At 43.6% G+C, this 141,250-nt stretch overlaps 9 protein-coding genes, 1 long non-coding RNA gene and 1 other non-coding gene across 20 annotated transcripts; 5 read left to right on the top strand and 6 right to left on the bottom strand.

Moving 5' to 3' along the window:
* The first annotated feature begins 359 nt into the window (after positions 1–359).
* cdh17 (cadherin 17, LI cadherin (liver-intestine)) lies at positions 360–10,388 on the top strand. Of its 2 annotated transcripts, none has more exons than XM_047599581.1 (19): positions 360–458; positions 1,939–1,995; positions 2,486–2,581; positions 2,987–3,124; positions 3,213–3,351; positions 3,799–3,957; positions 4,308–4,460; positions 4,930–5,135; positions 5,241–5,372; positions 5,461–5,611; positions 6,212–6,418; positions 6,496–6,572; positions 6,648–6,836; positions 6,958–7,202; positions 8,276–8,406; positions 8,586–8,810; positions 8,900–9,010; positions 9,354–9,467; positions 9,579–10,388. In XM_047599581.1, exons 2-19 carry the CDS (start codon positions 1,948–1,950, stop codon positions 9,668–9,670), a joined length of 2,613 nt encoding a protein of 870 aa, XP_047455537.1. In that variant the 5' UTR covers positions 360–458; positions 1,939–1,947; the 3' UTR covers positions 9,671–10,388. The 2 variants fall into 2 exon arrangements, with proteins under 2 accessions (XP_047455537.1, XP_047455536.1); XM_047599580.1 differs by lacking the exon at positions 360–458 and adding an exon at positions 1,645–1,756.
* Positions 10,389–13,321: 2,933 nt separating this feature from the next.
* On the bottom strand, positions 13,322–21,653 carry pdp1 (pyruvate dehydrogenase phosphatase catalytic subunit 1). Its single transcript, XM_047598874.1, has 9 exons — positions 21,540–21,653; positions 19,493–19,791; positions 19,060–19,227; positions 18,569–18,780; positions 18,014–18,095; positions 17,058–17,152; positions 16,791–16,959; positions 16,489–16,707; positions 13,322–15,252 (listed from the first exon to the last, which is right to left on the bottom strand). The coding sequence occupies exons 2-9, from the start codon at positions 19,742–19,744 to the stop codon at positions 14,872–14,874; spliced, it is 1,578 nt and encodes a 525-aa protein (XP_047454830.1). The 5' UTR covers positions 19,745–19,791; positions 21,540–21,653; the 3' UTR covers positions 13,322–14,871.
* An 892-nt stretch (positions 21,654–22,545) lies between these two features.
* On the bottom strand, positions 22,546–24,339 carry LOC125016323. The gene is made up of 3 exons (XR_007113675.1): positions 24,214–24,339; positions 23,437–23,578; positions 22,546–23,314 (listed from the first exon to the last, which is right to left on the bottom strand). It is a non-coding gene; the product is annotated as an uncharacterized LOC125016323 (long non-coding RNA).
* A 1,181-nt stretch (positions 24,340–25,520) lies between these two features.
* On the top strand, positions 25,521–28,811 carry rbm12ba (RNA binding motif protein 12Ba). Of its 2 annotated transcripts, none has more exons than XM_047598751.1 (2): positions 25,521–25,563; positions 26,855–28,811. In XM_047598751.1, exon 2 carries the CDS (start codon positions 26,880–26,882, stop codon positions 28,617–28,619), a length of 1,740 nt encoding a protein of 579 aa, XP_047454707.1. In that variant the 5' UTR covers positions 25,521–25,563; positions 26,855–26,879; the 3' UTR covers positions 28,620–28,811. The 2 variants fall into 2 exon arrangements, with proteins under 2 accessions (XP_047454707.1, XP_047454706.1); XM_047598750.1 differs by lacking the exon at positions 25,521–25,563 and adding an exon at positions 25,581–26,216.
* Positions 28,812–28,950: 139 nt separating this feature from the next.
* Positions 28,951–36,354, bottom strand: si:ch211-197h24.6. The gene is made up of 12 exons (XM_047598753.1): positions 36,336–36,354; positions 34,494–34,575; positions 33,192–33,222; positions 32,313–32,390; positions 32,078–32,217; positions 31,861–31,986; positions 31,600–31,645; positions 30,814–30,879; positions 30,314–30,744; positions 30,097–30,201; positions 29,363–29,456; positions 28,951–29,263 (listed from the first exon to the last, which is right to left on the bottom strand). Exons 2-12 carry the CDS (start codon positions 34,557–34,559, stop codon positions 29,220–29,222), a joined length of 1,227 nt encoding a protein of 408 aa, XP_047454709.1. The 5' UTR covers positions 34,560–34,575; positions 36,336–36,354; the 3' UTR covers positions 28,951–29,219.
* tex10 (testis expressed 10) lies at positions 36,161–50,316 on the top strand. Of its 3 annotated transcripts, XM_047598748.1 has the most exons (17): positions 36,161–36,313; positions 36,555–36,758; positions 36,854–37,041; positions 37,131–37,457; positions 37,549–37,761; positions 37,910–38,162; positions 38,245–38,357; positions 38,732–38,979; positions 39,080–39,215; positions 39,815–39,984; positions 40,781–40,958; positions 41,744–41,966; positions 43,002–43,082; positions 43,178–43,362; positions 43,470–43,680; positions 43,773–43,922; positions 50,142–50,316. In XM_047598748.1, exons 2-16 carry the CDS (start codon positions 36,576–36,578, stop codon positions 43,893–43,895), a joined length of 2,832 nt encoding a protein of 943 aa, XP_047454704.1. In that variant the 5' UTR covers positions 36,161–36,313; positions 36,555–36,575; the 3' UTR covers positions 43,896–43,922; positions 50,142–50,316. The 3 variants fall into 3 exon arrangements, with proteins under 3 accessions (XP_047454704.1, XP_047454703.1, XP_047454705.1); XM_047598747.1 differs by lacking the exon at positions 50,142–50,316 and having other exon boundaries at positions 43,773–44,223; XM_047598749.1 differs by lacking the exon at positions 50,142–50,316 and having other exon boundaries at positions 39,083–39,215; positions 43,773–44,223.
* Positions 44,037–62,524, bottom strand: invs (inversin). 2 transcript variants are annotated; one of them, XM_047598746.1, is made up of 19 exons: positions 62,298–62,524; positions 61,623–61,729; positions 55,975–56,074; positions 55,383–55,546; positions 53,884–54,057; positions 53,102–53,269; positions 52,791–52,971; positions 52,151–52,260; positions 51,754–51,925; positions 50,770–50,925; positions 50,493–50,614; positions 49,795–49,902; positions 49,587–49,693; positions 49,310–49,519; positions 48,481–48,692; positions 47,772–48,336; positions 47,061–47,212; positions 44,977–45,063; positions 44,037–44,904 (listed from the first exon to the last, which is right to left on the bottom strand). In XM_047598746.1, the coding sequence occupies exons 1-19, from the start codon at positions 62,371–62,373 to the stop codon at positions 44,789–44,791; spliced, it is 3,087 nt and encodes a 1,028-aa protein (XP_047454702.1). In that variant the 5' UTR covers positions 62,374–62,524; the 3' UTR covers positions 44,037–44,788. The 2 variants fall into 2 exon arrangements, with proteins under 2 accessions (XP_047454702.1, XP_047454700.1); XM_047598744.1 differs by having other exon boundaries at positions 55,383–55,549.
* trnat-ugu lies at positions 45,256–45,328 on the top strand. Its single transcript has one exon. It is a non-coding gene; the product is annotated as a tRNA-Thr (tRNA).
* A 9-nt stretch (positions 62,525–62,533) lies between the features above and the next one.
* On the top strand, positions 62,534–70,275 carry erp44 (endoplasmic reticulum protein 44). Its single transcript, XM_047598752.1, has 11 exons — positions 62,534–62,699; positions 65,364–65,436; positions 66,006–66,045; positions 66,343–66,458; positions 67,157–67,341; positions 67,429–67,544; positions 67,639–67,813; positions 67,967–68,078; positions 68,164–68,305; positions 69,531–69,633; positions 69,738–70,275. The coding sequence occupies exons 1-11, from the start codon at positions 62,640–62,642 to the stop codon at positions 69,843–69,845; spliced, it is 1,230 nt and encodes a 409-aa protein (XP_047454708.1). The 5' UTR covers positions 62,534–62,639; the 3' UTR covers positions 69,846–70,275.
* Positions 70,276–71,067: 792 nt separating this feature from the next.
* On the bottom strand, positions 71,068–81,460 carry stx17 (syntaxin 17). The gene is made up of 7 exons (XM_047598754.1): positions 81,272–81,460; positions 80,320–80,523; positions 80,150–80,215; positions 77,827–78,147; positions 77,070–77,120; positions 74,932–75,018; positions 71,068–72,883 (listed from the first exon to the last, which is right to left on the bottom strand). The coding sequence occupies exons 2-7, from the start codon at positions 80,440–80,442 to the stop codon at positions 72,638–72,640; spliced, it is 894 nt and encodes a 297-aa protein (XP_047454710.1). The 5' UTR covers positions 80,443–80,523; positions 81,272–81,460; the 3' UTR covers positions 71,068–72,637.
* Positions 81,461–84,678: 3,218 nt separating this feature from the next.
* nr4a3 (nuclear receptor subfamily 4, group A, member 3) lies at positions 84,679–105,657 on the bottom strand. Of its 5 annotated transcripts, XM_047598535.1 has the most exons (10): positions 105,456–105,657; positions 105,260–105,315; positions 102,079–102,249; positions 101,120–101,201; positions 97,015–97,850; positions 92,482–92,611; positions 91,552–91,715; positions 91,244–91,443; positions 88,326–88,504; positions 84,679–86,592 (listed from the first exon to the last, which is right to left on the bottom strand). In XM_047598535.1, the coding sequence occupies exons 4-10, from the start codon at positions 101,181–101,183 to the stop codon at positions 86,330–86,332; spliced, it is 1,836 nt and encodes a 611-aa protein (XP_047454491.1). In that variant the 5' UTR covers positions 101,184–101,201; positions 102,079–102,249; positions 105,260–105,315; positions 105,456–105,657; the 3' UTR covers positions 84,679–86,329. The 5 variants fall into 5 exon arrangements, with proteins under 5 accessions (XP_047454491.1, XP_047454490.1, XP_047454494.1 ...); XM_047598534.1 differs by having other exon boundaries at positions 105,260–105,657; XM_047598538.1 differs by lacking the exon at positions 101,120–101,201 and having other exon boundaries at positions 105,456–105,656.
* Between the last annotated feature and the right edge of the window lie 35,593 nt (positions 105,658–141,250).

Consider the following 141,250-nt stretch of genomic DNA (forward strand, 5'->3'; position numbering starts at 1 on the left):
TAGAAACTTAAACAGCAAATTTCTAACCCTCTTTCTAACCCTCTCCGTTGCTAGATGATATCCTCTTTCGCTCTCCTTTTTGTTTTCCACAGTTCACCCACATACTGTTGATTAAATATGAATTTAATCCTTTTAGATTTCCTCAGCCGCTTTGTTTTTTTTTTGTCACCACACAGAAACGTTTGCATTTTGATGTGTATTCAGTGACTAATATTAAATAACAATAGTTTTGTCCTTTATACGACTTTAGGTATCATTGTTCTGCTCTTCCTGTCTCCGTCTCTCTTGATAGCTACTTCCCCATTGGCCGGCTCAGCACGAGGGCTGGGTGATTAGACAATCATTAGATCCAATAAAACATTGGTGGTTAGCTCTGGGTTAACGTTTGACCAGACAGGATGCAGCTGCCCAGTTCACTCTGAAGTCGGACGAGTGTCTCACTCGATCTCTCCAAGAAGGTAAGACGCCTCGCTCTCCTGTCTCTCACTTCGGGCCTTTGTTGAACTTTAGTGGAATATTTTTCAAATGTGCGTTAGAAACGAACTGCGCTGCCTGTGTTAGTCTTCATAGACAGGGGGATGAATTTGCCAGGTGTAGTCATGTTATTAGAGGAGTGCTGTGATCTTGACTTGACTTTGGCAGGGCCTTAGTTTGAGGAGTGTCCGTCTACTGACTCGTTCCTCTTCTTCTTCTTGTTTGTGGCGCCCTGGGCTGTTCTCAACCCAAATCTGGCTATTTGAGAGAAAATCTTCTGCACAGGAAACATATGTTGGCATCATTGCTGCTGAAACTCAGTCTGATAGAGGTCATCCAGGATGAAGAGACGGCCTGTAGGGGCCACGTTGTTTCCAGTTCTCCCAGTTGAATCCTGACTTAAACACGTACAATAAATTATTTCCTCACAGGAAGTCAGCTCAGATCGTTGAAGGTTGAAGTCCAGAAATGCATAACGCCAGCAGTGACAGGGCTTGTCAGGTGAAATATGCGCCAGTCATGTGGGCAGACATGGAGTGAAGGGTGTTTGCAGAGTCACTGGCAAAGTTCAGAAAAATAATCCAGTAACGCACAATGACTTGTAATAAGTTGAGCCAGTCGACTCAGGTGACATTAAAAGTGTGTGTGCTGCAAAAAAAGGTCATTAGGCGTGACTCAATGTCACCTTCACTTGACTGGTTGACTTCACCCTTCTCTTTCACAGGCACATTACAAGTCCAGGAACCATTCTTGTCTTAATTTAGCAATACGTATCTGATATATTTAACTGATTATATCTGTTTTCATATGTCAATCCCATTACTGTTAATGCTAACAATGCCATGCATTCTTTAGGTTAACTGCACTGTGCTTTAGATGTTATGTTAAAATTGTCCATTTGGTGCGTTGTTTGACAGATGGAGTAAACCTGATAAAGATTATTTGTTCCAAATGACAAGTCATTCTCAAATCACACACCAGCGCACAATCAAAGCTTTTGTGCAATTCCAGTAATAAAGTCCCTGTAGTTACAAACCTCACAATGACCTTTGAGTACCTGCGCTTATAATCACGCCCACGTCGAGTTACATCAAGAAGGAAAGTTTAGGCTGAAAGAAGTGTGGCAGTGAAGTGAAACCGTTTTATTTTCTGGAGTCATTTCTCCCCCAGGCGGGAGGTTCACCTGGTCGTGAAGGTGGAGTCACACACAATTACTGTGAGGTCCCATTCAGCTCAGAGTGTGGTGCCTCAGAGACACGGCGGTCACATGCGCGCATTCAAGGTCACGTTTTCTCCGAGACGCTGTTTGTGAATCTGTAACACACTGTGATGAAAACTGGGGTTTAATTGTTTCCAGATGGACGTGTCGATCATTCTCTTTTTCTCCCTCTTCTCGTTTAAAGTCCTCCGACATGTATTATAACTCTTATCTCCGTGTCTCCTCCTCTTTCTCGTCCTCCACAGCCTGTCATAATGACACCCATGGTACATCTGTTGTTGCTCCCATTCCTGCTCAGCATTGTGAGTACATAACACTGCCAACTGCTGCCGCTGTCCTTAGATACATATTCATGATAGACGTGCAGTCCTGTCAAAAGATCTGTGAAACAGCGACTGTAGATTCATGTCTAGATTGTTATTCTCATGCAGTTTTTCCAGCAAATTTTCAGAAGTGAAGGAGATTATTATTTTTTTATTAGAACATGCTGTCTGCAGGGTTAGAGGAAACGTCTGTGGTAACTTATTTAAATGGCCGGAAGTGCACATGAAGGGTTACTAACCTGAGCGGCCGCAGACTTTGCTCCCTGCTCCCGTAGAGTGAACAACAAAAGAAGAAGGATTTGCCATTGTGATGTAATTTTGGCTCAATATATAACTGTGAAAAAACAAACACCATTGGTACTTGCCTACGCTCAGCTGAGACGCAGCGCTAGCTACAGAGGAAAGCTAACTTTACCTTAACCTGTACTGTATTTTTTGACCTTTGACCTCTGTGCCTGTGCTTTGTCAGACTTGTGCAAAGGATCTGGAGGAGAAGAAAGGCCCGTTTGAGAACACAGTGCTGGAGGTGCCCGAGGGGACGGTTGTCCCTTATGCTATTCATCAGGTATTGCTCACATGGTAGCAGTGGAAAAGTAGCAAAGAAATGTACTCTGTTACTGTACATAAGTATATCCATTAAATACTAGACCGAAGCATCTTCACTGGCTTTGTATAAAATAGTTAAAACCAGCTGCGTTGATGCATTGATATCACGTGTCAGTCACATGGGTCAGGTACACTACTCTTTTCTTAAGTGAAGGTTTTGAGTATTTCATTCACAGCTACTATGTCAGCTAAAAGGATATACTGTGCACAGAGAATAAAGGATTTCATGATGTCTGGTCATGTCAGCCTCATTTTATAAATCTTTTCCCTTTTCCTTTTTCCATATCAAATTCAAAATTTGCAAGGCTGTAAATGAATGTGCTACTCTGATGTTCTCCCTTTCGTTCCATCTTTTACTCCATAGTTTCTGGTGACAGATGCAGCAGTTCATGGTTTCAGGCTGAGCGGAGAAGGTAGTGAGGACATTGAGATCTCAAAGGATGGGTGGCTCTTCCTGGAAAAGGCCCTGGACTGGTCCATACGTAACCATTACATTTTCCAGGTAATACTAGTCTGTCTTATAAACACACAGGAAATTGTACTCGCAACCCGTATTCACGTATTCTTGTGTGTGAACTGCAATCAATCAGGTGGAGGCATTGGGAGATGATGATGCAGTCGTGCTCGGCCCAATTATTGTGACCATTAATGTTGTGGACATCAACAACAACGCTCCACGCTTCAACCAGACCGTCTACACAGCCATAGTTCGCGAAAAGAATCCGGCAGGTGTGTGCTATAAAAGGTCTTCAATAAGAGGTGGAGGGAAAAAAAAGAAAACTTAACAGCAGATAAGAGGAGCGCTCACTTACAGTCAGTCAGTCTTTCTTTCTTTTTTTGAGGCCAGTTTCTCTTTTTAGGAGCCATTTGCTCCCTAAAACATGCGACCTGTTTCCTAAAATAAGTTCACTTGGCTTTGATGGGAGTGATTTTTCAAAGCAGTGAAGATATTTTGTATTAAATTAAATTTCAAGGTTTCTGTGTGGCAGACAGCTCAAGAAAGAATTATATATATTAAGTTTTAGAATTAAGTCTTAAGCATGCAGAAGGCCCTTTGTGCGTCTTTAAGATGATCTTGAAGTTATTCCTGACTAATTATCCTCTATACTTCTCACTGTGTCAGACTTTAACATCATTTTTTTTTTGTTGTTTTTTTTTTTTGGTCTGTGGTTCCAGGTGTCTCATTTACCCAAGTTTTTGCAACGGATGAGGACGACCCAGACTCACCCAACGCTCGTCTGCATTACAGTCTGGTCACCCAGATCCCCAACTCAAACAACATCCTCCTGTTCCAGGTCAACCCCAACACCGGAGAGATCTCCACCACAAGAGAAGGTGACGCGCTCTATCGAACGCACCTGTGTGAAGCCAGACGCAGAGGCACAGAATTAAGTGCAGCGTCCGTGGGAAACTCTATAATCTGTCCATCCCTGCCCGCAGTTTGACAGTACAGCGCCAGTGTAAATCCAGATTACACAGCTCATCTCGCGTGCCCAAGATTAAAGCTGATCGTGGGCAGACAGCTAAATGGGGCGCGTGATGTTGATCACAGATTAACTTGAGTCTGTGTGTGACTCTGTGAATGAGTGTGTTTATCTTGTCGACCCCCTCGTGCCTGCAGAAACGTGTGGGACAATTGTTAGTGACACGCAATGTGTGTGTGTGTGTGTGTGTTCTTTTAACAGGGCAACAGTTGCTGAAGGCCAGAGAGGGGATCCAGTATAGCAGGGGAGAAGATCGCACCACCGAGACTCTGGAGAGGAAGTTCAGTGAATACTGTGCACCAACGAAGGTCCCCTATAACCAAAACCCCTTCTTCACCTGTGTGCAGAGAGCAGGTTTGTTTCCAGAGGAGTGTATAAAACCAACTATTCATAGCCCACCGTCAACACGTGCAGATGGTTGAAAAATGCAAGCAAGAAGCCAACGGCAGAGAGCTAAAAACTATTTCCACGAGAAAAGTTTCAAGAAACGTGATTGTGATAATGATGGTGTAAACACATCTGCCACGTGTGTTTCGAAAATATTTCAAGTCCTGCCAATCCAGGGATTTGTGCTCTCTCTGTGACTGCGATGGTTGCTGTAAATGTCAATGAACACAGGCTGTAATGAAGAAAGCAGCGATTAGCGCTGGCAGCTCTACGATTTATTGGGTGTTGGGTTGATGAGTTACGCCAGGGAGATTGATTAAACCGAGTCCACGTGACTCGGCTGTTCAAAGTCAGAAAGAAGGTTCAGGCCCAGACAATTATTTGTTGGCTGCGCAGTGGTTCTAATTCCTATCTATTTAATCCCCTGTGGTTTCAGAGATGAGGAGGCAGAACTTGGACCCTCTGGAAGATCCAGACTTCACCCTGTTTCTGCGGGTGCAGGACCTGGGGGGAGATTCAGAGACCGCGCTGAGTGGAACCAGCAGAGTGAACATCGTTGTCCAGCAAAACCTGTGGAACAACCCTGGACCGTTAAAAATTAAAGAGAACCTAAAGGGAACATACCCTATGGTTATTGCAAAGGTGTGACGGGATCCGTACGGCCAAATATGCACCCTCACTACACCCACTCTACATCCAGGTTTAACCATCCTACTCTGACCTCTCCCCTTCTCTCTCTGTGTCTAGGTCCAGTCTAACGACCCCCACGCCATTTACTCACTACTGCAGAAAGAGCGAGAACCGAAATTTCCTTTCCAGATCAGAGACAATGGAGAAATAGTGCTGACAGAGGCGCTGGACAGGGAAGACAAGGACATGGTAGATAACACACTTGCAGTTTTCTCAATAAATCACCCATGGAAACAAATGCTACCTGTTCTTGAACTTGAACTCATTCTGCTTTTAGTACATCCTGGTGGTGCTAGCCAAGGATGTCCACGACAAAGAGGTGGATCCCCCTATGGAGATTCAAGTCCTGGTGGAGGATGAAAACGACAACGAACCAGTGTGTGAACATGAAGAGTCTGTGTTTGAGGTTCAGGAGGATGAGGAGCTAGGTAAGAGTGAGCTACATGTAGCAAGGATGGATATGCAAGCGTCTCGTCTGTGCTTCTTCTGTTTGGGTTTCCTTTATTTTCTCTTTTTCTAGCCTCAACATTGCAATAAGCAATCAGAGGACACGGCTGGACATATAGTACCGTTGATTCATTCTTTAAGAGAACCTTATATTGTGATATATTGTGTTCACAAAACACATTTAAATTATCTGAAGAATGTTTTAATTGTATGACATCCTCTACATATATTATACTTATATATTAATAGATATAGTAGAGGGCGTACACTAGTAAACTTAGACGTTAAATTATGAGCACACTCTGAATAGTATGAGAGTTGGGGATTTTCTAAAGAAACCATTGATGTATGGATTAGAACAACTGACCTAACCACCCTAAATCTTTCTTTCTAATCACTACTCCACAGCTAGGCGATATTCACTGCCACATTGATTGCAGAATAAAATCATTGTTCATTGTTTTTTCAAAAAAAAAAGCTGCTACAACGTTACATCTTGTCTTAAAAACTGTTTCAGTGTTAAAAAGCTTCATAGGTTGTTCTCGTTCTGAACAATTTTTTTCTGGTTCTTGTTATCCCAGGCTCCCGCATAGGACAGCTGTTGGCCCACGACGCTGATGAGGAGGGGACGTTACATTCAAAGCTGACCTACACCATCGAATCCGAAACTCCTGCCCTCGCATCCAAGACCTTCTCCATCGATGACACTGGATTAATTCAGTCGTTGCGCTTGCTGCGACGAAAGGAGCAACAGGTCTACAACCTCGTTGTGAAAGTCAGCGATTCAGGTAACGTACATAGAGACATGGGAACACGTCTGCGGGCAGAGTGTAGGGTGAAGTGACTCATGACTTACCGTTCACAGACTTCAGCACGAACTGTAAGGTCCTCATCAAGGTCATCGATGTCAACAACGAGATGCCCGTGTTTGAGAAGAACAATGTAAGTATACATTAGACCCACGGTCATATCTCTCATGCTGTTTGGCTGATTACTGCTGTGTGTCTGTGTGTATAGTATGGGAGGTACACTGTGGCAGAGGACACTCCTGTGGGACACACAGTGCTGAATATCAGCGCGTCGGATGCTGACGACCCAGCCAGCGGCAGCTCCTTCATCCAGTTCATCATCTCTGCTGGTAACGAGGGTGGAGTGTTTGCTGTGATCACTGACGGCAAAGGTATCGGTTCCCTGGTCATAGCTAAGGTACAGTATCTTAGTATATCTGAATCTCCAGCAAAATTACTACAGCAAATTACTGTATGAATTTAGAGAACATCAATCTGTGACCAGTCGATTCTTCTAACCCGCTTCTCTCTCATGACAGCCTCTGGACTTTGAGACCACTGAGACCTTCAACCTCCAGATTGATGCCCGCAACCCAGAGCCTCTGATGAAAGGTTTGGAGTACGGCTCAGAGTCCACCGCCATCGTCTCTGTGTCTGTCACCGACGTGGACGAACTCCCCAAGTTCAGCCAGAAAGATTTAGAGATCACTGTGCCTGAAAACACCATCAAGGGAACCGCGCTGCTCACTGTGGAGGCGGCGGACCCAGAGGGCAAAGAGATCAAGTAAATACGCAGCAGCATCTTCTCACGTTCTCCTTAAGATCACTTCACTTTAAATTTACTCATATAGCGCCAATAGTGACACAAATTGTCTCAAGGCGCTTTACAAAAGCTGTCCTGAAACCTCCAGAGCAAGCCTGAAGATGATGGTGGCAAGGAAAAACAGAGAGAAACAAGACATGTCAAAGAAACATTGAGCTGAAGGAAACACGTTGAATCTAATAATGCAAGACATAGCTCATGGCCTTATGTGACAGTCTGAGAGTATAAGAGGGGCAGGGTGGAGAATTGTTCATCCAGATAGGAGACGATAACTGCATTAGACCATCAAGACTGGGCCAGTTCATGAGACCACGGCAGCAGATGTAGTTTGGGTCAGATATACAGCACTCCAGGCCTGACACCCTCACAGGAAGATGGAGGGGATCGGAGGGGAAGGGAGGGTATAGAAAATAAATTATAAGAGATTAGAGGACAGGAGCTTGGTGCCAGAGAAGATAGAGTAGAGGACATGTCCTCAGTGCATCGTCTTCCAGCACCCTAGGCCTACAGCAGCATAACTAAGGGAAGGTTAAGTCCAGCCCTAAATATAAGCTTTGTCAAAAAGGAAAGTCTTAAGCCTGACCTTAAAAGTCTGCTGATATTTTGTGAGATCTCACTAAAAGAGCAACAGCAGCAATGAACGGACCCTTCTAAGTACCACAATTGACATCACATCTGAAAAATGCCTGTTCCTCTGTGCATACAGTCATAAACCTCCAGTACTTTATACATTATATCTAATAATTATATAAGTTGAGACATTCTAACAAGATGTACTGTATGAAAGAAGACTGTTGACGCAGCACAAGCTTTCATGGCTGAGGCATCGTTCCACCAGATCAGCACTGATCTCCTGGCTGTTAGTTGGTGTTTTGTCTGCTGGGCCCAACACGTGTTGCTAAAAAAGTATTGATTTAAAAGAGCATTGATTTGTTTTGTTTCCACTGGCCACCACCTCAGTGTGTGCGCACTGACGATATCTGCGATTTTCTAGCTGATTCTTTGGTGACCGATGGTCTCGTGTTTGTGTACAGCTACAAGATGGAGGGTGACGAAAAAGACTGGCTGGAGATCGACTCTGCCACGGGACAGATCAAGACCAAAAAAGCCCTGGACAGAGAGGAACTGGAGGCTTTTGATGTCACTGTCACGGCCTTTGAGAAGGGTGAGTGACGCAGTGTTGCATGATTATATAGGAATCTGAGAATACTTTCACACAAAACACTGTTACACGTGGAACTGAAAACAACGCTGAAGTGGACTCATTACCTTTCTCTAGCATTCACAAACAAACTGGTCTTGAGTCGGACCATTTTTTTCATACTCTCTGACTTCTCTCTTAAGAAAACCCGGAGAAATCGAGTGAGCAAGTTGTGCACGTGAGGCTGCTGGATGTGAACGACAACTACCCCAAACTGACCGAGTCACAGGCCTTCATCTGCATGCAGAATCCCAAACCCATCATCCTAAAGGCCAAAGATGGAGACAGCGACCCCTTCTCAGCGCCGTTCAATTTTACCTTCGACAATGACAAGAAATCAGCCAACTGGCAGCTGAAGACAGCTAGCGGTACATCACGCTCATACAATGACACACATAAATATCGGAACATGCAGAGACGCACGTTTCTACATTTCTTGTTTCTCTTTATCATGCAGAGACAACAGCGCAACTGATCTTGAAGAAAAAGCCAACTGAAGAGAAAAACGTAACATTTAACATTAATATTAAAGACAATGCTGGCATGGGAGTCACACATATGTTTCATGGTGAGTCAATTAAATATGTTGGGCTTAAGGGGTGTGTCTGGATATGTCCTCAGTGTCAAGTGAACCAAACTGTAACTAAAGCCTGGTGTATGCTCTCCTCCAGTCCTGATGTAAATATTGACCAGTAGTTGAGGTAAAGAGACAGATATTTGCCACAGGAGCCTGTAGAGACCATGACCGAGCTAAAAGTAACCAAATGTTGGACTCAGCTTGATGCTGATGCTGCTAGTGATGTGTCAGAGTTGTCTTTACAGATTGCTTCTAGGACCTCAGACAAAAAGTCAGGTATTGTACGTTTAAACGTTGTCCTACCTCTAACACGTGTCTCCCCTCTCTGCGTCAGTGATGCTGTGTAACTGCACACAGCTGGGTCACTGCTACATGGCGCCAGACACACCTTCAAAGTTGGGAATGGCAGGCACCGTCGGGATCTTTGCAGGCATTATTGGATTCTGCCGTAAGTCTGATGGATGACTCGCACGTGAATCCATTGAAACTGTGCTGTCGCCGTGCAGCTTTATGTGTTGACTGCATTTTGACGTCTGTTTCGTATCTTCTCTCGTTGCAGTTATCCTCTTCGTCATAGTGATCAAACGCATAAACAAAGGGAACAAGAAGAGGAAAGCCCTGGGTGGAGAAGAAGAGAGGAACATGATGTAGAGGCACACATACGTGGATAGAGAATGCTTGTCAAGTCAGTTTTATTTATATACCCCCAACATATCAAATTACAAATACGCCTCAGGGGCCTTTTCTGTATTTGTGGAAACAAACATTAACGTAATGCATTCACTGCACTCTGACTGGAACATTAACCCTAAAACCAAGTCTTAATCACTGGGCCATTTTTGGTGCTTTTTCTATGCTTAAACAGAGACTATGGATGCTCATAAGACCCTGTTTTGTTTTTCTGTTGATCAACGAGTATTCTCCCTGTCAATTAAAGCTATAAAAATTTCTTAATGAGTAGTGAATAAAACCTTAAGGATTCTTTATTGAGGACAGCGAGGACTGCATTTTCCCAGGCCTAAAACTCAAGACATGCACATTTACTTTAGCTTATTTTATTTCATTTTCAAGACAGAGCTGGGCTTGATTAATGGGTGGTGTGCATACTTAATTAAACTCGTAGGTGGTCCCATGCTAATCATGCATTTATGCAGCTAGTTGACTTAATTTATTAAGTATCATTCCCACGTTCTGGTTGTTTCATTAGCGGTTTCCTGGTCTTCTGTGATTCAGTTAATTTTCTTTGGCCCGGAGCTTGTTCTAATGGTCTCTCGGCTGTGAATGAGTTGTAATGTCAAGCGACATCCTGTTATGAGCAGATGCTCATTTGCTGCCCTGTTTGACAATAAAGAAAGAAACTGGGAACCACTCTGGGGTTTGCATCACTGTCGTGTGTCTGTGTGGATGCGCGTGCATGTCGGGACCGACCCGTGTCGGTGCAGGTTGTGGGTGACGTGAGGCAGCTGAATGTACACAACTTCTTTCCACTGTCTCTTTCTTGCTTTGGATTTCTCGCTAACATTTATGTTCGGCGCTGTCACATCCATCCTCCCTCCTCCTCCCCCTCCTCCTCCTCATCTTCCCTGCTGGCGTGTCACCGAGCCGTCAAGGCCACGGCGCTGCTGCAGAGAGTAATTTTCTGAGTCATCTCTCTGACAGTGGGAGACAGGCCGCAGATTGTTTGTGGTGCTGAAAGGAGGGTGGCATGATTGTGGGCTTTTATGCAGCACAAAGACTCCCCGACACAGACAACAAAAAAAAAAACACACACATGTGAGAGTGGGCGACACATGTGCCGCCGCGAACATGCGTCAAGTCATGTGCCAAGTTTGTGAGTTAGCGTGTGCGTTTCAAGATGAATCACCCGGCGGCCTGCCGCAGCACCCGAAAACACCAAACGATGACCCGTGTCAGAGGAGCGCACACAGCTACATCCTCATAATAATAAAACTCAACATGGAGCCTCGCCAGTGTTTATGTCTGCAATCTCTCTCAGGCCGTATCCCGGCAACACTTTCCACAACACCACACACAGAGAGCTGTGCTGAGGACTAGAGAGCCGGTGAGAGGAGTGAGCGGAGTTGAAAGATTGAAGGACGGAGTAGTACAGGAGGTGGAGGGGAGACAGGGAGAGTAAACTATGTGATGGATGAACGCCTCTGGAGATCAAACTTCACCATCACCACACAGGCACATGTTTTTGTCCCCGTGGTTCAGTCACCACAGTAGGAGGGAGACTTTTTTATCCTAATATAGAAGCACCGGTATCACCCTTCCCCATCAAAAACTGATTTCACTCCATGTATTGTATATTTATTTACTGGTGTTTATTGAAGATAACTATCAAGGCTGCCAGGCTGTGTCAGTATTATGTCCATTTACTGTTAGTGATTGTGCATATAAAGAAGTGACTAATCCAACTACCTGGAACACAACAAAGACCACATTTCTGGTGACAATGAATAGAAACATTGATGAATTATCATTAAACGATTCTGAGAAACCCAACAATTACATTTTTATACATGAAACTGAAGTAGTGTTTAGACTATTTATACCCACTGGATGTATGTTTCTCTGTTTTTCTGTATCTCCAAAGACACTACTAGACAGTCACAGTACTGAATAGTGAAGCCCACTTTAGAAATGAATGTAATCAATTCCTGATCTAAGCCTACAAACCAGAACTGCATAACATATTACAGCTTAAATTGCCTCCAGTGTTACCTTTAATTTACCTGGTAGTTGAGCCCTCACCTGTTGTCATACATTGGTGAGTCAGTTTGCCTAAGTGGGATGTTTTCTGCTACACACTCTGCCTCTTAATTCCCCAGAAAAGTGTAAATAAACTCTGCCAGAAAGTGTCACCCGTTCTACTTTGACAAACTAGTCCCGGAACAATAACTGTGCTTCAGTGGAAATGAGGCGTGAAACCAAAGTGTGATGCAGAGGTGTTAGTTTCCAGTAAACCGGGTGGATGTCGAGTAAACACTTTTATAGTGTTACTGGTGATCATGAAAGAGGCTTAAGACAGTTTGGGAGCCAACAGAAGTGACTCTATAGCTCCCTCTACTAGGAAAGAATGGAAAAGATCTTCTATTCAGACACTGAAACGTGCCAGATTATAGATAATAAAACCATTCTATTGGATTATTAAAAATCTCACATCAAGGTTTGAGTTATAGTGTAGCTGCAAGGTCATTATTTTATGATGTTTTTATTTTAACACCCAAAGAACAACTGGAGACATAGGAGAGTGACTTAGGAGAACGTGGTTCGTGTTTGGGTGAGCTGTTTTGTGTAGATGTATATTGAGTCTGCAAGAACAGAGATGAATAATCATATAAATATCATAAAGCCTGTGACTGCAATGATGAATACAGTGATAACAGTGATATCCATAATACTATGTAATGTAAGATTAGTGATACATAATCCAACATGAGAGTTGTAAATAATAAAATGTTAGTGAAATATAACAATGATGGGTCGTATGAATATAATAGTATCAGTAAAGAATCTGTGGCATGTACACATATATATTCCTCATCTAAGGTTAATGCTCTTATAAATAACTCTTTTAAAAGGCCACAGGGAGCAGAGAGCATTTCCACTCTCAGCAGATGTAACGGACATACTAAACTCACATTTACATAACCACATGAACTACGCATATGTGAAACATACTGCTGCTGAAAGCTTAGAGGGGCGAAGAGATAAAAAGAGCCAGAGGAAGCTCGACATGATTTTGTTAATTCGTTCATGCTGGTGTAAAAGTATCTAAATGTATTTATGATTTTTGGCCATTTTTGTTTTAATTTTGCTGATAACACGCCGATGTGTATTCATGTATAAAAAAAAACAACAAAACAAAACAAAAAAAAAGCTGTTGCATTAAAATGTCCAGTTGATGGCACTATTTTAATATCAGTTCAGTTTGAAGCTTGGCCGTCTGGTGCTGCAGCATCATCTAGTGGCGTTGAATGAACTGCTGTGACACTGATCTGAAAGAGAAGTTCAAAGTGTAGTGTCACTGCCCCTGTAAAACATGTCGCCTATGAACATCTCTGCTTTCTAACTACATTTTGTTCTTTTCCTGTTTTCCTTGAATTACTGGATCATGTGTACCCGGTGCCGACAGCTGCCTCCATGTTGGCTAAAGCTGCAGTGACGCTACATATTGCAACCTGAGACACGCTGGCCTTGCAGGTATTTGAAGGTTAGTCCTGCTGCATTCAGGGGTGTGTCTGCGTGTTCACCTGCCAGCCCGTACGAACGTAAAGACAAAAAACTTCTCCAGGATCTGCGTATCCAGCGTTTTATTAAACAGCTCCATATACAAAACGTAACACACATAACTTACAATTTATACATCCGACAGTAAAGACGTGTAACATATTGCCGAAGCTGAATAAATAAGGTTAGATATTCAAACAGCTTCTTTCAAATGTACATTCTGCTCATTCGTGTGGGCCTGGTTGCATTCAAACACACAGCCCTGTGATTCATGGGTAAGCGGAGAGCATCTGCAGGAGTGGTCTGCTTTCACAACCGGAGTCGTGAGTAATAAAATCCCGACGACTGCTATTGACGTCTCCTGTGGATGCCGTTTGGAGAAGAAGCTACGTTCAACTTTAGTCAGAGGTTCATCAACGGACACACTCGGTTATAATCCACCACCGTCTATTTAGCCTAAATAGTGTTGTAATATACATGGAAAATGGAGAGCAATATTAAGTACTTTTTCAAGCAGTGCTGAAGTGATAATGTCACAGAAAAGCCTGTAGACTATACGAGTCTACCTGTAGTGTTGCACAGGTCACGTTGTCTTGGTAAAGACAAAGTGCTGTGTGTTAGTCTTTTAGTCCGTGCTCTGGCTCGCTGGATTTGGGATAAAACATTTCTTTTATATAAAAAGAATTAAGTCTGATTTTAAGGCCTCAAACCACCTACCTACATTTTCTGTTTAATAGAATATATATACATATATATATATATATATATATTTTTTTTTTTTACTTCAAGCTTTAAATTTACAATATTTACACCTACATTATATGAGTACTCAGTTGTCCAATCAATATGAATGTGTGAAACTCAAAATCAGCAATCCAGAGAGCCAGAGTAGAGGAAAAAAACATAAAACAAAAACAAAACACTGCTTCAGACAGCCGTGTGAATGCAGACAAAAGCATTCATGTCCAGACAGTACTAAGAACGTCTCACACAATGACCCACACAATAAGAGGTAAGAACAGGTAGATGCAACAGTCAGGAGTAAAATCTAGAGTCTCTTGGAAGCAGGAAGTGTTAAAGGTTGTGTCTGGGATGTAACGGGAACGCGAGCGGCAGCACAGGAACAAAGCGTGCTGCTTCAGTGGCGCAGCCCGGTTAAAGTCCACTTCAGGAAAGCTGGCGTTCGGAGTCAGAGCCGTCACACGGGGCCTCTTTACTCGTTTAAAGCCGCCACCTTCACTTTCTTTGGAAATTTCTACAACTCCAGCCCCAGCTGGGCCTCTCAGCAGACGAGGAGGTCGAACGTTTTGGCACTGAAGTCAGTCCGTAACGGCGTCTTATCAGTCTGGCAGAGAAGAGCGACGGTGGACAATACTGGTAGTATAAATAATATGCTGTAGAAGAACAAGTTTTACCTTAGAAGAAAGAAAGATTTTCTGTAACACTGCATACAAACGTACAAATTCTTCACATAAATAGAGTTAAAACAAAGAGCTGCTGGACAGATATATTCTTAATATGGCCTGTTTCTCCACTGTGTGCTTACATGTAGAAACCTACAATACACAGTCAGGGAAGTGTGTGTGCTGTCATCAGTTGAATGGCTTCTGGTCAGCTCAGGACTGTCCCTCCTGCCTCTGTGCTCCGATCACGTGAGGGTTGAACTGAGTGATGATGATGGTGATGTCGTCGCGGTACATGCGAGCCAGCTCCTCGGGCAGCGACAGCATCTTGGAAAGCCTCTCGTGGTCCACGGTGCCGAACTCGTTGTTCCCCACCGCGTGGCGCATCAGGTGGGTGGCCGAGTTCTGGTCCTCGAAGGCCGAAGACACGCGGGCCTTTCTCTCCGCGAGCAGCCCCTGCATCTGCCCCAGCGTCACCTTGTAGCCCCCGACTGTAAGCGGCTGGCGCTGGTGCACCCCCGTTAAATACTCCCCCACGATGCGCACCACTTCCTGTCTGTGGAGCGTCTCCCAGAGGCCGTCAGAGCCGATCACCTGTCGACAGAGACGGAGAGTTACAGGCACGTTATAGTACGATCAGATGTGTGAAGCTCACTGAAGCCGGACTGCTTCAACAGGAAGTCAATACTAAACAATCCTGCTAGAGATGGATTACGAAATAGTGGCTCGTTCCTCACATCAACAGCCACTGATTGAAAATGTCAACAAAAACATATGTTAAAAAACTATTGTTTACCATTATTTAAACTCAGAGGCGAGATGATTCTCCTAAAGGTCTTTCTTACATATTGTTCTGTTTTTAATTTTAAAAATGACTCATCCAACTCTTTGTCTCTGGGTACAAAGGTGCATGTGGAGGATGAATGTCTCCTTTGATGGGTGTTAATGACACAAACATCAGGATGAACATTTATGAGTCCTCGAGATGAATTAGCTATGACTCATGAGGTCTATTGACAGGTGTCTTTAGCCGGCGCATTAACATGTTCAAAGTGAAAATGAGACATCAGATTCACGCTGTGTCTCGGCGTAGTCGTCGCACTGTATAGAATAGAAATGTCCACGTTTCTGACACTTGAATCAGCGCCAGTGTCAATCAGAGGTTTAATAACAATGTGGCCGTCATCTTCCTGCAGAAGTAGCTGCTACATTGTTGAAAGGATTTGCACACAAGTGTAAATGGAGAGGTCTAACTTGTGTCTCCAGAACAGCTGTGACTCATCAGAGGATGGACGTGGGCCTTCTGAGGGCGTCCTGAGGTGTCTGGTAACCGAAGGTTGTTAGCGGGGGACTTTGGGCCCTATGGGTTGAGGGGAGGGGCGTCTGTGGATCATCCCACAGATACTTGAATCTGGAGGCCAGGTCAACACCTTGTGCTGTTCTTCGTGCTTTTTGAGTTGTTCCTGAACCGTTTTTGTGTGTGTGTCTGTGTCAGGCTGCATCCTGCTGGGGATGTCTGCTGCCATCAAGGAGTGTCATTGCTATGGGGTGGAGGTGTCTGGTCTGGTCTAGTTGTGTTCAAAAGTTTCCCAGCAGAACACTGAATTGTTACAAGACCCTAAATGTTATTTACTCCTGATGTTGCGACAGATCTGGACTGAATGAGATGCACCAGCAATGGTCAGTGAATCTGAAGCCAGCAATTAGTGAAAGATTTTTTCCTTGCAGAGGCTAAGAAACATCTATCATAGTAATAACCAGGGCTCTTTGTTTCCTGATCAGAAATATACACGGGTTTGAAGGTGATAAAATAGCGGTGCTGCCTCTCACCAGGAAGCGGTCTTGTGGTCGCAGTTTGTGGTACGTGATCTCGGGCTCGGCGGTCAGGTACGGGGGCGTGTGGTAGTTCGGTGGGATGAACTTGGTTTGCTCGTTTTCGTGAAGCTGATCGGGCCCAGACTCCAACACGCGCTTCTGCAGCTCAATGCTCCACTTGAACTTCACATCCCCAAATGCACGGAACGGCATGAGCAGGCCGAGCAACCGGTCCTGATAGAGAGGACAGGAGAGCATTTAAACACACATTCCTGCTTTGATGATAACAACGCAGAGCAAATCAGCGGGTGCAGCACCTGGCGTATGACAGTCTTCCTCTCTGACTGAGGGTGTTCGCCTCGTATCCTGGAGACCTCATCCTCATTCTGGGCGCAGTGGTCGTTGGAGAGTGTGTGAGCGCTGAATGAACCGTCCTCCTCCTGCACCCCCAACACCGCCCGAGCATCTCCTGCATTAGCTATGAAGCTGCAGGAACACAGAGGAGAACAATAGTTTACCTTCAAAGGAGTTTTCTATAAGCGTCTTGAGGTTAAGGTGCACTGTTATGTATCATTTCTGTGTACAGGTCTGATCCGTCGATGTGAGCGACGCAGGCTGTTGCTCCAGAGAAGGCCACTCTCAGAACCCAGTAGTGCAGATAAGCATTCGGGTCGCCAACCTGCATGTCGAAATAACAAGGATAAATAAAGGACATGGTATGTGGTTCATGTGACATGGAAAGGCACTGACACCTGAGCTCCTCTTTGAGCCATAAAAATTTAAATTTGGATGCTCGGATTTTTTGAGTCTTGGGACAGACTCAAGCTGATATCCAGTATTAATGTGTGAAGCAGAGCTCAAGTCTGGCACCTGGAAGGAAGCTCAGTGACTTGCAGTTGGATTCAGATTTAAATATCACTGACATTGGACTATGGACACAGCGACTAGACGCTGAATTCTTGACAATATCAGTTTACGTTTCAAGCGTGAGCTCCAAAAATGCGTCTTGTGTAACACCGTGCGCTGCCAAAGGCCAAGAACACCGTTATTTGAAACTTAAGCCCCGTCCACATAAGAAGTGATTCGCTCGTCACCCATCGCTTTATAGCTGATAGCTGCTCAGTAGTGGACACGCTCCAGGCTCTAGGTGACTAGCTAGTATATTTCCCACCCCAAATCTTTCAGGGTGAAACAAGCAGAACGTAAAAATGATTATTGTTAGTGTATGGATGGAGCTAACTCTTCTTGACATCTTTTTAAAAAGAAAATCTGGAGCATCTGGCCCACTCTCAGCATGGTGAACAAGGTGGTAGGAACCAAAATAGTGGACGGTGTTTCCTTGCGACAAACGTCAACTGAATCAATTGCTGCCTATGAGAACAGTTCAACTTTTTTTTTTTTTTTTTTTTAATTAGAATTCATTGGTCGAGTATCTTCCTGTGAGTCAAAATTAGATCCAACAGCTGGATGAAAAAGGACAAAATATATATTTATTACAACAATCGTATCTGGCAGACCCAGTCAAGGAGCAGGGCCTCACCTGAGCCTCCAGAGAAATGTCACTGTCCAGCCTCTTGAATGCATTCATCAGGGCCTCACGGGTTTCTGGAACCTCGCCCGGACTGGAAATAGAGAAGGAGCGCAGCGTGTGTAAAGATAAAGAGGAAGTCAGAGGTCAAGACGAGACACCAACAACAGAGATCTATTGGCAAAACAACAGACGGGCCGGTGTTGGTGTGGGCGGGTTGCCATAAGGTACAGATGAAGATATAATAAGAAATCATCAGGCCCAGTTTGAAGTGTTTGCCAAAGAAAAGGCCGTCAGGAAAATATACTAGTCCACTGAAACAGGATTATTGAACCTGTGTCTTGCTTTTGATGTAAAAGGCACAAGGAGAAACGCTACATTTATATTCATTCTACAGGTATATGACATGTGCACATAATAACTGAAGCAAGGGAAATGTTGCTAAGACCGACTGTTTTTATTACCAGTGTGTGAACTAACACAAACTGAATTGAAAAAAAACTGGCCACATTAAAATAGAAAACCAGACTTAGAGGTCAAACCTTTGCTGAGTTTTGCATTTCTCACCTGGTCAGATCTATTAATTCCTGCCAGTAAGTCCGCAGGCTGTTGAAGTAGAGGGTCTGAGCCTCCCTGCTGAAGTAGTCGTTGGGGTGTTTGTGCCACTGCAGGATGGGACTGAGGGCCCTGCCGGCCTCCACGGCTGCTTCAAGCTCACACAGAGTGTTGTGGGGCAGCAGTGACACAGCTATGTAGTAAAACAACCTCTCACTCAGCGCCTGCAGAGAAGAATTTTTAGAATTTCTACCTGTGTCAGAAAAACCCTATAACTGCAAGAATACACACAGTACACTATAATAACAATACATGATATATTGTGTTGGTGCAGCACACCTGAAACCAGACTCATGGACATACGCACAACAGGATTTTCTTTAATCTGGCTTCAGTGTGTAACTTTATCTCAGGTCACAGCTACTTGAAAATGTGTATTTTACACAGAACGCTTCAAAGAAAAAAGAAAAAAAAAGGTGAATAAATAACAGAGGCAGGTTTACCTGAGCGCAGGCACAGCCGGCGTGGCCGTCGAACACACCCAGCAGCATTCCTCGTGTCTGCAGGCATGTGGCTGCGCTGCGGCGATCTTCTATTGGCGCGTTGGCCGGAAGCTGATTACTTTCAAAGCCCATCACTGATGAGACATTTTTCCCATCAAACTCTGGCACCTGAAATCACAACGCAGACAAATGTTAAGATGAAGATTTAAATGTATAGATTAACGTTTTTTTTGGAGGAAGTTGCGGACTAGTGGTTAAATGAGTAGATTTAAGACTCTAAGGTCAGTGGTTCAAAATTCCTTTCATACACTAAAGTACCTTGAGCAAAGTGCCTAACCCCACAAACTCTGAGTGTGCTCACTACTCTCTGAAAGTTTTTTCCAGGAAAGGAATGTGATAATTATTATTATTAATATTAAAAGAGCCAACAAACCTTGAAGCTGTACTCGTTGGCTTTCAGAATGGAGTTGACCTGCGGCGGCGTGAGGTTGTAGCTGTGGAGTGCTGATGTTGTCCGGTAACTTCGTGATGGCTGGTGTCTCTGCCACACGTGGGGCGGCCGCCTTGAGGCGGGTCGGCGCGCGCCGGGCCCGAACTGAGTCGGGTGCTGTTGGCACGGAAAGACGCCGGAGGCGAACACCTTGGCACGGGGCAAACCCCTGAGCAGCTGAGACGTCACAGGCATGGCTGACGGTGCGCTGCAGGCACGCACTAACACTGATGTGTACACACCTATCAAAAGAGGCAGACAGAGCTCAGCCGGAAAAGAGCAGCAGCTGGAAAAAAGGTTGTGCTCATCAACGGGGAACAGAGTGTTCTCTTTGTGGACCATTAAGCTAACAATGCGCAATGCGCAGATTACGGGACAAAGACTTAAATCTGGGATGGACCGGCAGTAGAAACCCTCACCTGCAAAACCTGGAGTCCTGGTACATTAATCATCAGCCAATACGTACTAACACTTAACCAAAATAATTGGAGCTTAAAATATTGAACAATCTTTGCGGTTTGCATACAACAAAAAACTCATGTCTGTTGCCAACTTATTTTGCCTGTGAGCAATTTAGATGAAATCAAATCTAGGGTGTAATCATTAATTAACTGCCTTTTTGTACGACTGTATGTCTCTTTTTTGATTTCCTCATTGACAAAGAACACACAGGGCTAAAGAACGGGTGAAGGAAGAAGAGATCGGGGATGTGAAACATGGCACAGATTCGCTAACTGTAAATAATTGCTGTAATTTTAATTTACAACAGTGCAGCATTCTAAGCTTTCTCTATGTAGCACACGGACCAACAACATATAATTACGCAGTAACCACATTATTTATTTGTGACAACAAAAGAAAACAAATTAGAGCCTCCCTATACAATGCAATGATTGCACCAATTTCAAAGTTTCACCGCTTTCCTAAAACAGTTTCAAGGACTTAACGTTGTTGTATTTGTAAAAAAAAAAAACAAACAAACAAAAAAAAAACAAACAGAAACCACTTGCATTTGGGTATATTCCTGAAATAAAATGCTTGTTGCAAAATTCCTCTGATTCATTGATTTCCTCTGAACGCATACCTTGCTCAGAATCCCTGCCCACAGTGGAAATGTCACAACTAGGAGATATTAATGATCACTGTTTATGTGTCATAACTGCAGACAGGGACAGTATAGAGACTCACACTGACTTCAGTTTGCGTTCTCCTGAAGTCTTGGGTAAATGTGCGTAGGGAGATGGTGACTGGCTTGAGTTGCAACTCTGCACTCTGTGGCGCAAACCGTGTTAAAAATAACTTTGGCAGCAATTCCGTCCTGACATTTGGTTCCTGTGAAATGCTCTGACAGGTCACGACCTAGTGAACCAGATCTTGTTTGAGTGTCTCCAAATAATCTGTCCCCATTTCATAATTCAAGTATGTCTCCTTGTAGTGTACCATGTGAAGAAAAAGAAAAAACGCACACACGCACACGCGCGCGCGCTTGAATGACCGCTCCCGTTAAAACCTACGCCACCGTAAAGCGTTGCCCTTCATGTTAGCCACGACTGGGCACCGAGAAATCCTGTCAAACTGTGCATGAGTCACACCGAGACCACTGAGGGCCCGTCCCATCATTGAGCTCTACAAAACAAAGTTGCCATGTTTGTTGACATCACTAGCCTCTGTCTGCACCGCAGATCAAGCTGCCACAAAAACTACAACGCATACGACCAACCCAAGAGCGCTAAAACGGCGCTAACGTTAAAAAATTAAACAAACAATATCACACACGACACACGACTTAAAACCCAGGGAACGACAGAGCAGCAAAACCCCATGCTAATGTTAGCGAGGGGTGTCAGGGTTACACCCACCAACTATTGTCCAACTGGTTAATGTATGCTTACATAATATAAAGCTGCACGGAGTGAAAATCCTCCTAACTGGGCTGCATTTACACGCGTGGATGTGAAAATGCGACTGCAGAGCAAAAACGGAGACTTACCTCAGCCGATGGATGTGATGAAGTTACTAGAGTTCATGGCTAAAAGCCGACCCCTACGGTCTGTATCATGCGGCAGCGCCGCAGCGCAGGACGAGCGCTGATTGGTGGAGCTCTGACAGACGTGATGACGTCAGGTGTAGCCCACACGCAGGGCAGGCGTGTTAAAAAACCGGAGACGTTTAATCTTTGACATGAGATGAAGGTTATTAATAGACAATAATACTCTCTCTAATGTGCTATACGAAAAAGAGACACGATGCCTGAAGAGACCGAGTTACCCACTGTGGTCTGGAGATTATCTTATCTTAACTAGAACTACACATGATGAAACTGTCAATAAACTACAGAAGACCACATGCTACATTTGCGGTTATGGTACATTTTATAGTTATGCGTGAACCATTTAAATGAAAAGGGTTTATAGTCTTTTTTATGTCACAATATAAATGTTTTTTTATTCTTTTGTTTGTGAGGCTAAAATGTCCGTTTGGTCAAATTCATAAAACATTAAAAAATATAAGCAAAGTTCATAAAATAATCCACTGCGTCATTGTGACAGTCATTGCTCGTTATTAATATTGTCCCTAACAGACTAGTATACACAGAGGTGATAAAAATATTAAAAAACAGCTTTAACAGAAAAGATTTTTGTGTTAACATGTGAATTCCATGATCATCACTACAAATTTAGAAATGTAACTTTAAAATAAGACTCAAAACAAAGTTATTTTCATATCAGAGTATTTAATGAGCAAAAACAACAAACTATTTATGATCAATATGATACATCATAAAACAGCAGTGAATTGAGGCTTCTGAAAGGAAGACTTACAAAGCTGTGAACAGTAAACATCTTTGTGAGAAATGGCAGCAAACAGCACTGCCTCTATTAAACATTTAGCAATGAATTTCATATCAGGAGCCCTTCATCCACAAACGTCTTGTTGATGAGGTTCTTCCTCATAAAGAGAAATATATGTAACAAATGAGTGTTTTTTTTTTTTTTTAATGAACTTGGCACAGTAAAGAGAGGACACTGTACACACATACCAAATACTGATCAATTGCTGTACGTATGTAAGAACAGCACAAAGCTCTGGGCGTCCGAGGGCGAAGACACAGAATAACAAGTGTCAAAGATCATCAGTGTGGCCTCGTTTCCATAAAACAGCATATCACTGAAGGAGTGGGCCTCATCTGCAAAGAGTATCCAAACAAACATCAAACATACACACAGGGAGACACGTTGACAGAACACACAGAGCTGTCTAGGTCATGTTTGTTGCAGTTGTAAAATATACGTTCTTCTTGCCAGGTTCAAAGAACTCCGTCCCTATGACCTGCTCAAACATCAGTTTGTCCTTCACTATATAGTCCATGTCAGGGTTGGCCTGAGGTAAAAAAAAATACAACATGGGAGACAAAACCAAATGTGTGGTTTCAGTTTGCTTGTGTGAGCTTTCCTATGGCTATTTGTACTAACGTGGTCTGTATCCTAGGAAGTGGTTCGTGGAATGGGAGCCTTTGGGCTTTGTCTCAGATGGCTTGGCTGCAGATGAGTCCGTTAGCTCAAGGACAAGAGACAATGAATCATTGATGGAGTGGAAACTACTGTATTTTGTTTTCAATTTATAGAGGGACACACGTAACAGAAGTAAACACATACCTGACTGAATCCTGTATCCTGTCATATTGTGACCTCTGAATGGGTGGTTTGAATCGTGCTTATTCATTGGTGCAGACTGGAGTGGGTTCATGTTTTGGCTCACCAGTAGCTGAAACATAAAAGATTATAGTGAATTGAATAAAATGGTTGAATTATAACCTCTTAGGACAATGTTTGTACCTTGTATTGCAGAAAGTTCAGTACTGCAGAAAGAGGGAGATAATAACATACCTGCCAAGCTTTACACCAACATATGTTCAAAACTGGCCTAAATGATGGAGACACTGCACCTCCACATCAATGTCCTCTTCCAGCTGACTGTCTTAAGCAGGGAGTAGAGCACAGCCACCTCACCCATCACACCTAGAGCCATCTGAGCACACAAAGACACGAAAAGCTGATGCCATACACATTTCACTTTCTTCATTTCACATTTGCTTTACTTGAGCCTCACTCTGATCCATGTCAAACTCCACAGTGAAGAATATCTAGAAACAGATAAATGACTTTAATGCATTAACAACCATTGGTATTTGAGATAAAACGAAACAGCCATATAGTTATGCCTTTAGCAGGGACAATGCACAAAGCATGCAGATATAACTAGAAGCTCATTTTCATCTATATGCCCTGAGCACACGATGCACATGTTATTTTGAAAAATGGACACAGACAAAAAACTCACAGAACCCCATGTGAAAACACAAAATAACAAAAAAAAAAAAACAACAACACTAGTTTTCATCTTTTGACAATCTGAGCCCCATTAAAACCACATTTAGTGTCTCGGCAGTAACCACATGATCCTTCAGCAATCTTTTCAAACTATACTGAATGCTTAAAACTAATGCACTCTCTGTGATACTCAGTAGTGATAAAATACACCCAGTGGCCGCTGCCTTAAAGTTTTGTCCAAATGTGATCAAACAGAACTTAACTTAAAAGCTCCTCCTAGTGGCCATTCTACAGAGGCAAACGTGGCTTTTTTTTGGACGTGCGTGTACGTACATGTGGGTGCTGCTCACAGTCACAGTTTGATAGTCTTGACATCCGTGATGGCAACATCTGTGTAGGTCACAGCCATTAGAGGGTGAAATACGTTTCCTTCCTGTTCCAGAAACACACAAATTTGATAAATACCACCACTCATTTAAAAGGAAAAGGGATGTTTTTACTTCGTTTTTATCATGGTGGTGTGCACATAACTATGCTGGCTGCACGGATGACTTTAGGCACGGAAATGAGAGAACATCTTTGCTGTTGTCCATTGTAATGTTCCAGGTCCCATTAGGTCCATAAACACATCATAGAACAATAGTTGGGTACAAAACAGCTCGTGGACTGAAAGATCACATTGCCCACACATGCATCCACACACACATACAGAGCGTATAATGGGTATTGAAAGGGAATTTGTACATCTTCTCTGGTCTAAATGTAAATAAATGATGCACACACTTTCTTGGTGTATGTGTTCTTTCTGGTTTACAGTTCAAATTGTGGTATCATTCAATTAATAGGTCTAAGGTTTAACTTCCTGCCTGCTTGTAGCTGGTCCCTAGTGTGTTGTATCTGCATTGGAGAAAGTAGAGAAACTGTCATGTGGCCTCAGTTTTATTTTAAAATATTCATCATTGTTTCTAACCTGACTTGGATTGCGCTCCAGCTGGACAGTCAGAGGGGAGTTTGTTTGAGTAGGAGGATGAGAAAATTTCCCAGGTTGTGTCTAAATTCTTGCATTATAAATCACTGTGCACATTTAACTCTCTGGTGAGTAACTTTTATTTTTCTTGAAAAAAGAAAAACTGTTCAAATGTATTGTCTAGTTTGCTGGGGACACCTTGTGAACTTATCTCAGAGACACACTAAATCGGGCTTTTGCTTTCCACTACCTTTGATTTTAGGCTTCATTGGTTGTTATTAATTATGCATTTAAAACAATTTGCAATTTTCTTGACAGTCTCGTGGCTGAGGTGGAAAATATTTATAGAACAAGAACTTAGAGATCAGCCATAACAGCATACTTATTACTTGCAAAACAGCACTGGACTATAAGTATACATGTTAAAAATAACTGGTTTAAAATCAAGAACAGTTGTTAGTGCCAGCAGAGAAAAAACACTGCAAAACATGGATCTAGGCAGTTGTAAACCTATTTATTACTTTAGAAAACATATATTTTGTCAAGAAATCTCATCTTATTTTGTTTGAGGCTACACAGTAATTGTCCACACAGTACACGAGTCATAGGGTATTTTCATAGGAAATTCAAGCGGCAGCTATGCAGATGCATGTACTTCCTGTTGCAGTGTCATTTTTTTTGCATAGATCTTAAGGAAGGAAGAACCACACAATTGCGTAAGTAAGACTTTGTTAAGATTTTAGTGATTTCATCTGAAATAGGGATTAAAAGGTTTATTAGACACCCTATAATGTCGTCTGTTTATTAAATTATTCATTTTGACTTGTTTAATCGTAGTCATTTTCAGGCTTAAGACCGTGATCAGTCTTGACTTGTTGATCAAGGGCTTGTTAGCTGCTGAAGAGGATTTGTGGTAAGAGACTATCAGCTATCGCCTCTTTCAGATGAATTTGATATTGTTCTTGCATATGTTTTTGTTTCAACCAATCCGCATTTTGGTTTGTTCTGACCGAGCTAAGTGTTTATATGCGGTATGTGTAGTAATAATAATAATGTGCGGGTGAAAACCGTGAACAATGACCAAAGTAAATGATATTATCAGCAGGAACCTTGCCGCCGCAATCTGAAGGCTGGTGGGTGTAGTCCCCACTCCAGTCCAGCAGGTGGCGGTAATACAGCTTAATCACACCTCAGGGCCAATCAACGTAAAGGGAGGGAATAAAAACAGTGGATAGATGAACTGAGACGAGGAAACGAGAAGCACCAGCAGACTTCGCAGCATGTAACCACAACTGGGCTCAGATGAGATAACATCTGTGGCAATGCTCTGAAAACCGCCAGTATATTGAGTCTCTTAGAACAAACTTTGGTAAGTATTTGTGTGTACTTCACGTAGGGGGAGAAACCAGTTTTTCTACTTTTACCACTTTCTTTTTGCATGCTGTAGAAAAGGCTGGATAAAGATTTGTGACGCATTTGTGGCTTCTTCCTGCTTGCGGCTTAAAAAGATTGGAAGGTTCAAAGTCTCAAAGCCAGAAAGTACCAGAAACGTCTAGTTATCAGCAGCAATTATAGCAGCCGTGAACTTCCAAATGATTCACACATCACATTGATCACAAGCAGCTGTGTCTGCTGATAATCATTGTCCACACTTGAAAGTGTTACAACATTTTGAAATGTCAATTTACTATAAAAACTTTTGAATGTGTTGCCCTCTTACTACTCATAACTTGAAACATGGCTCAGGTTGCAGATTTTTGCTGTGAAGTGAGATCACAGGTATTTCAGTCTCGGTGACTCATAATGAATGAAGTGGCGCAAAGGATTCGAATCAGTGTTTCCGTGTGACGTCATTTGTTCTCCAAATCATGGAGATTTGACACAAGCCTCAACAGTGTTTCATACCAGTCTGCTTCAGGACACTGACACCGGCTTCGGAGCCTCGGTGTCAAATGTTCCATCAGATACTGTTGCTTCATTTCTCATTACAGTTTTCTTGATTTACAGAAATCACCTTGTCTGGTATGACAAAATGACTATAATCCTTCGATTGCAAGGCCTAGACGTGAAAGCCGGCACCGAGGACATTCGGGCGTTCTTTGAATGTCTTCACATACCCGATGGTGGAGTGTACATTGTGGGGGGAAGTCTCGGAGAGGCCTTCATTGCGTTCGACACAGAAAGAGAAGCACAGCTCGCCATGCGGCACACTGGACGATTCCTCAAAGGCTCAAAGGTGACTCTGCATGTAAGCAGCATGGCAGAGATGGAGCACAAACTAAGGCTGTTGTTGGAGAAGAAGAAGAAGAAGTCGACGCAGGACAGAAAACCTCAGCCACATCCGGATGGAAACCTTGCAGTTTCAAATGTGCAGCCTGCAGACACTTCACCTTCTTCCAGGTGGCCGCTGGATCTTGATACTGCAAATCTACCACTTGAAAATGCACAGCCCGTTTATCCCACAGCTGCGAATGTACAAACTCCAAATGGCCAATCTATTGATTCCAATACTGCTTTTCTTCTTGGGGTTTATACCGTCCTTCAAGGCCTGGAGTCATCACGTCAAAGAGAAATCAAGAATGCGGACCCAAGACTTTGTTTGCCAACTGCTGACAGAACAGCGGTCGTGTCTGGTGCTGAGAGGACACCAGAACAAACTCTGAATTCAAGCCCAGGCTATGTCAGGCTATTTGGTCTGCCAGCCTCCACTACCAAAGAGGACATCAGTCATTTTTTCAGTGGGTTGACTGTACAGGAAGCCATTGTGAACGTGAAGTGGGGAGTTAATTCTGTGTGCCTTGTGAAATTTGCAAATATGCAGGATGCACATGTCGCGCTTCGCTTCAACAATCAGTCACTGGGCGACAGTTGTGTGGAGGTACGTAAAGCAAGTGAGAAGATGTGGACTAGTGCGCTACAAGAATGTGAAATTGCTTGTGATGTTGGGCTAGGACTGAAACCCCAGCAAAATCCTACGAAGGAGCACAGAAGACACAAGCAGAAATCTATAACTTCTCTGCATACGAAGAGGCCATCTGTCCGTTTACCATCCAAACCACCGAAAACGCCTAAACTTGCCAGTTCCTCAAAACCACCATCACCAATTATGGAGTACATTGTCATGGTCCGTAATCTACCCAAATCAATAACAAAGACTGAAATCAAAGAATTGTTTGGATGTCGCAACATTTTACACAAAAATGTACTCCATCTGCTTGACAAAAAGGGAAACCGAACTGACACAGCCTTTCTTATATTTAACCACACTGAAGATTATGACTACGCAATGAATCTCACTGGCTGCCACGTGGGTTCGGATGCCATCGAAGTCTCTTCCATCACAAAGGAAGTGATGTGGGAAAAGATGACCAAATACCATCACAAGAGCCACAAAGCCTTTTTAAAGACGGACCCAAGAAAGAAATCAAATCGAAAGCAGAAACCAGGTTCATTTAAGTCACTTGAAGTTCTGTCAAGCAAGAATACGGACCCAATGCCTCAAACGTGCCTGTATGTGCGAAACATGCCTGCAGATGTGCAGAAAAGTCAAATAAAAGGCCTTTTCTGCAATTACAAACTGGGAATAAAGAACATAACCTTACTGCATGACAGTAATGGCAGCAGCACTGGTGAAGCAGTGGTTCAGTTTAAATCGGAAAAGCTTGCGGCATTTGCTCATAGGATCCACGGAAACGTCTTCCTGGGGTCTAAGGTACTTCTTACCCGGATAAATGTGAAACAGATGCAGGACATCTTGGCAGAAAATGTTTGAGAAAAGAAAACATTTATGCTCCAATGCAAGTTTATATTCCATCAAGTTCTTTTGACTTCTGTTCTGCTTTATTGCACTAATCTGTGTTTACAATACTCTGCTTGTTAAATTGCACCATTTCAAATAACTATCTGGCATGTCTTCACTCAATGTACATTCTGCTCACTTCCAAATAAATAAGTTTAAATTGTTTTAATGGTCTTCAAACCTGGAGAACGTCCCAGAGAAAACCCCCAGTGATAAAGCTGTGATGTTAGAAACAGGATCTATTTTGTTAAATGCTCATTCACTGAAGGTGAAGTAAGTATTATCATTACACTGAAACACACAATATTCTCCGTAACTTTTAATGGGTCTGGGGAACTAACAAATCATACACTCACATATCACTTAAAGCTGTTGGAAAGAAGTAAGTTTGTGTAAAACCTTCCAAGTTAGTAATATATCCATATTATAAAGAAGTTTAAAAAAAAAACATTAGCAACTGAAAAATGCTTAAAAGTGTAAAAAACAAAAAACTATATATTTTTTTAACTTGAGGATAGTCATGATGTGATGTGCATATAGAACAGGATGATCAGAAGATTCGGACATTTCTCGTCATTTGAAATATCTGGGTTGGCTATCAGTGTACATTGATGAACCTGCAGAAACACAAGACAGGACAACAACCGCATTTAAAACAATGTCCTACATTCGAATCAAATAGAAGAAATGAAAGGTTTGAGAGGAGTCTAATGTACCTGAGAGACTACTTGGGTATCGGTCGTTACTGCTTGGCTGTCTGGCCATTGACGAGGAGAAGCCTGTGGAGCTCAAGCTGTTGAGACTAGGGCCCTGAAGAGGAAAAGAAGAAGCCACAAAATGTGTGTTTTAGTCGGTTTATCTGACTGGGAAACAATATGAACCATGTACATGTAAATCGATATTTGCTCAAAAACAAAAAGGTGATGAGTCACAGAAGAATAGATACTACACACAAAGAATACAAGTAATACAGTTAGAGTAGCACAAAGCCAGAAGACCAGAACAACAGCAACAACACTTCGGCCACCAAAGAGAAGAACGTCGGACCTCCTGGACCAACCATGGCCTGGATTTCTTCTGTAAGTCATTCTCTCGTGTTCGAAGCAGTGTCGTCGAAGACCAGCGGGGTTTTAAAAAGTGGTCGAGTCTCGTGTTTATTTACAGTCTGGTCGGTCATCGTGCGCTTATGACGCTTCGAGTAACGACACTCGTGGGCCAATCAGTGGAAGGCAGTCGGCTGACGTCGCGTTTTAGTTTCGCTTCGGCTCGCTTGGAACCAGCGCTGAGGCGATACCAAAATAGTACTGCTACCAGGTACTACGTGCTAATTGAAACACGCAAATAACACTGCGCTGTGCTGTGTCGTACCGTGCTAATGGAAATGCGCCATTAGTGCGCCAGACCTCTGAGAAAGGGTCTTTTGAACAGTAGTTAAAAACAAGCTCCATACCGTTGATACGCTCCTCAGTCTGTACTCCATCAACACATCTGTTAGTTTCTGTGTCACCTTCAGCACCAGCTGGGCATCGTTTTCATTCTCTATCCGGAAGCTATCCTAAAAACACATTTCACAAGGTTTCTTTATGACTGCACGCAGATAAAGCAACCACCAAAATAACATTGAAACGTTTGTTAATTTGAGGAGGAACCTACTATGAGTGACCTACCAGGTATGTGAGCAATGTATGGGAGAGGTTGCTATTTTCTGGAGCTGCTCCCATTAATCCGGGCCTGTCCATCGGTCTGTCCATCGGTCTGTCCATTGGCCTGTCCATAGGTCTGTCCATAGGTCTATTTCCCATCTGGTTGTTCCGGTACTGGTCAGGATACATATTGCCTGGATTCTCCTCCAGCAATCCACTGTTTTGAAAGCCGCCACGTCTCCCATCACCTGGACCAAATCCATTTCCACCCCCAGATGGACGATGACCCATACCATCTGAGAATGGTCTTGGATTCATACCAGGGTCAGGAAAATCTTCCATGTCTGAGTAGCCTCCAAAGCCGGGCTGTCTGTATTCACCCATTGGGTAGTCAGGGAAAGGACCCCCACGAGGAGGAAACTCCCCTAGAAAACCTGGGTCAGAGAACCTGGGACCTGTAACAGACATGTTCATTAGATTTCAACAGTAAGTATATCGTATGTAGCAACGCATAGAAAACTCACCGAAAGGTGGCCCCATTGGTCCCATCCCTCCAGGTGCTGGAGGCCCAACTTTCGGAAGAGCAGAACCTGAGAATAAAAGTAACAAGAAGGACATTCGCCTCTTAGAAATGTCACTAATGGGACAAACATGTTAAAAAGAAAAGAACATATCATTGTTCAGTTAAAGCACGGTTACAGTTTTATATATATATATATGTATATATATGTGTATATATGTATATGTATATATATGTGTATATATGTATATGTATATATATGTGTATATGTGTATATATGTATATGTGTATATGTGTATATGTGTATATATGTATATGTGTATATGTATATATATATATGTGTATAGTTATATAGTGTAGCAATTTAAGATAATGTAATATAAATATAAATATGTGTAATGCTCTATAGAAATATCATAATACAAATGTGTATATGATAAAATATATTTTTATTAACATACTTAAGTTATTTATATATATATATGTATATATATGTGTATATGTATATATATATATGTGTATATGTATATGTATATATATGTGTATATGTGTATATATGTATATGTGTATATGTGTATATGTATATATATATATATATGTGTGTATATATATATATATATGTGTATATGTATATATATATATATATGTGTATATGTATATATATATATATATGTGTATATGTATATATATATATATGTGTATATGTATATATATATATATGTGTATATGTATATATATATATGTGTGTATATATATATATATATGCCAAAGTCGAACCACGTTAACTTACGGAGTCCTTTGAAACCTGGCACATCAAAAGGCTCCTTAAGAATCACCTGAAATACAAAAAGAACCAAAAAACAAAAAAGGTCAAATCCCTGTCTGGCTCAGTTTAAAGTAACATTTTAATTCCATTCAATTCCTGATGTAAATGGGATAATTCTACTGTTTGAGGCAAGAAAATCTAGCCAACACTGCAGTCTTTTTAGACCAGGAGCATAAAAACAATAGACGTATATCATTGCTGTAGTAACACAGGTCTGATATTCACCTTGATTTGTCCCCTCCCCTCCGTCTTCTCCACTTCAGCAGCAGCTTCTTTAATTGTTTTTCTGACAACAGGGTCTTTGATGGCATCTTCCTCTTTACAGGTAATCTTGTCGGGGTGGACCTTTTTCTGTGTAAAAAGCCCATGAAAAATATCAATAGAAAATATCAATTCTGCAACACTGTGCCTTGAGGCAGAATAAAAAAACAGAGGTACTAACCATGTATCTGTAGCTGTGTTTCCAGCCTTTCGCATGCTCAATCATATCAGGCTGCAAGCCGGACATGGCACAGAGTTTGCACTGGTAGTGAGGTGGGACAGACTTACTTGGGCTGCGGTACTCCCACACATACTGAAGGCCTGCAGACATAAGACAATTGCTGATTATCAGTTTCTGTACATGGAAAGGGAAGGAGGTAAGGTAGATGAATATAAACAAAAAGCCTTCTGCTTACCAATGATACACTCTGTGATCCCCTTCAACTGTTTGCTGAGAGAGGGCATGGTATGGATTGACGTCCCTTTTGTGAACACTGGGAAAACACAACAGTGTAACATAAGGGTTTTATGGTGGTATATGACTAATAAAAAAAAGATTTAAGTCCAGCAAACTACATCAATGATCTCTGTTTTAGATGTCAAGGAAGAAACGTTTAACCAATGACGAGATCACAAACCCATAAAATAATGACCAATGGATTTTAACTGAACAACCACTGACGCCTTAATTCTTCATGTATTTTTGAAGCCTGGAAGAAGGAACAACAGTTCCCAGTTACCCCGAAAGCTGCTCTGATGCACTGCTCCTACTGTGCCAAGTCACAGAAGAATCACTTCCATGCCGCACCAATGAAGCAACGACACGTTGTCATTCATGCCAGTGTAACACAGGCAACTGAATACTGTATAAGGCAGTATTCCAATTTTATACCCAACTATCCGGCCCAGAAACCACTGCAGATGCAGGGTTGTGTTACTGCGTGTCCTGCTGTTTTAGGACCACATGTAGGTGTTGCTACAGTGAAGCGGATGACGCCGGCCTTCAATGTATCAATATCTACAACTGTTTCTAAAATTGTTCAGAACATTTTGAAAGTCCTCGTTGAAAGGTCATATTACAAATGGGAAACTTGTGGCAAGATACTGAAATTTTTTTTAGAGTGACTCCCAAACACCAAAAACATGGATGGCACCACAGGAGTCCCTCCATCCCTGAGGGTTCAAGTCTGACTGAGTGGTGAACATGGCACCACCCATGACATGAAGCAGGGAAATCAAGGTCTCAAGCTCCAGCTCTCAGCACTGGAAGAGGCACCGTGTGTAAAGGGACTTACCTATATCAGCAGAATACTGCGGCTGCTTTCTCTGTCAAGAGGGGGAATAAACCCACGAGAAGGAGAGAGACACACAGGAATTAGTGACAGGATTGCACTTGGAGGACTGAACTCCCCCATGTCCGCCACACAAACATACGCCGCAGAGCTTTTCTTAATCTCCATGACCATCAAGCAGCAGCATTCACAGACGCCTGACGTCTGGTCATTTGTCCTCATTCTCATCAAATGGCAACATCAGGCAGCAACACTCGTTACTTAGGAAAAAGACTGAGTTGTTACACGGAATAATGACTAAACTAGGACAGCATAACATAATGAAGTTTAGCTTTGACATAAAATAGCATCATGTCATTGTTTTATCCAATTAGACCTGTGTGTGTGTGAAATGTTGCCAGAATTAGAGTAAGAGTTGTTGAGTTATTGCTAAAAATGTCACGTCACAAAACATCTTTTACATGGGAACGAAGTAGATATGAGACCAGAGTGACCTCCATCTTTAAATCATTGTCAACCCCTGTGCCAAAATTTGAAGAAACTCTCCTTCAGGGATTCATGAAAACAGCAACCAACCAAGCATGCCCGCTTTACATGATGAGAGTGAAATTCACCAACCTTAACAATAGGATTTCAATGGTCAGTATCACTGGTGAGTAATAATCACAACTGATTAGTCTCACACGTGACTGACATGTTAAGTAACTGGAATTAAACAGATGTCAAATCTTCAAAAACAACTGACTAATCTACAGGACTGAGTATCCTGTAGACTACTGACTTTACCGTCACTGGACAGCAAATTGATCCCTAATTTCCTGTCCTATATTAAGCAAAACCACACTCAGGACTAAAAACTGAGTGGGCTGTCACTACATATTGGTTCAAAGAACCAAGATTATTCACCTTAAGCATAAAGTTAAGAAAAGGGCTTCACAAACGTTAAGAAATAGTGAAGCCAAGAGAGTGAAATGTCCAAATATGGTGAAAAACGAAACAATAACTAATTAAAATGCCTGTAAACCACCACAGTGAAGACATAGGTCAGATGTGGGACGCAGACCGCTGAGTGGACTTCATAAACCAGAGTGCTCATAAAAGCATGCAGGTAACAAGCCCACCTGCTAAGGACATCACCTGGCTCTTCACCAGGCATCATAAAAACCAATGAATATTATTATTAATAAGGAAACTTGACACAAGGAAATCATGTTTCCTTCTAGAGCAGTCATTACACATTTACGTGTAATTTGATTGAGTTTGGTCACATAAAGCGCTACAGTACAACCACAGCGCGAAACATACCTTTGGATTTCTCTTAAATAATGGCGGCCCATTACTTGGAGGCTTGTTTACAGGCTGAATCTCCATATCTTCAGTCTCCGCACTGTACAACAAAAATAGACACGATGTCAAAGATCACTTACATGCCAAGAGATGTTCCACAGAGATACAGTCACTGTAATTTAATTATGGAGTTACTATCTAGATGGATTAATTGCTAGTCGTCTCATCTCAAGCACAGCCTAGTTAATTCATGCCCCTTATCATCGTTGCTAGATATAATATTATATTGTATTCCCTGTACATAACAGTAACCTAAGGTGACATGTTATTTACTGTCATCTCTGACTCAGTGATTATAGGTGTAGTCTGTTGCTTTGAAGGCTTATCAAAGTGAGGTTTTATGGGAACAGTTTAGCAGGTAGGATAACAGTATTGAACCGGCTACAGATGATTGATCATAGCCGGTCATTTATTGACCAGCTTTGCTTCTGTTTTCAATGTTAGGACAGTTTTATTCGAGTCTTAATTTAAGACAATCTTATGCCTCTATACTATAACATTTTCCACCTACTATCGTTATACTATAAAGTCGTTTGTACACAGATTAATCTTGATATATTATTAGTTTTTTAAAAAGATTAACCAGCGATATCTAAATTGTTCAAAGCAGTTGTTTTAAATGCATCTCTTCAAAACATTAAGATTAAGCTAATTATTTCAGTGAATGATAAAAAAATAATAAAAAAGAAAAGATAAACGTTTTCCAAGTTGCATCTTTTTACGTAGAAGTGTATTTACGACAAGTGTTTCAATACCGGGACAGAAATTTCAGGAACGTGTTTTAATGCGTTTTTTACAATAAATAAATAAAAAAATCCCGAGTATTGATAGACTGTGAAATAAACAGCAGAACGACAGAAAGTATATTTAGAAGAAACGTTTACGGTTTCTTGCGGGGAAACATGCACGTCGAAACAGAACCTGGGACAGGCCCAATCAAGCCTTCACGTTACTTTAGACCAGTTTTTGATAACGTTACATTGACTTTGTAAAAACATCTAAGCAACTTCAAACGCCACATTCCATGTGTTTCGTTACTTAAATGATTATACAAAAGTAATAAACTTACGCGATGTATGCTAACACAAACTGCGACTTCCTCAAAGCACAAGGTCGGAAGAATTTGTTTGAGATGAGTTTGCTAGCTAGCTGATAGCATTAAGACATTAGTAGTGTAATGCTTTCCCCTGTTTAAAAAAGACGAAATTAAAGAGTGTTTAGTATATTTTCTTAATAAGAAATACAAATGTGATTCTTCCGATTAAACTAAATTACTTAACCACGAGTAATAATAATTTGTCACGTCCAAATATCTGCTTTAGCAGATATTTTAAATGAATGCGTTTTCTCAGGCACTTTTAAGGACAGCTATGCAGTGCGTTTGTTTTTCACACCAGGGTTTACCGACAGAGAGTCCATGAGTAAACGTTACTCTGCATTGAACACTTTTAAATCACACTGTCTTATGTTTTTGTTTCGCTTGTTGTAATTACAAGGTTTTTACATAAAAAGCAGTCGCCAGGTGAACAATACAGCGCTGTAATCTTGCCATATAGTTTTCTTTGACTCTAGGCCCCGCAACCATTCAGCGCTACATATCGAAGCCTACAGCCTCTGTAATAATGTACACACAGTGGCGGAGGACCCACTGCACTAACACGAGATGGAATAAAGAATATGTGTTCAGTTATTTTAATTATGGCTAGCGGTGTGGATACTGTTTAGTTCAAGATACCGAGTAAATATTTTATGCTCCGAAAACCTAATTTTTAATTGTGGTAAGTAAAATAAATAACTCACGTTTGATACCTCTCTGGGGATGCGAGAGGTGCGCTAGCCAAGGAAGCTAGCCCACTTAGCTGTCGTGAATGTGGGTGTGCTGTAGTACCTGCTGTAGTTTATCTTATCTGACTGAATTATTAAGAGCAGCAGAACAGCGACATTCTGCACGTGTTACACTTCAAACGCATGTCACACAATTAACAGTCACGTGTCTAATCTCCATGTGTGGCATTGCAGTCAGCAGTCTAGGCTGCAGAGATGAAGGCCAAGAAAAAGAAGAGACAGGATGATTTCCAGAAGGTCAAGCTAAAAGTTGGAAAGAAGAAGCCCAAAGCCGACAACGCTACCAACACCAACTTCCGTTCAAAGGGAATCCATTTACCTGAACAGCTTAAGAGAGACACGAGTGGGCCCACAACACACAGGCAGCTCGGTATCAATGTGAGTTCTCTACGTGTGTTTCAGATGGCAACAAACTCAGAAGCATGCTATAAATTAATTTCGTCTGCATTGAACCTTTTCTCTTCCTTCCCCAGGAACTGTTGTCTCAACTCCACCACTACAACGCCAACGTGAAACATGGTGCCTTGTTGGGTTTGAGAGAGTTGCTGTCCATCAATCCATCTGTGTTGGAGCAGCATCTCTCACGCTTGCTCTCTGAAGTCGCAGCTGTGTTCACAGACAAAGACCGCAATGTTCGTGTGGCAGCTACGCGTGTGCTCAGGTTAGAGACCCTAGAATATTGTTACAGCACCATGGAGTAAACACTTTTGTTTCTTTCTCAGTTAACACGTTGTCTAAAATTACTCCCAGGTTCATTGCGCAGTCTGTGCCTGCAGAACGTGTTGCACCGTTCTTCCCCCTCCTCAGCGCTCACTTGTCTTGTGCCATGACCCACATCGAGGCCAGTATCCAGGAGGACGCCATGAACGTTCTCGACGTGTTCCTGGAGCACTACCCTGCTCTGCTCGCTGCACGCCCCGCAGTGCTCCTCACGAACTTTCTAGAGATGATCTCTCACAAACAGAACAGTGGGGCTGCTAAAAGGGCTCAAGATCCCAAGGGGCGAACCTGGGCGCTGTCAATAAACCTCGACAGAGCTGTGACGAGCCAGCAGTGGCGGCTCTCTGTGCTTCTCAGGTATGGAGGCCTCTTGCACACGGAATCTAAAAAAAATCTAAAATTGTAATTCTGGACGTCAATCTTGTTGTTCGGTCCACTTGTGTTTCAGGCTTGGTCGATTTCTGCAGGCGGTCGTTGAGGAAAGACCGATGGATGACAGTGACTTGTCCGCCCGAACTGAAGGAGTATTTGGATCCAGCGGCGAGGGCCGGATTACACCTGTGTATCTCAACTGGGAAGACCTCATCTACAGCAAAGTTGGAGTAAAGCTGTATGAACATTCTGGGGCCAAACCAACTCCTCGTTCCACCTTTAGGCTCAGGTAGGATACCACAGACATCAGTTACCACCCACGATTAAGAATCAGAAACAGACTTTATATGAACTCACAACTTAAAATGTAATTGACCGGGGTTTAGCAGAATCTACGGCCCTGGTAACATTTTTAATTTAGTGTCTTCTGTCTTTAGACCTGATGTGGAGCCAGGAACTGCAGTGAAGGAGGGTCTGGACTCAGCTGAGACTGTTCAAAGTTTTGCAGCCACACTTGTGCCTCTGCTGCTGGAAGTGTGGGTTGAAGCCAGCACCACTGATTGCCCCTGGAATAGCACAGAGGGCGCCCATCTGCTTACTCCAGATGCCATGTCAGTGATGTTCCAGGTCTTGTCTATTCTGCAGCTACTAAGAAAACTGGCACCTTCGCAGGAGAACCAGGATGCATTGGTGAGATGAAACATTTATCTGCGTTTCTTTTTTCTAAGACAAAGTTCTGATAAAACTGACAGACAGCATTGTCTTTGCTTAGGATGCCTGGTTCCGTAAAGAATATCTGGGAGATTTTAAGCAGCACTTCATGAAAAACTTCCCCTACAGTGCGCGGGACACACCCAGACATAAAAAGAAAGTTGACCTCAAAAGGTAAGTAATAACAGTGTGACAATGTGGCACGTATGTCAGACAAATCACTGCTTATTTTCACTTAGTGTTTCACGCCTATTCCACTATGGTGGCATACTAGAAGACTGCTTTTAACAGTGCATCATTTTAAACGCTTAAAATTAAATAGATTCTGCACTGTCTCGCTTACTTTCACATCCATAGTTTGGTCAACTGTTAATATTCTGTTATTCAACTTATTATTGGCACCACTTGGACACAATAACCACAAGTCGTGGCAGTTTCTTATTTAATTGTGTTGTCCTAAAGTTGAATTGCTGATGTGTCTCGCTCACCCATGCACTATATATGGTCTCTACACTGAGATATCACTCATTTTACTCTTATCTCTTCAGGAGTAAGCAGACTGCAGCTGTTCCCAGTGTGACCGTGGAGCCTCTTGCCCTAAACATCACACTTTGCCAGGTCATGGTATCCCTCAGCAAGAAGCAGGAAGGCAGTGGAGAGTCAGACGACGACTGGCTGACACCGCTGAGGGTCTTTGTCCAAGACACTCTGGGAAGTGGGATTAAACTGAGCTACAGGCAGCTGCACATGCTGCTGGGTACCGTGTGGAAGATGGCGCTGACACAAAAGAGCAAATGTAAGAAATCTGTGTTAAATGTGTAAACGTTTCTATCTCTATTTGCTATCTATTTTAAATCCAATATATGTTGCTTCAATATGTGGATGTGTTTGTGCAGCAGTGACAGAGGACCTGTTGGCAGCAGTTTATATCTACTACAAGCAGAGGAACCTCTCTCTACAGACACGATCTCTGCTGCTGTCTTTCTACAGCAAGCTTTACCTGCAGGAGCAAGGACATGCGCACATTGCCAGGTAGTGTCATTGATTGTCATCAAGATGTAGCACCTTGTTTTGATTATTGATACAGAAGATATTTTGTAATATGTTAAAATATACGTTAAAACACATGTAAATAAGAATTTAAACCCCATCATGTAGGAAAAAATAAAAACAATTCTTGCACAGTAGCATTATAATCTATTTAACAGTTTTCACTGCATAGCACAGCCTTTGAGGATTCAGTTTGATCAGGTTAAAGTGTAAATGTTTAGGTGAAAACATCACTGCCTCACAAAACTTAGATTATTAAAACCATGCACTCGTTTGAAAACTAAATGAGGGTAGGTCAGTTTTGAGAAATTTGTCACTTGCAAACGATCAACCATGTTTGAGTTTAAAAAAGTAAAGCACAGATTAATGAGGGAATCCACAGATTAAAGCAGTGGGTTGAACGAGCTAGATTATCTGAGGCTTCCCTCATTAATAAAATAATAATTGTGTATGAAATTGTTGGTGCCTAGATTGTGTACAACACACAACAATTGTGTAATAATAATAATAATGGAACATTTATGTGGTTGAATTGACTTCACATGCGTCTTCCCTTATTATGCCTCCCCCTGTCTCTGAAGGAGCAAGGTGCTGTGTCGTTGGTTGGCCTCTCTTCCTGTGCAGTTGTCCCAGCTGGGCCACCGTAACCCCACACTATCGGCGCGGCTCATCGTTTCCATCCAGGCTGCAGCATCTCGAGGCAACAAAGACCTGCTCAACAGTCTGCAGACACATGCATGCAGTCTCTATGGTGAGCACATATGTTTATTTATTTGTTATTTAATTTGAAGACTAATATCACAGAGCAACGGCTGTAAAAGTTGTTCCCAGCCGTTGTTCTGCTTTCTGAGAGGTGAAACCTTCCGCGTATTTCACCTCTGGTCATTTCCTGAAAGAGCAAATGATCTGTTTAGATATTCCTTTACCCAAAATCAAATGAAATGCATTTGAACATGTAAAAAATAAACAGCTCAACAGGATATAGATTACAGCAACAGTGATCAGATTACCAAACCGTGAACAACGTAACCAAATGATGAACCCCAGATCATCATAGTTCCTCTAGGAGGCAGCATAACTCCAGGTTTCCCATCTGATACAAGTTGGTGAAGCTAAACTGCTCCTAGGGGAGGAAAGCTGTAATAAAACAGGAAGCTTGTCCATATCCACAGCTCAGAGGTTGGTCAGATAGTGAAGCTAGTGTGTGATGGGAGGGGGGGGGGGCAGAGAGGAGGTGGTGTTCTGATAGAAACTGCCGCGGAGACAGCAATTCACCATCACAAGACTCCTTTTGTCTGAGGGCTTCTGACATCAGCATGTGCGTCAGAGACGGACAGAGCACCAGACACACAGACACATTATCTGAGCCCTCGCTGTAGTAGTTATGTCTTTCTGCCTTTTTTTTTTTCCCCCCCTTACTGGTCTGAACATTGTCACGCTTTCCTAGTATAGCTCTTGTCTTGATTGAACTGTTGAAATGTTGATTCCCCAAACTTTGTGTAACGCTTCTGTGTAACCACATGTGATGTGTCTGCCTTGGTGTGAAGATCCAGAGGAAGGAGTTGTGGTGCTGTTGCCAGCAGAGTCCCAGCAGCAGATGGTGCAGCTGCTCTACTTCCTGCCCAAGATGTCCCAGGCTCTTCTGGTCAATCTGAGCTGCTGCTGCACTGCTGGAAGAATCTCTGCCAGTCTCGCCGCCTCTCTGATTCGTATCATACACCTTAGGTGAGCTCGAAAACTCCCATAGATCTGCACCAAAGCGTGCAAACTCACTTTATTGCTGTGTATAAAAGACACCTTATTTAGAACAATAATTTAGAATTAGACAGCAGATGCTTCTACTGTTTGCTAAACAGAAAGCACTTTTATCGACAACCATCAGATGGCAGTATTGTGCTTTCACAGAAGAATCGCTGATATATTCGTACCTTCCTGATGATGGGAGCTGATGTCAGTACCCTGTATATTTGATATTGAACTTACTGATGATTTTTGTTGTTGTTGTTGTTCTCCTTTTTTATCCCCAGCTTACCTTTCCCTGAGATAGCGTACGTGTTTGTCAGCGTGTATTCATGTGTCTAACCTTTTTCTCGTGTCAGCGGGTCAGTGTTATACAAATTTTGAATGGAGGGAATTGCTGAGTTCATATGGGATGGGATGTGTGTGTAATGGGTCAGATACAAAGAGCTCTTTAGGACGCTGGAATGCAGCATCGTCATGGAGTATTGAGACGACTGCCTGCATGTGCCTCCCAGGCTTCACAAAAAACACTGTTATCCACACACATTTCCTACCGTTACAGATCTATTACCCCCCTCAAGGCAAAAAAGGAATTTTTCATAACTGTATTTCAGGGCACTATTATTCTCAATATTATGCTCTTACAAAACACAGTCATAAATAATCCTAAGAGATGCGATAAGAGGTATATGAGATGGAAAATAATACTTGTGGTAAAATGATCATCTACAGGCTGTGTAAACATGATTTTTGCATTGTGATTTGTCCAGGTCCCCTCTGAGTGGCTGGTCGGTCGGGAGCCAGGAAGCAGCTCTGCAGGACGTGGACTACATCAGCTTCCTGTTCTCCACTCTCACGGGCTTCTCGTCCGAAAAGCTCGACGCCCTGCAGGAGGCCGAGGACGACAGCACCCTGCCCCCCTCCCCTATTTCACCTCTCAGCCTTTACCTCACTCCGCTGGAGCAGTTCACACACCACTGGGATGTTGTCGAGGTGCGTTCACAGCACACTTCCCTTTACAGTGAAATGAATTCTCGCACGCGTTGACTAACCGAAACCAGTGCCCGTCAGAAACTGCGAATTTAGAAGCGGCGGGGACTTTGCGGTGGAGGAGGAAGAGGAAGACATTGTTTTAAAAATTGAAAAGTGTTGATATTCTGGACACAGCTGTGGTCTTTCAGTCCCCCCGGTCCCTCTCTGTCTCTCATATAGAGCTCAGAGGGTGGAAGCTTTATCGTGGCACTCCGGCTGAGAGGGGAACCTTTATCGCGTTGCGCAGGTTGGAGATGCGTGGTTATCGGGCATAGCGGATATGCACAAATGCTAATGAGAGCCCATGGCATGATGGGAGTGTGACATTTCTGCACAGAAATTACCGTTAACGTAACTGTGCCCTGGGGCAAGTGTGTGTGAGTGTGTGAGCTAGTGGGGGGCTTATAATCACTAATTCAGCTCCTCAATTAAGGCCTCAGATCCTGCCTCTCTCATCTCCCTGTCTGAGTCAATCACTGGCAAGTGGCGGGAAGGAGGAGGGAGGGGACATGTGAAGGCGGGCGTGGGGGGAGGGGGGCCGTATTCGGGGACGGACCGTGTCAACTCTGGTCCGACTAATGAGACGGGATTGTTTTTAATGACGGGGAGAATGCCAACAGGTGCACCGTTCAGACACACACTGACTCCTGCACTTCAGCACGCACACACCTCAATTTGATAAAAAGCTAATGAGAAATTTGATTTGGATTTCAAGTTAATGAAGGAAAGCGGAGTCTTATTTCCACTTTTAAAAAGTTGGTGGCTTTTTAGGCCTGAAAACAATCTCATCTCCATTTGAGCATGAGCGAAATTCAGATGGCGTTTCCGTTTCTTTACTGTGGCAAATGGAGTTTTATTTTTTATAGACACACATTCGTAGTTACGGTTAAAAGATGAAAAATGAACAAACGCAAACATGTTTTGGAAATGCTGTGTTTGCACTGATCAAATCATAATTCTGTGCATGTGGTAATAATGTAACTGTTTGATTTACAGGAAGTGTGCCACTGTCTGGAAACTCTGGGCTCAAAGTCTCAATGCTTTGACATCGTGCAAAATGGCATTTGCAGATACCTGGTAAGATTTTTCAGTCATAATTGGTTTTCTGTATTTTCAGTTGTTTTTTTTTTTTGTTCATTTGAAAACATTGTATGGTTATATGCGCGTCTCAGACCAAGCTTGAGGTGGTTCCAGACAGTTTGGCAGCCGGGCTGCTGAGAGCCGTGTCCAGATTACTGGACCTGTCCGTCCTGCCGGTGGATCTTGTGCTGCGTTTCTTGTCTAAGTGCTGCCTCAGCCTCCTGGCGCTGCTCATCACCCTGCAGCAGGAGGCACCTGCTGAGACCAACCACAAAAGGTGTGTTTGAAGATGCGAGTGTGGAAGTGATCTCTGGCTGATATAAGTGTCAGGTGGAAAGAATTGATAATAGCTCTGTTTATAACACCCTTCTGTCGCATTCGCAGGGACGCAATTTGGGGGGCGTGCGTGACAGCGCTGTGCACTGTCCCTCGCCTGCTGCGCATTGTTCTGCAGTCGTTGCATGTCGGCGATCTGAACGAGGAGGAGCTGCCGCAGCTCGGACAGATCCTCGCGATGCTGCTGCAGCACACGCAGCTCCACAGCCAGCTGCTGGCCAACGCTGCTCTGCTGCAAGAGATCATACAGCACCTCACGGTAAACGCGCAGCACGCACACATTCGTAGCATTTCACGTCGCCCTTCGTGGACGCTGATCACCCGACTCTACGCTGCCTGTGTCTGTTTCAGAGGTACTCGCGGGGTGCGACCAGGGAGCAGTGGCTGACGGACTTGCTCTACTGTTACAGCGTCACAGTGGCTCACGGCTCTTCTGCGCACCGTGGAAATCTGGGCCTTCGAGACATGTACTAATCTACGCACGCGATAGACAAGTACCCGGTGTGTTGCTCAGTTCACCCTCTCCCAACACCTCACAGTTACAGTGACGCAACACAGCTCAGTCGCACCAAGTACAAAACTTTCACACTAAAATACAGTGAGAACGTTTTTTTAAAAAAATATATTATTTTCAGTTTTTTCTTTATCTTCAGCTGCCGCTTTCCAGTTCTGAGCATGTAATTGTTTGCTCTCTTTTTGCCTTCTTTTGGTGGTGTTTGGGTACCCCCCGACTTTGTAGAAAACAGTTTATAACGACTAAAAGAAAAAAAAAAACAGAATAAAGGCAAAATGAAGTTCAAAATGCTCTCGTTTTCAGTTTTTATTTTATTCTTTACGATATATTAAAAAAAGCAACAAATACTGAGGTATAAATTTATAAAATTACACATTTTTGTGCAAATAAAGTTAAAAAAAAAAAAGAAAAGAAGAAAAGGCATAATTCAATACACGCTTCTCTTGAGCAAGAAAGCACTTAAAGCCCTGATTTTTGTGTGTGCGTGTGTGTGTCAGTGGCTGCAGGTGGGCTATCTGTATGACCGGCTGTTGATAGACTGCCTCATTCTCCACAACGGGAGGAAAGGTTATCTCAGTGTGTGTGCGAGAGCGACGAAGAACGAGGGAGATGGAGTGTGTATGTGTCCCTTCCACAATGGATGAAAGGTTATCTTTTACACACACCATTTCTGTAGACTTAACCCCACCCTGTGAGGTCATGGCTCTGATGTCACACGGCTTAATTTTAGAAAGCTTGGCACATTGTGCACTGAACAATGTGTAGAGTAATTCTATAGAGGTACGACTGTCGGCCAGCTGAGAAAACATCAAAGAACACCAGGGGTGTGTGTGTGTTTTGTGTGTGTGTCTGTTCAGTGTTTTCCACGGCCTCTCGTCCCCTGTCCTGCGCTATGTGGTCTCAGGTGGTAGGAGTACTGCTTGGCTTGATTCATGGCATCAGTCAGGTGCACACACTCTATACCGCTCACTGGAAAATAAGAACATAACATTGTAGAAACTCCTACTAATGTAAAAAGGTGTGTTTTGTGCGTGCACTCACACTGGCTCTGGGTGCGCAGAGGGATGTCCATGAGCAGCTGAGACTGAGAGCCGCGAAATGATCGCCCTCGCTTGGCCATGGAGGTGCCTGGAGGATGATACAGAAAGTTTGGACACTTACACACTGTAAACACTCCCTGAATTTACAATCTGCTGCCGCGTCTGAAACCTGTAGACACACCTTCCTCCAACTGGTTGACCCAGTCATCTTTGTGTCACGCCCATGACTCCCTGCGTTGGCATCTTTATAACGCAAATATGAGACTCGTACAGTATCTAAGGCCCTATAGCTCAGTGGTTAGAGCACTGGTCTTGTAAACCAGGGGTCGCGAGTTCAAATCTCGCTGGGGCCTTGGAAATTCATTTTCCTCTTTATTTTTTGGGTATCACAAACACACGCATACTTCATTGAAAGGGAAATGTGCGTGCTGGTCTATTATATGCGACCATGGAAGCTCACGGGTATCTAAACAAGCCGATCAGTCGATTCACAGCGTGAGGTGTAAAGTTTAAGCAATAAGTCTGATTAAGTCGTGTTCATTTTAACAGCCGTAGTACATGTGTGTGTGACACATGTTAATAATTATCTTCTGCGTTTCAGTCCAATTTGACGGCGTCGCACCTCCAAAATGATCATCCAGTTGAAGTAGGACCTGTCTGACGATGTTAAAGCATAAACGGGATTTAGTGCAGGGCTGTTACATTAGATCATGCACCTACTACTTTGGCGTGTGCACATATTAGAAATAAGACAGCTGAAAAGGAGATTTAAAAATTGGTTTATGATAATTACGCGAGTGCTGTGACACAACTGTGTGTCAAACGTCTTCCCACTTCTTGGAAATAAAAGAAGAGCAATGGTGAAAATGAGTCTCATGCATGTGCGTGGGTGGGGGTGGGGTGGGGTAAGGGGGATTGTGTGTAGATAGGTCCACGCAGTCGTCTGACATTCCCAGTGACAGCTCTGAACTTTTCACAGTGCCAGGACTGTCAGACAGAGCGAAGGAGAGAGAGGGAGGGAAGGGAGGCGAGAAGGGGGAGTGGAAAACCACGTCAGGAGGCTGCGTTGGACCCTTAGCCTGAGCAGTGTATCTGGACGTCTGCGAGCAGAGGGGGCATGTATGTTTTGGCGCAGCACGTTTTCTGCCTGTCCTCCCATCATCACCTAGTGATGTGTTATGAAGGTCAGGCCTGTCTGTGGGGTAGTGAAACCCTACCAGAGGTTTCACACAGGAAACCGGGCTGATATCGTCCCCGTACCTGGACTGGAGCATCACACAGGCTTATACACAAACGAATCCACGTATGGGATCCCTGTCCCTAGAATATGTCACACACACAGCATCCTAAGCCGAAATGACAATCTACCTGATGATCGTCCTTTAATAACACACATGTTAATGTCTGTGGAACTAAGTTAAGACGGGAAGATGCCCTCCGTTAAGAGCAAACTGAATCGTGTAGACAGAACAAATGCTCTTCATGCTGTAATCTGAAAGATACACTTAAAGCTAATTTCTCTGAATCTATTAAACATTAGACAATGTCTACCTATTGCTGTATTGATGAGTTGTGTGTACTGTGCAAACATCAGACAATGATGGAAATGAGTGCACAACTTTATCATTATATCAGTTAAACCTAAATGGTGGAGCCACGATGATTAACTGGATGCAGCTTAGTGGCTATAAAACGTCTGAAGAGCTAAACAGAAATTAAATAATGTTTTTTGTGCCAACTCACGGGTCACGTGTCTGGAGCATTTTAGCCACCATAAATGAAAAACCTCATGTTGGGAAACAGGAAGGTCATCACTTCAGTAATGCATGCACTATTATATTACCTGAGCAATTAACCGTAGCATTGCACTCGAAATCTGCTCCCTCAGAAACAATCTGCTCAGTTACTCATTCACTATCCGTGCAATAACGTCTCATCCTCTGTCAGGGCCGAGTTCATAAACTTAAATGTGCATTTCAAATCTTATTTGTTTTCAGAGATAATATTGTTCCGGTGGAGGTGGATGATTTGGGAAGTGACCGTCTGGTTAATTTAGGGAAAAGAAAACCGACCAGAGTATCTCACCATAGATGCTTTGTAGCACGGAGCTCTTACTCTGAGCCGTTTTCGCGGGTTGAACTCTGACTTCCGTCTTCTTCCTGTTGAGGGCGGGGCACGAATCACTTGACTCCGCCTCCTCCCGGGCCTTCACCTCCTTCCTCCTGCGTGCACAAAACCTGCAGACACGCATCCATGCAAACACACGCACGGCGTTCAATAAAAAAAAAACAAAAAAAATCGCAGACAATGTTCAAAGGTCTCAAAGCTGGCAGGTCCTCACACTAATGCTCACCAAGCGTAAACAAAGTAAACAGTTTATTCAAGGCGGTTAATAGGCAGCATATACGCAATATAAATGTGAAGCTGAACTGAAACAGCGGGCCTCCTGCGGCGGACTGGCAGCCTCTAAGAGAAACACAGTGAGTGTGAGGGAGGGGGGAAGCAAAGGGAAGCTGCTGGTAGCTATTAGAGCAGCCCGGCTGAACTTTTAGCCTCTTGTTAAACTAGTATGAAGGTTCTTGATTATAGCTTTGCGTGTCCCCTGCCTCCTTGTCTCACCCCTCTCCCACGCTCTCCCCCCCACCGCTCCCGTGTTGATGGCATCCAGACCGAGGATCGGGGGCGCTGGCATGTATGCGAGAGGACACATGTGGGCACCACATGGAACTGCCAATCTCCCAAAGTCAGAAACCTACTTAAACTCCCCCCCTTTCAAGAGCTCAAATGGAAAGTCACCTTTTCCAGGCTCGCTGGACGATGCGTGCGGCCTCGTTCCTCCTCCTGCGCTGCTCCCTGTCGTGTTCCCTGTGTGTGTGTGAGGACGCCGGAGCGCGTGTGGCGGAATGAGTCCTTCTCGAAGGGCTTTTTTGATCTAGAGATGAGCTGCTCCTTAATGAGGCGGCTTGAGTCTGGTCTCGGGCCGCGGCCTTCTCTGAAGTCCTGTGGCTTCTGTGCTTTTGTGGAGAGGCGTGGGCGTCAGCTTTGCCGGGGGGCGTCTGCGCGCCCGCGTGAGCGTCCCTCTTTTTTGGAGGGACACACTCCCTGGCGCTGACCTCCGTTTGGTCCACGGCGGAGTCGGCCGCGTTTGAGGAGGGCCGCTCCCTGGCTTTGGGAATCGGGAGAGGCGCGGGTCGGAGGCCGGGAGACTGTCTGCAGCTGGCGGGGGAGAGGAGTTCCTTCAGCCTGGTGGTCTGAGGAGCGCCGGCTTCAGCGTCGCCGCTCACGTGACAGCGTCTCGAAGCTTCAGGAGCCTCGTGCGTTTCAGGTGCTTTACTCCTTCCAGAGGACCTGCTCTTGTGGGCTGTTGGAGTTACAAATGAATATGCGTTAATTCCTATAAAAAATCATGCAAAATAAGAACACATACAATTTCAGTTAAAATTCATGATTTATCACATGTCACGACAATATGTGTCTCAGCAACGTTTAGCATTTCTGAATGTACCTTTATGCCTTTCCTCTTTGGCCTTCGTGCGTTCAGCTTTGGACACTTTCTTTGTTTCCACCGGTGCATCGTTCACGGACAAGTCTCCCATCGTGTTCACCAAGGAGAGCTTCTCCTGCTCTGCTCTGACCACTGAAACCTTTCGTTTCTCTGCAGGAGCCACAGTAGCTTTTCGGAGGGCTTCCCTCCTCCGCTGTTCTTCTTCTCGCTTCCTAAAACCAAGGGAAAAGTGAAATCCGCAACATGCGACTCCGCGGCTGAGCAGTAATATCCACAGATTTATCTGGGCTATAAGGCGATCTGATACGACGGCAATATTCACTCGAATACTTTGGAAGAAAAACATCAGGTGAAAAAATACAAAGGAGGCCTGAAGTCAGTGTGCCCTCTTAAGACAAATTTACTCATCAAGGGCATTGTGTGGGACAATAAAGGTGAGATTAGTGAGCAAATGACAAAGGGAGAACAAGCCAGCGGAGAAAGACAGAGATAAGACGTATGAGTGTGCAGGGATGACAGAAAGAAAGATAGATAAGGAGAGAGTGTGACTGTTTCTATATGGGAGGGAAAAGGGAAGACGGATAGTGGAGACAGACACAAGAAAGAGAGATGAACACGAAGCAGGTAAATGTAAAATAACACAAAAGGCATTGTGTGACGAGCACAGGGAGGTTAATGGGCGACTTTTGAAAATAAGCGACATGAAGCCAGGGCATCAGTGACTAAAGCTTAAACGTGTGTGTGTTTTTGTATGTGCTTGTAGTAATGCGCAAAACATTTAGGCGTTAAAATAAAGTATTTTAAGGATAAAGGTGTCTCGATCTCTCACTTGGCCGCGTCCTTGCGTAGCTGCTCGTGTCGCATGAGGAGCTGCTTCCTCTCTTTGAAGGCCTTGCGGACCGTGTAGCCCTTGTAGACAGCTTGGATGGAGGCAGCGGCGATGTCCTGGATGGCTGCTATAGACAGAGCGCCGTGCTCCAGCATGAACTGAGTCACCTCGCTGTGCCCCCCCAGCAGGGCGTAGTCCAGGGGGGTGTACCTACACAACACATGTTACCGTCATTTTGTGCGTCTATTTCGTATCATTTATGCGTCTCCATCCTCACCTCTCCTCAGTGTGCTCCATCTGATTGGGAAAGGCGTTGTAGCCCAGCAGCAGTTTGACAGCGTCCAAGTAGCCGTTGTTGCACGACCAGTGGAGAGCAGTCCGCCCCTGTGCACCCATAAAGAAAACCCACCATTCACAAACTTTACTTGTATCCACAAGGCTTGTTAAAATAGACAGATCGGTGTAAAGTGCGCGCAGCTTCTTACCTCCTTGTCCTGTATGTTTGGATCAGCATTGTTCTCCATGAGAACAGCCATGCAGGTGATGTAGCCGCCGTAAGCAGCGCACTGCAGCGGAGTCCGTCCAGCCTGATCCTACACAATATTTACATTAAGAAAAAAAGTACGTTTTACATCACACATTACAAATGTTCAAACTAAGCTCAGGTAAAACCGCTTCCACACATCATGTCTTGATTTCTCCTGCTCTATTCTCTCCCACCTCTGCTCCCCCCACACTGTCATAATCACTCAATTGTACCTTCACTACTACAATGATTTGTTTGCGTGTGTTCTCGGAGCCAATCAGTCTCATTTCTTTAAATCTGTTGCAGTTCTGTGATTCTGCCGATCTCCGTCCCTCCCTGGTTGTCCATGGTGTCTTAACTGGAACCTCCACCGGCCGATTGACTCCACCACCGCCATCGTCTAAACTCTATGTCCTGACGTCATCTGTGACTTTGCTCCGTCAAGTTGCTTCTCATGAGAGTCTAGTGGCCAAAAGCTGTTTTCGCTTCAATAAATATTGCTTTTTATTTCCAAATGATCTCTCTGTGATCGTCTATTTGCCAAGATATATATACAGGTGAAGAAGTAGCAGAAATCTGTAGCTGGAGCTAAAGTATAAGGGTTTTGCTATAAAACAAAACCCCTTTGGCTTTGCTGCTGTCTGTGTTTACTTGTACCTGTACATTGGGGCTGATCCCATTCTCCATCAGTATCTGGCAGACTTCAGCATTCCCTCCCAGAGCTGCCCAGTGCAGAGCAGTGTGACCGTCCACGTCCACCAAATCCACACGTGCAGATCCTTCAATCAGCAGAGTTCACAGAAATACACACGACAAGACAACGTTGAAAAAAGACGAAGGGGCTTTTTTTTTTTTTTCTCCAACACATTATTGAACCCAGAATTTGAGCACGTGTAACTAATCATCGCCCACGGTGTATGCAAATCACACCCACCCTTGATGAGAGTGAGTATGACATCTCTGTATCCCATCTCGCAGGCGCGAAACAGCGGCGTGTGTTTCATGACATCCAGAGAGTCGACCATCGCCCCCTTCTCCAGCAGCAGCTTCACTGTGCTCACATGGCCGGACAGGGAGGCCGCATGGAGCGCTGTTAAAACGCACACAAATACACAGGGACACACGTGCATCAGATAAGAAAACAAGGCCTCTAATGGTCTATAAATACCCTCGGGACAATTGCCCCTCCCTCGTCTGTCTTCTCTTTGTGTCTTCAACCCATTGACTGCAGCTCCTCTCAGGGCTGTGGCTGAAGCCTGGTCAATGGAGGGTTAAACAGACAGAGAAATTTAATGAGGAGTAATGCACTTAATCCTCCTCGTGGATGCCCCTCCACCCCCCCACTCGCTCCAGTCCCCAGACAGTACGGACTAGAGTCAAGTGCGTGGAAGTGATCCGGGCACCAGTCAGTTCCACTGGCCTTCACACCATCTCATTAGCATGACTCAACCGTTGCATGTTGTTCATGCATAAATAATGACCGCCTGGTTAAGCAGAGGGGCTATCGCCATGGAGATTATACATCCAAACAGCCCTCGGGGTCAGAGCGCGGCAGTAGGTCGTGTGCATCCGCGTGCACGTGTGTCCGGGTGCGCGTCAAAAGGGCCGCGCTGGCAGCGGTGCGAGCGTGTTCGACAAGGTCACACTAATTCTGCTGACAGTATCACTTCCCTCTCTTGCCCAATCTCACGGGCTCCCTTGCACCTTGGGGGGAATCCCCCTGTGACATCATCATCACACGTAACCCAAAACAAACAGGCATTAAGGACAAAGGTGTGTGTTTCTGTGTGTGTATAGTATCACGGTTTCCAGGACATCGATGTCACCGCGCCCTGGAAGCAGAGCGGAGGGGCGTGGATGCGGGTTCGGCGCGGTTTAGCGGAGCGTCATTCCCTCCTCTCGTTTCTCAGGTGCTCACCGGTGCCGCCGTACTTGTCGGCCATGTTGATGTCGATGTGCGGGCTGAGGGCCAGCATGGTGCGGATGACATCGTCGCTGCCCTTCCCTGCGGCCCACATGAAGGCGGTTCGCCCCTCCAGATCAGGTTCGTCCTTCACTGACGGGTGGGACAGGAACACGCCAACCGTCTCCTTCACACGCGCAAAAAAAAGACAATTTAATTGCGTTTACTGGACATTGTGGTTATTAATGTGAAGAGATTAAAGGTTCTAAACTCATGAAATATGATGAATTATTAAAGGACCTAACAAGTGTTTAAAATCTTTAAATATTTTCAGAAGTATACAGAGCATAAAGGGCAGCTTTATTTCACTTTCACCAATATGGTTTTTCAACTTTCGTCCACACTGACTCACAGCGTTGTTGCTCTGAGCTCCGTAGTGCAGGGGCGTCGCTCCTTGGCTGTCTGAGGGAATAGTGCCTGATGTGTTTCTCTCCAGCAGCAGGTGGACAATTTTGGCATGACCTGTCAAGACGCATGTTTGCATTGGGAGGAACTATGACAAGGACGGCGCACAATTGCTCAACCAGACCGTTAACAGGAAAGCAAAGAATCTCCGCATTAAGTCAATATAAGTCAAGAGTCACTGTTGACACAATTAATAAACAGCCTATTTGTCTTCATATGCTGTTACTAGTAAACACAAATACAGCTGTGTTTGATGAGGATGGTGGTGGAAACATCAGAATGACCAATCAGTGTTATTTATCCTCAGAGGATCGTGACTGTCTGCACGTATTTTCATGGTAATTCATCTAATCCTTAATATTTTAGCCTGGACAGGCTTGAGTTATGTCTGTCAACAAGAATAAAAATAAAACCCAATCTAGCGGGTCATAACTTTTTTTTTTTGTTTTGGCCACACTGTAGCTGGCCACCATAAAAAAAAAAAAAAAAGACTTGATGACAGTTTAGTTTTTATGGACATCATTTCCAAATGGTCTGAAATGCTCACGGGCTCCGGTAGGTCACACAGAGCATGTGTGTTCACTCACCCAGCAGAGCTGCCCAGTGCAGCGGCGTCCTGAAGAGGTTATCATAGGCTGTCACGTTACAGCCCTCGTAAGACGTCAGCACCTCAACTACTGCCTCGTTACCATCGGCAACAGCAAAGTGCAGGGGCGTCCGGCCCTCGTAGTCCTGCCAGTTCAGCAGGGACTCAGTGGGCGCTGCTTCCTTTACACACACGCGCACACACACACACACACAAAGATAAGCACAGAGAAGACATGCAAATTAACGGGTGAGGATAGGAAACAATGACAAATTTATTAGTGGGTGTGTGTGCATGTGCCACGGCATGTACCAGTATACAGCGGACCGTCTGTGTGGCGCTGGGCTCCTGGCTGTGCGCAGCCCAGTGCAGGGGGATCTTGCCCTCGCTGTCTGGGATTCCGATGTTCGAATCGTGCTTGATCAGGAGGCGAACGTGTTCTGGCCGGTTATAAAACGCTGACCAGTGGAGTGCCGTTTGCTGCAGATAAAAAAAGGCAAGAGAGGGAAAGATGAAAAGGGAGACAAAGATGAATGAATGGGGCAGAAATGAGAGAGGCTATTGTAGCATCAGGTCTGAGGTTTCCACTTACGTTCAAAAAATTACTCCACTATGACATGGCTAGGAAATATGAGGGAACGTGCTACACAAAGCTCATATTGAAGATGCAGCAGTGGGCTGAGATTCTAACCCAGATACTGCATCCATGACGGCTGCTGAGCTATTCTGAGATTTGCTGAAACCACTGTCATCTGACACGATGATGCATATTGGATTATTATAAAACTAACTACTGATGTCAGATACACATCAGCTCCGAGAGACAGAGAAGACTGTGTGTTTGTGGTCTTATCTGCAGAACACAGGACAAAGCCACCGATTGTCAAATCGTTCAGTGTTGTGTGAGTGTGCCCCTCTGTGTTTATGTGTGTACGGCTTAAAATCCCTAATGTTTCTAACAAAGTCAGTCACTTATCTCTATCCAGGTTATTGGTCAGACGTCGGGCTGGCTGGTTTCTAAGTACAAACTATAGACGGTCGTAAAGACAAATGAACTTGCAATGATTTTTGCGCGTGCGTCTATGCCTCAGTACCTTGTTCTTGTCTTGCGTGTCGACCTCTCCCGGCCCGATGTGTTTGAGCAGCAGGGCGAGGGCTTTAGGGGAGGGGTGCCGGGTGGCCAGGTGCAGCGGGGTCATTTCCTCTAAATCTTTCTGCAGCCAGTTGGCGCGCCTGGACAGCAGCAGTTTTAGGAAGCGCACATTCCCCTGCAACACACAAACAGGACAAACTGTGCTGATAAGAAGAAGCTCAAAAAAAAAAAAAAAAATGTCACCAAATCTCCTCAATATTAGTCATGAACCAGCAGCAATGTAACACACACTCCCACACGCACAGACTCCCCAGGCTTTTAACAGCGTCTGGTTCAATCCACAGGTCATCCATCTTCGTTGCCTCCTCCTGCATCACTCCTCCTCAGCGCATGTGATGAGCTGTTAAACAGTAAACAGCGGCTCCGTCTCTGCCTGTCATCCTCTCCGCAACATCATCATCCTCATCATCAGTTTTTGGTCTCTCACCGCAAGGCCACCGTGTGATGCATTGTGCGACGGTGGTCGGGGCGACGGCGGTGGGCTCGCGTTCACACGGGCACGGCCGTGGACACGTGTGACTGTGTTCTGTATGTTTGCTAATCTGCGACCACAAAGCCACAGTCTGACAGATCTATCTTGTGTGTGAGCATGCATCTAGACTGTGAGAAGGAGTGTTGTGTGTGCGTGTGTGTGTGTGTGTCTGCGTGTGTGTTCCTGTCCTCTCTATTCTCAGTCCAATTAGATCAGTAATCCCTGGCCTCTCTTGCTGTCTCAGCCACTTATTGATCAGATGTCAAAGAGACAGGGCTTCCCATCACTAGCATCCCCCAACACACACACGCACACGCACACACACACACACACACACACACACACACACACACACACACACACACCTATCTACGAGACAGATCCCAATAACCTATTACCTCCCCTTTCTCCTCAATGATGTGATGATCCTGTATAAGTACACTCCCATAAAAGGAGACACCAATAAATAACTGAGATGTAAAGAGGCATTATTAGTATCACATCCCGCTGCTGGGCCGTATTCCTCTGGAGGTCCCTCTCGTTTACGCTGTGTCTCCTGATTGTCCTCAAGTGAAAGGAACATTAAACGTCCCTTCTGCCACAGGTTTCATTGCTGTGAAACAGACCGCACTCCCCACTGAATGACCAGTTATGTGTAGTAAATGAAACCCATAGCCACACTGGACGTGTGTGTGGACTATAAATCAGTTAATATCACCGCTCATAAGGCCCGAGGCCGTAACTGCAGCCACTAGGGGGCACTGGCTTCCCACCATAGAGCATGAACTGTCAAAACGGATCAGTTATAAACCTCTCTATATATAAACCTCTAGGGGATAGCACCTGGGCATTATGCTCATTCCATCTTCTGGTGAATGAATTTTGTCATGACATAAAAAGGGCAGACATATGTAAGAGTCAACGTTTGCACGTGCCCCAGTCGTCTGCGTATTTGTGGACGTCCAAACCTTCTGTGCCGCGAGGTGCAGGGCGGTCCGTTGGCTGTGGTCGGTCTTGTTGACTGAGGCGCCGGCCTTCAGCAGAATCTCTGCACAGTCCAGGCGGTCGGCCAGCACGCAGTACATCAAAGGGGTTCGGCCGAACTGGTCCTCACGGTCCCTTAGCGTGGGCTCTGCTGCACACGCACACACACACACACGCACACACACACACAAAATGCACGGGTTTAAGTAACAGAGACCAAGGTTTGGGTCGAAATGTGCTGGATTTTAAATTCAGCAAATCAACAGACAGGCATGTGGCTCGCGATGGACTGCGTTAATACAGTTTTAAATTTCAATTGAATATTAGAAATTTCGCTTACTAGCTCAGTTTATTTGGACCAGCCTCGGTCGGCCGTCCCTCAGCAGAACCAAGGACAAACTGAAACAAGCTGAGAGCCTTAATTTAAAAACCTGCAGCTGCGGTCGGCCCCACACCACGGCCACAGATGCGCAAAAATATTTCCTTGCAGTAATCAGCGTCACTACCTATGAACGTAAACTATGCAACAGTGGACGGTGTGTGGATTTGGAGGTTGACTGCATGTGTGCCACTTACCTGTAATGAGTTTGAGGAGAGTGCTCCTATCTCCATTAACAGCTGCCGCGTGGACCTGGGAGCCCAGAGAGGCAGGACCGGGGCTAGACGTCGCTGAAGCCTGTAACACAAACAGAGGGAAGGTCACAACTCAACCTGCAGCAACGTACTCTCAGCTTACTTATCACACGTTTGACATGATGACATTAAGCCGAGTCTAGACAGTTTCCTTGCCATTAATTGCTTTAAGCACACCCGAGTAACTGGACAGTTGCAATTAGGGAGTTCAAGTAAATATACGGTGAATATATTTAAAGACATTCTACACAAAATGAGATAAACAGGGAATCTCAGGATGAGAAAAGTTTCCAGTTGTCTATGTGTACACCTCCAAGCTCTAGCGGTTAGTTTACGCTGTTAATGCAGCAAAGGTGCATAAAATGTGGACAATAAACACCTGAAGCTCTGTCAGCAGGCAATCGCACACTAAAACACATACTTTTCAATACCAAAATAAGGTGCGCTGACAGTAGGGTGTGTGCGTTTGTGTACCCGTTGGTGCGTGTGTCTCCTCCTGCTGAGGGGGTTAAATCTCTTCCTGGCCCCACTTAACCAGAGCCCAGTGAAAGCTGGGTAATCTGCAGACAGGAAGCAGCTGGGGAGGGGGAGACCCTGTGTGAGCGTGTAAGAGGGAGGTCTCTCTTCATGTCTTATTCATGACTCATTAACACTGCAGCATGCCTTGCTGTGTTTGTGTGTGCGCCTGTGCGTGTGTGCGTGTTGGGTTCGGAGATGTGGGACAAGCCCTGCGGGGCACAACACAGAAATCAATTATTGCCCCTAAACACATAAATGCTGGAGGCACAAAGTCATGCCACAATCACAGATTTCTCCGAGACATTTTCATCAGCCGTCACATGAGCTGATCCGGTTCAACGCAATTTACAGCTTTTATCCCACACAGCTGAGGGGGATGCTTCATTCAAGCTGCACGGACTCGAAAACTTTTTAACTCTTGATGAGTAAAGTGAGGAATATGACGGAGGAGGAAATGTCCTCCGTCTTTTTCCTCGCATCCACTCCCCCCCTCCCCGGGTCACCTCATAAAGAGTGCTCCTGTAGACACTGCGTGCAGCATGGCAATTACCCATCATGCTCGTTGCTTTCTCACGCTCTGCCAATACTTGGCAGAGACTTAACACAGGTTAGTTACTACATTTACTGCAAAGTTAGTCCATGCGTGTGTGTGTGTGTGTGTGTGAGGGAGAGCGGGAAGGGGGAGACGGAAGGTGCGCTACCTTAAAGGTGTGTGCGAGTGTGTCGATGTGTGCGCTTGGCACATCTGCCACGGGGAGTGATTTTCCGTGAGAGCATTTTTTACAGGGGCTTTACCAAAATCAACCACAAACTTCTCTAAACATCTCTAATTTACAATGATTACAAAGTCAGCAACGCACATGACGAAGCACAAGCGCAGACACTCGCGGAGCCTGCGCACGCTAATATTTAACACGTGCAGAAATAGCGGCGACGCCGTAGCTGCACCTCAGAGGGAGCAATGTCGCGTTTCTAATTTTAAAATTCAGTCATGAGCCCTTTGAAAACTTTTTCCTTATTTTGTTTTCATTTACTTTGACCCCTCTTTCAAAAGTCAATCTGAAAGCCGCTCCAACCGCCACGATCAAAATATAAATTGATTTGTGAATAATCTTAGATGGGGGAAAAAAAGGTTATAATTTGGCCAAACACTGGCATGAGGGACACGAGTCAATACTTGAATCTATGCAAGGGACATTCATATCGCCAAGAGTGGGCAATTAGAGTTTCATGAGGACCTGAGTGTTTTGGAAACACCTACAGTGCATCCAAATTTGTCTAAAAAGCCTTTGGCCGTGCAGTGTCTGAAATCCAACAAAGGAGGGTGCAAAAACAACACCAGGTCCTGTTGAGAGGTTTGGAGTGGTCTCATTTAGCCATTCATACGTGTTCCTCAGGGAGCACTCCGCTTGTTAATATGAAGACAATAACTCAGAGTAAACCATTGATCACAGGCTCAGGTCCAGACCAAGTGATTGTGCATCTGTATGAGTATTGATTCATGCTGATGCTGACATTATTTAGTCTTTATTCATATTCTGTCTCATATGACCGCGGCGAGTTTAACAAAGACTCCAGAAACTCCCACAAAACCTTTCTGCGACACGACAGGAGTGCTGCTACCAACACTTCAATTGATGCTATTGAGACAAACAGGGAGAGAAGCTGGGGAGTCAAAGAATGTGCTCGTGTTTGTGTGCTGTGTGTTTTGTCCACATGGCTCTCTAGCTGTCCGTCACCGCGAAGGTGTCTGCTTTTGATCGAGGACATAGCTTGGGCATGCTGGGTAAGCAATGGGGAACGGAGCCTGAGCCTGTGGCCTTTATTTCAGTTCTAGACAGGTGCAGACACACATACACAAACTTTTTATATCAACATGTTTTATACAGTTGTGACAGAATGCGTTTAGGGCCTTGGTCGACATGGGGCTATTACAGGTGTCCATACCACCCACATGTCCCTCTGTGTGAGTGTATCTACAGTGCGTCTCAGACAGAAGATAGAGGCTGCAGGGATCAGTCCCTGGGTTTTGACTGACAGGTAAAGAGGTAGGAGGAAGGATAATATCAGCCCTTTGGGATGCCCAATCTGTAAAGCCCTATTTCTGGGGGACTTCCTGGTTCCCTAAGGACCAATGAGCTGGCTCCCTCAGCTGGGGGCCGAGCCCTGGGGCACAGCGGGGCCAATCAGCAGGAGGGGAGAAGGCTGAGTGACACATAGATCTGCTAATTTACATCATTACCACAATGCATCCTGACAAATGAGCCCCCAGGGCGTGAGCCAATCACCTGGGAGAGTAATGCAATTAGGCGGGACCAGAGCTGTCAATCTCGCAGCCACGGGGGTCAGGTAGTGGCGCCTGTGGCTAAAACACCCCTGCCTGCTGCCTGTCGTTCACACACACCACCAATGCATGCACACACGTATATGTATTAGAGACGGAGAGCACAGATTAGCGATGCAGATATGAAGTGTGTGTGTGTGTGTGCGCGCGTGCGTGTGTGTGAGACACATTTACAACATATTAGAGGTTCTCTATATTCCTCCTGAGGGTGGAGGGTAGGTGAGGAGTGAGAAAGGGATGTGGTGCGTGCGGCTGCTCAAGGGACACACGAGATTGGCTTACGTCCTCCGAGGACTCACACCTGAGCCTAAGTGTGCACATATCTGCATACATCTGGGCGTGTTTGCATGTGTTTACATTTGCCCATGTGTTTTGCCCACTGGGGCACAGTGTTGTTATGCTCTGAGTCAGAGCGCTGAGCGAATACAATGACAACAAAAGGGGGAAGAGGGCAAAACCGTAAGGGGAGCTAAAACTGGCGCAGAATAGCCCTGGATTTGATGGGCATGAAGCGAGCGCCGCTGATAATAAGGTCTATATTAGTCTCATTAAGCGTTGTGATATCATACAGGAGGACTCCACGGAGTCGGTCGGGTCCTCCCCAGCGTGTCACTAATGTTTGTGTTTTGTGGCGTGCGTACGGGGGGGGTGTTGATCAATGCTGCTGTGACTGGCAGACTGTCAACTCTTTCACTTACCCTCTTTGTGGGTAAGGAGGGGGAGAGGAAGAGTTCATAAAGACACAACTTAACCACTCAACTTCTGCAACAATGAGCAGACAGAGTCCCTGTCACCGTGTCTGCGCAGTCCAGCCACTGCCAGAGACACTCTGAGAGTTAGAGGAGCTGTGTGTTTTGTGTCATCCCATTATATCACTAATGAGCTGCCCTCAGGAGGAGGGAGGGGAAGGGAGACGGCGAGGCAGACGGAGAAAGAGAGAAGACGAGGAAAAAGACTGAGGAGAGGACGAGAAAAGGGGGAAGGGAGTCAGAGACACCAGCTCGGGGACTTTCCCCTCCATCCCCTTTTCCCTGCACCTCTGAGTCTAATTGGACTAAAACTGTGATCTAATTAAATGTCCAATTAAAGTGCAGAGAGCAATGTGCCCACCGGCGAATCAGAGTACAGGGACATAATCCGCTGGAAAAACAAACAAAAAAATCAATGCGAAATGGAAAGCGATGGAGGAAACAAGAAAGGGAGGAGAGGGCGAAGCAGGGGATGGACGGATGAAGTCAGAGCGGGTGTAGGTGACTGCACTGTAATTACAAGCCTTAAAAAACATGAAGTATGTAGATATTACAGTAAAATACAGCTATGATTAGATATGAAAATACTAATTGTCTGATTTACATATTACTATGAAAAGAGTAGTGAAAGTTAAAGTTTCAACGTTTCTCAAGAGAGTGATGTTAGAATACATCGTTATATTGTGTTTTTGTCGGTCAAGAAATGCTCAAAGCTTCCTGAAGTGGAAAGATTTGTATGATTTTCTCTGTTGCTGATCACTGTGAATTTAACATATTTCTGTTTTTTGACAGCTTTACAATTTCAAGACATCCCTTTTGCATCTATTAACTTCTAAAAAACAAACAAAAAAACACACATTTTATTACTTCTAGAGATATTTACAGACTTAAAGGCGCCTAGTAAATCCTTCATCAATATATTATTCAGCAATTAAATAAACTTAGAGAACCCAGCATCTGTAACTGGCCCCAAACCTCCAACAACCATAGCCCCTAGTGAAAGAATGAATGAATGAATTAACCCAGTGTCTGTCAGGCATAACCTATGGATAGCTTTTGACCACTTAAAGTGAGCCCACTAGAGTGGTTTAGGGGTTAGGTGCCTTTCTCAACAGCCTTTCAACCATGGATGTGTTTCTTGCATTGGGTTGCAGAGGGTTGTTATACAATTACAACTTAAATACATGTATATTTAACAAGAATGAGCCAGAGAAACAGACGGGTCCATATCCAGCAACCTCTTTTATAAATATTGATTCATTTATTTGTTGCCAAACAAATCTTTCTAAATTATTACAGTGCAGTTATGATGGGAAGACTGTTGATCTTTTAGTTGCAGGTTTTGTGAGAGGATCATTAAACACTGTGGCTTTTATTTTTGACTTAAGCAGATTTTTAGACAAACAATTATTTTCTACGAGTAATGTATAAAGAGCTGGGCTATATTATATTATGTTGCTGTTTTATTGGGTTGAATTAAATTACCACAAAAAGCGATTTCTGAAATAGCTCTCATCTGATTTCATAAAGCATATAGCATATAAATAAATAGAGTACAGACAACATTGGATTTCCATGACCTAATATATCAATATCAGCACTGATTGCTAAAGATGGACACTCTGATCCTCTTTCTCATCAGTGCTGATATTCAGATGGAAAGAAATCTTCCTGACTCCATCTGTGAGTCGCTCACACACTGTGAACCCCCTATGGACAGCTTTAGCCCATAAAATATTAATGCTGGGATTCAATTCAACATTCCACCTTAATCTCCTTAACAATTAGGCTGTTGCTGCAAACACAATTAGCTTCGTTACACACACAGTCTCAATGGTCTTGACTCTTGAGAGAGAATTACAAACCGGAGGCTCAGACGAGACACTAAATTAAAGCTAATAACTACAGAAAATACAACTTCTGGGATTTATACACCAAATTAAGCCAGAGGAGCGGCTCTCTGTGTATTGGATTCATACCATATCTGTAGGGACGGGGGACACTTCAGCAGATGTTTCCCAGTTCAGTGCATCCTCGGCGGGCGTGGATTCACGTCCAGGTCCCCTACCTGCCCTGATCCCGGCTCCTGCCAGGGCAGAGAAAGAAGCTCACTCACATACTGAGACCAGCCCACCTGTTCACACAAAGAACTGCCAGCATAACACAGCTACTGTAACGAATACAGATACAAGGAGGATGTCTTAGATTGTCTTCTTATCTCATGTGTTTTGATGCTTCTCATCTAAACTGATGGGGACAAAAATTTAGTATTTTGTTATAGCTTTTGGGCTCGTGTTGAGGACCGTGTCTCTAAATACCCACCAATAATTAAAGACACACATTATTCTGAATTGAAAGGATTTTGGCAAGTTGTGGATCACAGTTCTTTGACAAATTATGTGCAACAAGCTATGTTTTTGTTCATGAAATAGACCACATTGCTCGACTGAAAAATAAGTCTGACCGAGTATTGCAAAAATTTGACCATAATGATGCAACTCCTCCATGTTCAGAGAAATCAGTTATTCACACTTGTACTAAAAAGAACCACAGAAAACAAACGTGTGACAACAGATCTGATGAATATAACGGTAATGCTACAATACTTTAATAAACTGCTCTATGCACTGATCCTTCGTCGGAGTTATATTTACCGTTTGATTTTCTTTTCTTCCAGATGAAAGTCTTAAAAAAGTTTTCCTTCAAGGCGTCCCGTTGAATCGCCACCATCTGTGTGTGAAAATACTACAACTCCCGTTACAGTTGTAAAGGAATACATGGCCATGCTTGGAGTTCCCCCCGTCGTTCGGGTCGGCTGTTTGGTGATGTTGAAAACTACGTTACCCATAAAGCGCAGTGACTACCAGGAAGTGGCGCTCTCGTTTCCGTGGTCACCGCTGGACTGGTTCGACGTCGGTTTCCTGTTGCAGTGAAGAGCGGCGTCGAGACAGACAGGGAAGACTCATCACCACCTCCTCCAATAACTACACCATACAATGAAACTATTAGCAATATTTCCCTCTCTCGATATCCGCTTCGCCACGGTTATACTGCTGGTAAGAACCATTATATCCGCCTTGGAATGTGCACCAGCTGCTACCTACTTTTAGCCACCGGAGCTAGCTAAGGATAGCCGCTGGATAGTTAGCTGCTAGCTACCCAATGAGGCTCCAGTGAGGCATGAGACGTGGCTTTTAAAGTGGCCAAGGTGACTGGCGAGTTACTTCTCTTTCTGCTGGTGGTGCACTTATTTAGCGGGTTTAGTGTGGAGGCCTTTCCACCGTGTTTCACTCAGCAACTCCCTTAACTAATCAAGTTAACCAGCTGCAATGTCAACTTGGCCGGTTGCGGTTAGTAACGCTGCCCGTAGTGTTATATATTGCCAAAGTCTCTTTTTAGTAATTTAGATATTGCTCATTCAACATATAGTGCATTTCAAACTTTAAAAAAAAAAGTTTGACTGCTACGGAGTAAAGCATCCCGCTAGCATTAGTCGCCGCCACATATTGACAGCAGAGAGATTGCTTCTGATTGCGACCATGGTCAATTCAATTATAAAGTTTATTGAGCGGATGGGTCTGTTGTATTTGATCGGGTTTGTCGTTTGTTGTTGTACGGCTGCAAGTTATTGTTGGAGCTTCGTGTATCTGTGTCTGCCTATGATGCTCGCCGGTTGGTGAATTCCTCTGTTGTGGCTCATTCTGATTGGCTGATAACCCGGAACTAGACTACAGAGCAGTTCGGCCTAAAATGAAAACTTAGAACTTCTCTCTAAGCTGTAGTCTTGTCAGACATCTAACCACAGCAGCTGTAAAACTTTGTGTCAGTTTGCAGCTGTCACAGTCATACTGTATGCTACTGTATGCATACTGTTTGTTCTCAGTATTGAGTTGCTGAACTTCTAAAAAGAATACATCATAAATCAAGTATGTTTGAATTTTGGACTTTTTGTTGGACCATTTTCTCATGTCGTTTTTACTATGCTGACATTTCATAGACTATACATTTTTGTTTGTCAAATCAACTCATTAATTTAAAACAGAAAGGATAATTACTTGCACCCTTAATGAGGATGACTGTCTTATATCCGGTTTGAGGAGGATCTTGAGATCAATGGATAGCACAGGCATAGTGGCTGTAGCCATCATTATGCTCCATAAAAATATGGAATCGTACGTCTAGCCATAATGAAATAATATTGTACAATTTTTGATTATGCAGTCTCCTTTGCTCCTCTTTTGTCACGACATTTGCCTTGTTAAAAACAGCCTCTTTTCATAAGAGTTCGGCTGCCTTTCTTATTTGCATCTCTGGGTTATTAGTTGGCACTCCTCTCTTACACTCTCTACCATTTCCTTCTCTGGTCAACGTCCTTTTAGACCTTAGATTTTCCACATATACACCTCTTTTATACTGTATTCTTTTATACAGAGTCACAATCAGAGCTGAGATTCAGAAATTTGCACCCGGTACATCATAAATCCAACCATATTCCTGTTTCAGTGGTCCATTGAGGATGTAACAGAGAGGAAAATTCCACCTCTGAAAGATTTTATTTTCCAAACACAAGATAAAGTTTCCAAGACAACTCATGGTTTTATGTCAGTGACATTTGATAATGAAGATAGTGCCTGTAATGTACTCTCACTTTATGTTTTGACATTTACCACACAGAGGATTTGCAGTGTGTTAAATCAAATCTTAGTGTGAGGATTTTGATAACATGATGTTAAATTATTGTGTCAGTTTCCATTGCTACCATAGCTCTCATCTGGAAGCCAATGAAGATTTATACTCTCACGTGCCACTTGATTAGGTCCACTAGTGAAAACAAATGCATTGTAATATAACCGTCCTGGACTAAATCCCCACACGTGACTGTTTAGTTCAGTTTGTTTATTCAGTTTATTTTGAAACAGTCTAAGAAAGGTTGCAATTGAATTTATGATGAGGATGCAGTTTGTGGTTCTGTTATTTTGACCCAGCGCACTGACTAAAATTAGGTTGTCAAATAATAGAAACATGTGTTGGGACAAAACAATGTGGTGCTACAGACTTTAGCCTCCAAAATGAAAACAGCTGAATCAATAGCTCTCGGGCTGTTTGTTAGAATGCATTCGTTTTCAGTATTGTACCTAATGAACCGGCAAGTGAGTGTAAGACAACACTACGGTGGTGTATTTCTGTGTCATCCAGACCGTAACTATGAATATTTTATATTGGTAACTGATATAACATTGGTGAAAATGCAGTGCTTTTTTTTTTTTTTTATTCTTTTTTTTTTAAACGAATGCCATCCTGAATATAATACCTACGTAAAACTCCAGTCAACCTTTCTGTTCATGCAAAACGGGTTCCTGGGAAAAAATCAGGTTATACAGGAAATAAAGAGAGCATCGCTCTTCAGGAAAGACAAAGATAAGGGACATAGTTTGCTGTGTATTTATCCTATTACCGGAACGAGTGTCAGAGCGGCCGCTGCTCTGATGAGCTCAACCATGCTTCACAGCAAAACCCAAACACTGTCTGAAGCCAGGAAATTAACCCATTGATTTTCACTGTACTCTACATTGACAGGATTGCGTATTCGAGGTCCTAAGGAGTAGGTGCTCTGGTGTACAGCTCAGTTAGTCTGTATATATTCCAGAAACAGCATGTGGATGGGCCTCATCAGACTGATGTTTTAATTGCTAATCTAATTCCTCCCTGTGTGTCTGTAGGTGATGGGCCTCTCTACTCCTGGACAAGCAGAAATCATCAGTCTGGACTCGGGCAATATTGATGACATCCTAAGTAAGGAGTGATGCTTTATTCTTCAGAAGTCTCGTATCAGTATGGAAATATAAATTCTTGGTGGTTAGCTGTGTATTACTGGTCACCTTACTGGGGAATAGAAAGCAAAGCTGTTGTTGAATGTAGCTCTGCTTAGGAGCTGTCAGTAAAAGCTGTTAGCAGAGGAAGACGTTGGCACATGACGTAATTGGTTAATAGTTACACATGTTGTAACTCCCGAACTGCGTTGTGAAAATGCAAAGGTCTATTTTTATTACTGGGTGTCTCCAAAACTACCACATTGGTATTTACGCACATAGTTCCATAATTTTGTTGCGTTTCATGTCTCCACTGCAGATAACTTGATGTTTTCACTACAATCTTCATATAACTAAAAAGTGTTGTGTATAACAGTGTTTCAGGTCCTTGGCCCTTAGTTAAAGTCCTTTCTTCCTCCTTTTGGGTGAAACTGAAGGAGTTGTGGTTTATTACCCAACTAAAATAGTTTTACTAGTTAACTAAAACTTTCAAGAGATTATTAGGTAACGAGCAGAGGCTTAAATTTAGTTCCTGTTTGTGTTTCCTTGCAGATAACGCTGGCGTGGCATTAGTGAATTTTTACGCAGACTGGTGAGTGTTATTTTCCACTTACAGTCACTGGACCTCAGTGACATTCACATAGAATTTAACTCAAGATGGAAACATTTCCTGCATGTGTCACATGATGCAATAAATATAATTTGATTAATGCTGTCAACTTCTCAGTTCATGTATGTATAATGTTTGTGTACATAATGTGTACATTGTTAAAATCTTATTAACATCTGAGTGTATTTATTAGTCTGTTAAACGGCAAAATAATATATCATCCCTTAAAAATCAGTGAAAGTCCTCTGAGATGATTTACCTCCTCCACCCTTTCTTCAGGTGTAGATTTAGTCAGATGCTCCATCCAATTTTCGAAGAGGCATCGAACGTAGTGAGGGAGGAATTTCCTGATACCAAGCACGTGGTGTTCGCCCGCGTCGACTGTGACCAACATGGTGAGTATCACTCGGTATTTTGTTTTCCTTATAACGTTTGCAAAAATGACCAAGAAACAACACACATCACATATTGAAATCTTTTTGTATGCGACTCTACCATCAAGTACAAAGTATTTTCATTACATTTTTTAATTTTATCTCTTTAGAATTTGCGTACATGGTGTTTGTGGTTCGTGGCGATCTCATGCCTGAAACTGCATACATCCTCATTCTATGCACAGGAAACAAAAAAGGCACACACATACTCTTGCTATATTTGATGCCATATGTACACATAGATGCCTGGCACACCAAAGCCCAGACACATGAACCAACAGCCTCAGCCTTTTGAGATAAAGCAAATTAAAGAGAATTATTGATGACCTGCAAACTGTTTGAAGACTAATGACAAAACTGCTGCTTCCTGTGAAGACTGGAGGCTTAGAGACACCCCGCGGGGAGATTGACACCTGCCACACATACACACACACACTCATTCACTGTGTGCAGAGAGAATATTTACTCTTGGCGGGGGGCTGCTTTCATGTGGGAGATCAGAGCTCAGAGCTGACTGAAGGCAGTGTTTTCAGACTTAACTGCCGCCTCTGTCACCGCTCTGCTCCTCATCCACCCATCCCCATGTGTTTTGACTCTTGCTTCTTGCTCTTCATCAATTGATTTTGTCTTTCTTTGCTTAACTTCCACTCTGCCTCTAGCGGACATAGCCCAGCGCTACCGCATCACCAAGTATCCCACACTCAAGTTGTTCCGCAATGGGATGATGATGAAGAGGGAGTACAGGGGTCAGAGGTCGGTGGTGGCCATCGCCGACTTCATCCGCCAGCAGCAGGTCGACCCCGTGAAAGAGCTGCACTCGAAGGAGGAGGTTAACACTCTGGATGTAAGTGGCAAACGCACACATGCTGTCTGTTAACGTACACATCCCCGTCATAAGACAAAGTGGCATCACTTTTTTTTTATTCAACAGAGGGGCAAGAGAAACATCATAGGTTACTTTGAAAAAAGGGATTCCGACAACTACCACACGTACGAAAAAGTTGCCAACATCCTTCGAGACGACTGCACGTTCTTGGCTTCCTTCGGGTGAGAAATAACAGCATCTTCAGAGCCCGACGGAGCCGAACCATTAGCCAGTGTTTCTTCCCTCTATTTATATTTTTGAACTTTACTCTCGCAGCGCTGTATCTGAGTCTGAGCGCTTCAGCGGAGACAATGTGATCTACAAACCTGTGGGCGAGAGCATCCCCGACATGGTCTACCTCGGCTCACTCACCAACTTTGACCTGACGTACGCTTGGGCCCAGGACAAGTGTGTTCCTCTCGTTAGGGAGATCACCTTTGAAAACGGAGAGGTTTGTTACCTGCTTTTGCACATGGAGCATTATGACAACAATCTATTTCTTTGAATTGATATGATTGATACATGAAGTGTTTTTTGTCAGCCCACTGAGTCGTCCATTGGCTCAATCTGTCTGACGCTTTGTGTATTTGTTATTTTCTTCCAGGAGCTGACCGAAGAAGGAATCCCTTTCCTCATCTTGTTCCACATTAAAGAAGACACAGAGAGCTTAGAGAAGTTCCAGCACGAAGTGGCTCGTCAGCTCATCAGTGAGAAAGGTGAGTTTTCGCGGCATTGTGTGAACGTTACTAAACAGCCCTGCACACAGAAGCGCTGGTCCTGACATCGCTGTATCCTCCTCAGGGTCTATAAACTTCCTTCACGCGGACTGTGACAAGTTCCGCCATCCCCTGCTCCATATCCAGAAAACCCCAGCCGACTGTCCTGTCATCGCCATAGACTCATTTAGACATATGTATGTCTTCCCTGAATTTAAAGACCTCAAGTAAGTAGCATCTTTCACTTTTTGACCATCACAGTATCTCAAACGATATCAGTTAATTTATTTTCTTTGTGATGCCACCACATCTGTATCTTGGTGTAAACTTTAGCAAGTTTTTAGCATAGTCCAATAATTGTTTTGACATAAAAAGAAATACCCAAATAAAAACGAAGCCTGTGTCGGTAATTTACAAATCAATCATTCTTCTGTCGAGCCAGTCTGATATATCTGGCATTCTTTTAGACATTTTTGAGGAATTATTGCCTAATACTGATTCACTAAATGATATATCATTCACCTGCCCGTGTAATTGTTCATAATGAGATCTGCTCTTCATAAAATAAAGTCAATTTTCGATACACACACACACAGACACACACCAGGATCCACTGCGCACTCAACACTAGAGAAATGTCACACCTCCTAAAATCTGTCCTTTATGAATGGGCCAGGACACTGGAGCTAATGTGACATGATTTGGCACGTGCAATAAGTGCTAAACTAATCCAGTCTAATCTGATTTAATCTTATTTATTCTGCCACCCCCCCCCACCACTTTGCCTCCACCCGTCCCCAATCAGAGTCTGATCAGATAGACAGAAGCCCCGAGGACTGAGTAGCCCTCCACAGCCTAATTACATCACATCACCACTGCATGTGGCACACAGTTTGTAATTACATTAGCACGGTGCTTGTTATAATGATATATACATATATGTGTTTGTGTGTGTCCGGACGCAGCGGGTTTAAGTGTGACATGACAGTAGCTTATGACCTGTCGTTAATCAGAACACTTTGCGGCACCGCGTTGATATGGATTAATGCTGCTTGATGACATGTCCGCGGGGACTCGTGTCCTCTGCTGCTGCCACCAGCTGTTTTGTCTCGTATCTCTGTAGCTCTAGGTCTGACTTCACTGCTGTGTACAAGAATGCAGAGTATGATTTTTTAAATTGTTATTATTGTTAATTTTGAGTAAGATTTTAGTGAATGAAAGTTACCGTCAAAGTAGGTGAAACCAGTAGCCTCTTAAAAAAAAATGATTGTGCTAATATTTAAGTGTCATAATTTACTCATAATTAAATGTAATTTGCCTCTGAAAGTGGGAATTTGAACAAGTTTGTGCTGTTAAGGCAACCCGGTGAATCCGTCCCATTTGAGATTTAATTCAAAAATCCATAAGTCTTCTTAGAGGATGTTTGACGTGTATCGACGTTTATTTTTCCAGCGTCCCTGGAAAGCTGAGGCAGTTTGTTTTGGACCTTCACTCCGGCAAACTTCACAGAGAGTTCCACCACGGCCCTGACCCCACAGACACCACGCCTGGACAGGTCAGCCCGCGGAGACGGCACGCGCCGCGGAGTCAATGAAACCTGTTTTTGTTGTGCCTTGAGAAATGTTGACCCTATGTTTTGAAATGTGACTCTTTCTAAAGGAGCCGGGTGGAGAAGCAGCCAGCAGTCCACCGGAGAGCTCCTTCCAGAAACTGGCACCCAGCGAGACTCGCTACACCATCCTCACGCGGGACCGCGACGAGCTGTGACCTCAACGGCCTTCCAGTGATCCTGTGACTCAATGCCACGTCCCGGGGTCAGGGAGGGGGTTAGGGTTGGGACAGGCCAGCGGGACAGAACAGCAACACCCAACACCCTTACTAAAGAAAGAGAGAGGAGGAGGAGGAGGAGGAGGAGGATGAAGAAGAACAGGATGCAGAGGAGAGTGCAGTCCATGACACAACCATGTTGGAATAACCTATATTTTCATAACTCTTTCACGTACAATTTTTATTTTGAATTAAAAAGGAATCGGGATAAAGAAGAAAAATGTGTGTGGGCAGGGGGGCGGGGGCTGGGGGCATTAGGACCTCAAAAGAAGTGTTTTTACGTTTATTTTTTTGGAGGTTGTAAATATGTTTGTGCTACATTGGAATCGCAATGTCGGTCTAAATTAAATGCAGAGTCCTCTTTATTTTATTCCTTTTCATCACCCTGCTTTTTGTAGAGAACAATAACTCGCCGGTTCCCTCGCTCCAGCTGTACGGTTCTTATCTGTGGGTAGTCCAGTCGGGGCCTGTCTGATGGGAGATGCTGGTTTAGTGTCAGTGACCTCACGGCTGCATCTCAATACGACCGACCCCCAGTCTAATTCTTCTGTATAGCACAAATTCTACCTGTCGGAAGTAGTTTCCTTGTTTTCGGATGTTCTCCACACACTCGGATGGAGTAGAGTCATTTCTTAGGGGTAGCATAATTTCAAATCATGGCTTGAGACAGAAGATAAGAGACTGAGCTACTCCAGCCTATTGAGATGCACCCCCCCCTCGCCCTGGTACGGTTGGTACCATGGTCGTAGATCGAGATGTCTCCTGTTAGTGCTTATAAAAAATATGGCTAGGTTCTTTTTAAGTTTTTACAAATATTGTGCCACAGTGGTTGTAATTGGTCGTTTCTGTCACAAATCAGCAGAGAACACTTTTAATGTTTGGAGGGGTTTTTTTTGGCCGTCATGTTAAATTCCCTCGCACAGCGCGACACCAAAAACAAGCCATCCCCATCTACGAAGCCTGGTGGTGGCAGCATCATGCTGTGTGGAGGCTTCTCTGCGGCGGGCCCTGGACGGCTTGTGACGGTAGAGACGGTAGCTCAGACACACACACACAGCAAAGGGCAAGATGTAAAGATAGAGTAATAGAGAAGTTACAGCCTTCTCTAGAATTGTGAACTTGAGAATGGAAACCTTTTTGTAATGTGAACGAGCAGAGAGTCACGAATACCGCTTTTTTTTTCTTTTCTTTTTTTGCTTTTTTTGTTTTTGCAAACATGGCAACATGTGGTTCTCCGCCTCTTCTCGTCGACGGTCTGTGACACCAGAGCGACAGAAGGCAGGGGAGTGTAGCTGATGCATGAACGAGAATACGTCTGCTATTTGACCTCCAGACGTGTGGTTGGACTCTTGTAATCAAAGAGTCTAATTCCGTTGACCTGAAAGTCAACCAAAATCCACGGTTGTATGATATTAAAGGGGGACCGGGTCAAAACCTCTGAGTCGGAATAGAGGAGGAAACGTTCTGAAACGATGTACTTCAACATGATCGCAAATTTATGAAATGGCTGTTGTTTTTGCTGTTACCTGTTGTTAAATGTCATCCTGCTCGGGTAGAAAAAAGTTTTCGTCTTTCCTGGCGTTTTAAAAAAGGCCGAAAGACGACGACGGGGGGGGGGGACCCATGTGATGAACGGTGGAAATTTAGTCTTCTTTGTACGAGTTCTCTTAAAACTGGTTTTGTCTCTTTCTATGTCTTTTAGGGTTTGGTACAAGTCTAGACACCAGAAAATCTTAACGTGGAACTATGAGTATAGGGACCCATTGATAAGTTTGTACTGTACATCCTGCCCTTCTATAGAGGCCAACAGATACCTGCATAGTGACATATCAGCCCACATACAGAACAATGAGGGGGGGGGGTTGGGTGCCATTTCTTGATCAGTCATCTCAGAGGGGAAGAAGAGTAAAAAATAATGAAAAAGTAAATTAAAAACCATTTTACAAGATATATGTTGTGTGGTGCTTTCTGACCTTCACTGCTGTTTGAGTTTTGTTCCGATTGTTTGATGAACGACACGATTGTTGCAAAGAAACGTTTTATTTGGCAGCAGCAACTCGTCAATACATGGCAGGCTCCTATTCCCCGGTCGCTGAAGTGGTCCGGACACTAGTGGCACTTTGGCTCTTTTTGTGCAATTGTACAGTATAATTTATACAAACACTGAGACATTAGTACGTTAAATCACATCGCGCTGTTCACACCGTTTCCTGCGTAAAGAAGGCATGACCACTGGTAAACCTGAACACCCTTGACATGAAGAAGAAGAAGAAGCAGAGTTTGCTTAAGGAACACTGACTGCTCTTGTTGCTGATGGGATGTGACGGAACGGCTCGGTCTGTGAAATTGATTTAATTTATTTGCTGCCAAACGTTTCTTTTAGCAGAGGGATGTGCTCACAGCCATGTCACGCTCGCCGACCACAGACTGAGAGCCGCAGTGTAAAGAACGACTCTGTTTAGTCCGGGATAAAAAGATGCGTTGTCAGCGTCGAAAATGAATGTCCTCACAGAAACACCATTCAGACATAAACACAGATGTAACTCGCTCTTAAGGCTGTTATTACATAATTGTTTTTACGCAGCGCGCGGCAGCAGCAGTGTTTACAACGAGTCTGTTTGTGGCTCGGCACCACCGGGCCTGTAGTTTGTGCTTCTGACTGGTCAGTCAACACGGGAGGGACAGTGGTTAGACGGCAGCTAGCAGCTAGCCGCTAGCCGGGGCTGCTTGGCTCACTTGTCCTTGCTCGTCTCTGGTTCAGCCAGCGGTAGCGCTGTCAGCTGACTCATCTGTTGATCCAGTCTCTTTTTGCGATGTTTCTGGACCAGGTTGCCACCGGCAAACCCCAGGGCGCCTCCTCCCACAGCGGCGGCCACTCCCGCAGCTTTGAACCCGGCCAGCAGGCCGAGAGGACCCGCCACCACGCCGCCCAGCAGCGCCCCGGCAACCGGCAACACCATCAACTTGTAGCCCACCGCCTGCAACACAGACAGGGGACGACAAGAGACGCGCCCCGGTTTTAATTTAACGCACCTTTTGGAGACACACTGGCACTTTGTGGCTTCAAGACAGTCTGCGATAGAGCTCGGATGTCTCTATCCTTTCATGATCACACGTCAACCCACAGAAGGAGGAAGAAAAAAAAAAAGAAACGACACAAACAAGCCCGCATGTGTAAATGTAAACCGACACTTTCACAGACACATCAAAGCATTTTCATTATCATCATTTAGGAGAAATCAGAGAGATGTGGCCTGTGTGTTATTACAGCTGTTATCATCAGAGTGGAAGGTGCTCTTTGCTGATGGCAATTAACGGCAGATTCTTTGACCACCCTGACACGCGCGCGCACGCACACTCACTTGATTAACACTTCACCATTAAATTAATGCAGTTCAAACGCCAGCGTCGCTTGTCCCCACCCCCGTGGCAGTTGAGAGAATTTTAATTTCATCTGAGCTGAGTTAAAAGGACTCTGGGTTCAGGTTGGGGAGGATGGAGGAGGAAATGTGTGCGTTGTGCAACTGTGTGTGTGTGTGTGAGCGTGTGTGTGAAATGCAGTTTGTCCTGATGACAGATTACAAGCTTTCAAACACGTTAAAACATCTGACATCCTTCTCATCTGCTTTATCTCTCCGCACCCCACCTTCATTTAATGCGCAGCCCACTACGTCTACGGGCGACCTTACATAGAGGTCAGCCTTTGTTTGTCTTCCCATTTGGGTGAATTCAATTTAAATAAACCATTTAAAAAAAACATCTAGCCACTCAGGTAATTTAGGCTTTATTTGCCTAAATTTTTTTGCTTGGTAGATTTTTTGCTGTAAATGGAGAAACAATGTCCCAGATACACGAGATAATCCCAGCGAATTAATCAACATCAGTTTTGATAATTGGCTGATAATTGGCAAAAATGTCAAACGTTGCCTGGTTTCTGCTTCTCAGCTCGGTCTGATTTGCTTTTCTTTGCTTAATATAAATTGAATATCCTTTTAGGGGTTTAGGGTTTCGGCCGAACTAAATGATGAATTTAAAGAAGTCACCTTGGGCTTTTCACGCCGCATTTAACATTTCACACGCTAAATGACGATTAAATTAATTAAAATAGAATACAGTGCGGGGGTGATTTTCCTTGTTCTAACATATGAAAATTGTACAGATGTGCAGATTATAGAGTAATGCAAACATCGCTTCTAGGAAACGGCAGTAATATGTTCCGAGTAGCACAAAAGAAATGTATCTTTGCGGTGGTGATTCGGAGAAACCCTGGCAGAACACGGCATCGACAGCTATTTAGAAATAAATAAATAAATAAAAAGATCTGTTTATTTACCATCCACCGAGATCATTTACATGTTTGACTGTGTCACCACCCTCTCAGCAGTCACTTCACACCTCGGCTATGTTCCCAAACTGTGATCAAAATAGTATTTAAAATAGACTAATTCTCACAGGCGAGCTTTTCTGTCCTTTAATCTGAAACTAGAATAAAAGTTAAGAGAAAGCATGTGCTGATAAACAGAAGGGCCGGCTTGCACTCGTGTGTTGCAGTTCGTGAAAAACAGGTGATTCATTCTGGGTATTACAGACAAAAAGTTCGACATTTCAAGTGTGTAATACGTGTGAAGGGCACTGAGTTGTCTTCTGACTTACGCTCCGGACAGTGGCGAGGGCGCACTGCACTGACAATGCTGCTCCTTTAACAACTATTAAAAAGTCATTTAAGCCTCTCCCCCACGCTACACACACACACACGCACACACACAAGCGCTCTCTCTTGTCAGCGCTCTCGTCCTCACTCTTCCTCCCCTACACTCCTCTCAATCCCTCTCCCCTCTCTATTTCCTTAATTGCAGCTTTCCTCCGTATTCGAGCGGATCAATAGGGACAAACGCTGTGGAATGGCTGGGAGGCAAAGTGCCATCGATCTCCCCATCTCCCAAACACCCCACACACACACACACACACACACACACACATATCAGATCATCAGGACACACACACACACACAGACACATAAACACACCTTCCCCAGGCTCTTGGTCCCCTCCTCCACGTTGGCAGCGGCTGTGTTGACGTTGTCCTCTATGCTGTCAATCTTCTCCTGCTGGGACTGACACACAGGGGTTAGACGCGCACACACACACACACACACACACATATTAAAGCAACTTTCACTGATATATACACACATACACATGACAGAGCAACCACCTGTTGTGCGCAAATTTTCCCTTTTTTTATTTATTTATTTTAACCTGTCTTAATTCTGCTGCGCGCACAATTCATCATGGGAAGGTTGTGTGTCTGTGGAGATTTCACCGCGGGTGGGGTCATATTGTGTGTGTGTGTGTGTGTGCGCGTGTGTGTGTGTGTGTGGCATTGTGTTGATCTCATGAAATATTCAGAGTGGCAGCTGTCTCTCTCCATGTGAGGGTTGGATGGACACGGACCAAAAAACAACAACTACTTCTTCTCTTCTTCCACAAATCTGTTTCTCTCTTTTTCACCTCCCCGCTCTGAGCTCGAAGTCGCTTAACAGCTTCAACTTTATTTTATTATTATTTTTTTTTCACCAGTTCTCTAATAGGAGGTCACTATTTTTTGATTTAGTTTCAAAGCTTTTAAAACCCGTATCTTCAAAGGATTCCACTTCACTCAGATTTAAAGATCACAACAAATCTTTTTCACTCAGTTTTTACACTGTTATTCCCGCTACCAGACATTAGAGACACACTAGTAGGAAACAATGTTTGTATTAGTAATTAATCAGCTGTTTCCTTGGGAAAAAAACAAAAAAAAAAACAAAGATCAGCCTACGCTGTGATTTTATTTCACCAACAGAACAAAAGCCAAATATATTCAGCTCATAATAACAATAATTAAAAAAGAAATGGGAAAAGCAGCAAGTCTTCACACTGGAGAGGCTAAAACTAAAATATTTATATCTTTAAAAAAATAAAAATCATTGTGACACAAGGGTCTGGAGGCCTAGTGATTAAAGGCCTTAAGTTTGAAGAGTCATGTCCCCACTACTGTTATATCATGTCCCCAATATTCTAAAAATAACAAAACAACAGTTAAAGTAAAATAATAACACACAATAACACAATTATTTGACTATCACAACAGTTGTCTATTATTTTTCTGTTTTGACAGATTGTTGCAGCTCTAAGTGATGTTTTCCATTTAAGTATTTTCCTAAAATGTGTTTGGGTGTTGACAGAAATATATTAAAAAAAAAAAAAAAAAAGCGTCCTCCTAAAAATGGTCTCATTCAGTAGCTGCTGGTTTAATTCCACGACAATTGGGCAAGCTTTACATCTGTAATGGGATTTTTTCTCCTTAGCACAATTTACTTCAGCTTAATATTGAATTTAATAGTGCGTGCGCTAGCTTTAACTTTAGTAGAAAGCCCTAGAAGACACAGAGAAAAAACAAGCGTAACAGATAAGCGCTGAAGCAGCCAAACATCGGAAAAGCCACGCATGTACAGACACAGACAAAGACACAACCACACACTCACACTCACTCAGTATTTCCACTGTGGCTGAGCGCTGGAATATTACTCCCCTAACGGCGTATTTCACCCTTGAGACAAAACAACATGTCTATGCTCTTTCTGCCCCTCTCCCTCTATGCCTCTGTCTGTTTTTTCACCCTAACTACATCTTCACTCTCTCTGCTAATCTCTCCTTCACTCAGCCTCCCTGCTTCTCTCCCTCCATCCCCGAGGATAGAGCGATAATCTGAGCCGTCTGTTCTCCACCTGCTCCGACGAATCCCTCGTTTCCCTCCTCTCCCCCTGTGAGAACCTGCTGTCCTCCCCCAAATCCTCCCTCGCCCTCTCATCCACTCGATCTCTCCTCGGCGGAGGGGCCTCTGGGGCCCCCGGCCGTACCCCTCAGCTGATCTGTGTAACTTTGTCTCGGAGGAGCCTCACCAGGCAACACGGGCGCACACTGGTCAAACACACACACACACACACACACACACACACACACCACTTCCTGGAAACACTATAGGCGACTAGTCTGTGCCACACTGTTTTCGTTCGCGGGGCTAGCTGCGCACACACGCACAGACAGAGGCGTGCGTACAGTGACAGAAAAGTGAACGCGGTGGGCAGGAAGTACGTCGCAGAGCGGCAGCGCTTGTACTCACATGGACGAGCAGAGCGAACTCCGTCACCAGGCTGTTCAGCTCCTTCAGATCCTAAGAGGAAAAAAAAATTGCCGCGCTTATTTCACCGTGTCGCTTATCACACACGCACATCTAACGCTACAAAGCGTCCATACTGTCGCTGTCTGGGGGTAACCTTTGCATGAGCTAATGAGAGGGAATATTAATGTGTGTCACACGTATCAGAGCGGAAAAATGAAGCTGTAGGAACAGGTGAGAGAGGCCGGTTACACCAGAAGATACAGTCCAATGCAGTGAATAATGCACGCAGCCATAGCAACTGTCAGTTAAGATATATATATTAATATTAATGTATATTGATACATTATGTATATGATATATTGTATATTGATATTTCCAGTCAGCATATTTGTAGCATAGATTTATTGCTCACTGGGATTGTAGCAGCTAAAAATATCTTAAAGGTATAGAGCTGATACAAGACATTTATTTCCCTTTTTGTTTATCGTTAGTTATCATAAAGACGTGCAAATCCAAAAAAATTTATAAAATTATAACAACCCACAGGAATTTAGACAACAGAGATAGTTTTGATCGCTCTTCCATAATTTAAGTTAAAGCTTGACAACTATTTGTCAACACTGTACGCCGTTCTTTACACACTGAAATACGCTGCTGATAGAAATAAAACAACTGCGTAAATAATAGAAGTGAAAGTGCGACTGCAAGGCTGCGGGCTTCGGGTACTGTTGTTTGGGACGGATCCAGCCATGCATACCTCTTCCAGGTTATCCCAGGACTCCGCTGCACTCTGATCAGCGGGGATGTGTGGGAGGTGGAGCTGAATTTGCCTGCCAAACGCTGGCTCCTCAGCCGCGTCGTCATCGGCATCACTGGATCCGCAGCTGGACGGCTGAGTGGCAGGTGGCGACGCCGGCGCGGGCGGAGGCACGGGGTTAGAGTGCAAAAGGAGGAAGTCTCTCGTAGCGGCTGACGCTCTGTCCCTGACCGGCTTGACAAGCGCTTGCAGAGCATCAGCATCTTCGGCACGGACCCGGGCGCACAGCTTCTCCATCTCTCTGACGTTGGCTCTCAGCTGCTGCAGGGACACAAATGAGAAGCAGATTTTTTCCAGTGTAAACGCTTGTCACGTCTGAAACATTTCAGGGGACAACAAACACCAAATGATTTCAATTGTACTGGGGTGTTTTGATACAGGGACGCATGGACATGCAGATGGAAAAGCAAACATGTGTTTAAGTTCAGCTGTCACCGTAAAAAAAGTAAATAAATAAATGAGATGTACAGATGAGACATGACACAGAAGACTGAAAGCTGTTCCAATTTTTATGGTAAAATATCACCCGAGGACAGAACTGCAACCAGTTCCTCTCAAATACACGTAAACTATTTATACAGAAGGAAATATCATCTTTCCCCCTACGCAACATCTCTTAAATTCTGGGGAAAATAATAGTTCTCTTTATTTAGCCTGTTGCCACAGTTTGAAAACGAATACTCATGCTGACAGATGCGGTCTTGTGTACTATCCTGTGTTGGTGGGAGCTTAATAAGGTTCAGATATGAGGCTGAGGAACACAAGAAGTGCCCTGAGGGTGACAGGAGGATTACATCGCAGCCATCAGCCCTCCAGGCCGCGGCACGACCTGGGCTCAGGGGGTCAACCTGCTGCCGATAACACATTCTGCTAATTCCACCACATGAATAAACATACGTCCACTCGCCCGTCTTCGTGTGCTCGAGACTGAAAAACACGCTGATTAACACGGAGACAGTCAGGTCAGGCACCTGTCAGGCTGCAAATTAACCACATGCAACTCAAACACACAAGCACACGGCCGACCAAACACATACTCAATAGTAGATATTAATGATAAAAGAGTATTGATTTGGCTCCACTGCCGAGGTAAAGGTGGGGGTACTGAGTCCACCTGTGCCTTTTTCTCGGGGGTGCTAGGAGAGTGGGAGTACATGCCAATCATCAGCTGAGGGGAAGGACTGCAGTCTCTCTTTCTGGGAAGAGGGACAAAGAACAGGCAGCTAAATAGCAATGGGCATAAATAGGCACGTAACTTTAAAAATGCACTCAGTAGGAAAAAAAATGACACCTGTCCCATCCATCTGTCCATCTCTGGAACATAAGCCCACACACAGACCCACATCTGAAGCTGGGTGGACAAACCCCTTCTCTGGATTAATGCCATGAAGACATGGGAAAGCACTCTGTGTGGCCCCTGAGGTTTGTAGGGTAATGGTGAGAGGATAGGTGTGTGCCTGTTTGGAGTTATTTCACCTTCAGAGACATGGTGGCTTCTAGGCAACAACATCCCCCGAGGCATTTCACACCCACCATGTGAACAAGAACACAAGTACTTACACACACACACACACAGGAGATGGTGCGTTTGAGGTTTGGTAGCAGCCCTTTTCCTGCCCTGATTTCTATGTTTTCATCTTCACATGTATGTGTATGTATATAAAAACGGGGGGTAATGTTTTCTGGTTGAATTATTATAGATGAGTAAGATTTATTATATTGTTTACAACCACGTCTCACTGGTTCAGTTGGAGATAATTTGGTTGTTGTCATGTGAGCTACATGAGCCAGTAATATAATAATGGCTGGTAATAAATGGGAGGTAACTCCTGCTTCAAGACAGGTGTCTGCCGTTAGAAACTTGGGTCACAGAACAACGAGGGCACAAGGTGTGGTAGAAAGCGTTGGAATGCAGTTGGGCCTTGTGTTGTGTATTTTTTTTTTTAATCAACTGTTGTCGGGCATCAGTTCTAGGTGGCTCTTAAACACACTAGTGAGTTATCTCCTTTTTTTTGGACATTACTAAAATAATTGTCCGTACCTAACTCTGTAACTCTGTTTTTACTTTTTTAAACCACTCAACATGATCAGGAAATGTGAAGGTTTTCCTAAGTTCAGGTTTGGGAGATCACAACCTCCAAATTATTTGAGACAATACATATACTGTGCAGCTGCGGGGTCATGTGTGTTCAGGAATTTCAGGAGGCGATGAGTCACACCATCTTGTACACAATCATCCACACTCCCTTATATCATCCTATACCTGAACTGTTCTGCTGGCATTAATATGCTCCTGGTGAAGGCGGTCCCATTGCTGGCTTTGTTGATACTGTGAACATGAAAGCAAAAGTAGCACTTAATCATCCGTGGACTGGAAGCAAGAGTTTGGATGTGAGGGTGTGATCCTGTGTCGAGCCAGATTTCAGCCGTCACCTTCAGTATGTTATTGTGGTGTTTCTGCAGCCTCTCCAGGTCCGTGGGCAGTGCCACTTTAATGAACTTGTGGACCGGAGCCTCCAGGCGCCTTAGTGTCAGCTTGTTGCCTTCGTCTGCCATGTGTCCTGCTGACTGCCCACAGCCGACACCTCTGTGCGACTACGGCACCTGCTCGGCTTTATCTCGCTGCGCCCACGGACACTGTAAATACCAGCGGAGTATGATTTTAATAAATACATAAGTCAAAGTAATAAACTCTGTGACACATGCGAGCCTGCCCACACATCTAAAAATGGCATCTCAATTAGATCTGTGAACATTTCTTTTTTTCTTGCCAACGTCCTTTAAGTCAAAAGACAAACTAAAGTCTTACTTGTGTGACATACTGTCAGTCCAGGGTCTGTGCTGATTACTGGACTGACACAATTACGATTTTAGATAATAGACTGATGGTTGAGCAAACACGCCAATTACTTTCTGTTTTTAGAAGCTAATCCCCGTTTATTATGAATCGAGGATTTACGATTCACAATTTCACAATTACTCGGAAAGTATTTGTTAGTCAAGAGACAGTAAATTTAGTTCAATGGTATTAGACGCGGATAACAATTACAATTACACAAGACAGAACCAGTTTGAGAATACTGGCCTTACCTTTTACTGTTTCTTTAAGTCTAAGTTAGGAAAAAACAAGTCCGGTCACGTCTCATTAAGTTTTCAAAGAAAAGAAAGTGAAATTACTCGGACACAGTCAGTTTAGCAGCAGGAGGCTAGTTCAGCAGGTAAATAAACGGACTGGTGTTGTTTTAGCAGCCAGATAAAGAAGCTAGCAGCTCTGTTAGCTGTTATTAGATAACTCTTCAGATAAATACTTCAGCTAACTCGCTAATTTAACCACATGACGCTGAAACACCAGTCTGATGCTAAACGTCAAACTCAAATCACTTACCAGTGAAAGTACAACACGTCCCTACAACTTCTACTAGCAACAGACTTGTGTTATACTCCACATTGTTGAGAACTTTCACCATTTGCCGCAAATGAATAGTTTAAGACGACGCGTTGATATTTTGTTTTGTTAAGTTTGGTGTTTGTAAACAACTCTCCTCCCGGTGCATCCACGAATAGTTTCCGACGTCGACCGGGAGCCACAGCACATTGAGTTCCTCTTCACAGTGTCCCGTTATACTGTTGTCATTCAGAAATGTCTAAAATAAACGGGTTAATTCCCGTGTTTATTATATTTAACGGTGTTGTTTCAGGTTAATATAGAGTGAAGCATTAAGATGACCTTTCATTGTTTAAAATATACATATATTCTATTCAAAACTCAAAACTTGTATTGTTATTATTATTGTTGTTATTATTATTATTATTGTTGTTATTATTATTATTAAAGGATACCAAGGCAATAAATTAATAACATTTACATTACTTTAATGACTAGATACTATTCTACCGTATTTGTGACATATATTATACTGTAAATGATGGGTGTAGGAACTATGTACATGATTTGCAGCAACAAAGACAGAAAAATAAAAATAAAATATTATTGACCAGTTTAAATGAAATGAGAAAAGAACAAGAGAAACTTTTTTGAGGCTGGTTAAGATTTTTCAGGTGCGTGGGGTTTTGCTCTAGGGCCTTTGGACTTTAAAACCTCAAACTTTCCACGGTACCCTGCAGCCCTGCTGTGTGGTCACCTTTTCAGAGGCACTTATGAAAGCGACGTATTAAAATGTGTGACCTTTAAAAGCTGTTTCTCATGACAGCTAAACAACAACATGCTAAAATACCAAGCAGTGGCTGAATGTAAATTCTTGATCACAGGCCTAACATCATTAAATAAAAACCATTACACATAATTACCTTAAAGAAAGGGGATTATTAAATTCATTAAATGTGTTGAGTTTGTGAAAACTTTTTTATTTCATCATTTCCACAGAGCCCTTCTCTGAAGAGTCTATAAAAAGCATCAATCCCGTGGAAAGAAAACTTAGGTGTGATATTTTAGGTTGTATTGAAATTGGAAGATAGTCAACGAGAGATAACTGGGGTTCCCCCTCCTCTACTCTGAGATCAGCCTGCGTGAGTGGGTCTATTGCATGTTTCCACTTCTATACTTCGGCACCTTTTACCTTTGACATTTAGGCCACCCCCCACACACTCTTCCCTCAGCGGATGCTCCATGCGAGGGGCCACAGTAAAACACACAGTCCCCAGCCACGGGGGATTTCCCCTGGTGCTGTAAGCATGTAGTGAGTGTGTGTGTGCGTTTCTGCGTTTCTCTGTGTGTGTCTGTCCACTTTCGGGGGACTCCCAGAGTTGCAGACAGAGGGGGAGGAACAAAGCTGACAGTGAAAGTCTAAATAGCAAATCATCAAAAATGTGTCTGTTTTTGTGTTTGTGTTAGAGAGAGATATAGTATATCAGGAGTGTGTGTGTGTGTGTGATTAGTAGTTTTGATATGTACAGCCACAACATTAATGAGTCCCCTTCTGATATTAACAAACAAGTCCCCATAATGAAAATGATTCTGTTTTTAAAAGTGAAGACAAGTATTGAATTGTGGTTGTGGCTACTGAAAGTGTTCTGGAAATGAATGTAAGCGACTGTGTGTGTGTGTGTGTGTGTGTGTGTGTGTGTGTGTGTGTGTGTGTAGATGTGTGTGTGTGCTGGGAGCAGGAGGACTCAGGTGCCATTTGTTTCAGTCTAATCCGGGAAGTTTGTCAGCAGGAGAGGAAGCCAGCAGGGAGCTCTGTTCACTTCTTACCTCCTGAATCTTTCTGTTTTTACAGCAGGTGTGATTAGCGCATCCTGATGCCTCGGTGGATGCAGGGCTTTTTCACAGCCGACGTTTTGACATGTCCTAGTAGGAAAGGCACAGGTGTTACTAATAACATTTACGTTGGCTCTGTTCTGTACAGGTGTCCCGGTAAGCCGTGACACCGTGACAGACAGGGAGCCGACCTGCACGAAAAAAAAACAGGGGATTTGAACCTAAGACAGGTGAATGGACATTGAAGGTTTTTTAAATCTGTGTTCTTTCACACCGTAAGTGTATTATTATTATACTTATTATTGATTTAACAGTAAGTCATTATTTCATTTTTAAATGAAATATTTATACTCTTACAATTCTGACCAGATTAGACGCAATAAACCCACAGCCAGGAAGATACCTGCTTTGAATATGTGTGAATGTGTGCATAAGAACTCGCATGCATTTGTATGTGTTTGTATGTTCTAATGGGACCTCTAATTAAGACTCAGGGTATCTGCAAACTGTCAGCGTTGATCGATTGGCCGGGAGACTGACAGCCCGACGCGTGTGAGCATGTGTGCGCGCACATGTAAGTTCTGAGTGTTCGTTTTGTTCTTAAAGCTCTCTGTTTCATGTTATTTTACCTGACGCTCGCATGTGTTACTGCCAGTGAAGTTACTACCATTTGCGCACACACGCACAAACACACACACACACACTAAAAAAAGGTTGCGAATGGTCTTTCCCTGGCTGCTGATCAAACACAGAAACATCATAATCTCTGACGGGGCTACGAGGTGTTGGACAGATTGTGGTCTGACTCACACACACACACACACACTGAATTACATGCAGAAAACGTGATGGCAATATTTAAGGTCATTTCCTTGTTAGTATTTAAAACGTAAAGCCCCTTTGTTTCTGGTTTCTATGGTTTCTGTGTATTTAAATATCAAGAGGTAGGACGGTGTTGTGTGGTCCCGTCATAGATTTTATCTTGTGCTCTCCACACTTGTGCATGCACTCTGAGCTTTACTCACATACACAGCAGCTCACAATTTCACTACCACAGTTACTATCAATCACCTGGCTGTTCGAGTGTGTGTGTGTGTGTGTGTATGTGTGTGTTCACAGTGTTGAGCGGGACGGCAAGTGAGTGATGGCAGTGACAGTATAGACGGCATGTGCTGTGAAATGTCACCGTGGCGATCGATGGTGTTTAACGAGGCTGGAGGCTGATCTGGACCTCATGCTAACATGAAGCGCTCCTCTCCTCTCCCCTCCTTCCCCTCCTCACTCTCCTAATCCCCCTCTACTCACTGCGAGAGCCTTGGTGTCCCTCAGGAGAGAGACGAGGCCTTTTACCTGTCAAGAGGCTTTTGTGTCTGACAAGACACACACACACACACACACACGCACACACACACACACACACACTCACATGCATTCTGTATACGTTGGCTCAAATTTGATCTTTTCTTGGCTTTTAAAAAAGCTTGAAAACTTTGTGAAGTTTTGTCATTTTTTTTTTAAGTTTCGTGTGAAGTAGTGTATTAACCCTTGAGAATCAAAACACAGGACGCAGTGGGTCAGAATAATCAGAACTAGTTTATGATTTCAAAGTGCTGAACAGAAAAATCCAGTGAACCAAAGAGAAAGAAAAAAAATTGAACAGGAAACTCAAAGAAACCAAAGAAAGACAGAAACTTTTTTTTCTTTTTTGTTTCTCTTCTTCAAAAAACAATGCACAACTCGTACCACAATATTTGAAAAAGCTAAAAACACTTCAAAATATTAGTTTTGTATATATATATATATTTATATATATATATATATATATTTATATTTATATCTATATAATTTTGCTTTTTTCATTTTAAAACTGCTCTTGTGAGTGTGTGAGTGGGTGGTGGAGGCCCGGGGAGATCCCCATAGAGCAGCAGTCTGAGACACAAACACAGGTTGAGCTGTTTTGACAGGCTATGGCAGCTCTTGACAGCTTATAACACACCATGCATATGATCCTGCCTTCTCTAAGCGTACACACAAAGACAGTACGCAGCCGTGTCCTCCACACTGTCACACAGACTCCACAATAGAAATGAAAAAGAAAAAGAGCATGAATGTGGAATGTTTCACTCCTGGAAGTACAGCTATCTGTCGAGCACCCTCCGCTCGCCGGGCAGGGTGTGTGTCTGTGCTTCTAGCCCTTCTCAGGGTGTAAGTGCTTCAAAAGCCAATTTCTGTCCATGTTCATTCCTCCATACTCCACTCGACCTATGATTTCAAAACGAGTTAATAAAAAAAAACAACAAAAAGAAAACAACATAGTAGAGCAAGTTCAAGTCTGGGTGACTCAGTCAACGATCGTTAGTGCACAGTACCTCCTCTGCTGCCTAAAGTCAGATGGAGACCGTCTCTTCCTTTTAGCTACTGAGCAGTCTTCGTATCAAAATAATTTAGAGTTTGATGTTGGGCTGTTCCTCCTCCGTCTCTTCCTTTATGTTGTGAGATAGCACTTAAGAAATTGCACTTGTAATCAAGAGCCCACCTCAACAGCCACTTCCGTGTGTTTATGACATATCTGCGCAATGTTTATGACAGTCTACGCTCGTGTTGCCTGACCTTTGACATTTCAGCACGAAACCGCCTCGTTCCCGCTGTCAACAAGAGCTAACTTGTGTTTCACTGCGACAGCTTTGAAAAACCTCCTTCACACCGACACCTCTCCTTCTTCTCTTTGCTAAAGTGAGCAGTCCTCAGACTGAGCGAGCCGGGCCGAAACACCGATAAACAGTACGCATAAACATTGGTTCTGTCACTTTGTATGTTTGTTTGTTGTTGTTTTTTTTTGTTTTTTTTTGTTTTTCAGAAAAAGTTGCCACCCAGACGGAGAGAGGACAGTAAAGAGTCATTGTTCGGTTGTCCATCTCAACTTCATCATCCTCCCCCGCGTGAGAAGAACAGGAGGATTAAATAAAAAGTAGTAAAGCGTTTGAGTAATTGTCTTTTATACAGGTGAAAAGCATTTTTTAGTTGACTGTCCGTTTGAGTGAAAGGCGCTCTTGTTTGGTTGCCCTGTTGAGTGAGAGAGAGAAGCATTTGACGGGCTCCCCCTGCTCTGCATCAGTCAGAAGGGAGTGTGTCGCTCTTCTGTGTGTGTGTGCATGCTCCTAGGGAAAAAGGCCTGAACAGGACATGACGTGGTTTTTGTTTTTTCTCTGCGTGGTCCCCGGGCTGTCAGTACGGCAAAGTGTCCAGGAACCTGTCAATCAACGGTGGGGGCGGTACCAGGTCCTCCAGCTTCAGGTAGAAGATTCGTTGAAGGCCCTGGGTCCGCTGGGAACGGAGCTCTGCCCTTAACCCCAGAATACGGCTCAGAGGAGGCACAGCCTTGGACGAGGAGGACGAAGAGCCGCAGCCCAGGTGGTCTCTGAGACAACAGATCACTTTATTCTGCAGCTCCTCGATCCTCTTTGAGTCCTTCAGTCCCGGGACTTGCTCTGTAGATAGAAAGCAAGGCAGACAAAGAGAGACGTTGGGAGAATAATTCATTAAACACCAAAAATTAAGTCAGAGGAAAAAGAAATACACACACATGAACATAAATCAGAGTTCATTCAGCAGAAAGAACATTAGCTTCATCTTCTTCTATATTGAATTCCACCTCATTAGCCTGTAAGGCTCATGTTCTTAACAGGCCTTAACCTGCCTCATTCACTACAGATCAATACCCGGTCTAACCTAATAAGCCCCCTGCACGCTGTGTACGACTCACACAACATACAAGTATTAGGCACACGGATACATATACATGAACCTATGTATTCATATTAAACACACTGACATAGTGTGATGGCCCCTGTAATTTGAGAATTTAAGACACTGACAGAAACAAAAAGGCCCAACTAATTGCTGATTATTTGGCCCTGTGAGCAGCCAAATGAAATTAGAAACACACACGCGCGCACACACACTGCTGCCCATAGCAACTCCAGTGGCACTCGTACCAGGCTTAATGTGACACTAACTCATTCTGCGGAGAACAGGGTGTCCAGCCCCTCACATGCAAACACACTGACTCGCACACGCACACATACAAGCACGCACACAGGCTGGAACGTCCTGCAGGGGAGGCTGTCACTAGGACCAGTCTCACTTTGAGGTATCCATTATCTGAAGCTTATTTATTGTTTGTTTATGTGACTCTTTTGTTTGTTGTGTTTGCCGCCGCAGAGTCACTCCAGCCCTCCTTTCACGGCGGCTTTCAAACCTCTCGCACACTTTCGCTTCCCCCGTCTTTCTTCGCGCTCTCTCTGTCCCTCCTTTCTCTATGTGCACGGGCTCCCGGGGAGAGATCGATGGCTGCCTTTCTGCACAGGCCACTCTAAAGTGGTCGATCGCCTGGTGGCTCTGGTGGCTCAGTCGTGGCTACGCGCTGTGTGCTTTGCCGAGGTGGCAGAGCGCCACTGAGAACACTGCAGACGCCATTCCAGAGCCGTGCTCCACGGTGGGCTGGTCGATCAGGCACAGAGTTAAGTGCTCCCCCAGAGAGTGAGAATGGGGTTTAGGGCTTAGACAGAAAAAGAGGTGGAGGAAGAGGAGGCGGCGGGGGCAGGGTGAAGTAAGGAAGCCAAGCGCATAGGGAGGGGGATTTCATCCTCTGCACATTAATGTACAGATTCTCACGCGAAGCTGGTAAAAAAACGAAAATATGAACCCCCGGTTCTAATGTATTTTCTGTCTCCCTGGGCCACGTTTCTAATGCATTTTACCCACAACTAAATCCTTGCTGTGACCGAGATGTGCGCTCAGAGGGAAAGCTTTGAATCTCCTTCCATTTTTCACACATGCACACTGATTAGAGGGGCAGGTGTGCCACAGGTGCAGCAGGTGCTTCTGGGTATCAGGTTCTTGTTCCAGCCGTGGATGTGTGAGAACACGCGTGCACATGTGTGTCTTTGAGCGTATATGTGACGTTAGTGGTTGTATCCACCTGATCACTGTCACATTAAATCACACAAAAGCAAAGCTCGGGGAAAAAGGGGGAAGGAGGTGTATCTGTCTGTAAAGTGTTTAGGTGTACGCGACTTCTATGACTGACAGTGCGTTGACAGAGAGGGGAAGGCGCGCTTCTAAAATGCATGTAAAGACTGGTTGCTCTTTTTTTTTTTCCAGTCATTTATAATTTAATTTTCCCCCGTCGGCAAGTTTGTGATTTGAAATCAGTTGCTACCTGTGAGCAGTACGAGGGCGGCCAGGCATGCGAAGGCAGAGGCATCCAGGTTTAGGCTCTGGAGGTGGGTGGAGAAGTCCCGGATGGAGTCCAGCCACTCTCCGAACCCACGAAGGCACTGGAACCTGTGCAGTACCAAGCCGTTACAGAACACTAGTTTATCCTCCGACAGCATCGACCTGAGAAACAGAGGGGGAGAGAAGGCAACGGTTAGATCTCCACTCTAATGAAACGCTGTATTTTCCCTCATGTATTGTAAATATAGCTTGACATACTGGAGCAAGGAAACAATTACAATAAAAACAATGAGAAAACCTGGCAGTGGGCGCACTCACACAGAAATGGGACACACATCAAACACAGGCATGCAGCTGATTAAGGTTGTGTTTTCCAAATTATAGCATTTTAAAACATTCCTGAGTTTCCTTGTGGCAGGGTGGGGTGAAGGGTTAGGGCAGAGGGTTGCTCTGTGTGTGTGTGTTTGCATTTGCAAATAGGTAAATTGTTATTGCTTTAATGTGCCTAGGCTGTGGTGTGCAGTGGAAACACTACCATTTAATGAGGAAATGAAAAGGCCTCTCAGATGTATTTAACCATCACTTACTCACGACACACAACATCCCACTTCTTTACAATCAAGCAGAGCGGGAGAGGGAACAGGCAGTGAACTGCAGAGCACTATGACTGGTCTTTATTAATGCTGAAAAGAACGGAGGTGAAAGGTTGGAAAGACTAATGGAAGATGCAGGGCAAGGGGAGAAAGGGTGCGCTTAGACAACAGGTCGTGTTGAGGGGGAAAAAAGAGAGAGATAGATAGAGAGAGAGAGAGAGAGAGAGAGAGAGAGAGAGAGAGGGCGAAAGGAGAGGGGGAAGCCTCAAATTACACCCTGCACAAACATTAGTTTAGCAGTTATGAGGGTAAGATGCAATGCCATTTGTATCTAATTATCCTTAGTACAGTTTAAAAGAGGCACTCCACCCACTCTCAGCCAAACACATGCACAAATATGCTTGAACAAATTAAGTGTACCTTTCTGTCTTATACACATAAACTATTAGCACAACCTACCAGAACCCAAATGTTTATTTACAAGCTAGAAATGTGAAAAGAAAGTAAAATAAGCAAGAGGCAGATGTTAGGAGATGATGTGCAGGGGCAGGAACATGACCGTAATCTGTGTTTCACTTTGACTCTATAGCTGTATGAAACCCAGGTAGAATTGACTGTATCAAGCACATCAAATTATTATTTTTAATACTTTTTAGTGTAAGAAATAAAACGGACTAAATTAGTACAATTGCTGTGGGCTAAATGCCTTTTAATGCTGAATAGGAGAAATGCGTGGAAGCTTGGAGACGAACAAATACGAAGGTGAGTGTCAGAAAGCGTCTATCTACACCCGTAAATACACGTCTGAATCAAAGCTAAATATTATTTCATCATAGTATTTGACGGTTATCTGATAGGAGCACAAACTATACACACCAGCTGGCAGACAAGCAGATGCACATACACACACACACACACACACTCGAGCACAGCTGGATTTCGGCCACACATTCCACTCACCCCTGACTACACTGTCACCACGGTAATCAACCAATAACCACAGAAACTGTTTGGTAACGGGGTCCTTACAGCAATGCCAGCCCCGAAGACTGAAGCAAATTTACTTTACGCACATGGTGCGTACACACACTTGTACAGACGCGCGCTTGTGTGGTGGTCTGCAAGGCATCTAGGTTCAACACAGGGTCAATGCAGGGCCACGTCAACAGCGGGAGCAGAGCGTGGATCGCATCCCTTGCTCTCACGGAAGACAGAGAAAATAAGACAGTGCCGTGTTTGTGTGCATTTTCCTCCGTGCCGTGGGAGTTTGGCTGATGGGAGGATGAGCAGTGTGTGTGAGCATGTGTGCTCTCGATAGAGGCCCCAGTGAGTCCACCCTTTAGCGTGAGTCAGAGTCCCAGCCTGATCCCCCTCCTGCTGGGACTGTGATGCCACCACCCATCCTCTACCCACCCTGCACCTGGACCTACACTGGGAGGAGGAGAGAAAGTTGGGATTCTACATCATCAGTGTGTGTGAGTAAGTGTGCTTGTGTGTCTGACTGTGTTGGTCTTCTGTCCTAGACGACAGCGCAGACAAAAGGATGAGCTTGTAGCCCGGCCTCCCTCCTCCCCATAAATTTAACCAGCCACATGCCTTACAAGAGCAGACCGGTAACCCGGGGTAATTCTGAGGCAAAGATGGGTCAGGCCAGTCATAATGGCACCACAGGTATCCACGAGTGAGACGCACACATGCTCGCACACACGCTCGCTCATACGCACACGCACTGGAAGCCCAAAGTAAATGAAGTCAATTCTCTTTTTATTTCAGTCAGCTGAACTGAATATGTATTTCCTTCCATAACAGCCCTTTTCAGTCTCTCAGCTGACTAGCTTTTAGATGGAATTGATCCTGTCAATTCACAGTTCACAATGTTAGCACAGTTTTAGCCTGCAGAATGCACACAGAGCTCTCTGTGCGTCAGATATCAGACGAGCGGAGCGGAACTCTGTGGGTGTAGCTGCTGTCATAGCTACAGACTCCATTCATAATTTGGTTCATATGGCGATTACTCAGCTGCACTCCTCCTACTCTGGACATACACCAACACAGCAGCACACAGCTCTGCTGGCATAGTTACAAACTGTACTGTGATGATATAGGATATGAAAAGTCTGTTGCTCTGAAACCAAATGTGTGCAAGATGTATGATGTATTATCTTCCAAAAAAAAAAATATTTCAACTCTGTTGACTTGAAACCTGCCTACATTTTTACATTTAAATTAAAAGTTAAAAGTTTTTATCCATCATCTTATCATGTGCTTCTCGCTGACGCAACACTAAGCTCCATCTGTGCCTTCTCACCTGTGAGCCAATCGCAGGACAAACAGCTCAAGGAAGGCAGAGTCTATGAGCAGGTTCTGATCTTCGCGCTGGAGTTCAGAGAAGCCCGGCAGCCGGTCGGCCCAGCACCGCGTGGTCTCCATCGAGATGGTGAGAAGCCTGTAGAAGAGCTGGATATCCTCTGCGTCCGAGGAGGGGGTGGGTGGGTCGGCAGCACTAAACTGTTGGACGCAGAGAAAGCAGAGAAATTACCGAAGGAGCTCACAGGCGCATCACGGTTCTCAATAGACCTGTGCATTTGCATGACTTAAATAAGGCGCTGGGGGTACCTGGCTGTAGTCAAGTTCACGGGGTGTGCAGTGGGAATAAGCCCTGAGCAGAGCGGAGAGAAGACTGAGGGGTGGAGAAGGAGGAGACGCCTCAGTCTGCAGGGGGCTCTTTGGTTTGGAAGGCAGACGACCTCGACGCCCCTTCAAGCTGTCAGTACGCACCACTGTGGGCCAGAGAAGACACAACGAGGAGGTTTTTCAGTTGAATGTTGTACTACTTATGCCACGTGCACAGTGAAGTTCTGTTCATTCGCTCCATTTGACGGCCTTGATATCGGTACTTTTTAGGGCTAGAATCAGGACTGACAGGAAGCGTTCTCCACAGGAGCTCTCCATCAGCGCTACTATCTCAACACAGGAGGCTGCGAGCCAGCAGATGGCAGTGGAGCTGTTCTGCAGCTCATGCTGCAGAATGCAGAGTGTGTTGTGTAGGGTTGTTTGCATTTATGTGTGTGTGTGTGTGAGTGTGTGTGTGTGTGTGTGTGCAAGTGGGTGGGGTATAACAGGACGCGCGAAACAGGTGAGAAACCTCAGGGAATCGAGAGCAGGATGAGTGTCATGCTGATTCTACACTTTAGCAAAACATCTCTGCAGCAGCGAGATGTGATGACGCAATGGGACGGAGGAGATGTGTGAGAATCGTATAGGCCAGTGGTCACATTTGTGCCTCTTTAAAAGCTTTAAAGCCACTCATATTCGATGGTTTAGGAGGTTGCAGGGACTAATTGGTGTGGCATACTTCCCATTCCTACTTCCACCGGAAAGAGGACTACATGGATGTGTGTGATGCTACCAGAGGCCAGGCCATTACCGGCCTATTAAACCCTGATTGCACAGACAAACGTTCCGATCACAAACTGGAGATCAGAGTTGTGTTGCAGAATCGAGGCATGTGTGTTACCAGTGGATATCAGGTGTGTTGTCTCCTACCTTCCTTGACCATGCCCACACTCAGGCACTTCTGAAAGCGGCAGTATTGGCAGCGGTTGCGTCTCCTTTTGTCCACAGGACAGTTTTTACTGGCCAGACACACGTACTTGGCGTTTTTCTGCACGGTGCGCTGGAGAAACAAGAAACAGGCATACCGATAATCAGCCTCCAAACACAATCAACACCTTATATTTGATTTGTTTAATTCAATTTCTGTTTTTTTCCCCCTCCCACATCAAAGAATGAAAGCAGAAGCTCGCAGGTCAGATTTTAATTACGCGCTGAAAGGCGGCGGTGACATCAGTATAATTAGATAAAATTAATTTTCCAACAAGCCTCGCCTGCAGGAGGGACAATTTTATCAGCGCCACAGCTGACAATGGGGATCGAGCGCGTGGCGTGCAGAGGCGGGGTCCCGCGAGACGGGGGACAGCGGCCGTAAGAGCTGCGTGATCAGATTGTTTGTGAAGCTCGCGGGTCAGCTCGTGGCACCTGCGGGGCCTCGCGCATCGCGCCTCTCTCAATGGGCCCCGCGGGAGCTGTTTTCTCCTCGGTTGGCTCGCGCGATTATTACTGACCTTATTAAAATGAAATCAGAAACGGGCCACGTGGGGGCCGGCTGCGCTCACCGCGTGGATGGAAGACAGTAATAACTGAGGTGGTTGTAAATGCCTATATACGCCTCCGTGTGCGCGCGCACCTAAGCACCAATCCCGCACACTTGGGACTGAATAAAGCTGCATTTTTGTAGTTAGACACTGGCTGGTCGTTCGTGTATTTTAGAGCAGCCAATGCAGAATAGTGAAAGTACTAATTAGTCGTAATATAAACAAACCACAGCACCACATTATCTGTTCTCGTGAGCAGTGAGACAAGCCCAGTGAGGTCTCCAGGGCCATGCCGCCAGTCTTTACATGCTTCTTTGACAGACGAATTAAATCGTTAGGGAATGTCATTGCCTGGGGTGCAATATGTTACAACAAAACATCTAGACAAAAAAAAAAAAAAAAACATCCACACTGTAACCGTTTTCTTGTAGAGTGCTCACAGTAACATTGTATACGCTGCCAGACAGTGACTCCAGTAGTCCACAAACTGTAAGTTAAACAAACGGAACACATGGAAAGTGCCACGGCCTCCCCCCTTTTTCTTTAACGTCTCTAATACACATCAAAACAAATAAATCCAATTAGGAACCCCTCGCGCCACACATGCCCGTGCCCCCGGGAGACCAATACCACACCAATTATTCCATATGCTCCGGCGCGAGTGCGGAACTGACGCGTAATGGGCGCCAGTGCCGGATGAGAGTCGTTGCCATGGCACCGCTGATCTGATGTCTCCCTCTCATCCCTTCAATGGTCAGTGACCCGTGCGCGCGAGGATAAGTAAGTTATGGTCATTAATGTGTTTGAGAGAAAATAGTATCCGTTTAGTGAGAGTCTACTACACATACATGAAGCTACATGAGAGGCTACATGACGCACAAAGCCTCAACATTTATTTACACATTTACAAGTCTGCAGCAAGGCCAGAACAACGGTCAAAAACATTTGTTCATAGATCGAATTAATATAGTTGAGTTGGTTATTTTGAGGTTTGGAGCGTAAGGTTGATTCTGATAATCTGATAATTCATCAAACTTCAAAGAGCTGGTGTTTTCATGCAGTGCACCACTGAAAGTTAGGGTTGCAAGTGAGTGTGGCCTATGCTGAGTCAGCCCGGGGGAAAGTTCTTCTCTTCAGTGGCCTCAGGGCTTAGTTTACAAGATAGCTGGTTCCAAGAAAAGCCTTAGTTTGCCATGATCAATTGAGGTTTTGATAAATTAAGCTCTCATGAGTGAGCGCTGGCCTGTCTCCTGTTGTCTGCTCTCTTCATCCACCCTGCATGCGTGTGTGTGTGTGTGGGGAGGGGGGGCTCTTGTGACTTTGCTTTCTAATAAGCAGCGTGGAGCATGACTGGCGTCTCAGCAGAGACACTGACTAGTAGAGCTAATAGTGTGGCTAGACCCTAATATCAATGTACTGCCCCTGTAAAGGCACAGGTGAACACAAACAGCCATGCATGCACACATTAAATTATCTTACATTACCAAACATGTGGGTCCTTCTTGTGCTCTGTACACGGGATGGGGCCGCCTATAAGCATGTGTGTATGAGCGAACATGGAAGAGAGCTAAGTATACTTTAGCCTTGTTCAAATGAATCTTACGCGTCCTGTAATCCATCTCAATGCTCACCCCAACTTTCACTAAAGCGAAAAACTTAAAATTTACTTTTGTTCAGAAACTGAAGTTTTGTGGCCGTAGTTTTTGTGGGCTTGGCAAAAACCTAATTTAAGGGGAAAAGGTTCATTTAAATGTTGAGAGTCAGGACTGAGGAGTGAGTTATGTGCGCTAAAAGCACATTCACAAAAGGATACACAAGCCGAGAGAAGCACACATGCTGTGGGTGTTGTGGGGGCTGCATGGAGGCATGCAGAGGCAGATTCTTGACATGTAACATGTGCTAATAGCTTTGGCTTAAATTAAAAGCCTTCAGGGACTTTGCCCCCCGCCCCCATTCGAAATCCCATCCCTTCTTCTGCTTCAGTCTCTCTTGTCTGTACATAGAGTGCAGGGGTAGTTTGAAGTGAAAAAAATGTGTGAAGGCATCCGTGAGGCGCAGTGCGTCTGTGCGAGTGTATGGGTTATCAACTTATATTAGCAACCAGCTAGTTTTACAGTCTTCCTTTCACCACTAGATTGTCACCACCTCCCAAACTTTCTGTGACTAATGTGCTGTGCAGTCAGTGGAAAATAAAAATTGTGTGCGCGGCGAACTGAGCCCACCATATATTTTGGCTGATAAAAGCGCAGCTAATGTATCTCACTGGCTAATACAGCGGGTGCATAAAAAACAGGTTAATTGTTATTATTTTTATTTTTTTTTGCTTCTAACTAAATGTATTATACTGACAGCTGAGATAGTTTTTAATTTAAAAAAATTCAAATTCTGAATAGCTTGGCTAAACTAATGGAAACCGGTGAATGCATTATTCAGCCAAAATGATAAAAACTGCTTGTTTAGGAGCTAGAATTAATGCAGAAAGAAAATGTGCTTCAAATTGCACTAATGAAATAACAATAATTTACAGCAAGCCTCTACTATTGAATGTGTAATAACTATTCATGGATAATTGAATATAATCAGGAAAATATGTTAGGGGACAATAAAACCATCAGGATAATGGAGGTAATGTGCCCGAGAGTATGTGAAAAAGAGCAGGTGTGTTAAGGGTTTGATGCGTCCCGGATTCAACGTTCATGTTACATGTGTTGCCCTATGTGTCTCTGGGTGCATATGTTGTGTGTGCACGGTTGGTTGCATCTGCATGTGTGTGTGTGTAAAGGAAACATAGCGAGGTTTGACAGGCGCTGTGGCTGCGGAGTGCTGCAGCAAACAGACAGCCCGCAGCCTGCTGCCACCAGACGCTGCTTTCATTAATTACTAAATAAAAACTAATTGTGAAACTAATTGAAAAGAAGGATAATTTATTTCCACCTACCAGGGGCATTATTCAATTACCTCAGTGTTTGCACCCTCCTTCTTGCTGTCTCTTAATTTTCCCTCCCTTGTCTCATGCAACCGACAGCATGCTCGTAAGTGTGCCGTTAAACGAGTTATAATTCAGGACCTGGGTAAATCAATTAATTCACTGAATTTACTGTTATTTCGAGCCTTGAATATACAGTTCTATAATGTATGTATCGGAAAAGTGTGTTAAATGCAATGTGTTTTCTGACTTGCACGGAGTAAATGAAAAATCAGTCTGACTAAAAACTTGCCTTTGGTGATGTTAAACATTGAGTTGTGTGTGTTACCACGTGTGCGGTAACATGGGATGTGAGACAGCAAGTTGCGAGGTGTTAGATTGAATCATTTGGCGGCCCAAATTTCAAATTGACTCATAACGGCCCCAGTATTTCTTCGTGAATTGTGGTCAATTTCGTGGCCACTGATTCACAACACAATGCAAAAGGAGAGGAAACTTTGATTTAAAAAACAAATCCTGCTGCACATTACTGACTGACTGATCATCAAGCCCAGTTGTCTGGGAGAAAATATGTGTTTTCATCAACTTGTGTTCTCACGTAGCCCAAGCAGTCACACACACACACACACAGACCATGCGTATGCACACTTTTGCCCACTTGGTTGCTGGAAGAGATGACCCCTGTGGGTGTCTTGCGCTTTCGCAATAACTCCAAAGAAGATTTAGTGAGCGTGGAGAAGGGTGTCGAGTGGGAGTGAGGCAAATGCAACAAAATAGTTTCAAATGAAATACGTCAGTCATTTTGCAGCCAGTTCACAGATATTTTAAGGTGGATTGTCTGTTTTCCATGTTTGTGCATTCAGACGGAAGGAAGACACGGAGGTAAAAAAAAAATCAAGACTTGATGTTTTAAAAGAGATTAGGAATACAAAAGAAGTAGGAGCGAACCATGCCTTATTAGACTGGAAAACTCAAAATTGCATGATTAAGACTTTTTACCTTGAAGAAGCCTTTGCAGCCCTCACAAGTGCGGACGCCGTAGTGCTGGCACGCCGCATTGTCCCCGCACACGGCGCAGGTTCCCTCTCCTTGGGGCCCGCGCGGAGGAGGTGAGGGCAGGCTGTCTCCTAGTAGTGGCCCACAAGGCCCGAGAGCCAAAGAGCGGAAAGCGAGGCTGCTGCTCCCGGCCCCGCGATGCAGCTGGTACATGGGCTGGTCCAGGGGTGGGCCGTGAGGATGGGAGACTGACGAGGAGGAGGAGGATGAAGAAGAAGAGGTGCGAACCAGTCCTCCCCCGAGGCTCTCGTAGCCGCTGACGCTGCCGCCGCTGTGGGGCGGCGAGTGCTGGTAGAAGTGCGGAAATCGAGTGGACTTGAGGGGGCCCGTCTCCAGGCTGGAGCCCAGAGAGTGAGGGTGCGACGGAGGAGCCAGGGGGTGCTCTTCCCACAGGAAGGAGGTGCCAGGCTGGGGCGGCAGAGACGGAGTAGTTGGGGTGGATGGGGGAGACTGTTTAAAGTACATGGAGGAGGAGGTCATGGCCTCCAGCGGCGGGGCTGTCGGGTAGCTCTCATCCTCCTTTTTGATAGTGGGCCTGTGTGAAGGCATCTGGTAGAGGCAGGAGGACTTGGGCTCATAGCTTCCCTCCACAAAGACATTGAAGCTAGGGAGGGAGGTGGTGGCGGCGGCGGAGATCTCGCCTCCACCCAGCTCCAGCTTGGTGTAGTCAGAGGTCATGAGGTCAGAGCCGTAGCTGTCACCCTGGTAACTGAAGGACTGGCCAGAGTAGGCAGAGCCTGGAGGGGCGGGCCCATACTGAGCCTGCACACAGGGCATGTCTGCCGGGGACACAGAGCACACATACAGGTTAGAGCTGCGTGGCACATCGGAGCACATGTACTCGAAGGGCTCTCGATTCAAAAAGCATTTCTATGGTGTTAGTAGAGTACAGCTGTATTGCAACAATCGTTAATTAGAGAAGACAATCCAGTGGCATAGATGTTAAACAGAAGCGGCAATTTGAACTGAGAAGCAGGATTTCAACGAGGAGCTTGTCAACAGAAAAGGAAGGACAGTAAATCTACAGGACAAAGGCAGACCATTAGAGACACATGCACACAAAGACAGCACTAAACAGGGCCAATAATTAAACAGCAAATGACTAACAACATTTCTGCACAGCTCTATTGGAACAGGCAGTTTTTTTTATTCAGCTCTTGAGGCGTCAGAGATTTCACAGCGTCACAAAAGTTTTGTAAATGCGCGTTTGCAATGAACAGGCCGTGAAAAGGGGGGGGTTTGAATGAATCTTTCCATTTACACCCAATTTCCTGCGGTGACACTTCTCACACAGGGCAGAAGAACCTCAAATATTGCTGATTCTCCCAGAGTTAGTTCGGGTTAGAGAGCCGCAGTTCATCTGCGCACGATTCAGAGGAAAAGCCGCCAAGCAAGATCCAACCCAAGCATCTGTGTTTGTGTGAGTGTGTGTGTGTGCGTGTGTGTGTGAGCCCGCGTGGGAGGCTGGTTAGTCAGATGGCAAAGCAGATGAGATAAAGTTAAATAATAATGGAACCCCATGGTGGTGCTGGATGTTTACTGCACAGTCTCCACACAGACACACACTGCTAAATGCAGACAGACACACAGACAGATATTTCCTCTAACTGCTGCAGACGCCAGTCGGCATGTCTTGAGTTTCCCCTTGATTTAATTCTGCCATGGTCACAGCAACAGGTCACCACCTCATCAGCTGTGTGTGTGTGTGTGTGTGTGTGTGTGAACTATAGACTCTTATCAAACCTCTTACGTAATACACAACACCTGCGTTTACGTGCGTCTGAGCGTGCACCTGGGCGTGTGTGTGTGTGTGTGTGTGTGTGTGTGTGTGTGTGTTTGTGCGTGCGGACTAATCAGTCATGAGTGTGTGCGCAGCCAGGGTTTTGTGGTGTTTGCTCGTCGATCCTGAGCAGGGAACTGTCAACACGGCCCTGCTCCCATTGACGCCCAGCATGCGCGCGCTCTGCCGTAATCGCCCCCGTCCCTTCGCGCGTCATGTTTGTCTGGTCAAATACGGGACATATCGGTCCTGGTGTTGTTAAAGCACTCACAAATGCCTCCATCAGAGCGGACTCACTCAGGGAATTAAAAGCTTGTATTACTGACTCCGATAACCATTTATTTCAGCAATAGAATTTTTTTGTTTTAATAACTCCATAAAAATACCCTATAAACATGTTAACACACACACATATATATATAAATATATATGTATATATTCTGATGTCCGCGCGTGTGTGTGTGTTGTGTTTGTGTGTCTATAACTACTACACAAACTACAAAAAAAAAAAAAAAAAAAAAAAAAAAATCACTCGCTCATAGCGACACAGTGACACATTTATTTAGCCGCAATTAAAATTACACCTGAGGGGCTGTGCGCGTTTTGGCTTGGGGGACGAGTCAAAAAGGGTGACTCAAATGCTTAATTAAGTCAAATAAAATATATAAATTGGAATAAACTCATTCATACGGTTTTTATTTATTTATTTAGGCCGTTGATTATTTGTCAGAACCCAGAGACAAACACGATGATAGAGTCCGCTATTTTGAGTAGAATCCTAACAATAAAAACATATTTTTATTATAAAATTAATCATTTTATTCGATATTATTCACTCATATATGAACCAAGGCAACAGACGACACGTCTGCCGTCTTTTTTTTTTTTTTTTTTTTTTTTTTTTATTGAGGATATGAGTCAAGCTGTAGGCCTACGTGTGCTTGACGTCACCCAGTTGTTTCTTCTACAAGTGACCAGCTCTTCAACCCACGTGGAAAAACACACATGCAGCATTATGGGCGTCATGGGGCCTTTCTGGGCTATACCTAAAGACTTTTTCAACTGATTAGACAGCAGAGGAGGAAGACAGAGAGACGAGAGAGAGAGAGAGAGAGAGAGAGAGAGAGAGAGAGAGAGAGAGAGGGGAGTGGTGAACCTTGTGGCTTTGTTGTGTCAGTAGGTCAAGCCTCACTAGTCATTAGTACTGCACCTGTTGTATAGCATATTAGCTATATACTCAGTTGCCAATACAGTAGGCAGTGAAATCAGCTACTGAAATCAAATTCATATAAATCTAACAGCCCCACATCCTCCTTGGGACTGTCACTGCGTTTGTGTTTAGTCATAAAGGTGCTAATTCAACTATTTGATCATTTTGGAGGATAGAGTGTGTGGTGCATTTAAGCTGTATTAAATTCAACTCAAAAGTATTTCTGTTATTTAACCTAACCCACTCACTAAACTGGGTTGTCAAAATTATAGAGATGTGTGTTGGCGCAACACAACACAGTTCAATAGTAGCACAGGCTTGCAAAATAAAATAAAAGAAGTTAAATCAACAGCTCTCGGTTATTTTAAATAAATGCTGAGTACTAAAACTTAAGTTCAGATTTGGTGTAGGACTGTTATATATTCATAATTAATTTATTTTCACTAGTGTACCCAACGAACTGGCAAGTACATGTACACATTTATTTAACCGTTTTTCTGTGCCTAGTTTGGCTGAGAGGTGAAAAAATGAAAGAACGGGCATATATGGTCTGTGTGAGTAGAGAAGCTTTTGATGTTTTTTTTTTTTTTCACAAACATATTTTCATCACCGGTGATGTTCAAGATGTCAACATGGACCTGCATATGCTCCCTCTGCTAATAACATACACCCTCATCCTGAAAAGAACCTGTAAAACCACTTGCGTCTACAAAAGTTTCACCCTCTCTGTGCTTTACTTTTCATGGCGTGCCTAAGCTTCACTCAGTGGCGCACACACACACACACACACACACACACACACCGCTGCTCTGCATCCTTTCTCACACTCACTCACCAATACAAATGGTTGTGTCACCGGAGTGTCTTTATTTTCATGTCACCACAGCGGACTAGGTAGGAAATCCTCCAACACCACCATCACATTGCTTATATATATTACGCTAACATGCATGCAGATGTGTGAACGTTTGTGTGTGTGTGCGTGTGTGTGCAAGCAAGAGGACAGACAACCCAAGCAGAATCAGACACAGGTGAGGTGAAGGGAAACAGTCTCTAACCTCGAGGTGTGCATTTCAACTGGACAAACTGCAGCTGTTCCAATAACTGAGTGCGCTTGTTCATTGTCAGAATGCCATAGATCTAACAAATGAAAACATGAAGTTGCAGACATAAATTCAAAAACAGTTTTTCTTCAACATCAGTGAATAATGAAACAAGGTGTTCAAAGCCAGTTGCTGCTCACACAATGAGGAAAAGTGATTTTCACACACGCGCAGAAATACACAAACGCAAAGCAGAGAGCCACAACCACACCAGCAGTTACCAAATTATATCTAGGCCTGTTCTTTGAAGATTTTTCATCAGTTTAATTTATACACAGATTCTGACTATGGATGAATGCCTATTCATTTACAAAATTTAATATTAAAATTAAATACTAAATACTGTAGGATTTCTTATTTCTATTTACTACAGATAAAAAAAATGTATTTTAACAACACAGATAAATATGTCTTAGCATATTTTTTCCTGTTTAGTCATGCAGGCTTTTGAAGACCTTCACTGAGTAATTTGGAGGATCAGTGGCATTAGATCAGTCCCTAACTTCTGGATTTAGGTGTGCCTGCTCTCTCTTATCTTAATGATTGAAATGTCAACTTGCCAGCCGAAACACCAAAACACACACGCACACACTCAGAAGGACTGCTACTCACAAAAAAAAAAGATCACCAGGATGTTCACACATCTTACAAGTATTTCTATGTTTTAACCAGCGCAGAGAGAATAAATAAAATAGTCTAAATCACAACATATACTACCTCAAACTCTGATTTAATCCCTTCTTTGCTTCTCTTCGGGAGCGTTTATCCTTAAGATAAAACATCACCAAACAACTAACAACTGCGCAAAAAGAAATATGCCATAGCAGCATTTCCTACAGAAGCATCAGGTGAGGAAAGACAGAAGGAAATAAAGAAACACGAGAGCAAAACAAGACTGATGGCCGTTTCTGTACCTGGTGAAAGAGCTTCGCGCTGAATGGTGCTGGGTGTCCGGGATTTAGGGGTGGCGTGGCTGCGGCCGGGACAGGGCTCCTGGAGCGAGGAGGACTCGGCGGTTGTCGTAGAGGGAGTGTCCGATCGCCGGGGCTCCGAGCTCGGCTGGGCGCGCTCTTCCGAACCTGTGCCTGTGTGAGAGTGAAGTGTCTGGGTTACAGCCAGTGATGAGATGACACGCTGAAGAAAAAGGTAGGTACAGCGATCACCGCGCGGCTACGAAAGCCAAAGACACTGAAAGGTAAGTTTTGTTTATTCGTCAAGCAGCCTTTACTTCCTCAAATGTTATTTAGGAAATAAGACAAATAAGAGAGAGCCCCCCTCACACCGCAAAAAAGAAAAAAAGCCCAGAGATTTAACCGCGCGATTTAAAGACCAGTATTTTTTTTTTTTTTTTTTTCACGAACACAGCATATTTTTTTATTTGTGAAAAATCTAATCTGAAAAGAAGCAGGGAGATGAAATGCTCTGTAAACTACTGTGCGCCAGAAAGAGATGCCGGTCGTCGAAACGGTGTAAATTACTTATCCATGCAAATTCACAGGAACACGACGATTTACACATCTGCACCAATTGCCGATAGATAAGTCACTGAATCCATGCTACAAAGAGAATATTAAGAACCACAACTAAAGACTTTTCGCTCATTTCAAAACTTACACTTACGTGGGCGACGGGTTTCATTCTAACACAAAAGACTTCTTCGTTATTATAAGCCTATTATTAAATTTGGTGCTGCAAAAGACCAATTCAATCAGCCAAAAAAAAAAAAAAAAAAAAAAAGATCTATGCACAACTTCTTCTGAAAATACAGACCTACAAAAGTGACAACTTTTATAAAAGCTGCCTGTGCCAGTGACTCCACGCCATCGCTTTTCTTGCCTCTGATCAGCACCGCATTCGTCTGCTCAGGGTTCATCCAGAGGGAGAGACGAATCGAGAAATGTTGGAGAGCCGGACCTGAAACCAAACCAGTGGGCTCCTGTGCGCCGTGCGCCTCCAACTTCAGCTCTGCAGAAGGGCGCACTGTAGCCGAGAGATTTCAAGGCCCATAGCGCCCCCTTTCTGTCGCACACTCTCTTATATATTCGCGCACCCTCTCTCTCTTTGCCAGACCAACACAAAACCTCGGTGGTACAGGCAAGATAAGAGACCACTCAAACCCCGAGAGTGCGTCTCAGTGCAGCCTGCTGGCAAGCCACAGCCCTCACAGACGATTCAAAGGGCTACTGGCACCTGCAGCTCGTCCTGTCCCTCACCTCGGTGTCAACAGATCAAACTCGTGTACTGCAACAACCACTTTTTTACTAAACTTTGACCTGGCAGGTCACCTCTGAGAGGACGCGCGGGTCCTCTGTGAACTCCTTTGATGGTTCTTCGGTCAGGACATGTTTTTTTTTATATACAAAAGCAATGCTTCACACAGCCTCCAGACAAGTTGAAATAAACTAAAAAGGCAAACGAGGGTAAACAAACAAGTCAGTATAACATTTATTTGATTAGGGTTGATTAGGAACAGTTAAGCCATTATTCCATTCTATCTAGTGTCGTTTGAGAACAGAAAAAAAACCTTTACGCCTAAAAGAAGCATTTGGTTACAGTAACAGCAGAAATAATATGTTCTTTGATGCAAGCAAAATAACTTTATTCTTGTGAAGTTAAAAGCGTAATTATGCGCAAATGCGCTCTTATCACAACCCCTGTGGAGAGTTAAAAAAGTGAAGATAAAGTGTCCCCACTCAAGAAAATGTAAGCTTTTCTAGAGAGACAAGTGAGACATTCAGTCTGTTTATATATATATACACACCCACCCACACACATATATATGTGTGTGTGTATACGTATATATGTTAACAAACCAGACCCCTCTTGCTTTCTTCTCAGGCCGAGCCGGCCGGTGGGGCTCTGGCCCTGCGCGAACCGGTAACCAAGAGAACGACATAAGAGCTGCAAAGCACGCGCCCCGGAGCGCCGGTAGCCCCCGGTAGCCCCTCGCACCAATAACCCCGGACAGCGCGAGGCTTCCAGCAAACAGAGACAGAGAAAAGAGAGGACATAAAGGAGAGACTAGAGAAATATGTGACTACTGTAAATCAGCCCTGAGAGGGAGGCTGTCAAGAAGTGCCTGCGTGCGTAAAAGTGAGTGGGGAAATCAGGTAAAAATCGGTATATTGCTGAAGTACCTCAACTCAGACGTTCTTATCATAAGATATAACCTATGGAAATAGCTGCCATCAGATGTCTCTAGGAAATATTTCACAGTGGGCATCAGAAATTTGATGTGGCTTCATGGTTGAGGGAGTTTTTCAGGCTATCGGTGGGAGGAGAGGCCGTGTCCTCATGAAGACAGATCACCTGTTCACTAATATATGAATTATTGACTTAATATATAAATCAGGAATACCTGGATGCCTGGCAGAGCTTGCACTTTATGGAGCTTCGGTCTTAGAAAAGACGCTATACTGTTTTATAAGTTTAATTTATAATATGTCATGGGCTTGCCCATCAATGATATGGCACAGCAAACACAAACACACCCACCTTTACACGGACACACGCACACAGCCAAATGGAACACGGTGCGTGCTACACTTATAAATCAGTCATTAAGAGCACAATATCTCCAAAAAAAAAAAAAAAAAATCACAGAAGAGGCCCCCAAAAAGAAAAAAAAGCATGGCATGAAATCAAAGAGCATTAACTCTCCACTCTCTCTCTTTCAGCTCTTGCCTGAATGTAGGTTAGACTATTCTCCACTCAGACCAATTGTGCGTCTGACTCCACTTCATTGTGTGAGTGAGAGGCATCTCATTTCCATGACAACCGGAAAGGATATGATACCTTCCCAGCGCAAATTAAATTCGAATTCAGCTTCATCCAGAGACACCGCAGACACTCAGAGGAAGAGCGAGACAGTACGAGCAGCTACGTGTAGGCTATATACTGGAGGCTGACATGTCAACAGGTTGGACGAACAAAGTTGGACAGAAGAGACACGGAGGGTATCGGAGGATAAAATGTAACATAATCATGAACGTGCACAGCTGAGGGCTAATATGCTCAGAGCCATGTGTGAGTCTGGCAGCCTAACAAGTCTACGAATATCAGAATATCGCGGATTCATTCATTCAGTTCACTTACTGGTTTGCTGTAGCGGTTCCGTCTTTACATGTGGTAATAACCTCGCATGAAATATCCTACGTCCATCCAGAATAATCACCCAGAGTTGACGAGTGAACAGAAAAAAAAATAATTGAAAAAAAAAATCTCTCAGTGTCGAGGAAGCGTCAATAATAATAATAATAAAAAAAACAACAAAAAAGTTTCTTCGACTTACTTTTTGTAAAGTGGTACACAAAGTAGAAAAGTAAAAAACGATAATAAAAAAAAGAACAAGCAAACTCCCCTGTGTAAGGAGTGCGTCTGCGTCCGCTCCCGTGAGCTGACTGTGTCGGTGCTGTTAGGTGCTTTGTAAAGTGTGGGGTTTGTAACGCGGGTTTGTTTATGTGCGCCGTCTGAGGGGAGAAAGTCAAATAGTGCATTTATGAGCACCCTGCCTCCACATAGAGCGGCTGGTATGCGCTACGTCAATGTGACGCCATGGGAGAGGTGACGTCACTCAAAGTAGAGCTCCCTCTCTCGCTCTCTCCGTCTCTCCGTACAGTACCACAGTGAGCCGTGCCAGAGAGAGAGAGGGAGGGAGGGGGGAGCTTGGTTTGACGGTTCATGGGGAGGAAGTCGAGGGAGATCCGGCAGGCGAGCGCGCACCACAGGCTGGGGCCACACAGCTACACTGACACGCCAGTTTGTCAGGTACTCCAGAGAAAACAAATGTGTTTGTTTAAAATAAAGCGTGAGAGCTACTGGTTTAACTGTGTTTTCATTTGGAGGCTGTGGTTGTATTATTGTACAACAAACAGAAACATGTTTCTGTTTAATGCAGTGCAGTTGAACAGCAGCACAAACTACACTCTCTCATTATCATCATACATTACAAATAAAAATAATATATATATTATTATTATTATTATTATTATATAATGTATATAGATATATATAGGTATAGATAGAGAGATGGATAGATAGACATTACATAGTTTCAACATAAACAGGCCATTATGGATTTAGTGCGGGTGTGTTACATTATTGTTATATTATTAGAGTGCATTTGTTTTTACTAGTGTACCTAAAGTCTTGGACCTAAGAGTGTATTTTCCAGGCTCTCCAGTCGGGGTTTGTCTGGGTATCCCGGGGTTTGTCTGGGTATCCCACACTGCCAAATAATATTTCATTACTCCAAGCTGGAAAGTATCTACATATTTACTCTACTTCTTCAACCACTCTGCGTCTCAGATAAATGTTCTGTTTTACTCCATTATATCGACTGGACGGTTACGAAGTAGGATTCTACAAACAAAACAAGATTAACTGACTCCATCTCAGCCGTGGACACATTAAAATGCTGCTTCCGTGTGATTGCCCCAATAACACTACTAATAATAGTCAAGTAGCTGTTTCCCATGACAAATATATTTGCAGATTCTACCGTAATATTTTGAAAGTTTTACATATAAAAGGAGATTTTTTTACTCAAGTGACAGGAGGGAAATTATGGTAACGATCATAAAAGCGTACTCTACATAATATGTCTTGGAATTCTTGGAAGCTAATTTACCCTGAGAGAAGCCTGCGTGTCGAAGAGCCTCAAAGCAGACGGCCATGACAAATCTCCGTCTAGTTATGTGGTCACAGTATGAAGAGCAGTGTCAGTATAAATCAACTACTTCTAGGAAAATCTTCTGACATTACTTTAACCCAAGCTATTGAATATCACCACTAGGATTCGTCATTTATTTTATTATAAGCTTATTTTGTTAAGTGAAACGAAATAATTAGATGATCTCATTCTTTCCTCAATGCAAATCAAATCATTTAGGTTAGCTAATCTCCCAGAATCAGATTACAGTGTCCACCCTTATTATCCCAAAAAAAGATATTGCTGCATATTTTTGCTTTTGAGATAAAAAAAAGAAGAAACAAGTTATTTTGCTGAGCAACAAAATTGGATTATCTGAAAAATGATGATGCGGGAGGTCAATAATTTTCATTTGTTAACACTGGGAGGAAACACAGCCCAAGCTTACATCTCTGACTACCGAACGCACCTAAAACATAAACAAAGTGAGTCGACAGCCACTGCAGCTCGCTTAAAACGCCACGACTCTTTTTTAAACCTGTACACGAATGTGGTCACGAGTGGGAATACACTGAAACCAACCTAGATAAGGCCAACTCTGACTGTTGACTGTGTTCGAGAAGCAGCCATTTGTCTTTTCATCCGGCGTCTACAACAACCTGAAAATTAAAAATTCGCCTTGGGGTTCGCGGAGAACAATAATTCACACCAGCCAATCACGAGGCGCGTATTTTTCAGTCAGCGTCCTAAATCTGACCAATGATGAGCTCCGGGGGGGCGGGGACAGCCTTGACGCACTGAGGCTCGTGATTGACGCAAGCCTTGTTGCTAATTTTAGCACCTGGCGGACGGAGGGGAGAGTGAGATAGCAGAGCCCATTCATTGTGGGGCGGGCCCCGACTATTTTAGCGTTGCGATTGTGATCGAGCCAAGCCAAATATAGTCGTAGACAGGTATTTTTAGCCGAAAAGCGTGTCCCCGTTTTCATTCGGCACAGGCGACCTGGGCGATACAGGGTAGAGTTTGTAATGAGCCACGGCTCCAAAACCGCCACATTCAGTGTTAACCAGTTGTTAAGACGGATAGCTTTACAGTCAGCTGATGGCCATTGCTGTCGAGAGTAAATCTCGCTGCCACAGACTTGGTGTCTCTCGGGGAAAATGGTGGAAAAGACCATAAATCGGAAGATAAATAGCTGCCCGGTCGTCAAACAGGCAACAGGTTTGTGATTGTGATGGCTTGCAGCTTCGCACAGCACCGCTGCTGCTTCTCCAGTATCCAGGCTTCACCGCAGCTGCAAGGGAAGTTGTAGCAGCCAGGACGAAAAGTTGGAAGCAGTTTGAAATTGCTGTGAAACTTAATGTGCACACTTTACGCACTCACGATAGACTAATTTGCATCTGTGTGCCCCGGGAAAGCTCTCTCTGTGTTAGGTTGCCCCTTGAAATGTGTGTGTGTGTGTGCACTACAGTGCAGATAGGAGGGGAACAAATCAAAACATGATGTGTGCATATGGGGTAAAGACAGTCCGTCCACCAAACTGACCAAAATCCGACATTCCTCTGATTTACTAAATTTGTAACATGCTCAAAGAGTCACTGGGGATTAACACAAACACAGATCAGGCCCATTGTGCCACGATTAGCTGCACGGTGTGTGCCAGTCACATGCCACTATGCAGGCCTTATCCATCCAACAGGTTGTAAGATATTTAAAAACATCCCCTCTAAACTCACCTTTTCACTTTTTTATTATTCACTTGTGGATGGTTCACAGAGCTAGTTTGTGTCTGTGGTTTCGTGGTGAGTATTGCACCTGTCACCATATTGCAAGAAAAAAAAGGGCGAAGGTGTATCTTAAGTCAGCATTTTATGAACCAAAATAAATATGTTGAAGGCCAATTATTTAAACGCTCCACTTCTTAAAACAGTCTTTGTTGTAATAACTTAAATATATCGTTTTATTTTGTCTGCAAGCGACAGGAAACGCGGCCCAACTTAACACCGGCCGGTATTGCACCTGTCACCAGTCCATCACTGATTTCTTCCGTGATGTCAGTCTTATCTGCTTCTCACGGGCCGTCTTTTCTCAGAAGTCTTCAGTAAAATACAAGTTGACCCATTTACGTCCTCTCGGTTTTTAGAGCAAAACATGTCCTATAGGCACAGATCACAAGGTTTTGTGCACGCCATGTGCTGTTCTTTCTCTTGTGTCAGAACCATGAAGTGACGTAAGGGTCAGCCCTTATAAATGGATCATTTATATATACATACAAAATGCTTTCTTAATTGTATTGTGAAATATTGGAGTGCGTCCTCTGAATGTTCGTAGCTCTGCTATTTGTCACCATCTGTAAGTATGCCTCGGTCACATGAGAAACGTGTTGGTAAATGGAGCATTTATCTCAAAACGTCTTTCAAAGGGTCATTATGTATCACTTCCCTCTGTTTTTATTTCCCACCTGGTCTCTCGTCTCTTCCTGGCCACTCAGGGTGTCAGCTGCCTGGGCTGTGACCTCACCACGGTGACGTGTAATCCAGATTAAACTGCTCTGTTATTCCGCCAGACATGGAAGTGATTAGAGATTATGACCGTGTTCTTTTATTAGAATTGGATGTGTGGCTAATCAACTGCGTCCACCAGCGTCGCGTGTCAGGTGACTCACTCACCCAACAGTGACTCTGGCACTTACTTGTTTTGTCACTTGGGAGGATATTGCATTGATTTGCATTTATTCCCTGGAGACTCGCAGCAGTTGAAACCACAGCTAATACATGCTTAACCCCGAGTTTGACTGTAACTAAATCCAAATTCATAAACCTAAAATTAGACGGCTTTTGTTCCTAAATTATTCTCCTGCCACGTGAATGTGTGACCTGAGCTCAGATATTTGAGTGCTGAAGTGAGAAGTGGTGCCCACTAAAAAGGAAATGTCTCTGACCTTTATGACCTAATTTCTGCCCTATTTTGTGTTTAGGCAAACTACAGAATGTCCTAATTTCAGGTGAAAGAGGAATAGGTTAGGCAGCTGTTAATATCACTACTCCGCATTTAAGAAATGATCTCATGTTAGTTGCCTATATCCTCTATTGGGTTCCTTGCCAGTCAAGCAAAATTCGTCACATCCAATGTTTGTATCCTCCCACTCAGCAGACAAAGGACAACAATCTAAATTTGTTGACTATGAAGTCAGTCCAATCTCGAAAACATTTTGACGTCTTACTTAAAATGAACATGCCTTTTACTTTTGGCAGACAGCGAAAAAACATTTTTAATGAATGGCGAGTGAGTTTTGGTGTTTTCTGCCAGGCAAATTGAGTTTTGCAAATTAGATTTTTTCTTACAAATCAGTACTTTTTGTTCTTTTCTTTCTTGCATCTAAAACCAATTTTCCAGCAAATGCAGTAGACGCTGTCAATCCAAGAACTGGACTGACGGTGTCTACTGAGTCACTTTCTGTGGAACTGTCTGTAAGTCAGCAGGCTTGTCACTGTTCAGAGTAATGACAGAGGAAGTTAGATCTTTGGTAAAGACATTGCCTCAGAGACGTTGCCTGTGGAAGTTGAAGGGCCTGCGTGGGCGGCAGTAGCTCAGGAGGTAGCGTGGTCATCTAAGAACTGAAAGGCGGTTCGATTCTGCCCTATCCCTAGTCTGTCTGTTGTGTCCTTGGTCAAGACACTTAACCCACTGGTGTATGATTGCGAGTGAGTGATGTTTGGTGGTGGTTGGAGAGGCCATAGGCGCGGATTGGCCGCCACGTTTCTGCCCCAGGGCAGCTGTGACTGCTGAGGTAGTTTACCACCACCAGGGTGTGACTGTTTGAGCGAATGAATAATGTATGCAGTTGTAAGTGCTTTGAGCATATAATGGAAAAGCGCTATATATATATATATATATATATATATGAACCAGTGCGTTATTGTTACTACTTGATCAGTTTGCGATCTAGTGAATTCGAAGGCCAAGTCAAGACCATTTCCTGTTTTTCGTGCTTTTTATGTTGTTCCTAAATAATTTTTGCTGCTTCCTGCTGGGGATGGCCGCTGCCATCGAGGCATGTCATTGCTATGGTGTCTTAGTAACATCTGCACAAATGCCAGGTCCAAAAAGTTTCCCAGCAGAACATTGAATGGACACAACATGGTCGACGTTATTTACTTCTCCTGCCAGTGGTTATAAAGTTGTGGCTGATCGGTGTATATACAGTATGTATACATTTCTAGAGCAATAGTCAAGCATCCTAAGGCCATATTGCACCAGGACACCCTGAACTCTGTCTTATCACAAAGCAGAAGTAACAAGTGACTGTGTCAGTTTGAATGAGCTCTCTATGTCTATGGCCAAGGCACCGGCACTCAGCGCTCTGGTAACACTGGAGAAAGAGGAAAGAGTGAAACAGAGAAAGGCTTTTATCTTCGTGTCACCAAATCTGCTCCAACTGTACGTCAGAGTGCAGGCGAGGACCGGAGGGGGTGGAGGTGCGGGGGAGAGGATTGCTGGCGCAATGGCAGCATGCTCAATGGCAGCATTCTTCCCCCTCTGTGGGGACACATACACACAGTTACACCAGGGGATTCCCCCCAGGAGTGCCCAAGTAACACAACCCATTACTGCCTTATCACACCAGTGCCCAAAGACAGGAGAGAAGAGTGTAGAGAAGTGTTTCCATGAACACAGGAGGTGTACTGTATATCACTAAAGGATTCTGGGATGGTGAATACACCCACCCATTAGTTTTTTTGTTGCTTTTTTAAGGTTGTGCATGTCAATCTTTTTTTTTTTTGTCCATATTTGATTTCATTTATGAATATGTGCAGGTTACTCTTTGCATCCATGTTTAACAGTTGTGCAAGCAGATTTGGGTTTTTGTGTGTGTGTGTGTGTGTGTGGTTGTGTGTGTGTGTGTGTGTGTGTGTGTGTTAAAGCTTAATTTCAAGCATGTGCATTTTTGCTGTCAAGTTAACATCATGTTCTGTGCACACGTGTTGCATCGCGTTAACAGAGCCAGAGGCTTGTTCCAACAGTGGCAGGATTTTGAAGACAGCAGGGTTCTTATGTGCTGTGACGACCTCTGTACATCAGTGCAGAAATCTTTCCTGGAGCACTTGTTCAGAAGCCTCTCTAAGCACCGCATGAAAGGAATCAAACACACAACTTTCTCTGTCTTACACCGTTTTGAGCAGCAGGTGTGCATCAGGCAGGATCTGGCACGCTACAACACGGGGCAGTGTATTCTAATTCAAACCTTGTTAGGCACCCAGTTTTTTTTCCCGATGACACTCTTGTCCTGTTGTTTTGCCCTCGAACCAAACCAAAAGTTTATTCTTCTCTTATTTATGTGTTAAGTAAATCCATCAAGGCCGCCAATGAAGCTGACTTCACCCCTTTATGACTTCAATTATTGTGACAACTGAAAGTTTGTCTAAACCCTTCAAGCCGGAGTATGCTGGCAGACAAGACGCATACTCTCATTTGCATGGCCGTCAGGGGCCCAGGGAATGTAATCTAATAATGGCTCTGCTTTTATAAAGGTTATCATATGCAGCATTTGTTTGGAATAATGAGAGAGAGAGCTGTTGATTCAACCGACTGCTGAATTGTATTGTGTTGTGCCGACATGCGTTTCTGTTATTCTGACCTCCCCATTTTAGTCAGTGGTTTAGGCCAAATAACAGAAACATTTTCTTCTTTTCAGCTGAATCAATTTCTGACGCTGTTTCAACACACACTGAACATTACAACATTCATGACACTTGGTTGACATTTGGTGCAGGACTGTTATATATGAATGCATTCGTTTTCACGAGTGTACCAAACGTTCTGTCACGCGCTAGGGTTTCTCCAGTTGTTGCATGTATGCATTGTGTCCTAGTGCCTCAGTCGCATAGGGCGGACGCAGACGTCGTTTAATGAGAGACTGCTGCAGTGGCAAGTGCATTGTGTGGTCTGTTAGATTGTCGATGGGCAGACTTACAAGTTAAGCGAGTCACGTGTTTTTTGAGTTGTTGCTGTGTCAGTCTGCATCCTCCTGGGGATGGCTGCTGCCATCAAGGAGTATCATTGCTATGGGGTGGGGGGTGTCTGGTCTGGTCTAGGTGGGTGGAACATGTCTAAGTAACATCCACATGAATACCAGGTCCAAAAGTTCATCAACAGAGCATTGAATTGTCACAAGGTGGTCAATGTTATTTGCTTCTCCTGTCAGTGGTTTTAATGTTATGGCTGACCTGGTCTGGTGTAGGTGGGCGGTACACATCTGACGACATGTTTTTCAAGTTTTTCAGCAGGACACTGAATTGAAACAGTGTCATTTACTTCTCCTGCCAGTGGTTTTCATGTTGTGATATGTGTAAAAAGTACGTTTTGTATTTGTTGTTCTGTGCTCAGCCATTTGACCTTCAATGTGCAAAATGAACTGGGTGGAGAGTTTCACCTTCAGTCATCTGTTGTCAGGGGAAAGTTTCACCTTAAATCGCCTTAAACCCAAGTTTTAAGACGCGTGTTTGTGTGTCAAAAGTTGTATTATGTATAGAGGGAAAAAATATTGGACCGAATGGCATTTTGTCATTATGCAACTGGGAAATTACATCATAGATTTTTTTTTTAAAGAGTTTTTCATTTTTTCATAAATGAAATAAGTCCAGTTTTTCATGCTCTTTCTAGTGAACAGGTTAGACAGCCAGCCGCTAACCTGCCGTGTCATGCCTCTTGAAAAAACAAATAGTGTCACTGGCGTTGCTATTAAGTGTACAACTTAACTACCAGTGGGGAATTTAAGTATGTGTGGGTGTAATTTGTAAGATGCTGTTTGGAAATATGTGAACAGTGGGTGTATGAGTCACCTTAGTGTAGGCAGTTGTTTAAAGGCCATTTTCTAGGAGATGTCAGAAACAGGAACATGAATTAGTAGATGTGTGTGTCTGTCTATCAGTGTGTGTGATGTGGTTTTGTCATATGAGTGGAGACGTTGCAGGGCTCCCCCTCTCAGAGTTGTTTAGATCGTGATAACAGACAAACTTATCAGGCAGAATCCCCGCACGGCTGAAATGTCCACTTGAAAATGCACCGTTTTGCATACAGTATACAAATAAATTACATAAAAAGCCGCCTGAAATCATGCAGTGTTCCTTTTAGTAAGGGGATTTCGTCTGTGTTAAGGAGTGTTTGTATTAAATCATGATACTATCTTGATTAATATTTATTTGTGCGCATATGGGAAACATTTGACTTTCACTTGCTCACATCTGGGCTGTCGGGTGACGTTTGTGACATATGGCTGGATGCCAAGCACACCTCCATGAATTTTGTCTCCACTCATTCCAGTCCCATGCCTTTTACTCAAGGTATGTGCCTGGCAGCTTCTAACGGCAGTACAGCCTTTCATCTTACAAAGGAACGATGACATTTCGCTAGCTGAGTCAGTGTCTTCGTCGCCCTTCAAGATATTCATCACTAGAGCAGAATGTCTCTGTATTGTGTCATTTTAATTTTTTTGCCCAGCGTATGGGGTCTAAATATGTGGTGTTTGATGCTTCGACGTAGCCGCAGAGTAATGTCATTCTAGGTCAAACTTTGACCACATGGGCATGTACAAGGGCAAACACATGCACGCATACACAAAGAGATAAACAAGCGGTTGCATTTCTTCATGAGTCACAGCCGTGGGCAGAGGTGGAAAGTTTCCTTGTTTGGGCTATTCCACCGGGCTGACACTTTTGATACTTTTTATGAAGTCTCTGATGTGCTTCTCGTCCCAAATCAGCTCGTGATGGACAGTGTATTCTGTGCGTACCTGCAGAGAACTATAAATTATAAACTAAAACCACCGACACGGCTGCTCCGCTACTATTAAAATACTATTTATGTTCAATGTTGTTGGAAAACCACGGTAGTTCTCACGGAAACAGACTTAAATCTATTTATTTATTTTACTTTTATTTACTTTGGACAGGAAAAAAGTTAAGGCACAAATGCTGATTATGACGTAGGGCATGAATATACAGTCCATTATACTGTGTATATGTATATATATATATATGTACTCCCAGTCAAAAGTTTGGACACACCTTCTCATTTAATGCTTTGTCTTTATTTTACATTTTATTTACATTGTATATTCTCACCGAAGGCATCAAAACTACTAATGAACACATGGAATTATGAAGTAAACAAAAAAAGTGTGAAATAACTCAAAACACGTATTATATTTTAGACTCTTCAAAATATCCACCCTTTGCTTACTTGCTTCTTTGCTGCTTTGCCCTCGACGAGCTTCAAGAGGTGGTCACCTGAAATGGTTTTCCAATGGTCCTGAAGAGATGCTGAGCACTTGTTGGCTCTTTTTCCTTCACTCTGCGGTCCATCTCGTCCCAAACCATCTGGACTGGGTTTAGGTCAGGTGGCTGTGGAGGGTTGGGGTCATTGTCCCGTTCTACCTTTGGACTGACTGAGCTTCAGCCCTTAAAGTAATGATGGATTGTCGTTTCTCTTTGCTTAGCTGGTTGGTTCTTGCCATAATATGAATTCTAACAGTTGTCAAATAGGGCTGTCCGCTGTGTGCCAACCTGACTTCTGCACAACACAACTCATAGTCTCAACCCCATTAAGAAGGCAAGAATTCCACAAATAAACTCTGACAAGGCACGACTGTGAAGTGAAAACCATTATTTAAGTTGACTACATCATGAAGCTCATTGAGAGAAGGCCAAGGGTGTTCACAGCTGTCATCAGGGCGAAGGGTGGCTACTTTGAGGAACCTTAAGCCCCTTTCACATCGCGTGAAAAGCCCAGGTCGACCCAGGTCAGTGACCCGGGAGTCAGCTCGGGATTTTATCAGCTTGGTTTCAATGTGAGAAGGAAAGCACTACTTAATATACATAAAGCAGCATCTTTTCCATATATCTTGCTTCATATGTTTGATGTCCTAGATATGTATCTGTAACATAAAGACAAAGATTTTTTTTTCTTTTCTAAATAGCTATGATAAAATACAAGTCATAGATAAACTACATACAGAGTGATAACTGTTTGCGGTAGATGACTTCCGTTTTTGGTAAAATGAGATTGAGAAAGTCAATCAAAAAAAAAAAACATGTAGAGTTGGTCCTTAAAGATCTCGGAGGTTTGACGAAATGTCCCTTTTTTCCCCCTGGCGTTGTATGAAAAGGTCAGTCCTTAAGTTTACAGAGAGGGAAAGTTTATTTAGTGTATTTAGTTTAATCCAATCTTTTCTTAACACCGATAGAGGCATTATGTGTGTTTATTAACTTACTGGATAATATAATACACACTACACACTACTACTAGTACTACTAAAATAGAAGTTGTGTTTGCCCCACTGTGGGATGACTAAAGGATTATTTTATCTCATCTTAACTTGTATTCGAGTATGTCAATTATTAGATGATTAATTGTTGTTGTTGTGATTAAAGGAAAATAAATTGGAAACAATTTAGATATTTTATAACTCCAGTTACGTTTTCTATGTTCTTCTCATCTTGGCGTGTTCCTTTATTTTTATTATATTACGTTATTGACTATATTAGATTAAGATTTATTTATTTTTTTTTTTGATTATTGGATAACATGAGTAATTTGGGTTTCACCAAACAACAAAGTATTTGCAGTCATGTTGGAGAAAAGAAAACTAATCTGCATGAGGCATGAATGAAAAAGAAGAGGCCGCTCCTCCGCCACCCCCACGCAGAGCTGCCGTACCGCGGTTGTGACAGGCCAGGCTGCGGTTGCACTCTGTCCTCCGTGTGCGTGAAACTTCTCAAAAAAGAAGAGGTCAAACATATTTTACAATATTATACCACACTCATATTGTGGCACAAGTTACATTAGAGGGACGAAATCAGATTTGATTTTGTTTGTTTGTCGCAGCACACGTGTTTGGATTAGTTACAGAATTTTGTGTTTCCAATACAGGGCTATAAATAATTTTATCAGAATCACACAAGTTTTCATTCACTCAAGTGCTTAGATAACTGCAGGGAGACTGCATTGTCAGGCGGACATAGTTTATCCTTAATAAGCTTCGGTTATGAGATTAGAGTGGGAGCTTCAAATCTGAGTTTTTGGGGAGGAACTTGTTCAATCCTGTCTTGTTGCTGTCTGAGATCACACGAGTGGATTTTTGACTTGGATGCCTGCGTGTAAGATCAAAGTGTATCTCTTTTTTTTTTAAACCTTGTAAGTAGGTGACTCAGTCCTTTATCAAAACCCCATCACCCTTTCACATTTCGTGTGGTGTGAGTGGGCGAGATTAACTCAATGTTTTAATGTCACCGTTTTACCTCATAACAAAGATGAGGAATGCCAGACTCTTGAATGCATGAAGCTGGCCTCTGGGAAAGCCACAGGTAACCTTTTTTTCAGATTTGTTTCTTTGAGCTGTTACAGTGTATCTAATCAGACCGATCTCAATGATCTGACTCCGACCTCACCTAAAACATGAACACTGACACTAAATAACATGTTTTTCACAATATGCAGGGGGGTTCTGTTCATTGTGGGGCATTGAGTCTGCAGGAAATAGAACAGGAAGGGATGTTTCTTAAGCATTTACATGGTTGTTAGGTGCTATTGGTTAGGGTTAGGGTTAGTTCTCAACATCTGATCAGGTCAGATCAGGTCTGGTTTTTCTGATTTCAGTCGTTACATGAAGGTCAAACAAAGCATTTTTCCTCTGTTTAGCCAGTTAATTGTAAACAGAGAGTAAATAAAGACATTTAGTTTTGCATCTTTTTGGTCATCTTGGTATTTCCACAGGAGCACAACAAATTAAACAAAAACAAAAAAACCCTGTAACTTCATGAATCCCCACCATTCAAACGTGTCTGGTTAAAAATTATTATTATTTATATCACAAGTTTTTTTTTTTTAAATTATTTGCCAGTGACTTTACTCATTTAACAATATGAAACATATCTCAGTTTGTCAAAACCAGAAACAAAACTGTAGTTTCACTTCTTATGCAGGTTAAATTCTGAGACTTATATGAAAGCACATTATCCATATCTGGGGGTTGAACGATTCTTAAAGAAGTCAATTTAAATGTGGTACAAATGTTACAGCTTCTGCAAGTGTCTGGAGTGTCACACCCGTTGATTTTGTTGTTGTTGTTGTGTGTGTGTGTGTAGTGCAAATCATCTGAGGGGTTAAAATGCATGTGTGATCACTATGCAGGCAGAAAAAAATAAACTAAAATAAAAGTTTTGTTTGTTATTCTGCAAAAATCAACACATTCATGCGAATCATTCCCTCCAGTTGGTTGTTGACGCTGATTTACCTCCCATAGTTGCATAGTTGCTCAGGTTTTACCAGGTTTTACCTCTTTAAAAATATTTTAAACATTTTCTTATTCATCATTTTAACTTGAGATCATGCTGCTCCTGCGTTGCAGACACTGGAAGGCATCTGTGAATTGAAGTGAATCACACCTGACTCTTGCATGAGCATTCATGGTGTTATGTAAGTTGTCTTTCTCTTGTTTGACCTTTACTTTCAAGAAGTTCAGCGTTTATGATTCACTGACTTCACCTCTGACATTTAAATTTTACCCCTTTCACACGACCGATACCTGGTGTTCACCAACTAAGCGAAACAAGTGTGTGGTGGTATATCATCGCTGCGTGGGCACCTAATAGCAGTAATCCCAACACACTCACGGGCTGCATTGTTGTCTTCCCATAAGGTGCGTGGTGTGAGACACTCCCAGGAATTCCCATAACAAAGATTTCCTCTGGTGTAATAGGAGCTGCAGGAGTTCCTGATGTTCCGACAGCTGCATACCTGAAAAGTGAGTATGCGCAATGCGCATGGCACTCCCCATGACGGAAAGTGCTGAATTGTAGAAATGCGGGGGAGTCACCTGCCCAAAAATAATGACATACTTTTATGCTGATGATGGAGTTCCACCGTTACGAATCATTTTCGGGAATATTGGGATTCAATAATCTGTTTTATCGAAAGCACACCCACCAGTGTACGCACTGACCGGACAGGGACATTATAATTAAAAAAACATTGAAGACTTGACATGTCTAAGTAGTTGGGAAACCAGGCCGAATCAAACGAACCTTGCTTGTAAGCGTATAGCACAGAGAACATCTGTAATTCTTACTATAGATTGTGAAAAGTAAAATGACCAAAGCTCTCAACTTATCGCGTACTGAAAATCACAGCTGGTCTCGATCAGGTATAAAAATGCACATTCCTGTTTTTATATTTCCTGGAACAGATTCTTCCACAATTACATGTGTTATTAAGAAATATTGTGAGCGCAAACATGCCAGATGTGCACTAGATGTTTGCTGAAATCTGATATTTTTATTCAGAAGGCACTCATATGAATCACTTTTTTTTTTTTTTTTTGAGGCTGATTTGAAAAATATTGGTCAGATTTTAAGTAGCAGGGTCCAAGGTACCGTTACTTTGTAAAATCCTCCTTCATAATTATATCCTAGGGATTACAGGCTTATTTATGACCCTTTAAAAATAAGATAAGCATCTTCGTTTAAAAAAAAAACGCAAACTCATGTTCAGGTTGACCATGTCCAGAAACAATGTAGTTCCTTTACTTCATGTACTTAAATTAACCCAAACAGTCTTTTTGAGGGTTGTTACCCTTTTTATATGATACATTTACGAGCCTAAGTCACCAGTGCGACCGTGTGTACCTGTGAAGCAACTGTGATCATGATTGCGTGCTATTGATCCTGTGGCGATAGTAGGAGTGAAAATTAGAGCAGCTTTAGCTCTTGTCACTGGGACGAAGGAGACAGCACTCCTCCCCTCCCTCTCTGTTGAATAATCTTCTTACTCACCGGATGTGATTCACCTAACTAACTGTGTCAGAGACAGGGCTCTGTTGTCTAAATGTTTGGTCAGTAATGTTGTGTAATGTTTGGAAAGTTGTGCACTCGTGAGATAAATAACTTCATATGAGCCTCGGCCTGGCTGGCTGCCGTTCTGCTCTGAAATCCTCATTCACCTTGTGGCTCTGTGGGTCATCAGAAAAGCACAGATATTTTTGCCGGCCCAGCGTGGTGGTTTTCCTCTAGGTTGCACCTAGACGGCAGAGAATCGCCTGTTTTGATTGGCTGGAGAGCGTCTTCGACTCTAATGCGGTAGATTTTCCGATTTAGAGGAAGAACGTGTTCCCCCTGAATATGACAGAATAATATTCACAGGGTTGATTGGAGTGAAGTGACCGTGGCTTAAGTTGGATGATGTGATTCAACCTGTGCAGTGATAAAACATACTTTGTGTCACGCTGTTATTTTTAGGTAATCTCACTCACCATTCTGGTTTGTTACTTATCCAAAAGCCTGAATACTACCAGAATCAGAAATTCACCCTAAAAGAGGTTGTGTCTGTCCATGAGGCCTAAAGAATAGGTGAATAGGTGTAGTTATAAGCAACTACATACCAAAACCTTACTTAACTTTGCTTGACTTTTACTTTTTTATTTTACACTTAACTGACTTTTCTTCTGTAAACTTCTACTTTTTTTTGTCATGGTTGCATTGCTCGTTTTCTCCGCATATTACTCCCACTTTCTATTCAGTATTACAGTATTACAGGAGTGAGAGCTTTGTGAGCTTCATAACCAAGTAATTCTTGAATTGCCCAATGATGTCTCATGGTAAGACATGATAAGTGGCCAATTACAAAATTAAGGGGTGTTTATATGTGACCGAGGCAAGGCAAGAGCAAAAAGACACAAAAATAGATTTTTTTTATTTTTATTTTTTTTTAAAGAAAGCCTATTAAAGCCAACTAAGCTCACGCCAATAATACATTGGTCTGAACGTGAGTGTACAAAGAAACAACACAAAGCTGCAGACGACTGCAACGTGCAACAGGTTTTTCCCCCACATCAGAAACTGCGTCTGTCACCTTCTGTAACTTTCAGTCATAATTGCTTATTTTATGTTTAGTAAATCTTGGTTGTTTTCCTGTCAAAGATACTGTAAATGATCCTGCCGACTGTGCAATAAGTCGCTTGAAATTGTCAGTTTTCACTGAACAGTCTATTCGTTGTTGTGTCTAGTGTCTGTTTTCCGAATTTTAACACTGCGTGAAGTTGAATGTTTTAAGAACGCGGGTCTTCATAAAGGTTTTCAACTTTGTTTCATATGCGTGCTACTGAAGCACATCATATGCAAACAAAACAGGAACCTGTGAAACCAGCCATTGTTCCACTTTTCCACTAGTGGTCAAAAGCTCAGATGGGTTGCTTCAGTTATCTTTTTCTGTGAATCTGTACGTGCTGCTTAGGCAGAGGGGCTGCTCTTGTCATACTTCAGAGAGTTGCCAGACCAGACTCAGGTCAACAGCAGGTTGTGACCCCAGACCTCATTCAGTGTCAGTGTCTGTGCCCCCCCGCCCACAACCCACACACTTTCCCCATCACTGTCTCTGTTCCACTCTCCTGTTACCCTTTGTCCGTCTGTCTTGAAGCCACTACTTTCTCTCTGTTGCCCTTTTTTTCATCCTCCCTCACTCCTTCCTCTGCTCTGTCTTTGCCTCCTTGTGTTCCTTCGCTCCATGAAGGGGAACTTCCACTGCAGCTTCTATCCAGGAACAGGCTCCCACTGTGGAAACACAGCTACATAATACAAATGCTCCAGTGGCTTTCCATGCCAAGCAGGGGAGGGGTAGCTGGGCTTAGATGTTTAGATGCATCAGAGCGGGCTGAGACACTTAATTCAGTTACATATATTGGTTACAACATCATTCAGAATAACATGTGAATCTTCTGGAAATGAAACAAGAAGCATAACTTCAAGATATCAAAATAGATTACATACTTTTACACTGAAAGTCTTGATCTAATCTGCATGAATCATGCACCAAACAAAAATTAAACAGCTTAAATCCACAGAGTGACTTCTTAGAAGTTGCCTACCAAATACCTTGAAAAATGTTATGGGAAATTGATGAGTTCCATTTCGTTCACCACACTCTAAATAAAGTTTTAAAAAAAAAAGACATCCACAGCGCTATGCTCTCACTACTGTATTTCTCTTTTTACATATTTGGTTGCACACTTCTCTGGCTAATATAAATAGTTTCCAAATAGCTTACAGCTAGCGGCACTTCCATTCAAATGACAGTGAGTTCACCATCCAGCGAACATGGGAAATGAGTGTGCACCATGCAAAGCGCCGATTAATATCTGCCACTCTGGGTGTTATTTTCGATCTGCTCCTGGAAGACAGATGCTATAACTGGCCACTTATCAGTATTAATGGATAGACAAGACACGTAGGTAGGAGCTCACACTCACACGCACTCACACACATTCAGGAAACACAGGAGGAGTCATCATATTCAAAGCAGACAGGAATAGAAACAGGCTACTTGAGGTAACCACAGTGGCGTAAGCAGTACCATTACCTCAACAATGACCATGACCAGTAGCCTTTGTTGTGTCTGCTTGTGTGTGTGTGTACGTATGTGCGTGTGTATGTGTGTGTCAAAGATGCCTTTTCCATAGTTAAGACAGTCTTTTTCTCCATGAACGTATCTGGTGATTATATAAGGTGTCCCTGGGACTTACATAATTCTTGGCGCTTTAGGTTTTTTTATGTGTGTCTCTGGAAATCTTGCGCAGTTGTGTGTATGTGTATTGTGCGAGGCCTTGGAAGCTCTACTGGCCACAGCTGTGGAAATGCTCCACTGCCCCACTCACAAACCGGGGACAGTGGAGGAAGAGCGGATGAATGGATGAATGGTGAATGAATGGGGTTTGGCAGTTGGGTGGAGAATGGGAGCTATCAACAGTGGCAGCGAAATAAAGGCCACTCCCAGAAATCGGCAAAGGTCGAAAGCGCTGTTCATGGTCCTCTGCGGTTGTTTGCAGTACACAAACGTTTATTTGTGTACTGCAAACGGGGGCACAGAAATCCCACCCACTAGAGATTAGGCGAACAAGTAGAAATGCTCTTAATGGTGTTGACCGCTAGTGTAAAGATAAAGGTGTGCGTTGCTCAGCATTGATTCATAGCAGAAGTATAAACCATGATTAACATCTGAACTATGCTGTGTTCGATGTTACGCTTTGATGTGTCGGTGGACACAGGGGATTTTTTTGCATCCTTCATGAGAAGGGTTGTTATAAAGGTGAGAGAGACATTGTCCACGTATGCTCTGTTACAGTTCATACAACCAGCAGTGCAATCTACTCTGGACCTGATTCAGTGCGGAGGTTTGGCCCAGATTAGGTGGCAAAGTAAAAGTTTATAGTTTACAGCCTCCTGAATGGCTAAAAAGGGCTCACTGTGGTCGGCCGTATAATCACCAAACATAAAAATGATCAATGAAATTTAGGATTTAAAATGTGGTTTATTGTGTCACTACTTTCACTTTCAGCAGCCCATTACAGCAACAAGTCTGCAAGGACACAGACTAACTGACAGAGTTTTCAAGAGACGGTAAACATACTAATCTAGAGCTGGTTAGCTTCTTCTTTCGGTTTGATTGATGGCTGAGCTGAGCGTTGTATCTGAGCGTGAATCAATAGATTTATATCAAGCTGTTTGTTTACATGGCTTTTCCTGTAAGATCACAGTCCACTGAATGCTTCCTGACCTGGCAGAATAATCTAAACTATTTCCTGCAGTGTGTATGTTCATAATATTAGGTAGGTCTGCCTAGTGCCTCAAAGACAGTTGTGACTCATCAGAAAATGGACATGGGTCACCTGAAGGTGCCCTGTGGTGTCTGGAAACAGGATGTTGTTAGTGGGGTCCTATTGGTTGAGGGGAGGGGGTCTCTGTGCATCAGGCTTGTTCCAGATCTAGTGAATTTGGTCAACACCTTGTGCTGTTTTTCATGTTTTTCTGAGTTGTTCCTAAACCGTTTTTGTGTGTGTGCCTGTGTCAGGCTGTTATTGTTATGGGGTGGAGGTGTCTGTGGGTGCTATATGTCTAAGTAACATCCACATGAATGCCAGCACTGAAAGTTTCCCAGCAGAGCACTGAACTGTCACAAGATTGTTAATGTGAGAATTACAGTTCTCCTGTCAGTGGTTTTAATCTTGTGGCTGATCGATGTACGGAGCAAGATTGAGATACAGTTCTTCTCCTTAAGTGTGTGATGCAACCTGATTAAAGTCAGGAAGGTTTATATATTTTAAAACCCCTGTAGTTAGCATTGAAATGCTAATGTATATAGCTAGGACTCTGTTGTGTAGTGCTGCCTCAGAGACCGTTTTATAATCTTGTGAATACACAGCTCTAAATTACAGTTTTTTTTTTCTTTGGAAATTCGATTTTTACTTACTTGTGTCTTTACATGATCTTCTCAGTACAATACTTTCTTTATGCCTTGTGACAAATCATATGTCCTTGCCCTTCCTAAATTTAAATGAGCTACTTGTTTGCTGAAGCATGACAACTCTGATAACAAGATATGCATGAATATTTGTGCAATATATTAGTGTTCTTCAGTTGGCAGAAATAACTCCCTTCTTCTTCTGTATCAGAGGGACTGCCCTTACTTTGCATCATGGGAAGTCCCGTGTGAAGCCGACACAGATTTGCATGCTTGGTGCAGTCTGTTGTAAAATGTGTTAGATCTCTGCGACCTGCTTGATTTAGCGCCGGTGCCTCGCTTCGATTCTTGTGTTTTTTAATTCTTTGTTTCCCATAGTACATTAGACAGGAATTCATCCTGAGAGGCAGAGTGTGTGTCTCTCTTGTAGTGGAAACTCTTTGGGAATCTGTGCCGTGGAATGTCTGGGCAGGATTCCCTCTTTTCCCCAGTGGAGCGAATCATTCACACACAGCTATCCGTACGCAACATGAACACGTAGCACAGCATGGAAACACATGTCCGTTTGTGTGGAATTCATCACGCAGTTCATGTGATCTCTGCTTTGGGCGGCTTGGTCCAAAATTTGATTTACATGAGGATGTGCTACCAAATCACTAAAATGTAAACTGCCCCTGTTCGTCAGGTCTGCTCCCCCCCCCCCCGTCACTGTCTGACTTCTTTGCTCTCACTTTCTCCTTTCTTCTCTATTCCTCTTCTTCCTCCTTCGCTGGAATGTAACTTCGGCTTGACCTCATGACTCATCTCTCCCACACTGACCACACCAGCACTGTCTATTCTATACAGACGTAGTGCTGACCTAGACTCTCACAGGCGCACACACGCATCCTACACGGGTGCACACTGTTACGTCACTCTGCTGTGGTGTGGCTGGTAACTAACAGACAGCTGTTCCTGCTTAGCTGTCATGTCAGACGTGCTGCCAGAGCTTTGTTGTGTGATTGCCTGACGTCTGAGTGCGTCTTTTAATATGTGGGAGATGATCTGTAGGAGCGTGTTGCTCTTTGTGCCACAGAGCGTCACGGCCGTGGACAAAATGGTAAAGTGACCTGTGACCTCCTACCCCCACGGTACAGCGGCTTCTTACGTCTTTCATGTCACCACGGTGTGAAAATGGACGATGCTTATGTCACGGTGGTTGGTGACAGTGCTACAGACATGCAAGTGATCCAGAACTCATGCAGGTTGGTACGGGATGAAATGAAAGCATGCTTTAAAGTCGCCTCTGACTCATCCGTCCCATATTTTATGAGGTTTTAAAGAATATGTTGTTGCTTATTTGGTATTTTGTTAGGGTATCATTGTACACAGTAAAGTAAATAGTTCTTAGTCATGCTGTTGCAACAAAATTTGATGACGTACAAACAGGATTGGTCACACAATCAGACAGACTGCCAGAAAAGAAGCCGGCAGATTGTCTAAACTTTTTTTTTTTTTTTATCTGGAGTTCAACAGGATATTCTAACAGTTCTCCTATAACAGAAGGGACAGCGTTACATCTGACGCACAGTACCAGATATAACCACTTTTTTATGCCATGAATTCTTATTTTTTTTGTCTAAATCTGGCTTTTGTACCCACATTGCAGCTCAATATCTGATAGTTTAGAGAATTGTGAGAATGTGTAATCCTACAAGCAGCTACTATAGACATAGCCTTGAGCCTCAACCATAGATGAATAGTGGACTAAAGAGGTCAAGGTAAGCTCCTTTTTTTTTGTCACTCAGTATTTAACTCAACACACCTCTAGATGTTTTGTCAGTGTCAAAGGTTCTGTATGTTGTTTCTATACTGTGTGGTAAAACGCGACAGATTTCATTCAGCGCAGCTAAAATGCCCCGTGCAGACATGGAGTAGAACTCCTGTGGACCCGTAAACATGCTTTGATGTGTAAAACTGGTAGAGATCCTGTTTAATATTAAATCACCAAATATATCTGCAGTTATCAACGTCAAGTCTGTAGTGTTATCTGCGCAGTGTGCAAAGTTGTTCGCCTGAGTTTTCTTCATATTCCGCTTGGTGAATATTTTATTATACAGGACAGAAAACTATTAAAATAACAGACACGTTGGAATAAAGTTGATTGATAGTTTAAGCGTATCAAGCTCAGTTAGATGACCTTAAAGGTCTGGTTGAAGCTGTGTGCACAAAAGACTTTGATTCAAGCCTCAAGCCCTTGATTCAAGCCTTTGAGAAGCTACCACTGCCCAATGCCCGTCCATATGTGAAGCATTTCACCTAACCCGTACAAGGCACCTCAATTGCGTTGCCTCAAAGTTAAGATTTAAATGGTGTAGAAAGTTAGGGAGGTAGGAAATTCAAAGAGATAATGTAAAGATGAGGTGTAAAGATGAGGTTTTGGGGAAGATCAACATCTTTCTAAAACACAAATAAAAAAATACCCCCACATATTATCTTAACAGTCATCAGATTCCATTAGACTGTGGTGAACCTGAACAAACCCAAAGAGCAACGGCAACTCTGGCAGCAGCATGACCAGCAGCTAATCAAAGAGAAGTTGCAGCAATCAATGCAGTTTCTCACGGCATTTTTTTTAATTTTTTTTTTTTTTATGCAACTTCACCCTGTGTGAACCTGGAAATAACACATTCTTCTTGATTATAAATATGGTACGTTGTAACATGGGCCTGAGACCTGTGGTGGTGGACCTGTGGGAACAAATCATTCTAAACTCCACGGCCACTGATTGGAAAAGTTAAGATCTTGAACACATATCCAAATGTTTTTATTAAATCTAGGTTAGATCTGGGTTTATCATTAGTGGAACGAGTGGCAGCAGGAACTACTCGGACCAAAAGCCTGTTTCCTTCCTAAAAAGGCGTCAGGCAGCATCAAAATCAAAAGTGTGTCACTGACTTATTGAGTAAGTATCCCACAGCCCTGGATTATAACTGTGTGTGTGTGTGTGTCCAGTCATGGTCACCATGGTGAAGTCCTACAAAAAAATCGTCATGACAACTCAAGCCATCAACAGCCGTGTTATAAGCCAAAACACGTAACTGTCTCCTACGCATCAACACCATTCACACATACGCTCATGCACACGCCTTCACGCTCACAACAAAGACGCCCACATGGCTCAACGACGTATATGGCAGATTTAAAACTGAGTGTCAAAATAGAGTTACTTGTTTATGAGACTAAATTAGCGCGTTGTTTACCCTGCACAGTCTGATGCAAGTGATGAGAGGTGCTGCTTTTTTTTTTCTTTTTGCTCCTTTTTTGCATGTGAAGCTGCAGACGCACGTGTTGATATTACGTGTAGCGCTTTTTAGCCAAATTAAATCAAAAGTGGAGAGATAGCGGGCTGAGGATTGTTTTGGCACTTCTTGTTATCGAAAAGAGGAAAATGTGCCTTTGAAAGAGAAGCACTGGCAGCATGTGCCTGAAGGTGACACCGCCCTGGAGGCTGTCAACACCAGCTCACCCGAATCACCTCTATACACACGCACATGTGCTGCGCTGCCCCCCGGTACTACACGATGTTCAAAATGCCCCTCCCTCCCAAAAATAAAAAATAAAAAATAAAAAAAATCTGCCCCCTGGAAAGCATGCAGACGTGCCCCCCCGTTCCTATATCTGACCCATTTTCCTGTGTACACTTTAGACGCTGGTGAGCAGCCCCTCCGCCCACCCTGCCTGCTTGTTTCCACTGGGGTGGAAAATACTAGTGGAGTTGGAGAAAAAGGGGAGTGGGAAGACAGGGGCCGTGGAAGATGAGCTTAAGGGGGGAGGAAAGTATCAGGGTGAGTGCGTACGTCCATTAACCTCCCCTGAGGTACCCCTCAGGGAGGCAAGGGGATTGGTCCTTGATGTTGTGCTAAATGTGTGTGTGTGTGTGTGTTTGTGCTTATGAGTGTGTTTTCCTATGTGTCTGTGGTGGAAGGTTCGGTGAAACATCCTCTCTCCTGTGCCCAGAACATCTGAAAACGTTTCTCTTTAGCCTCCTCTGTGCCTTTATTTCTGTGATACAAACATTTTATGCATTTATTTAATGTGTTTGGGTTTTATTCCATCAAAGGGACCTCACAGTAAAGAGAAAAGTAAAATGTAGCTCTGCAAACGCACCAAGCTCCAGTAATCCACTGCCTCCTACAAGTACCATAATGCAACTCGGTTCATCAGACCCTTCATGCTTGGTAAATCCCCCCCTCTTTCAAATTCTCACTGTGTGATGCAGCCCAAGTCGAAACGACTGTTTGACACTTCAGTCATTTGAATCTTGTCCTGTTAGTTAATCTTGTTTCTTTCAGGAAAACGAGCTGATTCAGTCGTTTCACTTTGATTGATCTCACATCCCACAATCAAGCATTTAGGCATTTTCCCTTCAGCTGATCTAAATGAACCACATTGCAATAACATTAATGAGACAGCCCGTCCATCACAGAAAACACCCAGGCTCTTTTGTTCTTTTATCAGCGTTGGCAACACGTCGAAATGGAAACGTTCAGAAAATTCTTCCTTTGTTCATGCGTTCAGGTGTGTGTGGGGAACTCCACTCTGTGACACGAGGTGCCAAACAACATTTTTTAACCCTAAAAAAAAAAAAAGCAATATCATAGTTACAACAGTGTGTTTTATTACTTCCTGGTTGTCCTGCTTCTAATCTTTAAAGACACAACTCCCAATGGCTGCCTGTCAAATAAATGCTCTTTTTGGATTCGTGCTTAAAACAGTATTAATCAACAATAAAGTGCGAATGAAGTCACTTGTAAACACAGGCCCAAAACATGGTATAATGGCTTGATGTCAGCAGTGGTTTGTAATTTTTTTCATTGTATTCTATCTCATTAAACGGGCCTAAACCTTCTGTGAAACATGAAAACACAGAACAGGCTGGGAAACGCCTACAGTATGTTTCACTAATTCGAGGCCAGTTCTGTTGACAACCATGTAGTCTTGTGGGATTGTGGTCGCAACTGTAAAAGCGTCACCCGCAGGGTCTACCGTCTTTTTCTCCGATCCCCCCCTGGCCAAATAGTGAACAGGTTCGTGGTCTGGTGATCAAGGTAGGTGACTGCACCACCCACTCATGTCTCACTTGCTGGTTTCATCCTGTTGCCATGTGATGTAAATGGAAGTGAAAACACCCACACTCATTTTAGTGCCATGACAATCATCTGACATCAGTATTGCAATGACACAGCTTTATTATCACCTTGTCAGACCTGTGGGGTATTTTATGAAGTCAGATTCCCTGGTTATGCTGATTTGGAACGTGGGTGTGTGTGTCTTTAAGATGTTACTACTACTACTTCATGACTTCATATGGGACCTACGGATATTTTCTTTTAGCCATTTGTTGCACCACATGAACTGGGATGACTGAATTGAAGCTTGCTGTCCGCAGGCATCCATATGACGAGATCGTCACCTGCAAGCGACGATTTTGGCTAAAAAACTGCCAAACTAAAACTACTACGCGTCAGATCCACAACCATGCACTACTGGAAGACGGTGTAGGTGTCTGTGGCAAGGAAGTGTGCACTTTCACTGGTTTCTCTTGTGTGTACGTGTGTGTGCAAGCCTGCCTCTTGTGTATGTGGTAATCCTGGAAAGAGAAGTGAGATGGACACTTCCGTTCTTTTCTAAAAATACACCTTCCACTGCAGCTTGCATCACTTCCTCTTTCTGACACACCATGCGTGCACACGCACACACGTATGCGAGTGCCCAAACAGAATTTAACAATTTCCTTATCTGGCGTTACGTGGTAGGCTTGCTATACGTGCGTTTGATGTGTGCGTGAGTGGAAAGTGTTTTGGTGTAATGGCACAATGTGTGGGCTGGGAAACAGCTGGTTACTCCTGTTGACACACATGGATGTATTGATTGCTGTGTTGTGAGAGGTTACTATATATGTGTATATATGTCTATATATATCTATATATGTATATATAGATATGTATCACACTCTTTATGTGCGTACATGTGTGTGTGTGGGGGTGTGGGTGTCATGTCTGTGTGTGACTTAGTGAGAAAGAGTGAGAGTTGGAAAGCTGTGTCTCACCACGTGACGTAGGTTTCTGGTGTTTTCCAAACCAAAGAAGTGGAACCAGCAGTGATGAGGATGTGATGTCACTGTTAGGCTTTCTTTCTGCCTCGAACTGCGGCCCCACATCTCACGCTACTCCTTTGTCACTTTCTTTTTGTCTGTATTTCCATATCTCTTTGTGTCACTACTGTACCGGTCTATCTTTGCGTTCGTCTGTCTGTTTCTCTGCCTGTCTTTATCTCTTGCTTCCCGTCTTGTTACACTGCAGGAGAGTAGGCGTTCGTTGCCTGTTTTTTATGAATGGGATGTGTTGTTTACGCTCTGAATCTATTTCTGTCAGCACTGATGATGAACACATACAGTGTGACCACACTAACTTCCTCTTCTGTTGCCCTCGTTCCTCTGATTGGCTAAGGTTCTCCTCTCAATGGCAACGGTTTTGAGGTAGCTGTGAACGCGTGTTTTTTGTGGGTGAACGTGTGTGTCTGTGTGTGTGTGTGTGCGCGCATATGCACGTGGGCCAGAGGGGTCTCTGCTGTGGGCTCCTTTTCAGCGATAATTGATAAAAACATCCTGTTTCCAAGAGAGTATTGTATTTTGTTTTCCAAATGATGTCACCGCAGCCCACGCTGAATAGAACAATTTTATATTTCAAAGAATGACTGCAGAACTCGCCCAGCTGTCAAATAAATGGTATCTGTGTTTCAGGGAACAGGTCCCCTCAACGGAAAAAGACTAATCTCACATTTCTCAACTGTGAAATTTTTTTTTTTTAGTAACCGTCCACTACTGCTGAATACAGACTGCGTTTCTGATTGTTGGACGTCCCCTGTTGCCATTTTTCATCAGCAAATTTTCTTATAAGGGAGTATAATTGGTTTAATTTGACATGGATGTTATCCAACTTTCTCCTATATTACATTCTAAAGGGATTAGTTCGGTTTTTGACATAACCAAATGAAAATGAAAAACCTCATTCATATTCACATTCCTTCCACGTTAGCGTGTTGTTTCGCTTCCACATTGTGGTGGCTTTTTATATGCTATTTTGTGTAATACACATTGTGCAGACTGTACATGCACCTACCTGTACTGTATATTAGCACTGGCATGCAGTGGCTGGAAGGCATCTGCGCCTATATACTTAATCCATTGTGCTTAAATTCACAGGGAGGTTGATTGATGTGTGATGAATAATAGGTGCTTGTTAGGTTGTCTTATTTTTTTTAATATTTTTTTTGGATTGGCCTGACTTAGAGTGAGGTTGATGTAAAGGGACGCGTGGAAAGTTTTCGGCGTCGTGTTTGATTTCCCCACCGTGTTATCCCCCTTCATGGAGTATTCAGATGAAGAGCTGAAAGTTTAATCAGCGTGCCATGAAGGATCTGCTGTAACAAGACACGTACAGCGGGGTGCTCTGGGACTCGCACATTAATTCTCTCAATATTCTTACTGGTGTCCTCCTCTGCAAACTGTTTTGTGACTCATTAATCATAATGTGTTCTGTTGTGAACAAACACTCCCCTATGTTTACTCTTGTGTTGTGTCTTTAGAGATTAGAGGCAGAGAGATTAGTACAGTGTCGAAACCCAAAATAAACTAGATTTATATTAATTGTGCTGCAAGATGTATTTTCAGAGGGTTAGTCCTCTCAACAGTATACATAATTAACTTGTTTCAGCTTTGCTTCTTCCACCCAAACACAACGGAGATAAATGCAGTTTCCTTTTTTGGGGTGCTCCTTCAATGACCAAATATCCTCTTTGAACACTGTTAACGGTGTCATCGTAATCTGTCAAATGAAAGGCCGCTACTTAAAAGTCACAAACCTTTTCAAATGTCCAGATTCTTTTGTACTCGGAAACCCGTGAACAAAGACAGCAACAGTTATTTGATGGTTGGTTTTGAAGACACAGGCATTAGGGGTTGGACAGAACAGTTGGTTTGTCGACTGCGCTGCACTGCTGATCACTTGCATACATACAATAACAACACAGACGCCTCCTTGAAGGCAGGTGAGGAGACCAGTGGCTGATGGCAGCAAACTAGCAGCAGTCCTTCATGAAAGATGACGCCCATGTTGCAACCGTAACATGCAAAATATGTAAGTCAGTCCTGGAATACAACATATGCACCACTGTAATGCACACTCATCTGAAAAGGCGTCTGTTCTGACACTAGCAGAGGAATAGTCCATATCCTCAGAGTCACCAAACAGAGGGTAGAGTAGTAATTATTAGTCCTTAGTTATTGGACCTTTAGCTTCAGTACAGCAGAGGAAAGCTCTAGTCCCATGTCTTTGCCTGCTGGTGGCGTGGGAATGTTCAGTGTGTTGCTACATCTCTCTCGATATGCGAATGGAGTCTCTACGGCATTGTATTTTTCTTCTAGCTCAGTTAGGCTCCTATCATTAATGCATTCAAAATGAATGATTCTTCTTCAAGGCCTTCTGTACGATGCTGCTGCTGCTTTGCGTTAACTATCAACCAAATGCGCTGCTTAAAAAAGCTCAGTATAGCTATCATTATATATATATATATAGATATATAGTTTGTTTGATTTGAGCTTTGTGCCACTTGACACAGAGGATTGAACTGTAAGCAGATCACTAGCCGGTCAGCTGCTAACAAGCCAACATTAGGCGTCTGACTGATGAATGGAATGATTGGCAGCACATTTGTCTCAATATATCAGAATTTCCATCGTCATTACCGGAGTTTGATCATATATCAAGAAGGATACTGTGTCTCTTGTCACTGTTGCGTTTCCCCTGCAGGGCTCTGTAACACATCTCTAAATAACCCACAACTGCAAACAATGTCATGCAAAGCCTTCCATAAGCCTTGAAAATCTTTCTTTAATGGGTTGTGGCATCATCCCAGTGTCAGGTCTATGGACATGGACTATAAAACACAACCCAGGTTCATGTTCGAGCATTAATGAAAGGTGGATACCGGATTCAAACCGATTCAAACCTTTTGTTCAAAAGAATGGGTTCCGTTTCCATCACTGTTATACTATTACATATGAAACATTATGATTATATAGATTTGGACATGTTTTTTAAGAAACATACGAAGGCTCCACTTTAGCAACCAGATATCAACATATACAGTAGAAATACTCAGCTTTCAGTTACATGGACATTCATGCTTCAGAACTGTCTGCTTTGCTAACTATCAAGTAAAACGATGTTAGGTAATTTCCTCAGAAATTCAATGTCAGTTCACACAGTCAACACAAATACAAAGACGATGAAGGCGAAGAGGTAATAAAGTATAACAATATTAGTTTAAAACACAATAAAAAGTCACAATAAAAAGCCTAGCTCTCAAACTGAATTTGATACCAAAAGAAATAAGTTTTAAGAAGACATTTAAAATCAGGCAGTGTCGTAGGCTGCCTAATGTGACCTTAAGGGGTCGTTGGGTTGCAGGGGATCACAGAGTTATGTAGGAGCCAGACCATTCAGTGATTTGTAGGCAAACACCAAAATCTTAAAATCAATTCTGAAAACGTACTGGGAGCCAGTGAAGGCAGGCCACAATGGGGCAGTTTGAAACAGTTTTGAACAACTTCTCTCAGTCCTTCTCCCACTCAATATGCTTCTGTCATTTTGCCGAAAATCCGTATTGGCATCTTTTGCCTAACTGATCTGCGTGTTTGTATGAGTGTGTTTGAACTGCACAGAGGACGTCCAGTTTGAGTGTTTCTCCTCCACTGCTCTTTCCGGTTGAGGAACAGTAGTTTTTTCTGTCGATGGGGCTTATGGATCGGCACATTCAGCATCCCTGCCCCCACGCGCTCGCCCACACATGCAAACGGACGCAACATTCAGACTTTCTTGCGCTGGTCAGGTGACAGAGTTATTATTAAGTTTAATTTTATTGGATACATAAGTAATGCAAGACAAACATGAGTAAAAGCCGTGTTATATTAATTGTTTGTTGAGGACAAACACAGAACTCTTTCAGATCAACGATGAACTGTGATGCATTATGCACGTCAATATTGCATGCATTCTTTGTATGTATGAACGGGTAATGTCTTAAGGCTTTTCAGATGCTATAACCTTAAGCATTTAACTAACAATTCTTTAGTTGTAAAGTAGGGGAACATGGTGTCTATACATGAACATTGCAAATACTGATGTATAAAAAGTCCTTGTGCTTGCCCTGTGTTGAAATGAGGTAGGTACAGTCAGTACATGAACTTGTTTAGGGTCAGGCAGAGCTGAAGTTTGCGGGTTTGTGGTTTGATATGTTGAAATGCAGAAGCGGAACCACAATGATCATAAGTGCTAACGGCAGTTTTATTACTGCAAGTCCGCTCTAAATGTCTGGCTTGCTATACAGCATCTTGAGGTCAGGACAGTTTTGTCCCTTCCTAAAACAGACAATCCAACAGTCAGGCCGAGAGCGCCTCTCAGCTCTGTTTTAAAACTTTTGCAACATTACGAGTACCAGTCAGGAAAGATTTTTTACCAATATTGCGTCTACAGTATTTCAACTCTGTTTGAACTTTACCCCCACACTGCCTCTGAGAGTAGCAGTGCAGAGCAACTACAGCGATCAGGCAAAATATTATGACCGCTGACAGGAGAAATGAATAACAGTGACCGTCTACAATGTTCTGCTGGGGAATGTTTGGACTTGGCATTAATGTGGCTGTTACTTGTCCACGTCCATTGTCTGATGACTCACAGCTGTTTTGAAGGCACAAGAGAGACCTGCACAATATTAGGGAGAAGGCCATAATGATATGGCTGATCGGTATGTTAACATGACGCGTATTCAAGGGAAAAAAAAGACTGAGAGTCATAGTTCAATACTGCTCAGCGCAATAAATTAAGGTTGCAGGGGGCCTGGAGCGAGACAAGAACCAGAGTATGCCCTGAACAGTTCAGTGGTCATTCACAAGACTAAAATCTTACACATTTCCACCCTAAAGACAACTCATGGTTTACAACTTACCTATCACATGCATGTCTTTGGACTGTGATCAAAGTAGATCCATCTGTTTATTTATGATGCTAAACTATTGATTAGAACAGTTGTCTTCAGCGTTTTTCCGGCCAAAGTCCCTAAACTGATGAGAGATTAAGCAGGAACCCCCTACCTACTATATGTGTTCAAATAATACGCAGTCACCATTAGCTTCTCTTCTCCTAATATTGCTTCTGGACTTCACAGAGAGTCAGCATGTTATGTGCAGCCTCGTGATTGGCTCAACGGTGACAGGGGCGGGGCCTGCTGTACACAGGAGGCTTAGATTGACACGTCACTCTATGACAGTGCACTGCTGAGACAGCTCCTGTGTCACTGAATGAGTGAAGTGCCTCCATTTATCCCTTTACCAAAATATGTTAGATTCACTTTACTTTGTATTTACAGAAATATAAATGTGTGGAGGAAAATTAAAATATATATATTAAAAAAATGTCTAAGCAACCAAAGATTAGACAGGCCCCCTTGCGGTACCTCTGCGGACCCCATAGGGGTCACGGACCCCCTGTTGAAAAACTATGATTTAGACTGCATGTTTGCTCTTTGCCATCTTGAGTGCTTTATGTACTGACTGAGACATGTAATTGTGATAAAACAGTCTTTTCCTCTTGTCTTTCACCTTCTCGCTCAGTGACGTCACACGTGCGTCGCCGATGGAATCTCCTGCATGACGTCCATGCCATGTGAGAAGGAAAAAGGCCGTCATCGGGTCACAACGGCGTCCGGGCGGCTGACTTAGAGAGTGATGACACACCAACGTCTATCTCCAGCAGCTTTCCTATAACACACCTTGGACACGGTAAGCCGGGGGAACCCTCACACACACAGCCACACTCGATAATCCAATTAGGACAGCAGTTAGTGGCAGCCTGGCCCGGGCCTCCTCGGACACACGTTGATCCAATTATTTCTGAATGGATAGGCCGGGCAATCCCTGTGTTTCCCAGCTCTAAGGTGCTTAAGTGGCACCGTACGCTTCATACGCACAAAGGATCCCCCTGCTATTTTTATGGGCGTACACACTATCCTGCCCCGTGAGTCAACAAAGATGAGGAAGAAGCCAAGAGGTGACTTCCACGCAGTCAGCAGAGTTGCAGTGAGTGAGCTGAAAACCCGGCTTAGCCAGAGTAAGAGACTTTCCCCTACGCATGGCCCTGTCTTCACAAAACTCCTAATCGTGTGCCAGGAATAGTCGCGGACATGCTAGACACTTTGGAAATTATTAACAGGAGTGAGCGACAATGAACGGATGGAAGGCCTTGGGGTGCTGCTTTCACCCAGCAAACATGTACTCATTTTCCATGTGCTAGAAAACCATTTGTTGAGACAATTTGTATGTAGTGAGTGTGTGCGCATTTGTGTATTTGCTGAGAGGCTCTTCATTGAACAACACACCAGAATGGGGCACACTCCAAACAAGGCCGCAAGTCCATACAGAGGCTCTTACCCAACACTCGCTGTGTAGTGAGGCTGTTATATTCTCTTTTATTCTCTTCTGTGCACACACACAAACACACATTGAAAACTGTATCAGCAACTGTCTTACGCAGAATTGTTATCTTTTCATGTGACGAACAGTGCTGCGTCGTGCATAAACCATGCAGAGACACGCACCAAAAGAAAGAAGAAGCTTTCTCTCGCTGAGATCATGGAAAAGTGAAAGACCGAAAGGGAGTTGGTCGTGTCTGTCATGTGTCACGTCGGGTCCTCCCTTATGCTAATGCGCTATTCATCTGTGTCATATAACGATAATGACTCTCAGCGCAGAGAGCCTCGCTGAAGCACAGAGTGAAGCCTCGGCGTCCACTCCATAGTCAGCCTCTCTGTCTGCACCCTCCACTCTTTCTGTCTCTACACCTACATGTTCCTCTCGCGTTCCCTGATTTCATTTGTCTGTTTCTGCACTTCCTTGTCCGGATCTGTCTGCCTCTCTGTCTCAACACTTGTTCTTTTGTCTGTTTTTCTATTTGCCTCAGTCTTTCTTATCGGCCTTTGTCACAATTGTCAGTATTTCTGTCTTTTTATTGTCTCTTGTACAAGTTTAATGCATGTTGACTATTTCCAATAGTCACGACCTATGGACTTGTAATAAGTAATAATAGTAAGAAATAAAGCATTTTTATTTTATTTTATTTTATTTATTTTTTATTCCTGTGCTCAGTTTCAAACTTATTAGATTAGTTTCCTGGACAATGGCACATTGTGAAAGTTTCCTTGTGGTGTGCCAATACAAATACAATCTATACAACTACACCACCAATCGAAAACATCTAAACACAACCATCAAGTTGATTAAATTGCAAAATTTTTTGTATGTATGTTAGTTTCTTAAACAGACTTCATTCACTCATTCGTCTTTTCTTTGCATTTTTCTCCTATGTCTGCTACTGGAATATTTTCAGTGTTGTGCTTGTCACGGGGAGACCTTGTTTACTGTAAACTGTGACGTTAAGGCTGTCCTTGCAGCAACACAGCAACTTGTGTTGGGACATGAAGTCACAGGAGAAATCTGAATCTCTTTAAAAATTCTGCCACTTTTTTTGTTGAATAAGTAAAAAAAAAAAAAAAAGCACGTTAAGAATCTCCTCCAGTCCTGGACAACTCTGTGCGTTTCCCAGCTTCCCAGCAGAGCATCATATTGTCCGGTGCGAGTGAACGTCCAGTCTGACTTAGGAGGCGAATGATTGAGTTTTCAGCTTAAGGGGATGTGGAGTGTGGGGGGAGGGGGTTAGCGCATAGCCCTGGGGAGGTTTAATGATGTACAATGCACGTATTTTGTGTGTGTGTGTGCGTGCGTGTGTGCCTGAGGTGAAGTGGGGATGTTGATGCTGATGTGTTCTGATGGACTCACACACAGACAGAGACCATGCCTGTGACTCACAGACGAGACACACGTATCCCCTGTGGAACAGCCCTAGGAACACCCACCCACACACACACACACACACACACACACACACACACACACACACACACACACACACACATATGCTTGCCAGGTTAGATATCTGCTAGATCCACTCATGGATCTTGTTCTTGTGGGAGAGAGGGATTCGAGTGAATGTGAGAGTGTGGGATCATCGGGACGTTTGACTGCAATTCTTCAGAGACTGAAGCTACACTTGAAGATCTCATTGTGTCCTGGTGAATTTTTTTCTGCAGTGTATTTCTCTGTGAAATTAGATTTGGACTCCTTGGGGCTTTCTTGCTCACCTCTGGCTCACCCTTACATTGGCATGCATGTGTGTAAGCACAATGTTCTGTTCTGTTACTTCCTATAGTGCAGGCCATGAATGCTCCTTATTGAGCGGCTGTGGGAGTTTTCCGGGTGCATGGCTGACTTCTCTCAGGGTGCAGCAGTTTAGGACAGCGACCGGAGGGTGAAGACTGATGATGAGGTTGGATGAGGAGAGCGAGACAGCACTCAAGCCGTAGCTCTGAGCCAAAGACTTTGCCTCATTCTTTCCTTGACTCACCGCACATAATCAGGCATTAAAACATGAGTAAAACACTTACATTAGCCACTGCTTTAATGTGGATGAGGACGCTCGTATGCATTAAGTGCTGATTTGCGGATATAAAAACGCAAAATCTTGCACGTACACACAGAAGCTGCAGGAGAGAGCCGAGGGGTTAATATGAGCTGTGTGTGACGTCAACCGTATGCTCGTTATAATAGTGCTGGGAGCTTCCAAGTGACAGATATCACACAGCCAGATACACACAATGGATAATCATTTTGCGATCAAAGCATTCTTCACAAGTGACTGCCCATTTATTAGGGAACAAAGAAAAAGCCCTCACTATCACTGCACGTCTGTCACTCAGCTGTTTGTGCTTTTCTGAGGACTTGAATCTGCTGAACTCTTCAAATCTCTGAAGTTACATCGTCAGGCCCTGAAAAGGATGCCTTGGGAAGTCGTGTAGGATCACAGATTGTGTGGTGGAAAACAGGATGCAGGAAGTTAAAGTGAACGGGCTCCAAAAACGACTGTCAAGGTTTTTAATGTGACTGGGAACTTAAAGCGCAGCAACGAAAAATGGCATCTTTTCCCTCTGTCCGCAAGTTTTTAGGAGTCTGCCAGCTATTCATACTTGAATGCGTCTATTGTCCCTTGTGGCCTACTGTAGGTGAGTTGTGGGAAATGCTGATGGCGGGATTCTTTCCAGTGCATTCAGGATCTGGAAAATGAATGTTTTTTGTGAATAAATAAATTATAAAAAAAAAAAAATTAAGAATTTGCTGAATACGTTGGCACAACGGAGACGACAATAGAGTTTCCAACAGTGAGGCACAAATATAATTGTGAGGCATATTTTAGAGACGGACTGCTCATCTGGCAACACGCATTAGCATGCGTGTCAACTCCAGCACTGGTCAGATATGTGGTTGAGTGTGCGCATGAATGCCTCAATGTGTGTGGCGAGCCCAGAGTGGAAATGCACACAGCTGCACATCTCAGTCCCAGGAGCCCTGCGTGTGAGGGAGGTGTAAGGCATGGGTGTCATGTTCTTTCTCTCCGAGCTGCTTTAACGTCCCACAAGGCACGCCTGTGTGCCATCCCTGGCATCATTTTAATATCGGTTGCTGTTTGCCGGCTGAACCTGAGCCTGTCCATTGTCTCAGCTGCTGAGACAATAATCACAATAGAGGGACAATAGACAAACTGATAACTGATAAAGACGCCGGGCAGACCACATTTCCAAAGGATTATCAAATTCTGTCTTTAACCAAGTTAAAGTTGTATTCCAACTATTTTCACCTATAAATATCAGTTTACTAGTCATTGTTAGTACTATCTGTAAAAAGCGTTGCATAATGTGTCCGGTGTGTCTGTAGGTCCTTTGCAGGTGTGAGAAAGTTATCGTCCCATCCTGGCATGGGCTTGGAAACCGTCCAAAAATTTTATAGCCTGTGTTACAAACTGGAAGCCCAGTGTTTGACAGATCTGGACACGGATCATGAAAGAAATATGCTGCAGTATGAGAAATGAGCATTTGACCAAGTTCAACTAAGGCCAAAGATACTTGGCACAGCTCCCTACAGAGAACCAGCCGTATTGTGAACACACTGTAGTTGTAGTTGTCCCTGGACGCTTCCACTACAGGGAATTCAAACTACAAAGAACCTCTGTATTAATACCTTACCGTATTATTTTGTACGAGTTTATCTCACCGGTGATTGACAAAGTTGTTTAGACAACTCATGCTTCTTATGGTGGAGAAAACAAACCAGCAGTGCCGTCCCCACTCTGATTTTCAAAAGAATGTTGGCCGGCACAGACATGACAATATATGGCTTCTTGCGGACCTACTGTTTATGCGAGTACTGAATCTTGTATATGAATAGCATTCATTTTTGAGCATTTGCGGAACTGATACTCCAAACTAATGCAATATGTTTTTTGTCATTTTTGGCTATATTTTTGTGTGGTCTTTCAGCTTTGCGGTGATGAATATTGAAATGTCTTGTACTTGTACCCATTTCACAAAAAACGTGTAGCTCCTGTTTCTAAAAAAGAAACACAAGCAGTCTCGAAATCGTTTGGCAGAGGAAACAGGGAAGAACATAAAATTATTACCCAACACGTCTATTGTAAACATAAATCAGACTTTCCAAATCCCCGGTCCAGCGTTAACTTCTGTACTACTGACCACTTTGAACTGTCTGAAACAAGTTTCCTGGACCAGTTAAAGGCCGTGACTTCATTATAATGTGTCTTAATGTCGTCCGCTTTAATAAAAAACGATGACCACAACTAACACATGATGTTGTAGTCTGGCCTCACATTCCTGTAGAAACACTCCGGTGTTCGAATTAATAGTCGCGTTAGAAACCAGACATACAAAGCCAGTGAGCGTCTTTGGTTTGTATTGTGTCATTATCCTGGCAGGTTCAGGTTCATCTGCGTTCCTCTCGTCACGTCTCTGCATTCCTTTCATCTGCAAACCCGTTTCTTTTTTCATCTGCATTACTTCACGGGTATAATAGCAAAGCATAGATTTTATTTTATTGCACCGTGGTCAGCTATTAGGTAATTGTCTGCAACGGTTGTTTATAGTGGGGA

Source organism: Mugil cephalus, chromosome 11 (assembly GCF_022458985.1).
Source record: "Mugil cephalus isolate CIBA_MC_2020 chromosome 11, CIBA_Mcephalus_1.1, whole genome shotgun sequence".
In the NCBI taxonomy this organism is placed as follows: Eukaryota; Metazoa; Chordata; class Actinopteri; order Mugiliformes; family Mugilidae; genus Mugil; species Mugil cephalus.

Bases quoted from the DNA above. Each gene is read 5' to 3' on its own strand.
- invs (XM_047598744.1), bottom strand. From the start codon at position 62,373: ATGGTGGCGATTCAACGGGACGCCTTGAAGGAAAACTTTTTTAAGACT. The intron at 56,075-61,622 runs GTATGAATCCAA...TTTGTGTTACAG, and splicing joins CCCCCGTCCCTACAGATATG to GCTTCAGCGACGTCTAGCCC. The intron at 49,903-50,492 runs GTACAAGTAAAC...AATATTGTGTAG, and splicing joins GGATCAGCCCCAATGTACAG to GATCAGGCTGGACGGACTCC.
- tex10 (XM_047598748.1), top strand. From the start codon at position 36,576: ATGAAGGCCAAGAAAAAGAAGAGACAGGATGATTTCCAGAAGGTCAAG. The intron at 37,762-37,909 runs GTAGGATACCAC...TTCTGTCTTTAG, and splicing joins CGTTCCACCTTTAGGCTCAG to ACCTGATGTGGAGCCAGGAA. The intron at 43,083-43,177 runs GTAAGATTTTTC...TGCGCGTCTCAG, and splicing joins ATGGCATTTGCAGATACCTG to ACCAAGCTTGAGGTGGTTCC.
- cdh17 (XM_047599580.1), top strand. The intron at 2,582-2,986 runs GTATTGCTCACA...TTTACTCCATAG, and splicing joins TCCCTTATGCTATTCATCAG to TTTCTGGTGACAGATGCAGC. The intron at 3,352-3,798 runs GTGTGTGCTATA...CTGTGGTTCCAG, and splicing joins TCGCGAAAAGAATCCGGCAG to GTGTCTCATTTACCCAAGTT.
- si:ch211-197h24.6 (XM_047598753.1), bottom strand. From the start codon at position 34,559: ATGGAGATTCAGCCTGTAAACAAGCCTCCAAGTAATGGGCCGCCATTA. The intron at 33,223-34,493 runs GTATGTTTCGCG...CCCTCTTGACAG, and splicing joins TATTTAAGAGAAATCCAAAG to AGAAAGCAGCCGCAGTATTC. The intron at 31,987-32,077 runs GTTAGTACCTCT...CTTTTTACACAG, and splicing joins AACACAGCTACAGATACATG to AAAAAGGTCCACCCCGACAA.
- nr4a3 (XM_047598533.1), bottom strand. From the start codon at position 103,037: ATGAACCCTGAGCAGACGAATGCGGTGCTGATCAGAGGCAAGAAAAGC. The intron at 91,716-92,481 runs GTAGGAGACAAC...TCTGGCCCACAG, and splicing joins TGTGGGCATGGTCAAGGAAG to TGGTGCGTACTGACAGCTTG. The intron at 86,593-88,325 runs GTAGCAACTGAT...TTCTATCTACAG, and splicing joins CGCCCTCGTACTGCTCACAG to AGCAAGTCCCGGGACTGAAG.
- rbm12ba (XM_047598751.1), top strand. From the start codon at position 26,880: ATGACTATAATCCTTCGATTGCAAGGCCTAGACGTGAAAGCCGGCACC.
- pdp1 (XM_047598874.1), bottom strand. From the start codon at position 19,744: ATGCCTGTGACGTCTCAGCTGCTCAGGGGTTTGCCCCGTGCCAAGGTG. The intron at 17,153-18,013 runs GTGAGGCCCTGC...TTCGACATGCAG, and splicing joins ACATTTCTCTGGAGGCTCAG to GTTGGCGACCCGAATGCTTA. The intron at 15,253-16,488 runs GTGAGAGGCAGC...CTCTGTCGACAG, and splicing joins GACCACAAGACCGCTTCCTG to GTGATCGGCTCTGACGGCCT.
- stx17 (XM_047598754.1), bottom strand. From the start codon at position 80,442: ATGGCAGACGAAGGCAACAAGCTGACACTAAGGCGCCTGGAGGCTCCG. The intron at 75,019-77,069 runs GTGAGTACAAGC...CCTGTGTGTCAG, and splicing joins AGTTCGCTCTGCTCGTCCAT to TCCCAGCAGGAGAAGATTGA. The intron at 72,884-74,931 runs GTGTGTTTATGT...TCTGTGTTGCAG, and splicing joins GGACCAAGAGCCTGGGGAAG to GCGGTGGGCTACAAGTTGAT.
- erp44 (XM_047598752.1), top strand. From the start codon at position 62,640: ATGAAACTATTAGCAATATTTCCCTCTCTCGATATCCGCTTCGCCACG. The intron at 68,079-68,163 runs GTGAGTTTTCGC...TATCCTCCTCAG, and splicing joins TCAGCTCATCAGTGAGAAAG to GGTCTATAAACTTCCTTCAC. The intron at 69,634-69,737 runs GTCAGCCCGCGG...CTCTTTCTAAAG, and splicing joins CAGACACCACGCCTGGACAG to GAGCCGGGTGGAGAAGCAGC.